The 144,179-nt window shown below is 37.7% G+C and overlaps 12 protein-coding genes across 14 annotated transcripts; 5 read left to right on the forward strand and 7 right to left on the reverse strand.

Moving 5' to 3' along the window:
- The first annotated feature begins 7,442 nt into the window (after window positions 1–7,442).
- Window positions 7,443–12,853, forward strand: LOC103999437 (squalene monooxygenase SE1). The gene is made up of 8 exons (XM_009421195.3): window positions 7,443–7,758; window positions 9,195–9,306; window positions 9,508–9,682; window positions 10,213–10,381; window positions 11,233–11,451; window positions 11,528–11,803; window positions 11,956–12,234; window positions 12,515–12,853. The coding sequence occupies exons 1-8, from the start codon at window positions 7,504–7,506 to the stop codon at window positions 12,617–12,619; spliced, it is 1,590 nt and encodes a 529-aa protein (XP_009419470.2). The 5' UTR covers window positions 7,443–7,503; the 3' UTR covers window positions 12,620–12,853.
- A 610-nt stretch (window positions 12,854–13,463) lies between these two features.
- LOC135599049 (uncharacterized) lies at window positions 13,464–24,175 on the reverse strand. 3 transcript variants are annotated; one of them, XM_065093721.1, is made up of 7 exons: window positions 23,867–24,175; window positions 22,539–22,580; window positions 20,145–20,279; window positions 16,170–16,402; window positions 15,713–15,749; window positions 14,135–14,192; window positions 13,464–14,028 (listed from the first exon to the last, which is right to left on the reverse strand). In XM_065093721.1, the coding sequence occupies exons 1-7, from the start codon at window positions 23,981–23,983 to the stop codon at window positions 13,955–13,957; spliced, it is 696 nt and encodes a 231-aa protein (XP_064949793.1). In that variant the 5' UTR covers window positions 23,984–24,175; the 3' UTR covers window positions 13,464–13,954. The 3 variants fall into 3 exon arrangements, with proteins under 3 accessions (XP_064949793.1, XP_064949794.1, XP_064949795.1); XM_065093722.1 differs by lacking the exon at window positions 22,539–22,580 and having other exon boundaries at window positions 13,838–14,028; window positions 23,867–24,119; XM_065093723.1 differs by lacking the exon at window positions 20,145–20,279 and having other exon boundaries at window positions 13,838–14,028; window positions 23,867–24,119.
- A 907-nt stretch (window positions 24,176–25,082) lies between these two features.
- On the forward strand, window positions 25,083–33,890 carry LOC135599048 (GTP-binding protein At3g49725, chloroplastic-like). Its single transcript, XM_065093720.1, has 14 exons — window positions 25,083–25,603; window positions 27,124–27,188; window positions 28,257–28,319; window positions 28,444–28,533; window positions 28,758–28,870; window positions 29,595–29,663; window positions 29,780–29,924; window positions 30,126–30,181; window positions 30,325–30,375; window positions 30,486–30,540; window positions 30,636–30,692; window positions 32,342–32,461; window positions 32,566–33,108; window positions 33,480–33,890. The coding sequence occupies exons 1-13, from the start codon at window positions 25,156–25,158 to the stop codon at window positions 33,106–33,108; spliced, it is 1,875 nt and encodes a 624-aa protein (XP_064949792.1). The 5' UTR covers window positions 25,083–25,155; the 3' UTR covers window positions 33,480–33,890.
- Window positions 33,891–37,673: 3,783 nt separating this feature from the next.
- Window positions 37,674–38,932, forward strand: LOC135598141 (homeobox-leucine zipper protein HOX19-like). Its single transcript, XM_065091685.1, has 3 exons — window positions 37,674–38,265; window positions 38,366–38,445; window positions 38,546–38,932. The coding sequence occupies exons 1-3, from the start codon at window positions 37,792–37,794 to the stop codon at window positions 38,826–38,828; spliced, it is 837 nt and encodes a 278-aa protein (XP_064947757.1). The 5' UTR covers window positions 37,674–37,791; the 3' UTR covers window positions 38,829–38,932.
- A 1,578-nt stretch (window positions 38,933–40,510) lies between these two features.
- Window positions 40,511–44,209, reverse strand: LOC103999632 (protein LIKE COV 1-like). The gene is made up of 6 exons (XM_009421436.3): window positions 43,947–44,209; window positions 42,607–42,659; window positions 41,621–41,730; window positions 41,256–41,423; window positions 40,961–41,185; window positions 40,511–40,876 (listed from the first exon to the last, which is right to left on the reverse strand). Exons 1-6 carry the CDS (start codon window positions 44,106–44,108, stop codon window positions 40,755–40,757), a joined length of 840 nt encoding a protein of 279 aa, XP_009419711.2. The 5' UTR covers window positions 44,109–44,209; the 3' UTR covers window positions 40,511–40,754.
- A 509-nt stretch (window positions 44,210–44,718) lies between these two features.
- Window positions 44,719–54,182, reverse strand: LOC103999459 (cyclase-associated protein 1). Its single transcript, XM_009421216.3, has 10 exons — window positions 53,860–54,182; window positions 52,919–53,087; window positions 52,761–52,825; window positions 48,068–48,386; window positions 47,827–47,974; window positions 47,572–47,681; window positions 47,408–47,463; window positions 47,249–47,305; window positions 46,517–46,660; window positions 44,719–45,075 (listed from the first exon to the last, which is right to left on the reverse strand). Exons 1-10 carry the CDS (start codon window positions 54,133–54,135, stop codon window positions 44,989–44,991), a joined length of 1,431 nt encoding a protein of 476 aa, XP_009419491.1. The 5' UTR covers window positions 54,136–54,182; the 3' UTR covers window positions 44,719–44,988.
- A 42,968-nt stretch (window positions 54,183–97,150) lies between these two features.
- Window positions 97,151–98,097, forward strand: LOC103999641 (AAA-ATPase At3g28510-like). Its single transcript, XM_009421448.3, has one exon. It carries the CDS (start codon window positions 97,213–97,215, stop codon window positions 98,095–98,097), a length of 885 nt encoding a protein of 294 aa, XP_009419723.2. The 5' UTR covers window positions 97,151–97,212.
- Window positions 98,098–98,186: 89 nt separating this feature from the next.
- LOC135580975 (uncharacterized) lies at window positions 98,187–101,776 on the reverse strand. Its single transcript, XM_009421224.3, has 3 exons — window positions 101,630–101,776; window positions 98,539–98,749; window positions 98,187–98,453 (listed from the first exon to the last, which is right to left on the reverse strand). The coding sequence occupies exons 2-3, from the start codon at window positions 98,716–98,718 to the stop codon at window positions 98,352–98,354; spliced, it is 282 nt and encodes a 93-aa protein (XP_009419499.2). The 5' UTR covers window positions 98,719–98,749; window positions 101,630–101,776; the 3' UTR covers window positions 98,187–98,351.
- A 513-nt stretch (window positions 101,777–102,289) lies between these two features.
- On the forward strand, window positions 102,290–104,905 carry LOC103999471 (uncharacterized). The gene is made up of 5 exons (XM_009421227.3): window positions 102,290–102,418; window positions 102,504–102,624; window positions 102,831–102,934; window positions 104,322–104,453; window positions 104,618–104,905. Exons 1-5 carry the CDS (start codon window positions 102,416–102,418, stop codon window positions 104,642–104,644), a joined length of 387 nt encoding a protein of 128 aa, XP_009419502.1. The 5' UTR covers window positions 102,290–102,415; the 3' UTR covers window positions 104,645–104,905.
- Window positions 104,906–107,026: 2,121 nt separating this feature from the next.
- Window positions 107,027–109,272, reverse strand: LOC135599050 (cytochrome c oxidase subunit 6a, mitochondrial-like). The gene is made up of 4 exons (XM_065093725.1): window positions 109,097–109,272; window positions 108,909–109,015; window positions 108,784–108,826; window positions 107,027–107,254 (listed from the first exon to the last, which is right to left on the reverse strand). The coding sequence occupies exons 1-4, from the start codon at window positions 109,218–109,220 to the stop codon at window positions 107,214–107,216; spliced, it is 315 nt and encodes a 104-aa protein (XP_064949797.1). The 5' UTR covers window positions 109,221–109,272; the 3' UTR covers window positions 107,027–107,213.
- A 458-nt stretch (window positions 109,273–109,730) lies between these two features.
- On the reverse strand, window positions 109,731–111,487 carry LOC135598142 (uncharacterized). The gene is made up of 2 exons (XM_065091686.1): window positions 111,116–111,487; window positions 109,731–110,186 (listed from the first exon to the last, which is right to left on the reverse strand). Exons 1-2 carry the CDS (start codon window positions 111,354–111,356, stop codon window positions 109,894–109,896), a joined length of 534 nt encoding a protein of 177 aa, XP_064947758.1. The 5' UTR covers window positions 111,357–111,487; the 3' UTR covers window positions 109,731–109,893.
- Window positions 111,488–126,196: 14,709 nt separating this feature from the next.
- On the reverse strand, window positions 126,197–129,669 carry LOC135598143 (protein DROOPING LEAF-like). The gene is made up of 7 exons (XM_065091687.1): window positions 129,392–129,669; window positions 128,543–128,674; window positions 128,152–128,251; window positions 128,011–128,059; window positions 126,865–126,940; window positions 126,721–126,781; window positions 126,197–126,639 (listed from the first exon to the last, which is right to left on the reverse strand). The coding sequence occupies exons 1-7, from the start codon at window positions 129,563–129,565 to the stop codon at window positions 126,620–126,622; spliced, it is 612 nt and encodes a 203-aa protein (XP_064947759.1). The 5' UTR covers window positions 129,566–129,669; the 3' UTR covers window positions 126,197–126,619.
- Window positions 129,670–144,179: the final 14,510 nt, after the last annotated feature.

Below are 144,179 nucleotides of genomic sequence, written 5' to 3' on the forward strand. Positions count from 1 at the left end.
TCTAAGATTACTTTAACTTGAGATTAAGCGAGATGACGTTAAAGTAGATCTACGAAGGCAGTTTGCAGTTTATGATGGAAAGCAGAATACAAGCGCAAACTGAAATGCGACGTTCGTACGATAAAAGCTGATTTACGTCTAAACGCAGATTTAGAAAGTTCTGAACTTAGAAACTTATTCGTAAGATCGTAGAAGGCAGTAAATAGTTATGATTGAAATCAAAACGTAAATGTAAACTGAAATATGATGATCGTACGAGAAAAGCCGATTTACGTCTAAACGAAGATTCGGAAAGTTCTGAACTTAGAAACTCGTTCGTAAAATCGCAGAAGGCAGTAAGCTATTGAAAAGTTTGCAGTGAAGGTAAAATGCTCAAAGGAAATGCAAACCGAGATTTAGAGTGGTTCGGTCAATCTTGACCTACTCCACTTTTGGCTTTCTCCACCGACGAGGTCACCGACGTCAACTAGAGGTCTTCCTTCAATAGGCGAAGGCCAACCACCCTTTTACATATTCACTCCTTTTGATGGGCTCAGGAGACAACCCTTACAGAAGTTTTCTCTCCTCTCTTTAAAACTTAAACTTTGAAGAACAGAAGGAGGAGAACTTTTGGTCTTTACAACAGTTTTGAGCTCTAAGAATCACAGAAAGATATCAATATTTCGAGTGTAAGTTCCTACCTTTCAGTGTTGAATGGGTGGGGTATTTATAGGCCCCACCCCAGTTCAAATTTGGAGCTCAAAACTATCAATTCCCGGAATTCCGGGATCAGGCGGTTGCACCTCCTGACTGGGGCGGTTGCACCGCCTAGCAGAGCTCGAAGACTGAGCCTCTGGGCGGTGCCACCTCTGTCAGGGGCGGTTGCACCTCTCTGCCAGAGCTCGAAGACCGAGCTCAGGCGGTTGCACCTCCTGACTAGGGCGGTTGCACCGCCTGGCAGAGCTCGAAACTTGAGCTCAGGCGATGCCACCTCTTGTCAGGAGAGGTTGCACCGCCCAGTCTCGCTCGGAGACTGAGCCCAGGCGGTTGCACCTCCTGGCTGGGGCGGTTGTACCGCCCAGTCTCCCTGGGAGACTTAGCCCAGGCGGTGCTACCTCCTGGCTTGGGCGGTTGCACCTCCCACAGCAACCAGGGTCTGAATGGGTTGATCCATTCGGCCCAATTTGGGTTTTTCAGGGGCCCAATTGCCCCAAGATTAAGCTAATGGGATCACCTCCCATTTTCAACTTAATCATTAGTGCTAACTACGATAAATCCTAAGACAATTTCTGCAGCTTGCTCCGGTGCGTCAATCGCTTCTTCTGGCGAGTTTCCGACGAACTTCCGTCGATCATCCGATGAACCCTCGGTGATACTCCTGCGGACTTCCGGCAAACTCCTAGACTTGCGACGATCCACTTGGCAAGTTCCGACGAGCTTCTTTGGCAAGCTTCTGGACTTCTCGGATTTGTTCCCGCAGAACCTCCGACGACTGTCCGAACTTCCGTCGAGCTCTCGAACTCCCAACGTGATCATTGTCATGACTCCGGCGCAACTCCTGCTGCATGTCTTACTTTCATCGTAGTTAATCCTGCACACTTATCTCAACACATAGATTAGACAACAAATGACAATTGACTTCATCATCAAAATCCGAGATTCAACAAGCATCACTATATCAAGGACGTACACGATTTTCTCCACTGTGAGAACAATTCTCAAGTTACGGAGCCAATCCGTATAATTTGGACCAATAAGGCGGTTGACATCAAGTATGCCACGTAAGGGATTTGAAAGCGACATTTTCTGAAAATAAAGATGCAGTAGAAATGAATAACATACAGATTTTGCAAGAAATAAACTATCAAGATATGGACTTCTATCTTAATATGCTCCCACTATTTTACTAACGAGTAACGCGACACCCTCAGCACGTGAAACGGAAGTCTCCGGCAGACTTCTAGTGGGGATCAAGATTCAATCAGCGTCTTAGTGTAACCTCGAGGGACTCGACCAATCACACTAAGCCTAAAAGGTAGTCAACTCTTGCCGATCACAACTCCTTGTGATTCTCGTCCTGTTCGGCCTCCGAATCACTATGGCCTCGAGGGACTCGACCAACCATGATGCTCGGTTAAGTCAACACCTTCGTTACAAGATGAGTCTGATTTGATGATATACCCTCGAGAGACTCGACCAAGCATACCATGCACTCAGGTCACTGGTGACATCTCTATGTCGTAAGCAAGATAGCGAATCACGATATAGGTGAGTCTCGAGGGACTCGACCAACTCAACCTACACCGGGAATCGGTTCCTACTTATAACGATGGAAGGCCACGTGGGTCAATCTAATTGCCTCACGTTTACCGACTTAATATTATCGAGAGAGATGTTTCTATGATTTGGTCTCCTAATATAACATGTCACACATATATATATTTAATATATATCTAAATCGCATGCAAATATATATACATATCTAGTATGTGTATAAGCAATCACACCAGATGATCATGGACCACAACCTAATATGATTAGGCCCGAGCCAGTAGGCCTAATCACTCACATCAAGATCTATGTGTGCAACGGTGCATCTCTATGCCCTGTGATCGTCCATCTCGTCCTTGTCGGTTCCGTCGACATCTTGATGCATCTTCATGCATCACGATCGTCTGTCTCGTGGGTCCCGCTATCGCATCCACGCTCCTGCTGCGCCTCCTCATGTGATTACAACTTAATCATAGGCACGCAGACCCGACAATAAACGAGAAATATAATGGAGGCTCGTAAACCTCAATAATAATAATCACAAGTACACACATCACACGGTCCATGATCATCCGTCCACACATCATACATCACATGTATAAATAATCATCATCATGTAGGACTACTAGATAATAATAAAAATAATAATCAACTAAACCTTTTAATTAATTAATATTTTCTGAAATCAGGGACATATAAGGAATTTCTCAATTCCTAAGGGTATTTTCGTAATTTGGACAAAAGATAGAAACTGAAATTTCTCAAATTCACAAGGGCAAAACTATCTTTTTGCCAAAAACCCTAATTCCCTCTTACTGCTGCCGCCGTCGCCACCCTACTGGCGGCGGCCTGTGCAGCGGGGCGAGGGTGCTGCCCTCGCTTGCAGGCGGCGCTGCCGCTGCAGGTGGGCGCCTCCGCGGGCGGTTCTGCCGGCGGGGCAACGCCCGCAAGCGGTGCTGTCCCGCCGAGCGGCCGCCCCTGTGGGGGGGGGGGTTTCGCCCACGGGAGCAGCGGCGGCAAGCGCTGCTACCCTGCGGCGCCTCACCCCATGGGAGAAGCGGCCGCAAGCGCCTCTGCCCGCGGGCTGCCAGCCCCGCCGGACCCAAGCCTGCTGCAGATGCAGCCCCTGTGCTGCCCGCCTTCGGCTGCGCTGCACGCACGTAGATCGAGGGCAGTAACTGTTGCTGCCCTTCCTTGTTTTTGCGTCAACGATTTTGACATCAAAATTCTTCCTAAACATAACACACGCAGTTCAAAATCAATCATTCGCACGAACAACCTAACTCTGATACCACTATTAGGAAATCTTGGGGGCGACATCATATGCGCAGCGGAATAACAAGAAAACAAAATCCCCGATTCCCAAAAAGATGTCCGTCGTCGTGCGAAGATTGGTACGCAAAATCCGTGAAACTTAAAACTGCGTATAGAGTAGATCGTGTTACCTAGGGAGATCGTATATCCCTGTTTCCTTGCAGATCCTTAGGATAGGGTGAAGGAGGTCAAGCGTCCTCCTCTCTAGCGATGATCCACACAGCAGGGTTGCGACGACGCTCCTCAAAACTCTAGGCCTGCTCTGAGGTGGAGAGGGAGAGGAGAATAGGAAAGGAGTAAAACTCCAGGCTCTGAATCCCTCCTATTTATAGAGGTCCCCTGTCAAACCCTAATGGGTCCCTCTAAGCCCAATATCGAGCTAGCCATGAGTCATACCTGTCAGAACTCCTTCTAACTCAGTGAATTATTATCTCTGTAATAATTCACTTGACTCATCGACTACGGACGTACTAGACCACTACGCCGTAGTCCCCAAACGATATAGGGGAATCCAATCCATTGGATCTGTTTGTCCTCAGTTATCGTGTACCTATAGTCCTTCATCCCTCTAATATCCCAGAGACCGTATATCGAGCATGGTGCTGTCAGACCCATACGGTTTCTACTCGAGTCTCGCTCTAATCGGATTCTCCCGGAGAACTCTTTCTCTCTCAACCCGAATGACCCTGGCTAGGGATTTGTCTGAGCAAGAACATATGGGATATTCCTCTCATGACACCGAGAGTGGATGATCCTCTATCGACACTCAATAGCCCTCGTAAGGTCGACTACCACTCCCAATGACCAACTGTATTAGATCTGGGACAGCCAAACCTATAAGTCTGGTATCAAAGAGTGGAGCACTTATACAGGACATCCTTGGTGTCTCAAGTCTAAGGACCAAATACACCACTATGACTACGGAATCGTTGTCTGACAATAAGGCATCATTAACCATCCAGCATTCCGTAAGCGGATCAATCAGTGAACTCATTCTCCAATGAACACCTGTACTGTATCCCTAGTGTCCCTACACGAGCAACTATGAGACCAGTTGTATCCATCATATGGACGGGTATACAGCACACCAGTCTGTCCGGTTATCACGATGTCCCTCTCGAGTAACGTATGACCGGGATTATTTAGGATATGTGTTTAAAGGTGAATCGATCTCATTATCGTTATCTATCCAATTCTCATTGCACAAATCAAAAGACATCACAATATATATATGCATTTATGCAATAGTTATAAAGTGATATACGCTAAAATATAATAAGCAAAAAGATTTTATATCAAGTCACACGTGCCATCACTCACGTGATTGGCTTGCTGGACACCTATGACTAGTATATCATGTCACACGAGTCATTACTCATGTGACTGGCTTGCAAGACACCTATGACCAGTATATAAATTAGACCCTTTTTGGCTAGCACCTCGTATTCTCCTCTCCCTCTCTTTTTCTCAGCCAGCAGTACCTGTTTAGGGCATGTGGTAGTAAGAACGACTGGCCCCTTCTTGATTGTATGGTACGCATAGTGAGGAGATTTGAGAAGCATCTTTACATCCCCTATCATGTGGATCACTACTAGAGAGGATGATAGTTGACCTCTTTCATCCTCTCCTACAAATTTGTAGGTTTTCAAGGATATACGATCTCTCTATGTAACACATCTTTCTTATATGCATAGTTTTTTGTTTCATAGGTTTTTACATATCAATTTTCGCACAACAATAAGAGAGTATTTTTTCTGTGAAAATATGAGATTTTTATTTTTGTTCTTTCAAATATCGTCTCAAATTTTTTAATAAAAATAAAGTTAGAGAACGAGGAGGAGGTGAAGGAGGAGGTACGAGAGAATAAGGATAAAGGATGAGGAGAAGGTAGAGTGGGAGGAGAAAAGGGACTAGGAGAAGGCGGAGGGAAAGGATAAAAGGAACATAAATGAAATGAGATAGAGGAAGAGAAAGCGGAGATGAGAGGAAGCGAAGGAGGAGAAGATAATAAAGGTGGAGAAGGCAAAAGGTGAAGGGGAAGGAGGAGGAAGGTGATAAGATGAAGGAGAAGGGGGCAGGTGGTGGTGATTGAGGAAAAATAAGGAGAAAAGCTAGGTTAGAGGTATAGAAATTTGGATTCAAACTGGACTAATCCGATTAAAAAAAGAAAACTGAGTTATTTCTTGATTTTTAATGTCACTTGACATAAACAATAAGGGTATTTCTAGCCAAATAGAGAAAAGAGATGCCCCATGTAAATGAATTAGGGGCATCATCTGATAAAAAATAAAAAATAGGTTTCTTGATAAATTATCCTAGAATATCTAATTACTACTCGTCTTAAATCATTCATTAATGTTGAACTTATTTCAAAACTCTAGCTAGTGTGGTCCAACATATATAAATTTAATATTCTTTATAGTTTAGATTGACACAATTCCACATGAGACACAAAAAATATAATTGTATTCTTACAGGAACTATAGCTTATTTAGGCTATCATTTATACCATCCAGAACTTTCAGTATAGCGGTTTTAATTCTTCAATTTTGAGAACTGGAATTGAAACGGGAACTAATGTTTTCATTTTCTGTTCGAATCACTTTTTATTATTTTTTAATTAAAAATAAGTTATATATATATATATATTGTATTTTTTTAATCGGAACTATTACCGAATCGTCTAGATTTGGTTTCGATTCGGTTTAGAATCGATGAATCGTGAGATTTAAATGGAACCATATTTATCACAAATCATCAATCAATAAAGCATTCGAAAGTGACACAACTGTCTGCTCAAATAACTGCCACCAAACCTGTGACCGAAAAGGACAGCCCACGGAGGGTACATACAGACCCTCGCTACCGTCCATTCTCACGGAGTCGATCAATCCAAAATAGTAAGAAGGCAGCACTAAAAACGATTTCCAGCAGAACATTTCAAACATCTATCTATCTATCTCGGACAACGGGGGTTGTTAACGAGCATAACTTTGTCGATGCCAAGTAACAACCAGTTGGTCCAACACTGATGTGGCATTTCACAGATCTTGATGCGCACGAATCTCGACGCATAAAAGAATTTCTGGGCCATTCCCTCGCGTCGGATGCCACCTTTGGCCAAGCTAAGTATAACACCACCCGCGCCTTTCCTCCCCCAAATCCGCGAGCCGTCGCTGGTTTGGCCACCTGTGCTCCGGCCCACCAACGGATCTCTTCCCCAAATATCAGCGTTAAGATGCCCGCTCTGTCCTGATGGACGGCACCGATCGCCGTGGTTGGTGCGGTGCATCCGCATCCGTCGCTTATAAACTATTCCACGTGAGATGGGTACAGCTAGGATCGCGTGAACTGTACCCGCGGAACAGTTGTAGGGTTAAGTTGTCGCGTCTGGTCTCTGCCTTTGCGGTCACCGCCCTCGTCGTCGACGGTTTGGTTTTCTCGGTGTGGTTTGGATCGGAGTGGGGGAAAAGAAGAAAATAAATCTCGAATTGAACCAAAGATATGCTTCGATGGGTGACTTGTAATTAATGCCTGCCTTTTCGGATTCTTTTTGAGAAAAACAATCTACTAACATTTCTATGTAATTATATTTTCGAGAAATGTGACGATCACAACCTGATTTCTTTTTAGTTGTGATGTAAATCCAAATATTGATTGGAATATATGTATATTTAAGTGGCTGGACTCCATGAATGGCTAGGTGGGACCCAACCAAGGAAAAATGTAAGATTTCAGTCGGTCCGGTTCATTCCGAGATGCGGTCTAATTATGATGCTCCGAAGTTGCTGGTCTAAAAATGAACCGGAGCGGTAGTTGGGAATAAACACCAACGCGAAGGACCGGATCCAGAACGCGCTATATCAACCGCTGCTCGGAACACGCGAGGAGCGTGAGAGAGAGAGGACAGAGAGGAGGCGGAGAGTGAGCGAGGAGGGGATGGCTTCTGTGGCGGCGGAGATGGCGGAGCACTACCTTTTCGCGGCCATTGTCGCTTCGATCTTGGCCTTCCTTCTTCTCGCCGGAATCCGGGGTCGGAAGGCCGCGAGGGGGAGGAAGAGGACCGACGATGGAGCTCCTTTCGCCGCCGGGAAGGAGCAGTGCGATTCGGACGCCGATGGGTGCGGCGTCCCGGACGTGATCGTCGTCGGCTCTGGCGTCGCGGGTTCCGCCCTCGCCTACACGCTCGGAAAGGTGACACCTTTTCTTCCGTTACTTTCCTACTTGGCAAATCTTGGTGGTTGGATGATGTTGATTCGGGATTTAGGATTCCTCTACCGTCATCATTACATTTTTATATGTGTATGCTCCTTTTCTGCGTGTTTTGTGCTCGGCTTTCCCGATGTTGCTTTTATTCAGGGAGTTCCTTCTTGCTCTTCTTATCTTCCACAATTTCCTTTTTTTGAAAGCCCTAATCATGCTTAGGGCTCGAAACAAGATAAAAGAACTCTTTTAGGGGTCTTCAAATTGATTATTGATCATTTAATTTTTTTGCACGAGGAGGTTAGTCGATCTTTAATTGACAGTCTTGCAAACCTCGTATCGGTTCTAGTGCTATGAATTTTAAGGTAAAGACACAGCTGACTGCTTCCTTAGTTTTTTGCTTTGTTTGCGCTAGAATTTGTGATCTGATGTCTTCAAATGCTCATCTTTTTACGGTTGAATCAAGTTTATTTTAATGGATTTGTACATGTTGAGAATATATGGGATTGAAGGTTGTAGAGATGTGAAGTGCATTTTCACGAGAACAACCTAAGGCTGTGTAAATTGACTCTGCAAACTGCATTGGCGGGAGCCCCATAGACCAGTCACCAATTTTCCTTCTTGTGGATTTTTTTTCAGATAGTATATGGATAATTTATGATAATTTTTAGTTACTATACACATAAATTTGTTGTGTCACCATTGGTACCTAAAATAAGCTAAGCCCCTTCTGTCCAGGAGTATGGCTACTTTGTGATGACTGAGTTATCAAGGAACACTACTTTTTGTTGATTGCTAAAGAAACACTTCTTGGTTTGTTATCTTGAATACTTCAGTGAGGGAAGGATGAGAATTAGCTTTCCCATGAATTCTACTAGATGAGTTGAATATTATTCGCAAAGAAGTGTACAAATAAGGTAGTGAACCTATTACAAGTTAATCTAGTTGGTGACATTCAACTCTCTGACAGACTTTTGGTTTATATCATTTACTTCTTTCATGTTTAAAATCTTTGTTAGGATCATGTTGCACATCATTGCTAATAAAATTGTGTCATATTCCACGTGGGCAAGGGCTACAATAGTACATTGCTGAGAAAGATTAAATTGGTATCCATTGTCAACCAGTGAATTCAGATTGGTGGTATTGCACTGTCATTGATCCCAAACTTTTTCATAGGTGTTCAGCAATTTGCAGTATGCAGGATTTTGATGCAATCTTTCCTCTTTTAATGTTGAAGTTTGACCTTAGCTAAGGACTTGGATCATTTCATTCATTTCTGTTTAATGCTTGTTTCTGACAATAGTTCATAAAACCAATTAAGCCCATAAGCATAGGCTTCTTAGCATAGCTTTCTTACGATTAAACATGCACAACCTAAGTTCAAATCATGCTTTTGAGTATATGACTAATTTTATTGGTTGTAGGATGGAAGACGAGTACATGTTATTGAGAGAGATTTAACAGAGCCCGACAGAATTGTTGGTGAACTTTTGCAACCTGGAGGATACTTGAAACTGGTTGAGTTGGGCCTTCAGGGTAAGCAATAAAAAATTTCATTGTTCTGTATTATGTAAAGAGTGCAACACCTTTATGGTCACTATGATAATAGGGGTATCTGTTTTGCTGTTTATGTTGTAATTTTCACACCTATCTTTCTGGTTAACTGCTTCTTAGGATTTGATTACTATTTCTCAATTTTCATCTTCTTTAATGTTCATGTTTTTTTCTGGCCACCAGATTGTGTTGAAGAAATTGATGCTCAGCGGGTCCTTGGCTATGCTCTTTTTAAAGATGGAAGAAATACTAAACTTGCTTACCCTCTGGAAAAATTTCATTCCGATGTTGCTGGGAGGAGCTTTCATCATGGACGGTTCATACAAAGGATGCGACAGAAAGCTGCAACTTTACCCAAGTAATCACTTTTCTACTTCTATTATATAAATTTTTTTCTTCAAAAGAATAAGATTGATCATTCAAGTGGTTTTTTAGTGTTCAAAGCTTCACTCTCTTGCTTCATTACATTTTAACAAATCTCTATTTAGAAATTTAGTAGAGTATTGGTTACAAATTTTCAGTCAGACTTGATAAGATTATGAAATAAAACATTTCAAAATCAATTGAACATGTCTTTCGATATATGAAAAGAGAATGCTTTGAGTTATCTTGTCGAAATCAATATGGACCTTTGAATGGGACAAAAATTGCAGGCATGTGACATCTGTGCTATAAAGTTACTGTGAAAACATGCTTTCTTAAAAGGTAATATGATATACTAGAAGATTGCTAAACACTCGCAACTGATTTATTGAGGTATACACTACCATGTTTCATGCCTATTTGGTTGATCTTTCTTTTAAATGTTAATTCTTTTATTTTGTCTAGTTTTTATGTTGTGTCATTTAGTCAAGAAACTAAAATTTCCTTATATAAACAACTTTTCAGTGTACGGCTGGAGCAGGGAACTGTAACATCATTGCTTGAAGAAAATGGAACAATTAAGGGGGTACTGTATAAGAATAAAGCTGGTGAAGAATTAAAAGCTTTTGCACCTCTTACAATTGTATGTGATGGCTGCTTTTCAAATTTGCGGAAGTCTCTCTGCTCTCCTAAGGTAAAAATAGTATTACGGAAGTTCACTGCTAGCCATATGATTTTAGCTTTTTAAGACTTTAGGCCAACTGTTATGAAGTTCTCTGCATTTTGCACATTGTTAATTACTTAATTGTTCTGTGCTAATAATTACACACTAATATCTCTTAGATCACATAGATGCACAAATCTCCATAGAGACATGCAACAGAAAATGTCAATTGTGTAGCCATGTGTCACTGCTTGGATCAGGGGAGATGCTATGGCCAGCTGAGTGCAGCCATGTCACACTTGACTTTCCTCTTGATAGTAACTTTACCATGACTAAAAGGAGAGGTACTTTAGTTAAGTCTTTTAAGGGACATACCTAGAGGGTGGGCCAATGTTGTCTCCAGTGGGTCCTCATCAATGGCTAACTTTTGGTTAAGGTGGCAGAAGAAGGCTTAGGCTTCAACTAATGATTTTGAGGTCTTAGGATTTGGTACTATGGATGACAAGAGGAGCTCTCCTATTTATATTTGGTTGTGTTGGCAAAGTTCCAACTATTGTTGTTTAAGCAAAGTTGTCTGAGCACCCATGGTTCTGACAGCCCTACTGGTTATAGGAGATCACTGGGGCATGGGTGATGCCTCCCTGAATAGTTGGGACTTGGGAGACTGCTCAGGCCCAAAAGACAATAGCTTTATGTCTCTTCAGTTCTTGGCCTTAAGCAGTCGAGGACTGGGGCTGGTTGACTTATTGTGTACTTGGTTCTTGGGCCAGGTTTTCCTACAAGTACCACTAGGGAGTATGGTTTATACATCTGGCATGTTGAACCACCTCATAACAATGATGGATTTCCACTATGATGGTTTGATGAGTCTTGTTTTGCAGGTGGATATACCGTCTTCTTTTGTTGGTTTGGTTCTTGAGAACTGTGAACTTCCATTCCCAAACCATGGGCATGTTGTCTTGGCGGATCCCTCACCCATTTTATTTTATCCAATAAGTAGCAATGAGGTACGCTGTTTGGTTGATGTGCCTGGACAGAAAGTACCTTCTGTAGCGAATGGTGAAATGGCTAGCTACCTAAAGACAGTGGTGACACCTCAGGTAGTTTCAGTGATCTCACTCGCTAGGTTTTGGTTGAGTCCTGAAACATATGGATGATACATTTTATATTTACCAGATTCCAGCTCAACTGCATGATCCTTTTATATCGGCAATCGACAAGGGAAATATTAGAACAATAGCAAATAGGAGCATGCCAGCTGTTCCTCATCCCACACCTGGAGCCCTGTTAATGGGGGATGCTTTCAATATGCGTCATCCTCTAACCGGTGGGGGAATGACTGTGGCCTTATCTGATATAGTTCTTCTACATAATCTTCTCAAGCCTCTTCGTGATCTTCATGATGCATCCACTCTCTGCAATTACTTGGAGTCTTTTTACACCCTACGGAAGGTAAACAGAGTATTCTTGTCGAGTAGAAGTTGGTTTCTATCCTGCATATCAGATATCTATCGTCTTTTTCAATCTCTCTTAGATTTTCTTTCACAATGTATCTATGGTCTCTTTTTTCTCTTCATTAATGAAATCTCATGACACTTCTGCAGCCAATTGCTTCTACAATAAACACCTTAGCAGGTGCTCTTTACAAGGTCTTTAGTGCATCACCTGATCGAGCTAGGAATGAAATGCGCCAAGCATGTTTCGACTATTTAAGCCTGGGAGGTGTATTCTCAAATGGACCCATTTCTTTACTCTCAGGTCTGAATCCTAGGCCATTGACTTTGGTTGCACACTTCTTTGCTGTCGCTATATATGGTGTTGGCCGCCTATTGCTGCCATTTCCTTCCCCCAAACGAATGTGGATTGGAGCTAGACTTATTTCTGTAAGTATTAAGTATATGTTGTGCAATTCTTTTACATGTTCCACCTTGTTCTTATCAATCTTTTTAGTCAACAAATTTGATCATACCTGGTACTCAATAAATGTGGATTTAATGAATAGATTCAGATATATGACTGTTATATGAGTGAGCCATAATCCATAATTTAGACTTATCATTCGCATGGCTCACTGCCTTTCGTATCAGCATTTCTAAGATAGATTTATATTTTTTCAGTTGAATCACGCCTTCGAAATTTACATGGCTATTGTGCTTTTTTCAGGGTGCCTCAGGTATCATTTTCCCCATCATCAAAGCAGAAGGGGTTCGGCAAATGTTCTTCCCTGCAACTGTTCCTGCATATTATAGGAAACCCCCTGCCAATTGAAACATCAAGATGGGTGGTGAATTCAGCTCAAGCTCAACTGTGTACCATTTTTAGGTTAAATAACTGTTGCAGACGTAACATGTTCTTAGTTTGCAATTCCACGAGGCCGGATCTGGCATTGAATTTGTATTCCCATTATCGTGCATGTGGAGTGGAAACTATAAAGATCACTAACTTGTTAATCACTCAGGTACCGTGAGACTAATTTTTTGACAATAAACAGTGTTTTTGTGATTTCGGTTTCCAGTGATTGTGTAAGTTGAATTGCATGGATATGGTCTGAGATTACAGGAATATGGTTTGAAGGTATTAAAGCTCAAGATTGCTCTCTCGTAGGTATTAAAGCTCATGATAATAAGGTCACGTTCTTTATCAGGAGTTGGTTCATGTTTGAGTTCTGCACAAAAATATGTCCTGATACTGTGGGTGTTTTAAGTTCATCGAATATTGTTTTCTTTGGCCATTGGTGATGATTGATGGATAATCTCCAGACTTTTAATCAGCTCTGGTAGCATCAAATTCCTATAAACTGAGACATGGAATAAACAGCAAATAGCAGTTTTAGGGTTCCAAGTCTGGTTCGTCAACTCATTCAAATGCACAAGAGATGGATAACTAACTATCAGCAGGATTCAGAATAAGAAAGACAAGCTCATGCAATATTCTTTTGATGAAAGAAACAATATTGTATGGAGAACATTGTTTTCCTGTTGTAAACCACATCAGAGATTGTGCCACACTACAGTGAAGCAATCAACTTTATTTGATACGGAGTATGGCTGCAAATTAAAGTTATAAAAATCGGTAGCTATCACGCTAACCATGTAATAAATAATGATGCTACTTCCACAACTTGGACAGTTTCCTGTCATACTCAGATAATTGTACAGCATAGATCAAACAACTTTGTACAGAAAATGATAACCGGCACACTATTACTTTGGAAGTAATGCCAACTCAAATGTGGCATCAATTTAAACATTAACTTATACGGAGTTAGATTCAAGATGTAACATGTTTTCAACTTGCTAGGCACTGCAAGAATCTTCTCGCAATGGACTTTCGAATGGAAGAAAAAAAAATATATGCAGCCCAGAGATTTCAGAGGAAAAAGAAATGCTACTTAGTTGCCAAGCCTGATGTCAAGATCACCGTGGAAGAGCAACTCCATCTAAAATGATAAACCTCTTGGCATGCTCAGAATTCACAACCGCTATCTGATCAGCAACTTTTTTTTATTTTTTATGAATCTTATTATTTTGGCAGGACATGTTCTTCTAAACTATTTATTTCTTGGGACATGCCAATATCTACATTCTACCAGCATGATGAGGATCAACTCTGACTTCTCTCCAATTTAATTGCTTCATAGGACATTATTATTTCTTTAAACTTCGCCTCTGCAGCCTCTGCAGCAAAAGAATGATATTGGTTCCCTCACCAAAGATAAAATTTGACTAAAATGTTTGACTAGTAAACAAAATAGTAAATAAGTTAAACTTCACATGAAATAACCTTTATTATCTGGGTTTTGATCAGGATGGTACTCCATTGCTTTTGCTCGGAAAGCAGTCTGCGACATATAAGAGTGAAAATTAGGTACACAATGTGAAAAAATTATCAAGAGAACTAAATATCTCAACAACTGTAACCTTAGCATCTGAACATTAGAGTACAATAGATACACTCAGCTTGCAATTATTCAGGTGCCATCAGACGACAATTCCAGAGTTCTTTAGGACCCAACCAGCCTCTAGTATCTTACTGAGCCCATAGAGGTTTTATGTGCTAAGAGACTATTTACCAAGTACTCAGCTGATCTTGTTGGGGGAAGTTAAGTTTGTCACAAATTATGAACAAATATAATTGACTGACTGCTTTTAGTTTACTTGTACCCATGGAAAGATGTTAGCAGGAACACACTAAACCATGGTTTCATGAACGAATAGAATGACGTTTACATTATGGTATGACAAAATGATGAAAGTCCTAGAAAATCTACAGAATATTATATACAGCAAATTACAATCCATTGGAAGAGTATTGCCATGCTTTATTTATATAATTTGCACATATAGTGTCATAGATTATTATCATGATGATCCTAAGAAATATGTTTTGCATAACAGAAAATAAGTGCCATAAAGTGAAAAAAAGAAATCATCATGAATAGAAATTTTCCAAGATAAGAAAAAGGTGACACCAAAGATTTAAATACAAGTCCGATACTTGTTTTGACAACTTGTCGCATGACATAGTACTGGTATGCATGGTACTATACTGTCAAGCATCACTGGAAAATAATAAAGAAATGTCATTTGTTGGAAATATAATAAGCATGACATAGGTACCAAGCTATATGACCCAATTATGATCATTTGTTGGACAGGTAAATTTCAGTTAGTACATATCCATCCAACCACTATTTAAAACCATGGGTGGAACTACCATGCTTATACTGTGTGCCCTTCAACTTTTCTTTCCCTTTTTCTTTTCTTGGAAAAAGGAGTTTGTTGGGATTATCATGGTACAGGTATGCTTTGATAATATCGCTGAGAGTTATACATGATCCACAAGCAGGTTTTCATCTTTAAAATACATTCAGGGCCTCTGGCTATGTCAAACCTGATTTTTCCAAGACTTGATGACACTGTCACAAAAACAGGAGACCAAAATTCTAAAGAGAATGCTGCCGTTGCCTCTGATTATTTTTTATGTGCCAAATGATATTATAATCTGTGTCAATAATTGAAATCAGTCCCCAGGGAGTTACTAATTCTTCCAATTGTCTGTTAATCACATGTGATTCACATGAAGGGTGTAAACAGGTGAATAGCCTAGAATAGGTTGTGGCCCGTAAGCTCCTTTGTCAAAGCTAATGTGAAAGAATACCTTGTCGCTCTGAAGCTCATTTTGACTATAGCATCTTTTTGGCTAGCAAGCTTCTCATTCACTTTTCATAAGACCATGGTTATATAATAACTATTTCTACAAGTTCCTTAACTGTAACAAATTGTCTAAACAATTGAAAAAACGTAGAAAAGGCACAAATGGAATTTGAAAAATAAGAAGTCAGTTACTGGAGAGAAGTACCTTAATATCAACATCTGAATATGGTTCTGCTCTAGACCTACAAAAAGAGGCAAATAATGTTCAAATTAGACAACTCATATAAATTGAATTTTTTGAGGGGGACAACTAAGTTTTATGAGTTCCTCAAATGAAAACACGGATTTGTTTGCTTCTGAAAAGTTCCACTCCTTCAGGACATGTTTCACTTAATCAGCTTTAACTAGCAGAAATTATACATTAATAAAATGTACTCTTAACTATAAATGCTACTCAAATATCAAAGTTTCACACTCGTAGATTGGGACAGTATAGTATGTCACATAAAAGGAGCGAGAATATGTTCATCATATACTTTATCCATTACACAAGACAATGACAGTTAAATACTTCATAATCATGAGAATAGTGTCCAGGAGTAAACAAGGAAACCCATGCTTATTTGCTAGGAAGAGAAAAAAAAAAGTATGAGATGTACTACCTATCAAGACCCAACACTGTGTAGTGGTGTGACATTGTACAGTTCACCCTGGATCTAGGGGTGTAATTGTAATTACTTCTTTGTTCCCTGTAAGATGAATCTGTCTCATAATACCAATCATCACGTGGAATATACCGATATGCACCAGGGTCGCTATACTTCCAAGTCTCATAGCTCTTCTTATGCTTATTTCTATCCCTGTTAAATACACTTTGCATTCGCCGTATACGCTCCTACATAAACAAACATGAATGCGGATCATCATTCATTCACAAAATTATCAAAAGCAACACCAATTAGATAAATCATATAATCAGCTTAAAATATGTACAGTTGAAGCTTCTTTTGCCATTGAAAGTAGCTACTGAGACACAAGTGATTATAGAATTTAGTACCATGCACATCAATTCATAGAGATTGAGCAATCACACAGTATTACATATCAAGGAATGTGCATTGTTATGACCAGTTCATAGCAGCCATCATTTACTGGTCTAGGAAGCTGGCTACCCCTTTTAAAGCAGTAGATCCGGTTTATTTTTTTAAATTTAAGCAAACACGTGATGCACAAGAACTGACAGTCAGCCAACCACATGTCGGACCTCCCACTATTTTTCCTCATCTTCCCCACCTCCACCTCTGCCTCCTCTTGTCCTTCTCCCACCCCACCTCCTCCTCGGTACCAGTATATATACTGGCGTACCATGTATCTATGTAAATCCAAGAGGATACGGAGGGGGAGAGAGAGAGAGAGAGAGGAAGGGGAAGTGAATGCAGAGTATAAGGTGGAAGGGCTGACAGAGGAGAGAGAAAAAATGTCACTAGCTTATAACAAAAAAAGGATCTGATACCAATACTAGACATTACATTTACTGTCTAATACAGCTTAGCATCAATCAGCTTATCAGCTGATAAGCCTGGTATTATGAGGATGACTGTACTAAGTTTCATTCTAAACCAGACCATGGCCAAAACTCTAAACCATGCTTTGCATATCATTGTAGAATAGCTGCCTCTACCTAGCCATGTGCCAACACTAAACACCCAACTTTTCCCATTTCTCAAGGAAAGTATTATCACTCTTCATTAAAAGAAATTACCAGACTAAGATGTTGATTGGCATTAAAGTAGAAGCAAACAACTCAAACCAAATTCTAAAATCAAAATGGGCAACAAAATCAAAACCCAAAAGTACTTGACAGTCGACAATATACTAGCATAATTTAGTCAACGTTTGTTCGTAAAGAATAAAAAAAAATAAAGTTCAAGAATTCGAGTTGATATCACAAGTCATCACAATATCAGGTGTGATCTTGATCAAAGTTTCAAGTTTTGGTACCTAGCCAGACCAGTTTGAGCTGCTATATACTAGTGTTCCAATACATGGCATGTTAGCACATCAATCATCCCGAACAATTGAGAAAGAGAGAGAGCAGAGGAGGAATATGGGTCAGAAGCTCTCATTATTTACCATGGGACTAGTAAATACTAAATACTGGTCTGTATCAAGTGGTATGGCCAAAACTTTAAAAGATGACTCACATGTTAGGAAGTAACAAAAAGTGCAGTTGTCACTAATTATTTCACATATGATATCAAGGGCTTAAAAATCAACCCTATAATAATATATTTCATCAAATTTCCATTGTTCCTTTCAGCTCAGCTCCTGAAAAATGAACTTTCTTCCTTCAATCAATTGATGATTCCCAGCAAAAGGAAGTGGTTACAGTTTGTGACTTAAAGCACATCAGAGTTTGTAACACCATAGAGATAATGAAAAGCTCTAGCTTAAAGCCTCATGAAAGCAACAGCAAACTCAGAATTAGGTGAATAGTCTTACAAATGATCAGAACTTGTGCATTGCATCGACGTACTACTACTACCAACAACCACCAACACACAGACATACAGTCTTAGCCATTAAAGGTATCCATGCTAAAATATGTATAGTATTCTAATTTCAGGAACCGAAAGGACTACATATTTGGAGTCAACTTCCCAAAATTATAACAAAACCCACTTGACAAAAAATCAAACCCCTGTTTTTCACAAATTTAAGGAACAATATGATACTGAAAAAATATCTTTAAATTAGCAATAAGTTATTCAATTTATGCAAAATCAGCACTATCTATAGGTGATTTAGATGTATGGACTTGAAAATATTTCAACGTATTGTTAAACTTAAAAAATCAACAATCCATATTGTTGTCCAAAATTGTAATTTGTGTCTTCATATAATATGCATTAAGCTCAAATAATATTCATCTTTCTTTGTTCTTATAGTTGGTAGTCATGATCTGCATTATTTACTATCATAGAATTAGAGTTCAAAGATAAGCAGTGTTGGCAGGGTCACGATGTGCTAATTGAATGTATCATGCAAAACAAGTATCAACACTTTGCATGAATCCATGTCAGTGCAAAATGCAGTGCCCATAGTCATGTACCACTCATCATAAACTGCACCATGCAACATGGCTGCAAATGTCATATCAGCTGCCATACCCCACAGATGTCAGAGTTTCTCACTATCATGATGCCATTGGCAAAGCATACCCTTGAACTACTGCAAGGACTGAAGTATTGGATCATTCGATACATATAAAAAATAACTAAATGTCCACCTATTCACTCTCCATATAATTTTAGGTATAATTTTCTTTTAAGTGGATGATACAAAATAGGAAATAACATAAGATCTTATTAGCATCTAATTCCTTAGCTAAAGCAGATTAGAGAAACAAAAACTAATTCATAATAAAACTGACTTCAATTGAAAAACTTCAAATAGGATAACCTGGATAGATGATCAACATCAATAATTTTTATAACATTGGTCAGCCAATCTATAGGTGTATATTTTTTACTTGGAACAAAAGCTAACTGACTCTTAGAACACTTGAATTTCTGAACAATTAAACATCCTAAAATAAAACAAGATTATATCAAGTAAAAGCAAAATAAACAAACTATAATCTAGAATTTTTCAGAATAGATCAAACCAACTTTACTAGGCATTTCTCACAGTAGATTAATATTGTTGTTCTTAATGTTATTCGAGTTCCTGGTTCCCCAATTGATTGACCTGCAATAATACCTACAGTTTCTCCCAATTCGACAATTTTGAGAGTTATGAAAGGGCATCTAATTTCATTGATAGTTCTAGGATCTTCAACATGACAACTATGGAAAAGAATAGACAACACAGATAAAATGAAAGAAGTCCTGCCCAAAAGGAATAATGAATAATCATTAATTTAGAAAAGGTCTAAAATTTTATGTTTGTTTCTTTAGAAATGTAAGAAAATGGATGATGTATAAAAGAAAAGAGGACAAGCAAATATATATTTTATGGCCAAAAGGGCAAGGATAATGCATGGAGCCATTCTGAGTTGGGTTCAAAGTCCATTGATGTGCATCTATTCAAACTTCAAATTGGACCAATAGAAAACCAACTTGTTTACAGGTTCCGATCAGTGCCAGGCAATGGTCCCAAGTAAGACTGCTACTAGGTATGTCAGCTTGAAACCAATCAGCCTTGGAAAACCTGAGCAAGATTTCTAACAATCACAATGACCTGAATGGCCTAGATTGGGTTAGTTTGGTCAGGTTATGCTTTGTGATTGAATCAGGCCGGAACTAGAACTATATATATCTAGTGTTGGTTTGGAATGAACCCAAAGTTGCAAGCCTATTAACCAAGTGATAAACAACCAAACCAAATTTAAATCCTTAACATCAAAACTTTGGTATCTCCAATAGCAGGCCAGAGTAATAAAAAGTCAGCAAGTTATGGAGAAGTTCCTGAAAGTTTGGTAAAGTGATAAGAATTTAGTAAATAATGTTAGATATGACTATACAATCTAACCAAATGGTGCTATCAAACCATTCACTATCACTTTGAAAAATAATTAGTAAAAAAGAATTAATGGAGATAATAGAAAAATTAAAAAAACCAGGAAAAGAACTGACAACTCTCTCCCTTTCCTCTTCATATTCCTCTTGCATTCTAGTGCGATAATATCTTTTCCAAGCATCTTGACTGGATCCTCCATGATTTGAGCTACTCGTGTTTCTCCAAGATGAACTTGCCCGTAATCTGCTCAGCTGATGAAGAAAAGAAAAGAAAATCTTCGATGAATTACAATTGGTAAGCAGCAATTGAATGCAAATAAACAATATTGCTTCCAACTCTTTCTTCAGGTAATAATAATAATAAGATGAGTAGAATCCAAGTGTCTTTTCTTTTTTCAAATATTAGCATACTGAATGCCAGCGAGGTTTGCTTGATTTTTCCAAGGAGAATTCACTTAGTACATCATCGTAGTCCATATCTTTGTTTTGCATCAAATCATATAATTTATCAGGCTTAAAATTTATTAGTAGTTCGTAGAACAGAATATATCCTAATGCGGGAGACGTCCAGGATGCTGAAAATGATAATCTTGATGTGGAATCATGGAATAATCGTTCTCATGCCGGGGTAAGAAATTAAAATTAACATTACCAATATTGCAAAATGGGGACTGTATGGACTTAGAAACCTCAAATATCCTTCAACGATTGTTAGATTCTCCAAGTATTATCCAAAAAAGATGAAAATCTAGAGGTAGTCCTTTGGCAGGTACTTCTTTCATGGTAAATTACTTTTAACAGTCAACCATGTAAGATTCCGCCATTCCGGTACAATATCTACTCACAGCTAGTGCTAGGACTAACATGAAGAAAAAGATTGTTTTTTCCTCAAAATATGGGAATAGTCAGATCTGAAAACATCCCCAGGATAATGAATTTAGCCATCTCTTTAATCGTGCAATGCCATAGACAATTCACTTTGAAGGGAATCAATCTCTTGTGTTAAGGCATAGATATTGGTATGACGAGCTTTCTATATTCCAATTGCACTCTAACTGATGGACAAATCAAGATGCAGTGAATTAAAAAGCGCTAGGCGCCAAGGTCCCAAAATGCCCAAGACGCTAGGTGCTCGTCCAAGCAAAGCGAGACGCTCTGAAATATAAAAAAAATAAAAATATATAATATAATAAAAATATAATTATTTAAATAAAAATATGATATTAAATTAAAAATCTACTATTAACAGTATATTACTTACTATTAGCCGTAGTTAGAGAGGAGAAAAAATGGCAACAGTAACAGAGGATTAGTTTAATATTGTTACGATCAAGGTTCGCAATTTTATACCGTATTGGAGTTTCGATGTTAGCTCGATACGGTACGATACTGTATATCGAACGGTATACTGCTCGGTACATATATATATATATATATATATATATATGTCGTTCCGTCCAGTAACGGACCGGTACGTACCGTCCGTACCGAGCGATATTATTCGAAATTGTATACCTTGGTTGCGACAACGGAAGCTGCGACCAGCAACAGCAGCGGTGACAACAACGAAAGCTGCGAATAGCAATAGCGGCAATGGCGGAAGCTCCAAAGGGCATCCGTCGGTGACGAAGGAACCTATGGTCCACTCCCTCGACAATTGAAGGAACTTCATATGGAGCGACAGCGAAAGGAAGCTACAGGGGCCATCGGACTCGTCCATCGGCGACAGAGGAAGGCTCAGTACACTGCATTTGCGGCGGAGGCAGTGGTAGAAAGCATCGACAACGGAGGAAGAAGCAGTGCTAGGGTTCCTCGAGGTCGTGCAAGCGTGAAGGGTGGGCTTTGAGGTAAGAAACTACATTATTTAACCAAACCAGACTTAAAAGTCTGGTTCGGTTCGCTTAATTGAACCGGGCACTCGCCCGAAGCGCCCGGCACTTGGTCTGAAGCGAGTGCCCAAGCGGTGCCTTTTTGAAGCACACCATCTAGCCCTTAAACGAGGCGCTCGGGCCTGGCCTCGCCTCACCCGAGCACCTTTTTAAATCACTGTCAAGATGTATGACTGAACTGCACCGCTGACTATTGTCAACTTCACTTGATGTTTACATAAATCACTGAAATTTTTTTGTATCAACAGCAGAAAATTTCAACTCAATAACAAAAGTTTATATGCTCACAGTGACAAGTCCATATGCAGTGGTACCATGTCCATCTATTGGCTGTTCCTTCAAGCTAATTGCTCATGTGCTTGCACATTTAAGGGTTAAAGTGTAGGCAAATATTCAAAGATGTTGAGAAAAGCAAGGTAAGAAACTTGGCAGATGTGATCATTTCATCATCACTCCAAGCAAATACATGAAAATAGAAAAATTTGGTAAAGCAGAGTGGCATTGCTAATGCAAGTAACTTTTCGAGGAAAAGTTGCCTTGAAGAATAAGGAGCATCTTTTACATGGGCACTAAATTGGTGAATGCAATGTTGTAGTCAAAATATTTCAATGACTAACTATACCTGAGTGTATACCCAGTCAGCAGTCCTCCGCAGCTGACCAGTCTGCCAGTTACAACAAAGATAAGAATCTAGCACCATGAACAAGATCAAATAGTGCAACAAACAGGAGCAAAAGGTAACATGGCAAGGATGGGAACTGTATAATCATCAGAGGGTGTGAGACTAAATCCCCTAAAGAATTATAAACAAGGAACTTAAGTGCTGTGAAACAATTAAAGAATTTAGATTAGCACAATCACAGTGTTGAAAGAATAAAAGTTATAGTTGTTTTTATTTAAACAAATAATGAATGGCTCCAATTCATGTCTCCAATGGCCTAAAAAACTCTCCCAAACGTTCAAAGAAAACTTCCAGAACAGTGAATCCAATAAAACAAGAGTAAGCCAATTGTTGTTTCACTGCTCACACTAACATGGAACCAGAAAAATCAGGAGTACCCAATGGCAACTTTATGTTGACAGTATGCACAAAAGTAAGACATACGAACCTGATGCATTGACCATTACTTCCAGTGCATAATAAGAACTTCATCATCCAATTTTACACATCTGATACCAGTAATTCAACAAAAGTTTCATAACAAGAACATGCATCTCTTTTAAGCCTCAACTGAAACTAAAGAAAAAATGCTAAAATTGTGAATCTGGATACTACAACGTGTAGGCATTTTTTTATTCATCCAAAGCAATCCAAAATTTGACAATGTTCATGGAATAGAAACAAATGCATGGGAAAAAAAATCAACAGCAATCTTCTCCTATCTCCATGAAAAGAGTTTTAATACAATGACAACTGCCAAGTAAAAGCATCGTTTATCAAGTTCATGGATTAATCAAAAGAAATTGATGGCAACAACCAAAATCCAAACCAACAATTTTTCTCCATCTTCAATGCAACATATAAGCAACCAAACATATATCTAGAGAAAGGATGTTTAAATTGCAGACGATCTCCATAATATTCAGGCGTACAATAACATAAGAACAACAAGAATCCATCGAGGTAGAGAGAAGAATCCTCCTAACTCTCAATTCAAACTCAATCGAAACAAGAAATTCTGAAATTAAAATCCATCCAATGAAACTAAAGCAGAGGTAACAATCAACGGAAATCTTCAGCAGGTGTCTGTAAAAGAAAATGGGCATATTCAACTCCCAAATAAAAGGCGCATCTTTGATTGAATGATCGACTCGACCAACCCCAACTCCAGCGTAACAGACAATCAAACCGAGCCAGAGAACCAAAAAAACCAAATCGGAAACAAGCACCGGGATCCCTAGAGAGACGAAGGAACCATGAAAACGCAGGGCCAGAGAGAGGGATCATACCACAAAGGTAGTGGCGGTGGCACCGACCAATCCGAAGAGGAGAACACGCCAAGCCCTCGTCGCGCGCTCCTTCTCCTGCCACGAATCGTGGTCGGGCTTCTTATCCCCGGAGCTCATCTCTCTCCTCGAGTCACTCCTTCAAAATCGGGATCCGGATCGAAACTTCCCAGATCAAGCGCATGTTTCGATCGATGGATCGACGGGAGAAACGAACGAAAGGAAATTCCAGGCGATTGTATCTGTGGAGGAAGGAACGTGTGGGGAGTAATTTAGCACCACCACGAGCGGCGACTCGATTGCTCTTTCCCGCTTTTGTCCCCTTCTTCATCGAAAAGGCCTTGTTGGATAATATCGTGGATGCTGAGGAGCCATTGTGTAAATATGACATTGTCCATCCAATTATGGATTTCTATTCTATATAACTAACTTTGTATATAGCCATTGTATCCTTCTATTAATATCCACAAAAGATTTCAAATTAATTAATTATACATTCTTCCTACTCAGTAGTGATGGGAGTCTCCTGCACTACATTTTTCTTTTCTAAACAATTTTTTATATATAATCTTATATTTAATAATAATGAGCTGATTCATTTACACATGTCATAAAATTAAGTCATTTTTTTTGTCATCAATAATGAATTGGGGAAAAAAAACATATACAAAATGACACCCTTAAATTTTTTTATTATTTTTGGAGCTTTTTTATCATTTTTTAAATTGGTATTTTTTTAGATAAGGCAAACTTCTTGTTAGCAATTTTAATTTTTTATTTATATATATATATATATATATATATATATATATATATATATATATAGTTTTAGAGGAGTATATTAGAGTATAACCTTCACTAAGATCACTTGGCTACTAATTAAATTCTCTTATAAATTATATGATCTATTCTTGTAATTTTGCATAAATACCCCCCCAACTTCTTGTTCTTGAAATTAAGTTGGATTTCATGTTTTGCAGAATGGATACAAAATTCGTAATTTTATTCATTAAAATTGATCAATACTAATTAACGCTCTAAACTTTTTAATATAGTAATATAATAAATTATAGGTTGTATAATTTTGCCCTAAATTTTTGCAGATTAATTTCAATTTCACAGTTTTGTAGGATGAATATAAAATTTCGCACTTTGGTAGGGGCTTTAAAGTAATTACGCTGACCCCAATTAGTCCCATTAAATTCGCCGTGGATGCTTCCCGACATCCCCCTCGCCGCCCAACTCCGTTCCGTCCGCCGAGCAGCGAGAGAAGAAGAAGAGCGAACGCTATTATGCTGCATCTGAGAGCCATCACTCGCCTTCGAACCCCTCTACGATCGCTCCCCAGAATCCTCCTCACCCCCTTCTCCTCGCCCCCTCCTCCTTCGCCGCCCCTCCTCCGCCCGCCTCCCCCGATCTCGCCCCCCTCCGCCCCCTTCTCCACCACCTCCTCCTCCCGCAGGCGCCGCGGCGGTGGGGACGCGGAGGCCGATGAAAGCGACGGGGCCGGCGTCTCCCTCTTCGGCCGCGACCCCACGCATCCGCCGAAGCTGTTCGTGGTCCAACCCCGCCTCCGCCCCGACTCCCTCCTCCACTCCAAGCTCTCCGAGGCGCTCAATCTTGCCAACTCCCTCGAGGAGCGGAGGGACGGCGTCTTCGCCGAGGACTACGGCTCGAAGGAGCCGCCGCCACACCTCGTCGTGCAGAACCCCGGTGCCAGATCCCTCAGGGTGCACTCGGGTTAGCTTCTCCCGTCCTTGACATCTTATCCTCCAAATTTGTCATTTTTATATAAAGTCTGCGAGTTGATCGAGAATTTAGTGGAGTTTGAATACTTTCTTGGATGGTTCTCCATGGTTTTTATGTGGGGTGCGTTTGTCGTATAAGGTTTGACTTAGGACTTCTGTTTCGATTCCTTCTTAGTGTCGGTTCAATGGTTGACGGTTTACGTGAAGGACATAATTAAGTGAGTTGAGGACCAATTTCTCTCCAAGCGCAACGGTTGGTGAATTTTCATCCAACAAGAGAGCACATCACCAACCTTCTAATCCTCACTTCGTCGTGAATTAATCTATGGCAAGTATAACGCAAGCTCATTGGTCCAACAATCTTGCCTTTTTTCTAGTATGCTTGAACTTAAACAAAAAAGGAAAAAGAATGCAGGGGAGATGAGCGTAGGTTATTTGAGGGAAGGGAATATATTGTTCCATAGGCATGCATATGTTGCCAAAGAAATTGAAAAAATAGGCTGTTTGACACCATTAATTATTTCCATCTATTCTCATGAATTGATCTGTGGCATGTGTAGTGCAAGCTCATTGGTCCGTTTTTTAGTATGCTTGAACTTAAATAGAAAAGGAAATGAAGAGCAGGGGAGATAGGCTTAGGCTATTTGAAGGAAAACAAAGATATTGTTCCACAGGCAAGCATATGTTGCTCAAAGAAAGAGATAAGATAGGCTATCCTAATCACCATTAATTATTTCCATCTATTCTGTGTCTATTGGGATGAGTGACATACTGCTAGCTGAAATTCTTGCACATGGATGTTATTGTCATTTGTTCTGCAAGTTGAACTCCTTTCATCCCTTAGCAGATTTTGCCCTATTTGTCTTCTCAAATTTACTTTTAATATTTGAACCCGATGTGCTGGTACTTGTCTTTGAGATGCTTGTTCACAATGTTCTACAATTCTGTCCAGTTGTAATAACATTCTTCTTTAAGGTTGACATGGGTTTCTATTTATTTGCAAACGTTCAGGTTCTATGGACTCTTAAAGTAATCCTCTGCTTTTATTCCTAGGAGTTTCTTTCTGAAATTTTATGTTGAGGTTAAATTTATGTTTCTGAGCACAGTCACAGTTTTTAATCATGGAATAACTGTGCTTGAAAAATCTAGAATTTGGATAATTACTTTGAAGTAGTTATTAAGATTGTAATAATTCTGATAATTATTTGTTGGTAAAGAAAGGATGGAAATGTAATATATTTAAATTTTTGTTTTGTACAATTATTTATATAATGCAAAAAGCATGCCAAGGGATAAATGAACAATGTTATGAAATTCACTAACGGGAAAATCATGTAGCATGGAGTGTTGTGGATTCATTGAGGAATACATCGTATGTAAATGAATTGTTCAGTCTTGGAATATTATTTTGCTGTATGTCGTATGGATCTTGTTCAATTTTGAGATTATATTCTTGATACTGTTCCTGTCAACATGGTTAAATTGGTCATACGTGCAATTTTCTTGTGGCAGACACATATTTTGGACGGGGGACTGTTGAAAATGTCAAATGTGAACTAAGGGCCTTGGAGACAGAGGTACATCTTTAAAATTAATCTTTTCTATAAATAAATTCATATTTCTTGTGTTCTATGACATCACTAAAACTTTAGTGGTTTGGAATTTGGATACATTAATCGAGGGGATTTACCCAAAAAGACCCCTTTTTTCTTGGATTTTCCCACTTAAGGCTTCCATTTTGGTTTCTTTTTTTTTCCCCACTTAGGCACCTTTTATGTGCATTATGCAAACACCAGGCAAATGTCACAGGGGGACCTTAGAGTGGGGCATAACCAAAAAAATATTTTAATTGGCAACAAGTGAGAAAAGAGGCCTTTTTTATTAAACACCCTAATTTTTAAAATTTATCTTCATTAAAAAGATTTTGACATATGTATTTTATCTCCTTCCTAATGATTTCAACTTTTAAATGCTTGTAACATTTGTTGTTTGAATTTGCTCGACAATCAAGCAAGATTCTTGCACAAGTCCTCCTGAGAATAATTTATTCAAAAATCAAAATTTCAGAAGTAAATGCAGATTAGGTTATACAGAGTGGCATTTAACAAAAGCTTTGACCTCTACTTTCGATTCCTTGTTAGGGGAGTGCCACATTTCTGATATCCAGAAGATCACAAACACCTTTATCTTCTGCAGAAGTCAGGTCTTGCCCGGACTAATTATGGATTTTATTGGGATAGCTGGATGACAAAAGAAGAACTAATTGTTTTGTCTTTGTCACCCTGTTGAACCAAATAGGAGAAGATGAGCTTCATTATATAAAATTTCTTTATGTAAACTGATTTGCTTTATGAGGGTTAGGCTTGCATATATATGAAGTGCTAGAGATGTGATGAGATGCATATGGAATAAAACTAGTGGAAGAAATCTTTGTGGCTTGCTTATATGATATTTTTTTATGTCTTGTTTGTTGCCTATAAAAGAGTCTGTCACTTGTGTAAAGAAAGATGATCTTTCAAAAACAACATGCATGTTTTCTAATTTTGGTGAATGCATGGAGATGTTTCTGTCCTGTTAATCTGACTGATTTTTATTTGTTTTTGATATTTCCATCTTGTTGCATTCTTCTTCATCTTTTCGAACAGAATGCAATAGATGCAATTTTTGTTAATGCAATTCTTTCTGGGATCCAGCAGCGCAATTTGGAGGTGAGTTTGCATATACACATGTTGTAATGGATTTTCTTTTTGGAAAAGGCTTGAGGTTATCTTTTGTTTTACCATTTCAAAAAATGTTCAAAGCTACTGCTTATACCTTAATTTCAATCGGCAGGTTTCATGGCAGAAACCAGTCTTAGATCGCATTGGTCTTATTATAGAGATATTCAATGCTCATGCTGAAACAAAAGAAGCAAAATTACAGGTATTGTTTTCTGATTGCTCTCCATGATTTCTTTTCAACCTTCAACTGACGATTTGAAACTCTATTTTTCCACTGTATTCCATGGCCTGTATGTGTTTCTCATGGAAGAAAGGTTCTATTCTTTATTGTGGTCATGATTTCTGTCATTACACTTGTCTGTTCTTTGGCTGAATGTTCATGTCACTTAAAGATGACTTACAAATTTGCTATTCTCATGGTCACAGTCAGAGTTAGCAGCTCTTATGTATAAGAGGACAAGGCTTGTACGAGTTCGTGGTCCAGGTGGCCGGATGACTTTTGGAACAAGTGGAGAAGCTGAAGTTGTTAGTGCTCGGGGGTATGAATAATTTGTTCTTTTAGTGGTTAATATGATTGTGCTTTTTACATCATACAGGTGTTGCAAAATTCTGAGCAACAAATCTGAGTGCTTTTTCCAGGGTGCTGCTTGCTGGCATACCAGCAATATAGAGGCACGGGCTACGTGCTATTGGCCAAGCACATGCTTGGCACTGCACCATCCTTGGTGTTGACATTATGCTAGATATAGCAATTAATGCACCTTAATAAGGTGGTCAGACCATATTGGCATGATATTCTCTCAGATCAGTTATTCTATATTTTTATGTAGAGAGGGAGTTGTAAACAACACCGCCAATGCTGGTCCCAATCCCGAATGAAAAAGGTGTAGGGTTGCATTAGGTCATTGACAACCAGTGCAAAACTATGCCAGATCTCATGAAAATGAATCTTAACCGATTTGAATGGCAGCAAAAGATTCGTATAGGCGACCGTAGATAATTGGGATTTACGGCTTTGTTGTTGTTGTTTGTAGAGGGAGTTGTAAACATTTCTAAAGATGGCTATGCATGAAAAAGAGAAACTTTTTCTAATGATCAATGTAATATGGAAGAACTTGTTGGAAATATTATCATGGGTGTTGCATTTAGTATTATACTAGATTTGAGACATCAAGAACTAGTTAACAGGATTTGTTCTATGTTTAATATGCAGTAATGGTTGACAACTATCGTAGATATTCATCATTGACCTTTTTTCTGCAGGAGAGGAAGTGGAGGCCGTGGCTTTATTAGTGGTGCTGGAGAAACTGAACTGCAGCTTCAACGTCGGAGGTTAGTTTCAAATTTTTTGATGGATGAATTTTTTTTGTTTGCTTCACCTCTTTTTGGTACATGCTTAATTTCCAGAAATGATGCTTAGAGATTCTCTTCCATCAAATAACCTGCAGAATTCAAGAGCGACGAATCCATATACTATCCCAGATTGAGGAAGTTCGACGAACACGGTCTCTGCAACGTTATGCACGTAGAAGGCATGGTAGTTCATATGGTCAGGGCCTAGCAACTGTTGCTGTTGTTGGATATACAAATGCTGTATGTAATTGCACTTGTTGCTGAAATTTAGCTTGTCTAAACAAAGCTGCTTTGTCCTAACTACAATATATTTTGCTTTTGACCTGTGGAAAAAGGGATCAGATTACATTCAATTTTCAGTCTTAGAAGTTTCTAGCTACTCTTGCCTTGTTGCTACCAAGTTTGATCTGGGATACTTATATTTAAAATTTGTGTATGCAGGGCAAATCTACCTTAGTCAGTGCTCTTTCTGAAAGTGATTTATATAGTGATGATAGGTATTCCTACATGCTACTAGTAGTTTCTTTGTAGGCATTTATGTCAAACTGTAATTATTTGTTTCTATAAAAATGGTTTAATTGTGTGGTATATTGATGTGATAAGTTGCTGAATTTTAATGGGAAATTTTGCCTTGATGTAGATTATTTGCAACTGTGGATCCTCGAGTAAGAAGTGTTGTCCTTCCGTCAGGGTAATACTATTGTGGTTTTTGTTGCCATGGTTAAGGCCCCTTTAAATAGGAAGTGAAATTTTATTAGCCTGTTTTGATGTAATGAAATCTTTGCTTATGCTGGCACTCAGGAAAAAGGCGCTTCTTAGTGATACTGTTGGATTCATCTCAGATTTGCCTGTACAGGTAATATCAATGTCAGTTATTATTAACTTTTAAATGTCACCTGAACAAGTTTGACCCTTTCCATTTGCTTTTTGACAAAAGTCCATGTATTTCAGCTAGTGGAGGCCTTTCATGCAACCTTGGAAGAAGTGGTTGAAGCAGATTTATTAGTGGTATGCTCTTTTCTAATTATGAATTAGAATACATAACCGAAACCCATCACTTTTCATGTTTGCTTTCTTGAGATGGAAAATGACATAGTAAAAAATGTTTGAGTTAATTGTAAGTTCTGCTAGCACTTGTTACGGCACTTAGGTACATCACTTAGGATAATACACAATGCAAGAAAGATATAGCCACCTCTGAATTATTCTGTATATCAGTAATATATGGCGATTGCATGTGACAGATCATGCAGAACTTGCATTGTAACTTAAATGTCTATACTTCATATCAGTCATAAAGTAATGGAAGCCAAGTTATGTCAGTTTAGTACGGTGGGAAATATCTTGCTTGTTGTCCAAGATACCAGCTCCTCATCCTGCCATAAATTTCCTAGTGTATGACTTTTGAAACAGGGAAGGGGGCTTTGGTTTTGTTTATTTTGCTTCCTTTGTTGCCAACTGTTGCAGGGTTATGGGTTGGGAATGGAATTTTTGGATTCAGTCAAATGCTAAGCAGATATCTAAAACAATTTTGGATTTTTTTTTTTTGTTTCTACAGACAAATGCCGAAAAAAGGGGTGAAATGTCATGGTTTGTCTACTGATAATTTTTGAGTTTCTTCATATATACATTTTCCTTTTCAAATATGTTTATGCTGTCTGGAAATTTGGAAGGCATTTGATGAAATTTATTAATTCCAGAAGGGTGTCTATGATATTCTTGAGGAGCTAAGGGTATTGAGTTGTGAACTTATAGGTGGGCAGAGGATGTGTATGAACCAAATGGAAAAACAAAACAAAGAGAGTTTCCCCAGACCTAGTTGCAGTTGTCAGATGCCACCCTGTTCTAGCAGAGTTATTAAATTTATATTCTGGAAGGCGAACAGACAAAATATCATTTTCTTGAAGTTCTAGCAGATTTTTCTTGTAATCCTCCTTTTTATCATCTTTCTTAACATGCCATTGATATGGACTGTGGAGTTCCTTCAAAGGTGAATCTGTTACTCTCGGTAACAAGTTTTGGATTTCATTGCTCAAAATCAATTTAGGCTTTTGAAGCACAATTTAGTATGTTCGATGAGGATCTATAATAAAAATTTAGCCCATTGAAATTTTCTGGACCTTCTACACTCTGATGATAGTTACCAAATTAAATCTGCTCGGCTTTCTTGTAAGGTGCATATTTTAGATGCCTGAAGGTATATGTATTCTCTATCTCTCTTTATAAAATTAGCTCTCAATCACCTATTTCGGCAATCTTCATCTGCGTCAGTTGAACTTATGTTACAGAATACACAAATGCTCCCCGCTTTCAGATTAAGTCAATGTCCTATGTGTGTGCTTTTTTGCTTATGCAATTTTATCTGACATTCAATAGCAAGATGGTGATCAGCCACAAGCATCATAGATAGCATAAAATCATTGAAATATTTAATATGTTGATATAAAATTAAGTGCTAATGCTGAAGGGTCCACTTTCCTGTTTGAATAGTGGATAACAGCATGTTTCATGAACTAACTAATTAATCAAGAAACTTTGTACATGATCTTGTGTTTTGTGTAGCTGTCACCTCTTTTACTCCTGCCTAGCATAGTAACTTTCAGATATTTTGCAATCATCACTAAACAGCTAATAGCTATTGTTTGTAACCTCTACAGCATGTACTAGACTCTAGTTCACCTGATCTTGATGCGCAACGTGAAGCTGTACTTCAAGTGCTGCAACAGCTTGGTGTGTCAGGGGAAAAGATTAAAAATATGATTGAAGTTTGGAACAAAGTACTACTGTGCTCATGATGGACATTGACATCAAGAACTACTTTTTTCTTATTTACTCAATGAATTGATTAAAGATATGATTCATGACAAATTTTGTGTGTCAGATTGATCTTCTTGAAAGCAACGGTGGAGCTGATGAATGTTTTGGTGAAGAAGAAATAATAGGTGAAGATGAAGAAGAATACCCAGAGGATGATATGACATGTGATCCTTCATCTGGTAAGCTTGTAGATGAGGATGATGATGCCATGGCTTCTGAATTTTCACAAGAAGAAAGTCTGGATAATGCTGACGATGTGGCATCTGAGTTCTCCTGTGGTGAGCATATGGATGATAATGATGATTATGATGATGGCGACATTGCTTCTGATGTTTCAACTGAAGAGGTTATGGAAAATTTTGATAACAAAGATGTTGACTCCTTGGTGGAATGTGATGTGAAGGATTCAGGAGATCATCATGAATCCAAAACCATCAATTGCGTGAAAACTTCAGCGATTACAGGGGTTGGCTTGCAGGAGTTGCTGAATCTTATAGATCAGAAGCTAAATAAGGAGGAATCTGATGAGAAAAGGACTTTTTTTCCTTGTGATAGGAAATGGAGACCCTCCGACACTGCAGACGACGAAAAGGCTGCAGAACAGTAGGTACGTTGCAAACTAAAAATTCATCCTCCATGGGAAACAATTCTTAATCAGTTGAAATACTTAGCCAGATCTTCTGCACAATTCTAATGTGCTACTTATGCTTGCCGTCACTTGGAATTGCACATGTACTTCCACTCTATTTATGCACATTGTTGGCTTATAACGTATAATTATTTGCAGTCAAAACATTTTCCTAGAGCAGTTATAGAGCTGATGAAAGAACCTAACTTTATTGCCAAATCTAAGATCTACTAACCATAAGCTTCCTGGAAATAACATTAAACTAGTTAAACATAATAATTAGGCTGTTTCATTATTTTTGATAAATGTTTCAAGGTTCTCTTATAAGAATTTCACCTTCTGTTCTGCAGATTACTTCTAAAGTTCTAATAGAGATGGGCCTCGACATACTTCTTTATGAAGCTGAACTGATCCAAAATATCATGTGGCAGATTTTTATATCACCATTTTGTGGAGAAGACATACTTTCCTGATGATATCTAACTCAAATGGGAGCATGTAGCGTCATTTTGTAGTTCTTTCCGGAGGAGTCACATTCTTTTAGTAATAAGATGGTAATCTTTGTTTCTAGCTGCCTCTGCATTTTCAGCTTATCAAATGCAGAAAGAGCAACAAAATACAAGGCTTATGAAAATGTACTTAAGAGAGATGATGTGATAATAGTTTTACCTCTTTCCACATGGTTCCTCAGGTGATATGTAGCATCTTGTGACAAACGCATTCTTTACACAATTTGATTTCTTATTAATTACTGTTTCTTTTTTTTGTGTGTATCCTCTTTTGATGCGATTGCTTACATTATCAATGGAGCTTTGGTATGCTACTGCAGATGCAAGGAATTGAGGCAGAAGTGAACTTGATATATGCAGGATGTGTTCCTGTTTGAAGGCAAATTTGTGCCAAGAGATCCATGGAAATTTCCAAAAGATGCGACGAGAGATCCATGAAAAATGAATACTCTAACATGGCAAAAACTATGGGTAATTGGTTCAAGCAGATTGTGATGAGCATTTCATCTCATCTCTAGCCAATAAATTATGCTGTGGGAATAGTGTCTCATCTTTCGATTTCCGAGTTGCACATGATGAGTTACATGTTGAAGAAGATGAGTCAGATTTTCTGATGGTCATGTATGATGATCAACCAAGACTATTAATGATGCATAGGAACAAATAGCAAGAACATCACTGAATTAGGACATGAATCACTCGAAGAAGATGATGATAAATTGCATGGACTTCATGTGAACTACCTTAAACAATAATATCTAGATTTAACACTTTTAAGGTGAAGAATATTTTCCGGAGTCTCTTTGCATTGAGTTGGATGCCCAAGCGATGACCACGAATGATGTCCCCATCCACAAAGAAGAAGAAGATATTTTCTAGGACAAGATCCAAAATGTCAGAAAAAATCATTTATGTATATGGTGAAATCAAAATCAGTCATCTCAATGATTATATCATTTTGTTCATTGGATAGAACCTTTGACATTCAAGTCATGCGTACAAATTTTTCTTCAAGAGCAACTCTACTCTCCACCTAACAGCCTCATCATTGGTAGGCGAACCATGATGTCGACTGTTTAACACAACATGATGTTCCTTTCAAGCTAAACATAGTGCACATCATGCAGATTAAACTACAAAAGTCAGCATAGATCTAATCATAAGGACAGTCGAAATGTATTGGCATTGGGACCATCTCATCATCAGTGCAAAACTGTTGTCATTAACTTCTGATTTGGCCATATCTGATCAATTATCAATCACAAACTACAGTTTTCTTTACTTCACTATTGGTTTCGTCTTATTTTTCCTTTAGAACAATATCATCGATAGCATGTCACCAAAACACGAAGATAACATATTTGATGTTACAACACCGAGGATGATGATAAATTCACAGTACGTAATGACAAATTGCATGTCAGAAAACATTGTCCAGAAGGTGAGGACAAGCCTTCGACTGCTCAAGTGTGGTCCAAAAGTTTGATCATGAAGCTTTGGGTTTAGTGGATAGGAATGCAATGGCTCCTACTACATGTTTTATGATGTGTGAGTTATTACTTGTGCAATCTATTTCAGAAGTAGAACGATGCATACGAATTGAGAGTTTTAATACTGGATCTAAATTTTCCAATCATAATATATTATAAGCAAAAGCTAAATTGGCTATGAACTAAAAGGAGGGTAAAAGTTCATAGGAATATTCACCTTGTATCCAATTTCAAATTTTCAACCCATCGCTTATATAAAAGAAAACAACTTAAGGTTATCCTCCCAATAAGAAATCCTTTTTTTCTTATAGATTTTATCTAATAGGAAACATTTCGACGGATGAGACATTTAAGTCATTATTCGTAGGTTGAGGGTTCGATCTCTCGTAGCTATAGAGGAAAATATAATTAAATTACTATCTCATTTTAATCAAGATAAATCTCAACTCCCTATTCTTCTTAGCATGTCAGAAATCATCATCATCGTTATTATTATTATTATTATTATTATTATTATTATTATTATTATATAAAATAAGACACCATTAGGATATGCGTTTCTTATGAACTGAGGTCACTAAGTGAGAATTGAGAGGGGTAGTTGAGATGCTGGTCACAAAATACAATACATGGGGGTGCACAAAAGGTTCCACCATATATTTGAGGATGTTGATGGTGATGGGAAATGATTTGAATCCCATGTCAAGATAGAATCCACAATTGTCACATTCACACCACCAATTGTGGTCCTCTCTGAGTTTGGCACTAGAAAAAGATGATATCTTGCAAATAAATAGGTGGGGGATCAGACCTAATTTTATGCACAAGAAGGTTTCAATTGAACATTATGCACAAGAAGGTTACCATTCTCGATTTGATTGCTCCATCCATTAGTCCTTTTTGCATTTTTTGACATTGCAAGCTTCTTGCTGGGCCGCAAAGGAAAGGAAAGGAAAGAAATTAAAGAAGAATGGAATTATTATATTCATTCTGATTTGTCAACCTTTATTCGAAAGGACAAATGTTTATATGATATTTTAGCGCTTCGAAAGGTCAACCATCGGATAGAGGGTAAGAAAGTGAAGCATGACACCAACATTACCTTTACCTTTGAAGAAGAATGAGATGTCTTCTCTTTTGTCGACTCCCTTTAAGTGGTCATCACGTATGCGCAATACAAACATTTCTTTTCATCTTGCTGTATGTTATGATAAATAAATTATTCGTCAGCAGATTACGACTCATTTGCATGCGATCAGAATCATGCTTTTATGCTCCTGCTTGGTGAGTTAACTTGCCGGACTTCGACTCTTACCTTCTCCGTTTAGCATCATTTCCAACTACAAAAAGTCTAGTAGAGAGTAGCGAAGAGAGTGTAGAACTGCTTTAGTAGTAGTGCTCTGGTGGATGCAACGAGAGCACTTTCCGACTCTGTCCATCCTTTGCTTCTTCAGCACAGGATCATAATAAGCTCCCGACTTGTCATCTTTTCCTATGTTTGGTTCAGTGTGTGATGATGGCTAATGTTAGAGGGACAAGAAGACAAGCTTTGCATTCATTACGGTTTGCGGACAACATGGTCGGCTGTGGTTGCAGAAAGAGTGGTGGAGAGATGACACGGATCGAGCCCTTATCATCTTCGCATGGAATCGAGTGATTGGCGGTCATGCCTCGGTGCGACACGCATGCCGTCGGCGGCGGTGACTTCCTCCACCGGCAAAACCATTTTCTACGATCCTACGCGACTAGATTTTGTTGGCGAGCAGCTTTCACGTTCCTTGCGGTTGAATAAGTTGGCGTACATTCTCCGATCATGTCCTTGGATGTGGATTTGTCCGGTAGCGTCGGAGTCAATGCATGCCTTTGCATGCTCCCATGACGGTGATCCGAGATGCTCACTGCCATGAATGACCAGAAAGCCCCACGGTCGGCCAGGTAGAGTAAGAATCAACCTCAGAGGTCGATCACTCACTGGCTTGTTGGGTGATCATAGTTCCTCATCCGTAACTATATATTAACTCTATCCGTCCGACATCTACCCATGGTGTGATGTTGCAACCCGTGCAACCACTCTCCATGCAGAGAACCGACAGCTCATGTGTGGCTTTCAAGGGGGTTGGACCCCCTCCGTTGACACATGGGAAAGATCTGCAACATGAACACCAAGCAAAGTTGACATCACATCAAGTACTACTGTTAAATCATCGTCCAAGTGCTGCTCCCACCAGTTGAGATGTGCATCGACAAGTTGTTGAGATCCCATACTTGCTGTGAAAGCAAACTCTGCAATATGGATTACTGTTTGGTGAAGCCATATCAAGAACGCTAAGAAAGAGGAAAATATGGCAAAGAGAAGAGAGAAACAGAGAGAGGTAATATGATGTCATGTATCCTTCTACTCCCGGTCTTGACCCGAGCGGTCATCTCTCACCCCTCGCCTTCCTTAACCTAGGAGTTGGTCATTGGTCGGCCTTTTCCTTTGGTGGCAGGGCGTTGGCTCGTCACATTTGACTACAGTTCCACTGCAGTTAGAAATGCCCCCCATAAAAGGATGTTTTGCTTAATAGTGCCCTCTCGAGCTCCGTTTCCAGTTCATTTCCTCGTTCTTCTCTCTGTCGCAGTACAAAGAAGAGGCAGCTGAAAGGGTAGAGAGCCAAGCTTGGATGGACATGGATCCTCATGATACATTTGATACTGACCTTTCTCTTGGGCTAGGCATCGGTCCTGCGAGCACAGCATCGGCCGATGACTGTCGTCGTCGGCAACGAGGATGTTGCTCGCCTTGCACGAACCTGTTCCCTGACGAGCCGTCCCTCAGCTTGAGCCTCTCCGATGATGCCTCCGGTGGTGGCCGGACCATGCAAAAGGCTGAAGCTGATAGGCCACCGCAGCTATCGTCTTCTCGTAGCGCAGCCTCCTCGTTCTCCTCTGCTGCGTACGTAGCGATCCCGAAGAAGAAGAAGAAGAAGAAGAAGAAGGAGGAGGAGGAGGATGATGTGGGAGCGGAGGTGGAGAGAGTTTCATCTCGTGGTAGCGATGAGGAGGAGAACAGCAGCGGCAGGAAGAAGCTTAGGCTCACGAGAGAGCAGTCCGCTCTGTTGGAGGACAGATTCAAGGAGCATACTACCCTAAATCCGGTGAGTTCCTTCATAAACCCTACATGGAATTCGGACTCTTGTTTCTGTCAGTCTCTTAGGTTCTTCTTTTTCTTCTTCCTCCTCCTCCTTTGGCCATCAGAAACAAAAGCAAGCGTTGGCCAAGGATTTGAATCTGCGGCCCCGGCAAGTGGAAGTGTGGTTCCAGAACAGGAGAGCAAGGTGTGTCACGAGTGCTCCATGCAAATCTATTCTTCACCTTCATCTTACTCTATCCTCGGAAGAACAATCGACTCTCTATTGTTCCTGTTTTCGACTGTAGGACGAAGCTGAAGCAGACCGAGGTCGACTGTGAGTTCCTTAAGAAGTGCTACGAGGCGCTGACCAACGAGAACCAGAGGCTACATAAGGAGCTGCAGGAGCTCAAGGCTCTCAAATTCGCGCAGCCACTGCTCCACATGCAGCTCCCGTCGGCGGCCGCCCCCCTCACGATGTGCCCATCCTGCCAGAGGATCAGCGGAGGCGGCGGCGACGCCAAAGACAGTTCCAAAGCACCAAAACCCGGTCACTGCTTGAATCCTTTTTCTCATTCAGCTGCATGCTGAACCCACAGCCTCTCCATTTTTACAGGGAGCTGGGGAAGCATCTTTCATACGATTTGCTTAAACTATATCTCAAGTCAATCATAAAAGAAGGGAGGATTCCAATAGCTTCTCGAGGTACAAAGATCTACATGCGTTCGGGAATGTTATTGTTGTGATTGAAGTGCTTGATTCATGAGCTGTATCGAAGAAACATATCTGCATCTCTTCTATTCATCTGTTGTTAGATCAAACAATGAGTTGTTTGGGCATGAACTAGTCATGGGAAGAACTTTTAGCTTGCCATGTATGGATAGGACAGAAGAAGCATGATGTATGTATCGGGTTGTGTATGGGCAGTGATGGGGAAAGCTCATGTGATCGTGTCTGTTGATCGGTGCTGAAGAGGAAGGAGTGTGGAAGAAGGAAGGAATGATGGGTGGATCCACATTCTTGGATTGGCCTTCCTTCACCCATGAATGGTGGAATTTGGAGGCCAGTGGTGGGTCACACACACCCATGTGATGACTTCGCTAGACTTGCCCAATGGGTCCCACGACATGAGGTTCACATAGGTTTGGCCAAAGCAAGATTGGTTTGACCCAATTATCTGAAGACTTGTTTTCACATCTATAATTCTTTTCATGCCTTATAATACTCTCTCTCTCTCTCTCTCTCTCTCTCTCTCTCTCTCTCTCTCTCTCTCTCTCTCTCTCTCTCTCTCTCTTCATATATAGCAATCAATTCATCTCAAATGAAAAAAATTCATGAATAATGCTTCTTCTTTTTTTTTTTGGCAATATATCTTGTTTCTACCAAACATGTTAGTAAAAACAATTACTATGATTAATTAATATCATGTTATTAATTAATTTTATGTTATTAGAATAGATTCAGATATATTTCAAAGGCTAGCTAACAATAGAATAATTATCTCACGCTGTAAACAAAATGATGGATTTTAGAATCACAATTGCAGTCATTATGATGATTTTGGAGGGTCCAACCATGTCTTATAATATGCATTTACTGAGCTCTGAATGCTTTATTTTCCATTAATCTTTGACATTATTCATCAGATAATGCTCATGTATATTTGCAACAAAGATTAGGCATGATAACAACAAGAGCCAACTTTCATTATTTTTCATGATAATATCCTGTAATGATATTATCCAATCTTGTCTTCATTACGAGACATGCATGAAGAATTCATGTCGATGATAGATCACGACATTAATATTATTGACCAACTATGCAAAAATATTCTGATGTATGTCCAAAAAAAAATCCGATGGATGTCAAAGATTTGCTTGACCTCCACCTGCATCAGGTCAGCCAAAGTATCTTTTGGTTGACACCAATTAATTTCAATGAAATACAAAAATCTCATAATAATATTTTTACGTTCTGTTCATTATAAAGATAATTCATTGGATGCATGATAATAGGAATAATTGTCCTAAGTGACTTACTCTTTCACAAATCAGATGAATAATTGCCTTGAGATTTGTACAACCAACATATGTTGTTTTAATGATCATAGCGATCAATCATGCGGTTGTTGTTAAGTGGCACTAATCTCATCGGTGCAAAATTTACAGAATCAATGGCTAGGATCATCCGTAAATACTATCACCAAAGATATAGAGAATGAGAGATTTGATTTTGTACCAAAACTTAAAATTAGTGTTATCGAACTCTAGTGACAGTTAATCCATCCAAATCTTCTATTTCTTGGCACAAAAATTCTGTTGCCACCGAATATGATCATCAAAGCTACACAACAATTCATTCAGAAAAAATAATGCTTGCATTGTTGCACAGCATAAGTTCATAACATAGATTGTAATTCCTTACTCCATATGCCTCGAGAACATGCTTTTGGAAACTGTAGTTTCGATTCATTGTGGAATTCACATTGACAACAGCTACTTGCAACAAAAATCTTTAATCCTTCACACTCAGCAATTTTGGGTTTTGCAGAATCCTCACTTCTTCTTCAAGAGTATCCTTCACTTTACGAGTAGATAATACAGGAGGAATCGACATGCCACCTGAAAGAACAATCTCTGCAACACCAAGCATCAAAAGAGATCACAAACTCACTTGATCAAGTCTTAATTTTGATGCATAAATTCTACTTTTGCACTTACCGATCCCTTCGCGTACAGACAAGTTTGGTCTGATCACATCCATTGAGTTGAAGAAAAAGATGTCGCCAAGGTAGAGGTTATTGGTTGGCACATACACACAAGAGAGCTCCTCGTCTCCACTGCTTCCTCGAAGAATCACAGTCGATGTAATGAAGCCAATTGCGTATTCACCGATGCGTGGATGCCTTAGAATGACCACCTCCTTGAAAGCTCGGGAGCTCTGATCTGCAGCATACCATACGCTTAGCTTCACTGCTCTGCTATGGAGCACACAGAAGTAACTCGCATGTGTAACCTGGAGAAATTGCTCCACTTATTTGTTTCGATGCGGAGTAGATGTGGCGCACAAGTGGCATTTTCTTGATGAACCACTCACCAAGGCCAAGTAGAGAAGTTCCCAACCATGACGACATGAACATTCCAACAAGAAAGATGAAGGTGATTGAGGTGATAAATCCTAAACCTACAAATTGATGCGTATCAGATGGTGTTCATGTAATAAACAGGATATTATTTAGATTTTGTTGAAGATAAAAAAAAAGAGAGATTTTGCTACTTAATCTTGCTAATGTGAAAGACTGCTGAAGAGATAAACAGAGACCAGTTTGCGATGAAATAAAGCAGTGCCTCTACCAACTACTTAGTGTAGAAAATGCGTACCGAAAACATTAATTCCAAGATGAGCATATATAGGTGAAAAGAATCCATCCACAAAACTAAAGAACCACCAGGTAGTGTAAAAGGTGATGGCAATTGGAAGGAGAATTACACTGCAAAACAGGTAAATGCATCATGACACTATTATGTTGACTATGTATCTTATGAAAATTCATACTGTGATCTTTGTTCTAACTTAGTAAGTTGGAACACTATGAAGTTTGTCAACCTTTTCTTTCTCACGCATTTGGAATAATGTGAATAAGGCCAAAATTAACTTAAAGCCGGACACAGGAAGGTGGATCAAAGTGTAATAAATTCAGGGTCCGTAAAATTAAAATAGAAATGTGGCCCAAGCTTGAAGTCAATTCAAAATATGTGCCAGGAATCATTATTTGATATTGATCATTAGCAATAATCGCAAGAACATCATCATGTTTGGTTCAAACATAGAAAGGAAAGCTTGATGAACTAGATTTAAAGGCATTAAACAAAAGTGCAACCAATGATAGGTCTGCTGTGACACACTTCAAACAGTAATGCAGAAAACATAAATTGTTAGGTATTTTATGTGACAATTATGCACAAAGGTATAGTTGCTGAAATGGTAACTAAACAGACGAACGAGCAAGCTACTGATATACTGCATATGGCTATCACTAACAGATGAATCATTGGTCTGAGAAGCAAGATTTGCCTATTTTCCATGTAAATGAGATAATATAATTTTCAGCTCCAGAAATTGTATAAAGAATTTAATTAACACAAAATGTATGAAAAACAAGAATTTCACTTGTGGCAAAATACGACTTGACACAACGTAAACAAGAGCTTGTAACTATAACTCCAGAAAAAAAAAAAAAAATGGAATGCATGAGAAGTAAACTAAAGACCAATCGCAAGTATATTAAAATTGCAGGAGACCATTTCATGCTGTTTACAACAGTTTCATCAACCAATTGTTGCAGTGTTGAGCAGTTAGCACTTACCAACCAGTCATGAACGTTTTGGAAGCCCAGCTGCGAATGACTTTAGAAAGTGCCTAGCAAAATTGCAATAAATGGTCAGGAAGCTTCTTAATGTAGAAGAGTATGGTAGCAAGAAAAAAGAAGGCATATTGTGAAACAGGTAGCCTTCTCATGCATTTTGATCTATGTTATTAAGTAGTCCAACAATGTTTACCATGTTTGTAATATTTATTGTAGGTTAATATCAGCAATAATCTGACAGAATAAACCCAAACAATAAACTTAAGGAAAAGATTATGTTTTTTTTAAAACAGAAAATTAACTATTACTCAATAATTTTATTTAGGAAAAGATTATGTTAGGAAGAAAACAGAATGCATATTGCAAATCAGTAAGCAGCCTACTCATGCTTTTTGCTCTCCATCACAAGTATTTGATTTAGAATTTTGCTTCTACGTGGATCATGGCTTAATCCAGGAAATTTAACCATATCTGAAATTGCTTGATGCTGAGACATGCAGTAGTAAAGCAGGAACACAGCCCTAACAAGCAAGTTAGCGTTGATAGATTATGATCCTTAAGTTTTTGTTATGTTCATGATTCAACATATTAGCCAAAAATCCAAAGTTGAGCATCACCAAATTAATCGGATATCTTTAGTTTCTAATAACAAGGCCCACTACACCTAATTGCTTTCTGTTATCTAGTCATCGCTGAGTCTATGATACTAAATCGATATGATTGAGAAACAAAATATGGATCGATCTTTGGGAGAATAATCTTTCTAATCATGGTTAATTCAAGAATCAGAGTCAAATCTTAGGAAGAGGAAGGATAATGGTCCTGTTGTAACTGTAAGGCCACGTATTCTTCAAGACTCTCCATCTATCTGTTCTTCAATTCGTTTATGCTCTGACCTTCATTTTACTCATATTCTAAGAACCATATGTGTAAAATCCTTAAAAAAATGAAAAAAGTATTGAACAAATATTACAAGAAAAAGGGGGGAAAATTTTTCACTGATTACCCATAATAGTTTGACAGTGATCAAACTTTTTTAGGTTTAGATTTGATAAATAATAGTCTCAGTTGGTGCTGAAAAAATAGGGCAATCAAACATAATGATACAAGATTAACAAATTAAGATGCCAGAAGAATAGGTTCCTGAAACATGACCACCTCTCTCTCTCTCTCTCTCTCTCTCTCTCTCTCTCTCTCTTTATAAGCCTAGTAGAACATGATTCATTCATGTTGGAAATTGAAAAGCTCGTTAAATATGAAACAAACTCCAAACACAAAGATTTATACACTAAAAAGGGGACGAGGCCCCACTGCAAGAGGAGGAGATGAAGGACCGAAACCTCGATGCCGGTGGGCGTGTGGTGGGAGGCAGGCGGAGGAGAGGAGATCGCGGCCGGGGGTGCGCCATCCTTGAGGTGGTGGAACTCCAGGGCCGTCTCGCCGACGGGGATGAGGAGCTCCCTGTCGCCGTCCCTCTCGCGGGCGACGACGGCGGCGGCCATGGATTTCGCTTCGCGGCGTGCTGTCTCTGCGTCGCGCTTCCGACTTCCCGCGTCTGGATAACCGCCTTAACGACTCCTTGCCTCTCGTTGGCCGTGTTCTTCTGGCACAGTTAAACGTGGACCAGCCACGGCAATGTCGGATCTGGGTTGAGTGAGACGGTAGATCTCCTCCGGACATGGTCAATTCCTCCATTTCAATTGCAATTAATGACGTAGGCTCAGATGAAATATTTGGGCTGGTAATAAATAGAATTTTTTTGTCTTTCGTTTACGTTCCTCCGGACTATTTAATCCGCTTAAATTGAATTCAGATATTTCTTACTCGATTTTAGAAGATATTTTTTCTTGAATTTGAATTTTGAATTAAATTTAAATTTAATCTTGTTCATCCTCAGACATATTGGAATCGATTATTTTCCAAGACGGATTTGGTACCAAATTATTAAATACCCATTGGATATTAGACATTACATGTTATCATTTCCATGCAAACAAGCAGAGCTTGGCGTTTAACTGGACAGATATATACTTCATTGCGAGGAAACCCTTCAAAACTAATGTTATTTGTAATAAATTGAATCTCACTGCACAGATCGAAGTAGCAAACACAAGCAACAAAGGAGGATACTAAGCCTTTGGTAAACATAGTTGGTACAAAAAGGGCCATGTAAAATTAATTTTACGACACAAAACAAAGAAATAATAAAAGAAACCGTTACAAGAATAATACATTTTAACAGAATCCAAATTTACGAGTTCACATGTAGCAATCAACACACAAAAGAACATTCGAGTGGCTCTCCGCTTCATCGTTCCTTCCAATCCAATACTATGGCTATATGTATTTATCATGGGGGAATATGGTGATTAAACATGGCTACTAACCACCAGAGTGTGAAACCGCTGATGTCGTGAACTGGCTGTTCTTGAAAGTGTGGACGAACTGCTGGGGCAATGCATGTTCCACCTACAAATATTGATAGATTTAGTTAGAATAATCCATATTATAAGTTTGTATTTATTCCTTGGTTCCCAGCGAATTTTTTGAACTGCAGAACCTAAATATTTAAGCAATCAGTCATGTCTCTTGACAGGAATACTTGATGCATGCAAATCAGGAGTACTTGATGATAAGAGGGGTTTGGTAAAGTTTAAATTGTTTGTCTTACCACATATTGATGCAAATCAGGATTGAGTCTCAAAAGAAAAGCAAGCATGCATCATAAGATATCCTACAACTCAAAATGCCCATCATCCGTGGCATTGATAGTTTGAACATTTACCATGGTTAACAAATGCTGTGTGAAAACTTCAGGACACTACACAGTTTCCAGAGTGGTCACTTTGGGATGATTTACGATGATAAGTTAAAGACTAGTCCTGTGAAGTGCACCAATGACAATTAATAATAGCAAGATGGCACAGAGAATTTCCAACCAAAAAGATTATTTTGTGGGCCTCTCGGTCTTCCATTTGAGGCTTCCTTATCCCATCAACCTCATGTGCAGGAAGTTGTTAACGAACCAAAGAAAGCTTAGCAAAACTTTGATCATGATGGGAGGGAACTAAATTTTAACAGGAAGTTTCAACTAAGAATCATAAGACTAAAACTCAGTTGTTGCTGTGTTTGGGAAGAAAGCCCCCTAAGGCTGCCGGTCAAGTACTGAAGCGAGGAATGATTTGATTGTTCCTGATGCAAATGCACAGCTTCAGGCAACCCTAGATCTTCAATTTTTTAGCAAGAAGTTTTAGGCTGTGACATGCCACTAAAGCCTTATATTGCCTTCGCCAAATTAATGGTTCTTGAAATCTTATGAGTGTTTTTGCATAAAGGATTCACCTGAAGTTCAAGACTACAATCAAGTTATGACATAAGCTAAAAGAAGACTAAATTGCTTAACCCACAATGTATAACTTCGTGAACAAAAATTATTGGTCAGGCAATCACCTTGTTTTCCATCATCCAGTGTCCATCCAGTTAAGCTTGATCAGACTAATTAGTAAATGCCATGATCAGAATAATTAGAAATCACCTTGAACATATAATTTATTTCATTTTGTTAAAATTTAAACTATAAATCATAGCAAATGCGATGATTAATCGGTGAAGAAAAGGTAAGACTATCACCTATTACAAAACAGCATATTACCAGAAGTTTTCAAACATCTTGATTCTAATCGAAGGCTAATCAATTATTACAAAAGACTAAAAGCAGATATCTGTTGGATATGCGTAAACACTAATATCAGATAACTGCAATATTAATTCCCAAAGTCAAAAAATAACAATAGCTGAAGCCTGAAGATGTAATCAAGTATGTTTGAGGTTGATTGATAAGACCCAAAACAACATGTCTTATCACCAAAATATGGAAGAAAAGAATAATGCATTAGAATAAAAGTCTTACCCAGTCACTCTCAGGGCCAGCCCCAGGAACCATTACATTGATTTCACTTGATTTAGCTGTGGTTATTGAAGCCCCCAATGAATCTTTGCTAAGGTACAATTGGCAGCCAGATGTATTGTCAACTGATATTGTCGGTGCTGAACCCTGCACATAAATGGGAATAATTGAAGTAATAACCATTATAGCAACACACTTTACAAGAATAAGGACCTTCTTCAAGACCATTATAGCAACACACTTTACAAGAATAAGGACCTTCTTCAAGACCATTATAGCAACAAACAACAGTGCTGCAGATATATAGAAAGTTTAAACAAGAATGTCAAGTTGCATATCTCCAGTAAGAAGGTAATAACCAATAGTATTTGGTGGCTTGAATGACATAAAAGAAGTACTGAGTTACATTTTCTTTTTTGTCTCCAGGAGAAACAAAGAAGGAATTTTCTGCAAGATTCAGTCATAAAAAATCTTTTGTAAGCGAGAAAGTGATTGGAAATAACAGAGATTTTCCTTGTCTCAAACTATGGACATGCTTTACAGAAAACAAGGATAAAAACACGTCCTAGATTCAGTTTTAAGATGCCGATGTAAGTGAAATAGAACTAAGAAAACTAACTGAACACCTCAGCTGATCAATTAGAAAGCTTTCTGATAAGAAGTTATCTGTCCTTAGTGGCTCTTGCAAAAAATGAAATAATATTTTTCTGAAATTTATGAGATATGGACCGATACCTGACATTGCACTTCAACACCATTGCAATTCACAATTTCACAGGCTGCTACAACATCCTAAACGCAAAAATGAAGAGGAATTGTTATTTTACAAATGATTATGCAAGACAAAACCTTCCTTCTTTTGTTAGCCAAGAATACACATATTTTGATACTAACCATAAAGACGATACCCATCTTGGTGCATTTATCAACAGTTATGTTGTTTACTTTTCCTGCATAACATGCACATAAAAGAGAATTGATATTCTTGAGAAGGGTTCATACTAAATGGTAAAAGATTCCATTTTATCAATAGAACCCAAATTCTTGATCAGAAATACCTTTGACTTGTAAAACAGAGTCTTTGCACCCATATGCATATACAGTCTGCTTAGAATCACAGTCATCAATAACCAGGTTCTTCTTGCCAATCTGATTTTCAACAGCCCATCTAAAAGCAAATAAAATTATAGATTAATTGAGGAAGAATATATTGAAGAAATACAAGACCTAATCTAGTAAGCAAAGTAAAAGGAAGCTCTAGAAGCACAATAGTAACATATTCCTCATGGAAGAAAAATTAAAAATGTCCTCACTTGCGACCCATTTGAAGCTCCAACTTGGGGGGGCCTTCTTTACGGAAGGAAAATGAATTGGCACGAGAACCTTTCTCTGTGACAGCAACAACACTACTTCTATCAGCTCGGTTCTTGGTCTTCATATCATCAGTGACTTTCCTTAAACCTTTCATACAGAAAATTGTTGTCAAACTTTGAAAAGGAAAAAGGAAAAATTATAGGTTCAGTCATTTCTTTTCTATAAATATGCGTTATGTGCCTGCAGTTACAGATTTGCTGGAGCCGATCTCTTGAAAAACAGCAGAGATTCCTTCCTTGGGTCGTGATGATGCAGCTTCAGAGGTAAAAAGTGATGCTGAGGGAGGAGGCGGAGGAACAGGAGCCTGTGGTGGGGGATCTTTTGCCACAGAAGGAGCAGATGCTGATGAACAAACAACTGCACTACCAGCAGAGCCCCAAGTGAGACCTAGTGGATAAAAGCTTTTGACGTAGTCCCACAAGCTAGGCAGGTACAACTCCTTCAAAGCTTTAGCCCACTCTACATGGTTCGCATCTTTATTTCTGTACTCCACAAGAATCTGGATTTGGAATGCTGGAAGTTACCTTTTCTTTACAATGTAGGGCAAATTAAACACAAATGTTGGAGGTAAACCCCCCAAAAAATATATATTACTTGGTAATCATATGGAATACCACCATATTGGAGAAGAGATTGCAAAACAATTATAAACATCCATGTAGAAGTTTGCAGTAATTGACAATTATTCTTCCTGTTTTTGTTAACCTTCTGGTGCACCCAGTCAAAGATAGGATTGTCAACAGGGCAGAGCGGCAGGGAGTGCTTCCCCCATCCCCATCCTAGTCTCTGTCTCATCCCCCATCCTCATCCCATTCCCCAAGATGGGGTGGGGACTGGGACGAGGAACCTGTGGGTGATATTGTTTCTACGTATTTATTATTAATGCTAGAATGTTGGAGTTATAGGTATTGAGTTCAATTCTCAAAAAAAAAAAAAAAAAAAAAAATGTATATATATATATATATATATATATATATATATATATATATATATATATATATAGCATAATAATATACATAGGTGAGGACGGGTACGAGGATGGATGGGGAGTACTCTACCTATCCCTGCCCCATAACCATGTGGGTAATAAAAAAACACCCCTCAATACTCCATTAGAGGCAGGTCCTCGTGGGTACCAACATCCACAGCATAATTGACACCTCTAGTTAACGAATAAGAGAAAATTAAAAGAACTACAAGAATGGAGATAAGGATGAGCCAAGACATGATGTGCTGCATTCAGTTATAAAAAGTCTATACAAGTAAAATAGATGATTTGTTAACTATAGGATGTCAATGCAAGCTTCATATTCCTAATTGTCTGAGGTCAACTTGTATGAATACTTTGCCCACCAGCAAAATCCACCATTAACTTATAATTCATTATGCTTATAAGAATTTTTCTTGATCTTCTGTTATGCTTAGTCTAAGTTGGACAGGCCAATCAAATTTGATGATTTTCCTGTCTTGTTCGCAATTGGCACAGCCCATAACTTGCCAAAATGCAACCAAAAAAACACTATTGATTGTCCTATCACATTCCTAATCCACCTGACATTCTGAATAAAGAGAGAACCTTCTGCACAATAATTGTCCTATAAAAAAATTTATATTTAGTAGATAATAAGCACTCACACAACACCATTTGAATGTGTTTACATCATGTAGTGCCTGCATAAATTGGTTCATGTGCTCACTATAAATGGACTCCACATCCTGTCATGACATATTGACACACAGTTGACCAACATATATAGCTACCAATTATTTGAACATGAAAAAAATCGTAAATCCCCAACACCAACCTTTCCCCAAAAATATATAATACAAAGGGAGCACACATCTTGAAACACAAAAAGGACCAATTGAAGGGGTTGAACAAAAAGAAATGTAAAAAACAGAAAAGAAAGAAAGAAGTCATGATAGATCAAGAGTTCATTAGACAAGGATATAAATGTAATTTGAAAGGAGTAGTTTCATGGATGATCAACTATAGAAAAAAACTTACCTATTAAGAAAATTAATGAAAAATGCAGAAGAAAAAAGTTCTTATTGACTTGGAACTTGGCATTCCTATAGATGGAATCTATAGATTAACTGAAAGAAATTACTTCTTTGTGGTTCCATCCAAGGTTTTAAATTTTGAATTGTACCGCCCGCTACCGGGCGGTATCAACTGGCGGACAGAATGAGGAGCACGACGGCGAGGGCTACGACGCTCATTGGATGGAGAAGGCAAGATGAAGAAGAGGGTTGGACGTGGAGGGACATGAAGCACTCCGTCGGGCGAAACGCGGTAGGGGGTGGGTCCTCGCTTCGTCGAGCGGAACACTGTAGGGGGCGGGTCCTCGCTCTGTCGAGTGAAACACAATAGGGGGCGGAGGGATCGTGGCCGCTGTGGTTGGGGAGGTCGCGATCGATGACGAAGGAAGGGATCCTGGCCCAGGTAGGACTGTTGCTTCCTCTTCTCGCTCTCGTCATCATCTTGGTCTCTTTCCTCACAGTCGCTGAGGGCGACAGCGACGGGGGAGCGGGAGATGAGCTTGCCCTGCGCTAGATTCCCGCCAGATCTAGCTACCATGGGAGCATTGCGGAGTGCCTCTTAAGGGATGAGTTCGAGCCAGGGATGGAGGTGATGTGTCGCATCCTCGCTTGCTTCGCCATCACCCCCTTTCCGTCTCTCGAGATGGAAAGGAGATTTTTTATAAACAATTTTTATAGTAATTATTACTCATAAACATATGCATATAAAAATACATATGTTTATGAGTAAATATACATATATAAACATATTTTTATATACAAATGTATATAAACATATGTATATAAAAATACATATACCGAGCGGTATGCCCTAGCGTACCGCTGGTATGTCATACCATACCGAGCAAAGCTCGGTACACTGGTACAATATAAAATTAAAAACCTTGATTCCATCCATGTGATCAACGACAAGTATGACAGTCACAAACAGGGCGTACCGCTCGGTATGTCATACCATACCGAGCAAAGCTCGGTACACTGGTACAATGCGAAATTAAAAACCTTGATTCCATCCATGTGATCAACGACAAGTATGACAGTCACAGCACTAGGAAAAGAGGAAAATTACAAAAACAATCAAACATGCATAAGATGTACTATTTTCATAGATGATAAATTGAAAAAAAAAGTACTACTAATATGATAATGTTTTAATTAAGTATTAACACCAAAACATAACAATTCTATAAGTAATTGTTGAAAGATGCAGCTTACATTCAAATGAAAACCTTGAGGCCAAAAGAAACAAATTGAAGGGAACTTCTCGTCCAAGCAATACACTAACATTCGAATCAACCTAGATCAGTCATATTATCCTGGAACAACAAGCCAATCCAAGTCATATCACCCCAGATTGCACAATTGATGAATCAATGGATCCAAGCGAAGTTCATCCTTCTTAGACAATCCACACCCAGTAAAATGCTCCTTGCTAGTTGATTGTGAGATTGAACAGTCAAGCAAATGCCAAGTGATCTGTAGACTAGGATAAGCAATCTACACCTTATGGAATTTGACTATTGACTTATAATGATTATACTCTATTGGTTGAAAACACGATGATACAAGATGTTAATCCTGTTTAGAGAAATTTTTTCTAAAATGTTTCTCACAACGAACAAAGTGTCACTCAACAGGTACATATTAGCTGATATGTATCAGTACGAGCATGAACAGGGATGCGAACCACCAGTCCAGTTTATTTACTTGGTTTCTTAATGGTTCAGGTACACCATCTCATACCAACATACTATATCAGTTCACTGGCCAACAAATACTTGGTATAGTGTGGTACTAAAATCCTTGCTCCAACATATTAGAAGCATTAGACTCAGATCAGGATCACGATGTCATTTATGGTGTTGTTAATTCCAATACAAACAAAAATCAGATGATTTTCTAACCTATTCATCAATAAGAAAGGTGAATACATGAATTCCAACTTTTGAACCACAAACTTTTATAAGCAAGCAATGTTGGCTAAGCTTCAACAAAGGTACAATAATGGTTGTTGATAGCAACTATCGATCCCTAAGACCTTGACAAATGCTGAAATATGATACCTTGAAATTGAGGAAACTCACTATTGTTTATCTTGGTTCATCCCTAAATCAAGATGAACCAAGATAAAAGTGGATCATCACTATATGATTATTATGTTAATTGTTAAAGGCGGAAAGGCAGATACACCATGCATCAATATGGTTGACATGTACATAACAAACAAGAGTGTCTGACAAAGCAATTCTTAGCTTCAAGTTTGGAGCAGGATAGATTATACAATCTGTCACACAATTAACGAACACACATCTAAACCAAATTATATTTTGTAGGCTAAAAAGTTATGGTCAATAACTCCAGTAGGCAATGTCTAATTTGACAAAAGGCAGCATTTGATCCACTACAAAAACAATCCATGAGCATGAATACTTAGGTAGTAGTCCTATATTCAAACAATGAGTTTGATTGCAGACTATTTATCACCTATACGGAAGAATAAAACACAATGAATATTGGTAAGCTAAAGAAGAAAGTGGGTCATACTATACTGCAAGCATATATGATATATCAGGGGTGAAAAGTAGAATAAGATGCATGAAAAACAATAGCACAATGGAGCCTGCAAACAACAGCAAAGGCAAAGCAGGTTCTAATACAACAGTAGAATGCAAAAAATTGTCCAATAAAGTTGTTGAACCCACAACGATAATTCTTCAAATAAATAAATACATATTCAAGCAGCAAAAAATGTAAAGAAAAAAAATATCACATGCAGACTCATTCGATGTACTTCTCCTATAGTTGCAGAGCTTTGCTACACTTGGCATACCTTGTTGTTATAGAACTCAGCCATCTGCCAAGATTCTTCCACATGTGAAGTTGGCATATTCATGCCTGGAAAGATGCAAGATATAAAGGTAAGAATTTCTCGACAATGCAACCAGAGGGAAACAAGAAAATAACTATAAAAGTTGGTAGAATACTGACCACAATCTTTTCCTGAGTAAGCTACCCACGCCAAAGCCGTAAGACTATCAGCAACCGTCTTCAAATGGTTGAAAAATTCAGAACGCCTTCCTTCTGTCAAGGCACTTGCTTTAAGGATCACTTCGTTCAGTGGTTTTAGGAACTCTTGTAAACCAGCAAGGTCAGGTTTCTGCCAATGGAAAAAAGTGCTGATCACACTATGCCCTCCAGGCAACCAGATAGCTATACCAGTCTCCATATTTGGGAACCAGAGCTATTTTACCAAAATAAACAATAAAGAAAGAAGAAGATCATGTAAACTAAAAGTTAAAAAAATCCAAATATGAAAGCTCACCAACAGAACTGAGCAGAGATCAGAATTTCCCAAAGAATCTAAAATTAAGTTTTCATTATTTTTATTGCATGCACATGTATCATCACAAATAATCTTGTTCTAAGCTAGAAGATGTGGACGAGCACAATGTTTTCTCAAGACAGAATCATTTTGGCTGGAATTCATAATTTTCCACAGCCAATGCCAAATGATGCAGGTATATCAATCTCATTAATTGCAAGTCAACCATTTCTTAAGACATTATATCATACTCAACGAGGTTTGCATTTTCAATAAGTGACTCAATTTAGAAAAATAACACGTTAAGATTATGTTGGATCAACTTGATGATTCAGAGTGACAAAATACATAGGACAAATGTATACTTCAGGTTATAAATCTGACTGCTCTCCGATTATAAAAAGTAAGAAAAAGAGCTTCGAAAGTGCTAGGATTCCTTGATAATGCCTCCTGATGACAATCAGATCTAGAGGAACATCCTTCCTGGTCACAAGAAAGCTAACCAAACAAAGAAATTAATAAGAGAATCACCCAGCCCACCAGCGAAGGTTCAACATTCCTGTAACCAAAAGAAGGAAGCGAGGAGATCCGATCAGATGCGACGAACCTGGCACTGTTTGGCCTTGACGAGGAGCTCCTTGAGCACCGCGAAGGCCTCCGCCAGGATCTTGGTGGCCTCCTGGACCTTTCCCCCGATTTTGTCGGCCGCGGCGGAGAGACGGCCGAGGGACCTCTCCACCAGCTCATCGAAGGCGACGACGGCGGGGTCCACGGCGAGGGCAGCGTCGGGGACGCCGGCCGGAGCCGCAAGCGATCCGGCGGCCGCGAGAGCCTCCAGCCGCGCCACCGCCGCTTCCAACCTAGCCACGATCTCCTTCTCCATGCCGCCTTCGACTAGGGTTGGACCGACCACGAAACGAAAGCAGCGGTGGCGGGCTGTTGCGGTTATATACACTCTACATTGAAACTGCTTTTTCCCACTGTGGCTGTGCTGTCATTGTCTTCTCGCCGAAAGGATTAAAGAAGGATTTTTCTTAATACTATTATTTTAATTTAAACTAATCATCTCTTCCGTGATGGAAGACACGTTCGCTGCAATTTTTTTTATATTTAAAATAATTTTCTCGTGCATTCCTCTAAATTAGTAAAATCTAAATCTAATAGTAACAGTAGTTGAAGCTAATTATAAATTATATATGTAATTAGTTATTTTTAGTATTCTAGCCCTAATATTTTTAAAAATTATATTTTGATTTATGTATTTACGAAAATAAAACATTTAATTTTTTTTTCTCTCTTAGTAATTATTAATATAAATATATAATATTTCTGAAAACATATGAAGTTCATTTCTTTCCCTAACTATAGCATCCTAATCGATCATTATCTAAAAAAATAAATTTTGTAAGCCAATAATGCAGTAAATTTAGCTGGCGAAAGGTGGGTATAAAGGCTGTGATATCACTAATTCGCCATTCTTTGGTGTGTTGTAAAGCTGTTGACTCTTTAGATAGATAATCGTCTTTCCGGGAAATAAAAGAAAAGGCCCCATATCAATATTTTAAATAATTATTATAAATAATCTATTAAAACATTCATTAATGTTCATATGGTTTGACTGTAAATAATTATTAACATTAAACTATAAGTTCCAACTCCAAGCATAAAATTTCTTATAAATCCTCTAACATAACCTCTAAATAATTTTTTTTTTTGTTGTCTTTTCACTCTGCATTTTCAAAACATTCATTTTCTTATCAAAACCTACATAGAGTGTTTAAAGAATAATAAAATTTTATTTTTTTTAATCTTTCCCTCGCGAAAAAAAAAGCCTTACTTGGATTTTTATTATACAAAGATATTAGATTAAGAAATAAAAAAAATACTTACCATCCCAGTGAGCATTACTACTAATAAATAATCCTTCCAATCTAGTATTAGTCATTACTTGTCAACAATTCTTGTTTATTAAGGGAGGCAGCATGACATTTGTGGAGAGGACATTGTTGCTGTGCTAAATCAAGTTGGACCGGGGGGGTTCTTCCAAATTTAAGAATAGATTCTTTTTTATCTTATGCTGGAAATATTTTTGAAAAGAAATTACTTAAATTAATATAAAAAATATGTTTTTAAATAATTGGACACTATGATTTTAGGTAAGTGATTCTGTGATTTGAATTTACGAAATTAATAAATCAATTATCTTATCACACTTGATCATCATACTTAATATCAACGTCGATCTAGTGTTAACATATAGTTAAAGATTCGATTAGAAAAAAATTATCTATGAACGAGATTAGAGAATACATTATCACTAAACTATGCCTCACGTATATGTGACATTATAATTTGATCTAAATTATGTAAGAGGACGATAGCTTGACTTATAAGGGTGATAGATGTATTAATGTTGACTTAAGCTTAAACAATTTAAGATAATAGCTTAGGCTCAATAAAAGTAACTGACTGGTTATCCCAATAGATATGATCATTAGACTTGGGTTTAAAGTGGAGTGATGCATTAGACTAAAATGAACTTGTGTTGGAAATTATTTTTGAAGGCTGTGACAGCGTTCCCATATTATGGTTTTATTCATGTGATTGGGAATGGCAATCACATGAATAAAATGAACCGTTACTTCCGAGCATTGGAATATTTCTAATCTAATAACTCAAACTTATTAGATTCAATAATTGCAGTGCTTCACTCATTTTGTTATGTTAATTTGTTTAATCGGTTTTTAAGGCCCACTATTCCTTTCACTTACTACCACATGCTTTAATTTTATATTTACACATTTATGTCAAGCTTGCATGCTTCTATTTATTATTATTATTATTATTATTATTATTATTATTATATATATATATATATATATATATATATATAACTAAAGGAAGTTAGATAATATAAGCTATTTAATTGAATAATAAAAAGACAAGATGAACATTTGTAAAATAACATGAAGTATATATATAATATTAGAACCAATATATAAAAATAGCACATTAATTAATACTAAAAGCATATATAGCATATTATAATATGTAATAAAATAAGGTAAAAAATATACATCGCATAGATAAGTAAAAGCATTTCAAATAAGTAAATTATTTAATTATTGTAGTAAGCTACGTTCTTTGACATTTGACCTTATGGAATTTGTAAAAGGATCTAATAAACAAATTAATTTTGGGACCAATAGAGGGACTAAGACATGAGGTGAATTAGGAGAGATACAATCCGTAAGTAATTAAGAGAGATACACAAAAACCACTATAGTATTTCAATCTACCATCGTCACCCACTTCAAATAATGAGGCATCCGTTCCATTCTTATATGAGAAGAAATGACTTACATAATTTTATTTATAGTGAATATAAATTTGTATACATAAAAAGATATAATCATATAATTTTTTAATTAATAATAAATATAAAATATTTGCTAAATCATTTTATGATTTAGAAGATCATGATCTTTATTTATAGAATCATGATAATATATTATCATAAATTTTATGATTTAGAATCATGATAATACAATATTAAAATATTAAGATGATTATAATAATTTTATCATGATTTAATTTTCTCAATAATATATTTTCTAATATGCCCCGCAAGATGGTGCTTCCATCAGAGACACTGATCTTTGATCGAAGTAGAAAAAATTGCTGGCAAGATCAAGGCTTGGTAAGAGCATCTACAAGTTGATCAGAAGATAAGACATAAGAGACATGTAGCTCACTATTTTAAACATATCATGAATAAAGTGAAAGTTGATAGCTATGTGTTTCATTCGAGAGTGAAATACAGGATTCACACATAGATATGTTGCTCTCATATTATCACAATATATAGATAGAGGATCACAGATTATGATAAATAGTTAATGTAGCAATAATTGAATCCAACAAAGTTCAGTGGTCGTAGAAGCAATTGTCTAATATTCATCATCCGTACAAGATCTTACAACATAGTATTTTTTCTTGGAACTCTAATATATTGAATTGTGATCAAGAAATATGATATAAGTACTAGTAGATGTCTTGTCATCCTTATTACCTGCCTAATCGATATCCGAAAATGTATGAAGTAATAGAGGAGAGTCCTTTCGAAAAAATAAGTTATGATCAATAGTGACCTTTAAGTACCAAAGAAGTAGGCTTATGCATAAATTAAGATAATTTATTCAATACATATATAATATCCGGATGAGTAAATGCCAAATACTATAAACTACCAATAACTCGGCGATACTCAACGACGTCGCTGAGATTAGCATTATCAAATAAGGTAAGAGGAACACTTATAGAGATTGGCATTGTAACAGTATTGACTTCAATTATTTTGATGCGATAAAAAAGGTTATGAATATACTTTTGTTGAGAAAGAAACAGACCATTTGCTATGTAAATAAATTATTTGAACACCAAGAAAATAACTAAAGGACACAAGATCTTTGATAGAAAATTTATTTCCAAGCTAATAAATAAACTGATTAATTATTATTGGTTTATTACTAGTAATAATTAAGTCATCCATATAAGCTAGTAAAAATATGATTATGCCTTCATGAGAATAAAATGAATAATAAGTTATCATATTAAGAATTATGAAATCCAACTGAGACTAAATATGTTCCAAGTTCATGATACCAAACATGAGGGGCATTGAAATACGAGGGCCTACTTGAGACAATAAAGAGCCTTGCGTAACTTATAGATATATTGAGAGAGACTTTGATCATTAAAGCCGGGAGGTTTCTTTATAAATACATCCTTTGAAATATGGCTATGAAGAAATGCATTACTCATGTCTAACTATTGAAGTCCCCAATTATTAGATAAAGTAATACATAAAATAATATGAATTATCATTGGCTTCACAATCGGGCTAAATGTGTCATGGTACTCAATGCTTAGACGTTAATGAAATCCCTTTGTAACAAGTCTTGCTTTATACTTATTAATGGATCTATTAGGATTTCGTTTGATTAAAAAAACTCATTTGCACCCTATAAGGTTTTCACCTGGATGGGATGTGATTAAGTCCCATATATCATTTTATAATAAAACATTATATTCTTAAAATATTATTGTTTGTCATTCAAGAATTTTTAAAACTTGGTTAATAGTGGAAGGCCCAGAAATAAATTTTTAGGATTATTTTATGGAAACAAAGAAAAATATATTTGGTTTAAAGACTTGAGTGGATCCGAGTGGATAACTTATTATTGGTGAATTGGTGTAGGGTCAATGACTATTGGATGAATTGGTGTAGGGTCAATGACTTCTCTAGGATGTATTGAATAGAAGAATTTAAAAAGTGGGCATTGAAACCAAACCTTAGTATGAATTCTCTTGTTGTGTGATACTCTCATGAGGTAGATGATGGATAAGATAACTTGTTGTTCAGTATATACCATGAAGGAAGGACCTGGTGAGATTCGAGTAGATAAAGTGTTTAGATTAGTGGGTGAGATTGATGTTTCAACCTGGACGGGAATGATAATATGAGGTAGCTTATGAAGTTAAGAAACCTAATCAATAAAATTATTGGAAGTTAGTCTAGGTAAAAGGGAGTTAGTGATTTATAAGGAAAAATAGATTCAACAAAATTAACATGGTGAGAAATGAAAATTCTTTTGGTTGATGGATCAAAACATTTAAAGACATTTTAATTAGTGGATATCCAAGAAAGACACATGGTTTTGATCGAGAATTTAGTTTGTTATCGGTGTAAAATTTTAACCATGGATAACATAGACATCCAAAAATATGTAATTTACTATAGTTAGAAGTGAATCCAAATAGTTTTGCAAATGGTGAAACTATGTTTAAAACTAGAGTAGGCATGTGATTGATAAGATAAGTTGATATGATAAATGCATGAGATCAAAATTAAAGAGGTAGGAAAACTTGAGTAAGGAGTGTGAGACCAGTTTGGATGATGTGTTGATGACAATGTTCTATGGTCTCATTATATTTAGGAGTACGTGGAGGGGTAAGAAAATGACAGATTCTATTGGTTTCAAAAAAGTTATGAAGTTTTTAAAATTTACCACCATTATCAGAGTAAAAAGAAATGATGGATCATTGAAAAAACTTATCCATTGAAAAAACATTTCAACAATAAGTTTGAACTTTGAAAAAATGATAAATACTTCATATTTTTGCTTTATGAGAAATAATAATATGTACATTATGAAATAGTCAATAAAAATAAAACAATAGTTAAATCTATTATAAGATTATATTGGTGAAGGATCCCAAATATCAGAATATATAAGTTTAAGAAGCAAATTACTTATGAGAAAGAATGTAGAAAATAGAAACTTGTGCATTTTATTGTATTTGCATGAGTTACATAAAAAAGGATAACAAGATGATGATGATAAAGATAAATTATAAGAATAAATAATATGATTTAGAACCTTAAAAGAATGATGCCCTATGTGATTGTGCCATTCTTGAAATGAAGCCTTGATGTTGGCTAAAGCAAAGATGGATTTGGATGGTATAATAGTTGGCACTCATAAACTCTATCTCCATTCAACCTTTCTATGAGATGTGCTCTCATATTGAGATCCTTTACAATAAATGTGTTGGGAAATCTTGGGGGCGACATCATATGCGCAGCGAAAGAACAAGAAAACAAAATCCCCGATTCCCAAAGAGATGTTTGTCGTCGTGCGAAGATTGGTGCGCAAAATCCGCGAAACTTAAAACTGCGTATAGAGTAGATTGTGTTACCTAGGGAGATCGTATATCCCTATTTCCTTGCAGATTCTTAGGAGAGGGTGAAGGAGGTCAAGCGTCCTCCTCTCTAGCGGTGATCCACACAGCAGGGTTGCGACGACGCTCCTCAAAACTCTAGGCCTGCTCTGAGGTGGAGAGGGAGAGGAGAATAGGAAAGGCAAGCAAAGGCTCTAGCCTATGAGGCTCTGAATCCCTCCTATTTATAGAGGTCCCGTGTCAAACCCTAATGAGTCCTCCCCTAGTGGGTATTGAATCTGCATCCAATAAGACAAGGGCTCCGTCGGATATCTCATATCCGAACCTCTACTCATCGCAATGCCTACCATATGTGTGTGATCCTCTAGGCCCAATATCGAGCTGGTCGTGAGTCATACCTATTAGAACTCCTTCTAACTCAATGAATTATTATCTCTGTAATAATTCACTCGACTCATCGACTACGAACGTACTAGGACACTACGCCATAGTCCCCAGTGTTGGGAAATCATTGGGGGCGACATCATATGCGCAGCGGAAGAACAAGAAAACAAAAATCCCCGATTCCCAAAAAGATGTTCGTCGTCGTGCGAAGATTGGTGCGCAAAAATCCGCAAAACACAAAACTGCGTATAGAGATTGTGTTACCTAGGGAGATCGTATATCCCTGTTTCCTTGCAGATCCTTAGGAGAGGGTGAAGGAGGTCAAGCGTCCTCCTCTCTAGCGGTGATCCACACAGTAGGGTTGCGACGACGCTCCTCAAAACTCCAGGCCTGCTCTGAGGTGGAGAAGGAGAGGAGAATAGGAAAGGCAAGCAAAGACTCTAGCCTATGAGGCTGTGAATCCCTCCTATTTATAGAGATCCCATGTCAAAACCCTAATGGGTCCTTCCCTAGTGGGTATTGGATCTGCATCCAATAAGACAAGGGCTCCGTCGGATATCTCATATTCGAACCTCTACTCATCGCAATGCCTACCATATGTGTGTGACCCTCTAGGCCCAATATCGAGCTGGCCGTGAGTCATACCTGTCAGAACTCCTTCTAACTCAGTGAATTATTATCTCTGTAATAATTCACTTGACTCATCGACTACGGAAGTACTAGGCCACTACGCCGTAGTCCCCAGACGATACAGGGGAATCCAATCCATTGGACCTGTCTGTCCTCAGTTACCATGTACCTATAGTCCCTCATCCATCTAATATCCCAGAGACCGTATATCGAGCATGGTGCTGTCAGACCCATACGGTTTCTACTCGAGTCTCGCTCTAATCGGATTCTCCCGGAGAACTCTTTCTCTCTCAACCCGAATGACCCTAGCCAGGGATTTGTCTGAGCAAGAACACATAGGATATTCCTCTCAAGACGCCGAGAGTGGATGATCCTCTATCGACACTCAATAGCCCTCGTAAGGTCGACTACCACTCCCAATGACCAGCTGTACTAGATCTGGGGACAGCCAAACCTATAAGTCTGGTATCAAAGAGTGGAGCACTCATACAGGACATCCTTGGTGTCTCAAGTCTAAGGACCAAATACACCACTAGGACTACGGAATCGCTGTCTGACAATAAGGCATCATCAACCATCCAGCATTCCGTAAGCGAATCAATCAGTGAACTCATTCTCCAATGAGCACTTGTACTGTATCCCTAGTGTCCCTACACGAGCAGCTATGAGACCAGCTGCATCCATCATATGGACGGGTATACAGCACACCAGTCTATCCGGTTATCACGATGTCCCTCTCGAGTAACCTATGACCGAGATTATTTAGGATATGTGTTTAAAGGTGAATCGATCTCATTATAGTGATCTCATAACGATCCAATTCCCATTGCACAAATCCAAGGACATCACAATATATATATGCACATATGCAATAGTTATAAAGTGATATACGCCAAAATATAATAAGCAAAAAGATTCTATATCAAGTCATACGTGCCATCACTCACGTGATTGGCTTGCTGGGCACCTATGACTAGCAATCTCCCACTTGACCTAAAGTCAATCACCTATGTGTCTGATCCCCATCAGACCCTTGTGACGCTCAAAGACAAAATGAGACAACGGCTTTGTCAGTGGATCTGCAATGTTATCTTCGGATGGAACTCTTTCCACTGCTACATATCCTCGGGTTACGATCTCTCTTATAAGCTGGAACCTCCTCAGAACACTTCTGATGAGACCCGGGTTCCCTTATTTGAGTAATCACCCCATAGTTGTCGCAATATAAGGAAGTCGACTTGTCGCTATCTGTATCGACTCCCAAATCTGTGATGAACTTCTTCACCTAGACTCCCTCCTTTGCTGCATCTGATGCAGCAATGTACTCCGCCTCTGTGGTCGAGTCAGCAGTGGTATCTTGCTTGGAACTCTTCCAGCACACTGCTCCTCCATTCAAGGTGTACACATACCCTGAATTCGACTTGCTATCATCGACATCAGACTGAAAACTTAAGTCAGTGAAGCCTTCAACCTTAAGGCTATTACCTCCATATACTAGTAAAAGATCCTTAGTCCTTCTCAAGTACTTAAGGATACGCTTTACTGCTTTCCAGTGCTCCAAGCCTGGATCCGCCTGATACCTACTCGTGACACTCAGAGCATGCGCTATATCAGGCCTAGTACATAGCATGGCATACATGATAGACCCTATTGCTGAGGCATAAGGTATCATATTCATGTTTGCCCTTTTAAATTTTCCATGCCAAACCTTTTGACAATAGTTTCTATGTACCTAGACTGGGACAAGCCAAGCATCCTCTTGGATCTATCTTTATAGATTCTAATCCCCAAGATATAGGATGCTTCCCCTAAGTCCTTTATGGAGAAGTGTCTAGATAACCAAGTCTTTACTGTGGATAGCATTCCTACGTCATTCCCAATGATGAGGATGTCATCCACATATAACACCAAAAAGGTGATAGCGCTCCCACTTACCTTCCTGTACACACAAGGCTCATCTTCGTTCTTAACGAAGTCATAAGATCTGATTGACTCATCAAATCTTATGTTCCAACTTCGAGAAGCTTGCTTTAGTCCATAAATGGATTTAAGCAACCTACACACTTTATCTGGGCAGTTCTTGGACACGAATCCCTCAGGTTGCATCATATACACCTCCTCCTCGAGGTTCCCGTTGAGGAATGCGGTTTTCACATCCATCTGTCAGATCTCATAATCATAGTGTGCTGCAATAGCCAATAGAATTCTGATGGATTTTAGCATTGCTATGGGTGAGAAAGTTTCGTCGTAGTCAACACCTTGCCTTTGACGATACCCCTTAGCCACTAGCCTTGCTTTATAGGTCTCTACCTTTCCATCTACTCCGATCTTTTTCTTAAAGATCCACTTGCAACCGATGGGTACAATACCTTCGGGCGCATCAACTAGGTTCCAAACCATATTGGAGTACATAGAATTCATCTCAGAATTCATGGCTTCTTGCCACTTCCCGGAGTCTATACTCATAATAGCATTCTCATAGGTCTGAGGATCAATATCCTCTACATCCTCTCCTCTAATATGTCCCACATATCTCTCAGGAGGATGAGATACTCTATCAGACCTACGTAAAGTTGAAACTTGTGTATTAAGTACCTGAACAGACTCGAGCTGTAGAGTGGTGCTTGAGCTTGGTTCTCTAACTTCGCTCAACTCTATCATTCTCCCACTGTCTCCGCCAAGAATGTGTTCCTTCTCAAGGAACACTGCTCTCTTAGCTACAAAGACCTTTTGGTCATCGAGATGATAGAAGTAATATCCACAAGTTTCCTTGGGGTATCCCACAAATATGCATCGCTCTGTCCTTGATTCTAACTTATCGGGATTGTGTCTTTTAACGTGGGCTGGGCAGCCCCAAATCTTAACAACCTTAAGATCAGGCTTCTTCCCTTTCCATATCTCATATGGTGTAGAAACTACCGACTTAGTTGGAACTCTATTTAGAAGGTAAGCTGCGGTTTCTAGGGCATATCCCCAGAATGAGATGGGTAGGTCAGCGAAACTCATCATGGACCGTACCATATCTAATAAAGTACGATTTCTCATTTCAGAGACACCATTGAGCTGAGGTGTGTAAGGAGGTGTCCATTGGGATAATATCCCATGGTCCTTGAGGAACTGAGTAAACTCTGTACTTAAGTACTCACCTCCTCGATCTGATTGAAGAGTTTTGATACTCTTTCCAGTCTGGTTCTCCACCTCATTCTTATACTCGCTGAATTTCTCAAAAGCCTTGGACTTGTACTTCATTAAGTACACATATCCATACCTTGAGAAATCATCAGTAAATGTAATGAAGTAGGAGTAACCTCCAATGGCATGAATTGACATGGGTCCACATACATCACTATGTATGAGTTCCAACAACTCAGTGGCTCTCTCTCCAGTTCCACTAAATGGAGAGTTGGTCAATTTTCCACGAATGCAAGGCTCACAAGTTGCATAAGACACATAGTCGAATGGATCTAGATATCCATCATTTAGTAACTTTTGAATCCTTCTTTCATGGATGTGACCTAGCCTACAATGCCACAGGTATGCACTGTTCACTTCATCTCGTTTCCTCTTAGACACATTTACATTCATGATATGTGGAGTAGTGTCTAACATAAATAAACCATTATGCAATGTTCCTTTCGTGATGATCTTATCATCTAATAATATCGAACAACCATTGTTCTCAAAAACAAATTTATATCCACTAACTGTTAAACATGAAATGGAGATAATGTTTTTGATAATAGAAGGAACAAAATAACATGCATCTAATGTAATAAAAGCTCCACTAGGCAGATGTAGGGCGACCTCGCCAACAGCTAATACAGCAACTTTTGCTCCATTACCCATCTTGAGGTCCATCTCGCCTCTCTCTAGTCTCCTAGGCTTTGCCAGAACCTACAACGAATTGCATATATGATAAGCACTACCGGTATCCAATACCCATGTGTTATCATAAGAGTCTGACAAATGGAGACTGATCATGAATGTACCTGAAGCTTCATCAAGCTTTTGTTTCGCCCTTTCTGCAAGGTACTCTTTGCAGTTTCTCTTCCAGTGCCCATCTTTACCACAGTGGAAGCACTGGCCTTTGTCCTTTGTTGGGTCTTTCTTAGCAACCTTTGCTTTACCTTGTTTGCCCTTGCCCTTTCCCTTCTTAAGGGACCTTTCTGCTTTCCTTTTCTTTCTAGTCTCACCAGTGTAGAGAACTGGCTTCTCTTTCTTAATAGTACTCTCTGCCTCCCTCAACATATTGAGGAGCTTTGGGAGAGTCACCTCAAGCTTGTTCATATTAAAATTCATTATGAACTGTGAAAAGGAATCTGATAGGGACTGAAGCACAATGTCCACACACAAGTTATCCTCTAGGACCATTCCTAGACCTGTGAGTTTCTCTATCCACTCAATCATCTTTAGGACATGGTTCTGAACCGGTGTCCCCTCAGTCATCCTAGCGCGGAAAAGGCTCTTGGATATCTCATATCGTTGAGTCATTCCCTGTTCCTCAAACAATTTACGGACATATAGGAGAATGGATCTAGCATCCATCTTTTCATGTTGTCTCTGTAACTCTGGAGTCATAGAGCCCAACATATAGCACTAAGCAAGAGTGGAGTCATCAATGTACTTCACGTAGCGAGCGATCTCATCCTCGCTTGCCCCTTCTTCGGGCGTAGGCATCACTGTATCAAGGACGTACACGATTTTCTCCGATGTGAGAATAATTCTCAAGTTACGGAGCCAATCCGTATAATTTGGACCAGTGAGGCGGTTGACATCAAGTATGCCACGTAAGGGATTTGAAAGCGACATTTTTCTGAAAATAAAGATGTAGCAGAAATGAATAACATGCAGATTTTGCAAGAAATAAACTATCAAGATATAGACTTCTATCTTAATATGCTCCCACTATTTTACTATCGAGTCACGCGACACCCTCAACACGTAAAACGGGAGTCTCCGGCAGACTTCTAGTGGGGATCAGGATCCAATCAGCGTCTTAGTGTAACCTCGAGGGACTCGACCAATCACACTAAGCCTAAAAGGTAGGCAACTCTTGCCGATCACAACTCCTTGTGATTCCCGTCCTGTTCGGCCTCCGAATCACCATGGCCTCGAGGGACTCGACCAACCATGATGCTCGGTTAAGTCAACACCTTCGTTACAAGATGAGTCTGATTTGATGATATACCCTCGAGGGACTCGACCAAGCATACCATGTCCTCAGGTCACCGGTGACATCTCTATGTCGTAAGCAAGATAGCGAATCGCGATATAGGTGAGTCTCGAGGGACTCGACCAACTCAACTTACATCGGGAATCGGTTCCTACTCATAACGATGGAAGGCCACGTGGGTCAATCTAATTGTCTCACGTTTACCGACTTAATATTATCGAGAGATGTTTCTATAATTTGGTCTCCTAATATGACATGTCACACATATACATATTTAATATATATCTACATCGCATGCAAATATATATACATATCTAGTATGTGTATAAGATATATACACATATACATATTTAATAAGCAATCACACCAAATGATCATGGACCACAACCTAATATGATTAGGCCCGAGCCAGTAGGCCTAATCACTCACATCAAGATCAATGTGTGCAACGGTGCATCTCCATGCCCCGTGATCGTCCATCTCGTCCTCGTCGATTTCGTCGACATCTTGATGCATCTCCATGCATCACGATCGTTCGTCTCGTGGGTCCTGCTATCGCATCCATGCTCCCGCTGCCCCTCCTCATATGATTACAACTTAATCATAGGCACGCAGGCCCGACAATAAACGAGAAATATAATGGAGGTTCGCAGACCTCAATAATAATTATCACAAGTACACACATCACACGGTCCATGATCATCCGTCCACACATCATACATCACATGTATAAATAATCATCATCATGTAGGAGTACTAGATAATAATAAAAATAATAATCAACTAAACCTTTTAATTAATTAATATTTTTCTGAAATCAGGGACATGTAGGGAATTTCTCAATTCCTAAGGGTATTTTCGTAATTTGGACAAAAGACAGAAACTGGAATTTCTCAAATTCAGAGGGGCAAAACTGTCTTTTTCCCAAAAACCCTAATGCCCTCTTACTGCTGCCGCTGCCGCCGCCGCCACCCTGCTGGCGGCGGCCTGTGCGGCGGGGCGAGGGCGCTGCCCTCTTCTGCAGGCGGCACGCCCGCTGGCGGCGCTGCCGCTGCAGGTGGGCTCCCCTTTCGGGCGCCGCTGCCTCCGCAGGCGGTGCTGTCCCGCCGGGCGGCCGCCCCTGTGGGGGGGGTTTCGCCCGCGGGAGCAGCGGAGGCAGGCGCCGCTGCCCTGCGGCGCCTCTGCCCGTGGGCTGCCAGCCCCGCCAGCAGCAAGCCTGCTGCAAGCAGACCGCCGGCCGGCTGCTGCAGGCACAGCGCTTGCGCATGCGCCGGAGCTGTGCTGCCTGGCTGCGGCTGCGGCTGCCGCTGCAATTGGCTGCAGGCATGCAGATCGAGGGCAGCAACTGTTGCTGCCCTTCCTCGCTTTTGCGTCAACGATTTTGACGTCGATATTCTTCCTAAACACAACACACGCAGTTCAAAACCAATCATTTGCACGAACAACCTGGCTCTGATACCACTGTTAGGAAATCATTGGGGGGCGACATCATATGCGCAGCAGAAGAACAAGAAAACAAAAATCTCCGATTCCCAAAAATATGTTCGTCGTCGTGCGAAGATTGGTGCGCAAAAATCCGCAAAACACAAAACTGCGTATAGAGATTGTGTTACCTAGGGAGATCGTATATCCCTGTTTCCTTGCAGATCCTTAGGAGAGGGTGAAGGAGGTTAAGCGTCCTCCTCTCTAGCGGTGATCCACACAGTAGGGTTGCGACGACGCTCCTCAAAACTCCAGGCCATGAGGTGGAGAAGGAGAAGAGAATAGGAAAGGCAAGCAAAGACTCTAGCCTATGAGGCTGTGAATCCCTCCTATTTATAGAGATCCCGTGTCAAAACCCTAATGGGTCCTTCCCTAGTGGGTATTGGATCTGCATCCAATAAGACAAGGGCTCCGTCGGATATCTCATATCCAAACCTCTACTCATCGCAATGCCTACCATATGTGTGTGACCCTCTAGGCCCAATATCGAGCTGGTCGTGAGTCATACCTGTCAGAACTCCTTCTAACTCAGTGAATTATTATCTCTGTAATAATTCACTTGACTCATCGACTATGGAAGTACTAGGCCACTACGCCGTAGTCCCCAGACGATACAGGGGAATCCAATCCATTGGACCTGTTTGTCCTCAGTTACCATGTACCTATAGTCCCTCATCCATCTAATATCCCAAAGACCGTATATCGAGCATGGTGCTGTCAGACCCATACGGTTTCTACTCGAGTCTCGCTCTAATCGGAGTCTCCCGGAGAACTCTTTCTCTCTCAACCCGAATGACCCTAGCCAGGGATTTGTCTAAGCAAGAACACATAGGATATTTCTCTCAAGACGCCGAGAGTGGATGATCCTCTATCGACACTCAATAGCCCTCGTAAGGTCGACTACCACTCCCAATGACCAGCTGTACTAGATCTGGGGACAGCCAAACCTATAAGTCTGGTATCAAAGAGTGGAGCACTCATACAGGACATCCTTGGTGTCTCAAGTCTAAGGACCAAATACACCACTAGGACTACGGAATCGCTGTCTGACAATAAGGCATCATCAACCATCCAACATTCCGTAAGCGGATCAATCAGTGAACTCATTCTCCAATGAGCACCTGTACTGTATCCCTAGTGTCCCTACACGAGCAGCTATGAGACCAGCTGCATCCATCATATGGACGGGTATACAGCACACCAGTCTATCTGGTTATCACGATGTCCCTCTCGAGTAACCTATGACCGAGATTATTTAGGATATGTGTTTAAAGGTGAATCGATCTCATTATAGTGATCTCATCACGATCCGATTCCCATTGCACAAATCCAAGGACATCACAATATATATATGCACATATGCAATAGTTATAAAGTGATATACGCCAAAATATAATAAGCAAAAAGATTCTATATCAAGTCATACGTGCCATCACTCACGTGATTGGCTTGCTGGGCACCTATGACTAGCAATCTCCCACTTGACCTAAAGCCAATCACCTATGTGTCTGATCCCCATCAGACCCCTGTGACGCTCGAGATGATAGAAATAATACCCACAAGTTTCCTTGGGGTATCCCACAAATTTGCATCGCTCTGTCCTTGATTCTAACTTATCGGGATTGTGTCTTTTAACGTGGGCAGGGCAGCCCCAAATCTTAACAACCTTAAGATCAGGCTTCTTCCCTTTCCATATCTCATATGGTGTAGACACTACCGACTTAGTTGGAACTCTGTTTAGAAGATAAGCTGCAGTTTCTAAGGCATATCCCCAGAATGAGATGGGTAGGTCAGCGAAACTCATCATGGACCGTACCATGTCTAATAACGTACGATTTCTCCTTTCAGAGACACCATTGAGCTGAGGTGTATAAGGAGGTGTCCATTGGGATAATATCCCATGGTCCTTGAGGAACTGAGTAAACTCTATACTTAAGTACTCACCTCCTCGATCTGATCGAAGAGTTTTGATACTATTTCCAATCGGGTTCTTCACCTCATTCTTATACTCTCTGAATTTCTCAAAGGCCTCGAACTTGTACTTCATTAAGTACACATATCCATACCTTGAGAAATCATCAGTAAATGTAATGAAGTAGGAGTAACCTCCAATGGCATGAGTTGACATGGGTCCACATACATCACTATGTATGAGTTCCAACAACTCAGTGGCTTTCTCTCCAGTTCCACTAAATGGAGAGTTGGTCAGTTTTCCACGAATGCAAGGCTCACAAGTTGCATATGACACATAGTCGAATGGATCTAGATATCCATCATTTAGTAACTTTTGAATCCTTCTTTCATGGATGTGACCTAACCTACAATGCCACAGGTATGCACTGTTCAACTCATCTCGTTTCCTTTTGGACACTTACATTCATGATATGTGGAGTAGTGTCTTGCATAAACAAACCTTTATGCAATATTCCTCTCATCAATCTCCCCTCAGCTTTGCTAGAATTTACAATAAATTGTAGGTGTAATAAGCAATACTGGTATCCAATACCAATGCACTATCACAAAAATCTGACAATTGGAGATTGATCATGAATGTTCCTGAAGCTTCTCCAAGCTTCTATTTCGCCCTTTCTGCAATGTACTCTTTGCAGTTCCTCTTCCAGTGCCCATCTTTACCATAGTGGAAGCACTGGCCTTTGTCCTTTGCTGGGTCTTTCTTAGCAACCTTTGCTTTACCTGGTTTGCCCTTGCCCTTTCCCTTCTTAAGGGACTTTTCTGCTTTCCTTTTCTTTTTGGTCTCACTAGTGTAGAGAACTGGCTTCTCTTTCTTAATAGTACTCTCTGCTTCCCTCAACATATTGAGGAGCTCTGGGAGAGTCACCTCAAGCTTGTTCATATTAAAATTCATTATGAACTGTGAAAAGGAATCTGGTAGGGACTGAAGCACAATGTCCACACACAAGTTATCCTCTAGGACCATTCCTAGACCTGTGAGTTTCTCTATCCACTCAATCATCTTTAGGACATGGTTCTGAACCGGTGTCCCCTCAGTCATCCTAGCGCGGAAGAGGCTCTTGGATATCTCATATCACTGAGTCCTTCCCTGTTCCTCAAACAATTTGCAGACATGTAGGAGAATGGATCTGGCATCCATCTTTTCATGTTGTCTCTGTAACTCAGGAGTCATAGAGCCCAACATATAGCACTGAGCAAGAGTGAAGTCATCAATATACTTCACGTAGCGAGCGATCTCATCCTCGTTTGCCCCTTCTTCGGGCGTAGGCATCACTGTATCAAGGACGTACACGATTTTCTCCGCTGTGAGAACAATTCTCAAGTTACGGAGCCAATCCGTATAATTTGGACCAGTGAGGCGGTTGACATCAAATATGCCACGTAAGGGTTTCGAAAGCGACATTTTCTAAAAATAAAGATGCAGCAGAAATGAATAACATGCAGATTTTGTAACAAATAAACTATCAAGATATGAACTTCTATCTTAATATGCTCCCACTATTTTACTAACGAGTCACGCGACACCCTCAACACGTGAAACGGAAGTGTCCGACAGACTTCTAGTGGGGATTAGGATCCAATAAGCGTCTTAGTGTAACCTCGAGGGACTCGACCAATCACACTAAGCCTAAAAGGTAGGCAACTCTTGCCGATCACAACTCCTTGTGATTCCCATCCTGTTCGGCCTCCGAATCACCATGGCCTCGAGGGACTCGACCAACCATGATGCTCAGTTAAGTCAACACCTTCGTTACAAGATGAGTCTGATTTGATGATATACCCTCGAGGGACTCGACCAAGCATACCATGCCCTCAGGTCACCGGTGACATCTCTATGTCGTAAGTAAGATAGCGAATCGCGATATAGGTGAGTCTCGAGGGACTCGACGAACTCAACCTACACCGGGAATCGGTTCCTACTTATAACGATGGAAGGCCATGTGGGTCAATCTAATTGACTCACGTTTACTGACTTAATATTATCGAGAGATGTTTCTATGATTTGGTCTCCTAATATGACATGTCACACATATACATATTTAATATATATCTACATCGCATGCAAATATATATACATATCTAGTATGTGTATAAGCAATCACACCAGATGATCATGGACCACAACCTAATATGATTAGGCCTGAGCCAGTAGGCCTAATCACTCACATCAAGATCTATGTGTGCAACGGTGCATCTCCATGCCCTGTGATCGTCCATCTCGTTCTCGTCGGTTCCGTCGACATCTTGATGCATCTTCATGCATCACGATCGTCCGTCTCGTGGGTCCCGCTATCGCATCCACGCTCCCGCTGTGCCTCCTCATGTGATTACAACTTAATCATAGGCACGCAGGCCCGACAATAAACGAGAAATATAATGGAGGCACGCAGACCTCAATAATAATAATCACAAGTACACACATCACACGGTCCATGATCATCCGTCCACACATCATACATCACATGTATAAATAATCATCATCATGTAGGACTACTATATAATAATAAAAATAATAATCAACTAAACATTTTAATTAATTAATATTTTCTGAAATCAGGGACATGTAGGGAATTTCTCAATTCCTAAGGGTATTTTTATAATTTGGACAAAAGACAGAAACTGGAATTTCTCAAATTCACAGGGGTAAAACTATCTTTTTGCCCAAAACCCTAATTCCCTCTTACTGCGGCCGCCGCCACCACTCTGCTGGCAGCGGCCTGTGCAGCGGGGCGAGGGCACTGCCCTCGCCTACAGGTGGCACGCCCGCTGGCGGTGCTGCCGCTGCAGGTGGGCACCCCCGCGGGCGGTTCTGCCGATGGGGCAACGCCCGCAGGCGGTGTTTTCCCGTCGTGTCACGGACAAACTTCTCAACAAGATGTTGGATGTAATGCTTATGTGTGTCCGTGTCTTTTGGCATGTTCATGCCCTGTACAGAATGTAAAGGGGCGGCCGAAGGCTTAATAGTCCCATTTTAGTTGGGTGGTGGCCTCTTTAGGCTTGTAAATAAAGGTTGTGTCATGTGGACACGTGCGAGAGCTTTTCGGTCTGTAATGGACCATTTTACCCTTTGTTGTGCCACTGTTCAGAGCTTGTAAAGTCTGTTTGTAATTTGCATTGTCTATGAAGTGTTTTTCGGAGATGTTTGCTTGTGGATCCCAATTGAGGCTTCTCTCTTGCCTGTTCTCTCTTTTGTTGGTCCTAAGGGACAATGGGAGTCTTCGGGGAGGCTGACCTTTGCGGACGGACACGCAAGGGTGCCGCACGACTTAGGCAAAACCAGCTAAGTCCGTGTCATATGGTATCAGAGCGGGACAAGCACTCATAGAAACACTTAGCATGCAAACTTGGGGGACCTAGCGGGGCTGCGTCGAGGGCAGTCTGCACACGCGCGACCGTTTGGGGGAAAAACGGACATGGAGATGTAGGGAAAGGAGTCGCTCAGAGGAGCGGGCATCTGACATTGGCATTCAGAGGAATGGCCAACCCTTCGTGCAAGAGGCACCACGAGAACAGACAAGCTTGGAAGAATGTGGAGCGCACAAAGGTTGGGATGGCTGAGTTTGAGCTACGGCTCAACATTGACAACTATACTTGATGGTGCTCTAGGCAAGCGAGGCGCTTGGCAAGAATGAGACCATGCAAGGTGGAATTAGTTGTTCAGCGATCAAAAGAGTTATGCAAAGCTCACAGAGGTGAGGGGAATTGCTAACTCGAAGAATTTGGTACTCATGCATGGGCTTGTATGCGGACGATGGAATGTTCGTGGCCATCCCAAGGCGGTCGAGACTCGGCGCCATGGAGCATTGAAACTTTCTCTTCGGCATGCGAAGGATACGTCCGGAGGAGGCTGAAGTGTGCAACGAGTTCAGCATGTTGCTAGGCCTTGAGGGGTGCAGCGGTGGTTGTATTGACATGGAGGTGCAATCTAGCAAGTGCGTTTGCAAGAGGCAGAACAATGCACAGTTTGTTCAGCAGATCGGAGTAGTCCAAGGGGATGGTGGTCTCCGAAACGAAGAGAGATGTTGCTCCAACGGGATAGTTATCCAGGAGGGATAAGTCTCGGCACTCCAGAGGGAGAATCATGTGAGACGGACTTCACATGTTGAGGAGGAGTACCTCACAAACAACAACTCCACGAAGCTCAATGGACCGAGCAAGCAGCGAGGAGTTGCCGCATGATCTCGCTCGAGAGAATGCATTGGTGGATGCATTGCGAGATCAAGTGGGGGAGCGACCTAAAGCAACTTAAATGAAGGCACACTTGGAGTCGATGTGGAGATCGGACTCAAGGGAGGGCTGACCCGTGGAATGGTGGGCGCGAGGGCCACCATCGACTCAATGCAGAAACGAGGAGCGGAGCAACTTGGGTGTAACTTGGTGAAGTACCCAAGCCGCATGAAGGAAGCCAGCATAGAAGTTGGAACATGGAGCAGAGGCACAGTGCTTTCCTTAGACAGAGGTCAAGGACATGAACTCTTGCAGAGGCAAGAGTGGGATCATGTTGTTCCATGGGTCTTTCATTCTGACGGAGCGGACTCATCTTGCATGGTGCCAAAGACGAAGGGAGCTTCGGGGCACATGCACCTTATCTCGGAGGAGCATTTGATGAACGAACTAAGGCGACTCAATTTGCGGAGGCGAAGTTGAGTTCAGAAGGCCTTAGCACGGGGCAAGAGGACGCAGAGGCGGGTACTCTTGAAGAATATGCCACAGTGTTGCCATTCGAGTTGCTAGGAAGGAAGCGGTGCGCAGCAGAGATTGTGCTGGTAGGGGCAGAGGCCCAGGATCCAGGCAATGGTGCACAAATTACAGCGAAGTCGGCGGACTTCGGGAGCTACTAGGCGACGGACTGTCCTAGAGCGGTGCTTCATCTAGGGGTGACCCAAGAGTGGGTGGATGAAGATCGATTGCCAAAGGAGCGAACAAAATCGAAGGTGGAAGAGACCCTGCGATGTATTGGCAGAGGCCACACATGGAGGGTTCACAATTCGAGTTTATTCCCCAAGGATCAGAATGCAATGGAGATGTCACCAGGAGGCGACATGGTGCAGCGGATCGTGGTGGAATAGTTCGTGGCAATGCGATACACACCAGTGGGTCCCGTGAGGAATGAGATCATATGGAGGTATGATCGGGAGCTACTGGGAGCTCCGCTTTGGTGAACAACACGACGGCAAGAAGGGCCATGGATTCAAGGAGTGAAGGCCATGGTACCGCAGAGGCGGGTCTTCCGGGCGTGCACCGAATTTTGCATCGGATGAAAACCTTGGTCATCAGCATATGGGGGCTGGGTTCCACCAAGGGAAAAGTTCGTATGCAAGTACCAGGGAGTCCCATGGGAGGGACTTGATCATGCAGAGGTATGATCGAAGTAGCTGGAGAGTTGGACTGCTCCAGAGCTCATATTCGCTTAAGGGAGCCCGACAAGTCAGAGGACAAGGTCGAGTAAGCGAACGTTGCTACCAAGGAAGCTAAGGAGAACAGAATTGGTGCAAACCCTACAACGCGATGGCAGAGGCCATGCATGGGAGTTGCAGTCTGTCTTTCCATCGACCAAACAGACTGCTTGGAGAACACAGAGGTGTTGAAGCAGGGGGTCGAAAGGGACGAGGAAGCGACGATGAGTCCAGAGGGACTTAGCTACCCAAAGTCAAGCAATCAGTTAGAATGGAGGTGGACTCAGAGGAGTGCCACGGAGACATCTCTACTGATCGTGAAGAAAAGGGATTCAGATGTGAGGCGACGGATAGTAGGGCCATGGGCATGGCAGCGCCATGGTACCGCAGAGGCGGGACTTCCGTCAAAGTCATTGATCCCTTGCTCTCACGGAGGGAGAGCGCTTGGTCGTGAAAGGGGCCGAGGAGGTGGAGCATGCAGAGGCAATCTCCAAGTACCGAGACAAGGCTGAAGGGCAGAGGCCAAGAAACTTCGTAAGACCGGTGTCTACAAGTTTCTCATCAAGATAGCCGTAAGTGAAGGACTTCGGGTCATGCAAGAGTGCACGACCAAGGAACGAAGCAGGCAGTACGCGGTGCTGTACCTTTGCTACTCAGTGGAGTAGGCGGCAGGGTTGATGGAGAAGACGGTACAATCCCAGAGGCGACCTCATCTATCAGAGAATTACTCCAAGTTGGGGTGGAAAATTCCTGCATTCCAGAAGTTCAATGGCTTTGAGAAGGTGAATCACAGTAACTAACTCAATGCAAGGAGTGCAAACACTTCAAGTGCTTCAGAAGTGTGAGCAAAGAGCAGGCGAAGACTAGTAACCAGCTCGATGCGTGAAGTACAACCTCGAGGAGGCGGGCGAAGTCAAGTAACCTTTGCCTTCTCAACTCTTAAGAGGATGGGCGAAACCGAGTACCCCAATTCTCTTATCTATCCAGCAGAGGAGCTCTGCACAAGTTCAAAGACCCTTCGAAGATAATGGAAGACAATAGTTGTCAAATCCTCACCAACGGTGATCAGTGCTACTGAGAGTAGATTGTCCGCCTCATTTCCCAACGAAATGCCAATCGAAAGCAGAAGTGATGCGAACCTACTTGGATGTGACAACTAATTGAAAGAAGAGTCAATGAGCAGATTTTGTGAAGGAAGGACCCAAAACTTCAGAAGTTTGCGAGGCGATGCTCGTTAAAGATCCAACAAGCATCCACCCAGTTTAGGCAGCATGTGGAAATTTTGAGACACTGGCGCAGTAAGGATGGTCTTTTCCTTCATTTGGTGGATCCGCAGGAATCAACGAGGATCAACACAACTCAGCCAACCCCACACCAGAGTCAGAGTCATTGGCGAGTTGAAGCAGCATGGCGGATCAAAGGTTCGACTACTCAGAAACAGCAGCGGAGAGCAGCTGGGAGCCAGGAGGCGCATTGTAGCTGGAGCGGAAGATTGAAGACTCAGCAAAGGCGAAGAGTTGCAGTGTTCACAAAGGCTTCGACAAGGACGTCGAAGGGATAAGTGGGGGAGAATGTCACGGACAAACTTCTCAACAAGATGTTGGATGTAATGCTTATGTGTGTCCGTGTCTTTTGGCATGTTCATGCCCTGTACAGAATGTAAAGGGGCGGCCAAAGGCTTAATAGTCCCATTTTAGTTGGGTGGTGGCCTCTTTAGGCTTGTAAATAAAGGTTGTGTCATGTGGACACGTGCGAGAGCTTTTCGGTCTGTAATGGACCATTTTACCCTTTGTTGTGCCACTATTCAGAGCTTGTAAAGTCTGTTTGTAATTTGCATTGTCTATGAAGTGTTTTTCGGAGATGTTTGCTTGTGGATCCCGATTGAGGCGTTCTCTCTTGCCTGTTCTCTCTTTTGTTGGTCCTAAGGGACAATGGGAGTCTTCGGGGAGGCTGACCTTTGCGGACGGACACGCAAGGGTGTCGCACGACTTAGGCAAAACCAGCTAAGTCCGTGTCAGTCGGGCGGCCGCCCCTGTGGGGGGGGTTTTCGCCCGCGGGAGCAGCGGTGGCAAGCGCCGCTGCCCTACGGTGCCTCACCCCGCAGGAGAAGCGGCCGCAGGTGCCTCTGCCTGCGGGCTGCCAGCCCCGCCGGACGCAAGCCTGCTGCAAGCAGGCCGCCGACCGGCTGCTGTAGTCACAGCCCTTGTGCTGCCCGCCTTCGGCTGCGCTACACGTACGCAGATCGAGGGCAGCAACTGTTGCTGCCCTTCCTTGTTTTTGCGTCAACGATTTTGACGTCAAAATTCTTCCTAAACACAACACACGCAGTTCAAAACCAATCATTCGCACGAACAACCTGGCTCTGATACCACTATTGGGAAATCTTAGGGGCGACATCATATGCGCAGCGGAAGAACAAGAAAACAAAATCCCCGATTCCCAAAGAGATGTTCGTCGTCGTGCGAAGATTGGTACGCAAAATCCACGAAACTTAAAACTGCGTATAGAGTAGATTGTGTTACCTAGGGAGATCGTATATCCCTGTTTCCTTGCAGATCCTTAGTTGATGGTGAAGTAGGTCAAGCGTCCTCCTCTCTAGCGGTGATTCACACAGCAGGGTTGCGACGACGCTCCTCAAAACTCCAGGCCTGCTCTGAGGTGGAGAGGGAGAGGAGAATAGGAAAGGCAAGCAAAGGCTCTAGCCTATAAGGCTCTGAATCCCTCCTATTTATAGAGGTCCCGTGTCAAACCCTAATGGGTCCTCCCCTAGTGGGTATTGGATCTGCATCCAATAAGACAAAGGCTCCGTCGGATATCTCATATCCAAACCTCTACTCATCGCAATGCCTACCATATGTGTGTGACCCTCTAGGCCCAATATCGAGCTGGTCGTGAGTCATACCTGTCAGAACTCCTTCTAACTTAGTGAATTATTATCTCTGTAATAATTCACTCGACTCATCGACTACGGACATACTAGGCCACTACGCCATAGTCCCCAGACGATACAGGGGAATCCAATCCATTGGACCTGTCTGTCCTCAGTTACCGTGTACCTATAGTCTCTCATCCATCTAATATCCCAGAGACCGTATATCGAGCATGGTGTTGTCAGACCCATACGGTTTCTACTCGAGTCTCGCTCTAATTGGATTCTCCCGGAGAACTCTTTCTCTCTCAACCCGAATGACCCTGGCTAGGGATTTGTCTGAGCGAGAACACATGGGATATTCCTCTCATGACGCCGAGAGTGGATGATTCTCTATCGACACTCAATAGCCCTCGTAAGGTCGACTACCACTCCCAATGACCAGCTGTACTAGATCTGGGACAGCCAAACCTATAAGTCTGGTATCAAAGAGTAGAGCACTCATACAGGACATCCTTAGTGTCTCAAGTCTAAGGACCAGATACACCACTAGGACTACGGAATCGCTGTCTGACAATAAGGCATCATCAACCATCCAAGATTCCGTAAGCGGATCAATAACTCATTCTCCAATGAGCACCTGTACTGTATCCCTAGTGTCCTTACACGAGCAGCTATGAGACCAGCTGCATCCATCATATGGACGGGTATACAGCACACTAGTCTGTCCGGTTATCACGATGTCCCTCTCGAGTAACCTATGACCGGGATTATTTAGGATATGTGTTTAAAGGTGAATCGATCTCATTATCGTGATCTCATCACGATCCGATTTCCATTGCACAAATCCAAGGACATCACAATATATATATGCACATATGCAATAGTTATAAAGTGATATACGCCAAAATATAATAAGCAAAAAGATTCTATATTAAGTCATACGTGCCATCACTCACGTGATTAGCTTGCTGGGCACCTATGACTAGCAAAATGAAGAGGGTAAGAATTCAATAGAAACATTATTAGAAGGCATTATTTAGAGATAGATATTATGTTCTTCTTTATATCAGGAACACAAAGAACATTAGAAAGTAAAAAGGATTTTGAGGAAGAGGGAAGATTTGTAGAACCAGTATGAGTTATTTTGAGACTTTTGCCATCACCTATCATAATATCATCTGAACCATCATAATTTGAATGAAGAGATAGATTATTCAAGTCAAATATGACATAATGAGAAGCTCTAGAATTAACAAGCCAGTTTGATGAAGGTTGAAAAGACTAAGCAGCAAAGTGAGCACGTGGTGATGGTATAGAAAACCGAGTAAGTGGTGTAATAGGACATGTAGAAGAAGATAGGTATGAAGGATGAAACATCTATAGAATAACAGCTTGCAAGCGATGATATTTGTTAGCAACATGGCATTGCAAGTTATATATTTGATATATGACTTTGTTATTGAATTGTTGACCAAATTTGTTGACACTTTTATCGTGACATTGTTGCATATTGCCTCTAGAATAATTATTTGGATGGTTGTCTTGCTAGTTGTGGATTTTACCTTTATCGCTATAACTAGCTTTATTAGCAAATTTGGTGGTAATAGAAGCAACATCAAAAGGTGGTGACCCTCGCTTAAGATATGCTTCATAGTCAGAAAGCTTATCATGAAGTTCTTCAAAAGATATAGGACTATTGCGAGCATGAATCATAGCGAAGATCTCCTTATAATCTAAACTAATACCATTTAATATATAAAAAATAATATCTTCATCATCAAGAGGTGGATCAACCATAGCAAGTGCATCGATTTGAGTTTTGATAGCCTACATGTACTCAAATATAGATTTTACACCCTTAGAAAGTTTGAAGAGAACTTCTCAAAGTTGCATAAGGTGACCACGAGATTTGTTGGCATACATTGGTGCAAGTTTAGACCATACTTTATAAGAGGATTTTGTGGAGGCTACAAAGGAAATGATTTGACGAGAGAGAGACAATGGTAGCACTTCTAAGAAGATAATCTTGACGAGTCTAAAAAATATATTTAGGATTAATAATTTTAAGATTATTCTCTCTAATCATTATGGAGGGAAAGTGATGGTGTCATCTACACAGTTCATAAGATCATAGCCTATTAAAAGAGAATAAAATTAAGTATACCAAGAGATATAATTTGTGGATGTGAGTTTGAGAGGAGATTAGACTACAACGTTAATGGAGACAAGAATATTTTCAAAATTAAAGGGGCCGGGGGTGTTATGAGATAAATGGTTAGTTAAAGAGGCATTATCTGTTGGAAAATCTTAGGGGCGACATCACATGCGTAGCGGAAAAATAGAAAAATAAAATCTTTAATTTCCTAAAAAGATGTTCGTCATCATGCGAAGATTGGTGCGTAAAAATCCACGAAACTTAAAACTGCGTATAAGATAAATTGTGCTACATAGGGAGATTGTATATCCCTGAATCCCTATAGATCTCTAGGAGAGGGTGAAGGAGGTCAAGCGCCCTCCTCTCTAGTGGTGGTCCACATAGCAGGGCTGCGACGATACTCCTCAAAACTCCAGGCCTACTTTGAGGTAGAGAGGGGGAGGAGAATAGGAAAGGCAAGCAAAAGCTCTAGCATATGAACCACTGAATCCCTCATATTTATAGAGGTCCCCTATTAACTTAACCCTATTGGATCCTTCCCTATTGGGTATTGGATCTTCATCCAACTATCCAAGCCTCTTAGATTAGTAGATCTCTATCCAATAATCTCTCATAAGCTCTTATTGGATCTCGTCCATGAGATCCAATAATTCAAGGGCTTATTGAATATTCAATAAGATAGGGGCTCCGACGGAGATCTCATATCCGAATCTCTACTCATCGCAATACCTACCATATGTGTGTGACCCTTTAGGCCCAATATTGAGCTGACTGTGAGTCATATATGTTAGAACTCCTTCTGGCTCAGTGAATTATTATCTCCATAATAATTCACTCAACTCATCGACTATGGACGTACTAGGCCACTACGCCACAATCCTCAAACGATACAAGGGAATTCAATCCATTTGATATGTTTGTCCTCAGGTACTGTGTATCTATAGTCTCTCATCCATCTAATATCTTAAAGACTGTATATTGGGCATGGTGCTGTCAAACTCATACGGTTTCTACTCGAGTCTCACTCTAATCAGATTCTCCCAAAGAACTCTTTCTCTCTCAATCCGAATGACCCTACCTAGAGATTTGTCTAAGCAAGAATATATGGGACATTCTTCTCATAACACCGAGAGCGGATAATCATCTATCGACACTCAATAGCCCTCGTAAGATTGACTACCACTTCCGAAGATCGACTGTACTAGATTTGGGATATCCAAACCTATAAGTCCAGTATCAAAGAGTGGAGCACTCATACAGGACATCACTGGTATCTCAAGTCTAAGGACCAAATACACCATTGGGACCATGGAATCGTTGTCTGACAATAAGACATCATCAACCATCCAGCATTTCGTAAGCGGATTAATTATTGAACTCATCCTCCAATGAGCACCTGTACTGTATCCTTAATGTCCCCATACGAGCAGCTATGAGACCAACTGCATCCATCATATGGATGGGTATACAGCATACTAGTCTATCTGATTATCTTGATGTCCCTCTCGAGTAACTTATGACCGGGATTATTTATGATCTATATTTAAAAGTGAATCGGTCTCATTATTGTGATCTCATCACGATCCGATTCTCATTGCACAGATCTTAGGACATCACAATATATATATGCATATATACAATAAGCAATATAAAGTGATAAAATATCAAAATATAATAAGCAAAAAGACTGCTGTTAAGTTATACGTGTTATCACTCACGTGATTAGCTTACAAAGCACATATGACTAATATTATCAATCATGTCGAAAAGTAAAGAAAAAAAAAGACTCGAAATCATTTATGAGAAAAAGAGGCTTGCTAAAGCGTAAAACTCAATTGTAATGTTACCTTCAACCATGATAAAGGAGGAGGTAAAACTAAATAAAAATTATAATGCTACCTTCAAACACGTTGAAGAAGGAGGTACAAAGCAATAGTAGTAAAGAGTTGCAATGCTACCTTCATCTTCAACTACGATGAAGGAGGAGATATAAAGCAATAATAGCAATGAAAGGATCAAAGGAAAAAAATAAAACTACTTGGAGCAACAATGGCTTACCATAAGAAGAAATGACTTACATAATTTTATTGATACTGAATGTGAATTTATATACATAAAGAGAGATTATAAAATATAGTAATTATATGATTTTCTCAATCAATAATAAATATAAAATATTTGTTAAATCATTTTAAGATCATGATTTTTATTGATAGAATCATGATAATATATTATCATAAATTCTATGATTTAGAATCATGACAATATAATATTAAAATATTAAGATGATCATAATAATTTTATCATAATTTATTTTACTTAATAATATTAGTTTCTCTATTTAAATATTTTTTTCTTCTTATTGTTGGGTATCTCATTCAGAAATAACTTATCTTCTTTTTTTTCTCGAGCCTCTAATGAATTACAAACATAGTTAAAAAAGATTAAATCTTTGATAATTCCATCACAAGTTAAAAAAACTTTTGAATTTGAATAGGCATCCTACATTTGAATTAATTTTTTTTAGGTTAAAAAATCTTTGCTTTAGACACATCCAAATTAAAAAACCTCATCAACCGATCAACTTCACGTAAAGACTAATAATTTAAAGAAATTAGTCTTTCTAATTCATTAGTTGAGTTATTCATCAAAGAATCTATTTAATTTTCAGTGATAACAATCGATTGATATAAAATTTTTAAATTCTCTTTCCCTATCTATAAACCACAATATTATACATGATTTTTTTAATTAAAAATTATATGGTATATTAGATTATGTGTTCTATATAATTATGTATGATATACTATAGATATGGTTACATTTTGATTATGATCATTAGTCAGAAAAAACGACACTTGATACGCGCAGAAATAGAATGGGTTCTTGCTTATAAGGAGTAGTGCACACATCTTCTATAATATAATGGATTAAGGAACCTGAACACAAAGCATTAATTTGCAAGACTATCTATCTCAAGACTATCTGCTAGTGGCTATCATTTCAAAGAAGAAAGCTAGCTCAATAAAGACACACGAACACGATGTCCTAACTTAGAGTATCTGAAACCAAACATCTATTGCTTGCTAGTGCCATTGCTTCTGATCTAGAAACTATGGATTCTCGAACTATTGATTTTGTTTAAATTATGAAAATAGAAAGGAGATCCAATTATAATAGGATTCCTAAAGAGATGATCTTAATGGGAGGGACGCTCTTAATTACTTATCTTAGTTCCTTTGTTCTCATCTTTAAATAGATAAGATCTTATAGAGACTCAATATATATATACATGATATTATTGAGAGATTATAGATCTTCTCTCATCTCTCCTTTATCACTAATCCATCGCTTATAGCAATCTTATGAATGATAGAAAAAGAGGAGAAGGCAAGTTCAAATTTTCTTACAAATCAATATCGTTGTAGCCTTCGGCTCTACCAATGATGAACTTATACATTAAATAAAGGCTTTTTTAGTATCATCGAAAGGTATACATCATAAATTTAATTTATTATTATTTAATTTTAATTTTTAGTATTAAAGTTTTTTGCATAACAATAGCATAAGCACGGTCTTTATACTTAAAATTAGTATCAGAGATATATTTTGAAATCAAATATTTTATATCGTAAAAGTATTTTAGAGTTATTTTATATTTAGATTTGTTTATTAATATCCTTTATTTATGAAAATATATTATCTAATTTTGATTATCGATTTGCTTTTCTATACAGTCAATCTCATCACCTACTTATGAGCGATATGAGGTTCTTTAGTCCATCTTATCACCTACTTACAAGTGATGGGGATATAAACAGGAATAACCTTTGTATAAGAACAAATACTAGAAGACCAAAATACGCAGCGGAATAAAATGGAAACACAATCAAACAGAACACCAAGATATACGTGGAAAACCCCTTCAATGTGAAGGGTAAAAACCACGGGGCAAACTAGAGATAATCCACTATGAGAATAATGAATGTACAAATCTCAATCTCTTGCCCAAAACCCTAGCAACAACCACAAGAGAATAACTGGGATACAAGGATCACGTCACTGCCCACAATATCTAAAACCTCCCAAGTAATCATAGCAAGAGCCTACTGTAGATTTGATCTAACCTGAGATGAGAACATTGCTAGATGATTGAGAACAGTCTCTCTGTGTTGTCCTTCTCTTCTTCCCTTTCTTTCTCTTCCTTTTCTGCCTTGTTCTCCTTCTTCTCTTTGGAATCTCGTGGCTTCAAAAATCTGCCTCGTTGCTGCCTTTTTATAGCCTTAATCTGCCTCTAAAACGCAGCCACCACACCCCCCTAATCTTAATTAGGATTAGGTTAAGAGGGGGTGTGGGCTGTGGGCTGATAAAGCCCACATGGGCTGAATATGGGCCATCAGCCCAACAACCTCCCCCTTTAGCCCATAAGGGAGGTTGTCCCATGACTTCTCAATGTAAAGTCATGCCGACCAACTGTCAGCATATCTCCTGTCTTTCTTTTGGTAAGGTCTTCGTCAACATGTCTGCTCCGTTGTCATCTGTATGAATTTTCTAAAGCTGCAACTGCTTCTCTTCAAATACATTTCGAATCCAGTGGTATCTGACATCTATATGCTTTGACTTGGAATGAAATATTGGGTTCTTACACAAATGGATGGCACTTTGGCTGTCACAATGCACCACATAATTTTCCTGTTTCAGCCCCAATTCTTGTAAGAATTCTTTCATCCATAACATTTCTTTGCATACCTCTGTAGCAGCAATATATTCTGCTTCTGTGGTAGAGAGAGCAATACACCTTTGCAACCTGGATTGCCATGACACAGCTCCCCCTGCAAAAGTAAGTACATAACCTGAAGTAGACTTCCTCGTATCTATATCTCTTGCCATATCTACATCTGTGTAACCTGTTAACACAGGTGGTCCACCTCTAAAGCTTAAACAAACCTTAGAGCTCCCTCTGAGATATCTAAAAATCCACTTCACTGCTGCCCAGTGCTCTTTGCCTGGATTTGCAAGAAATCTGCTAGTAACACCCACTGCATATGCGATGTCTGGCCTCGTACATACCATTGCATACATTAAACTTCCAACTGCTGAAGCATAAGGAACCTTTTGCATTTTCTCCTTCTCCTCATCACTTGACGGACTCTGTTCTGAGCACAACTTGAAGTGACCTGCAAGAGGAGAACCAACTGGCTTAGCATTGCTCATACTAAATCTTTCCAATACCTTCTCGATGTATTTCTCCTGTGACAACCAAATCTTCTTGTTTTTCCTGTCACGGGAAATCTGCATGCCTAGTATTTGCTTTGCTGGCCCCATGTCCTTCATTGCAAAAGACTCACTCAGTTCCTTCTTCAACCTGTCAATTTTAGATATATCTTTCCCAAGAATAAGCATGTCATCAACATAAAGTAAGAGAATAATAAAATCCTCACCAAACCATTTGATGTACACACAATGATCTGAAGCCGTTCTTTTGTATCCATTTTCTGTCATAAATGAATCAAACTTTTTGTACCACTGTCTTGGAGCTTGCTTTAGCCCATACAAGCTCTTCTTCAACTTGCAGACAAAATTATCTTTATCTTTGACTTTGAAGCCTTCTGGTTGCTCCATATAAATTTCCTCCTCCAAATCACCATAAAGGAAAGCTGTCTTCACATCTAACTGCTCAACCTCTAAGTCCTGGCTAGCAGCAATACCAAGAGCAACACGAATAGAAGACATTTTAACAACAGGAGAAAATATCTCTTCAAAGTCAATACCTTTCTTTTGACCAAAGCCTTTCACAACCAATCTAGCTTTGTACTTTGGTTGAGAACAATATTCTTGAGTCTTCAACCTAAAAACCCACTTGTTCTTCAAGGCCTTCATTCCATTTGGTAGCAGCATCAAATCATAAGTGTGGTTCTTCTGAAGAGCATCCATCTCTTCCTGCATAGCAACTAACCACTTCTCTTTCTGCTCACTCTCAATTGCTTCCTGGTAACTCTCTGGTTCACCTGCATCAGTAAGCATCACATACTCATCTGTAGAGTATCTTCTGGAAGGTTGATGTTGTCTAGAAGATCTTCTCAACTGAGGTTCTGCGGGAACTTGCTCTCCTACTTCTTCTTGCTCAACATGTCCTGCAGGTAAATCAACATCAGGCTCTACACTATTTTCCTGCACATCTCCCCATCACCCTGATATATTGGAGGAATAACTGGGTCACAATCTGCTAATCCTTCTGCAGAAGTCTTGGCTGGTGCCTTCTTCTTCAAATCTTCAAAGGTTTGATCCTCAAAGAAGACCACATCTCTACTCCTGAACACCTTCTGCTTTTCTGGATCCCAAAGCCTGTAACCAAACTGATCATGTGAGTAACCAAGAAAAATACATTCTTTAGACTTACCATCCAGCTTGGACCTCTTATTGTCTGGAATATGTGCAAATGCGTGACAACCAAACACTCTCAAATGCCTGTAGGAAACATCTTTCCCTGACCACACATGCTCTGCAACATCACCATCTAGGGCTGTACATGGTGATAAGTTGATCACATCAACTGCAGTCCTCAAAGCCTCATCCCAAAACCTTTTGGGTAGCTTGGCCTGTGAAAGCATACATCTGATCTTTTCCATGATGGTGCGGTTCATCCTCTCTGCAATTGCATTATGCTGAGGTGTACCAGGAACTGTCATCTCATGTTGGATCCCATGTGACCTGCAATAGTCATTAAACAATCCCGTATACTCACCACCATTATCTGATCTTATACATTTCAATTTTCTTTCTGTCTTCCTTTCAACCCTGGCAAACTCTTTGAAGACATTAATAACCTGATCTTTGGTCTTCAAAGCATAAGCCCAAACTTTCCTGGAAAAATCATCTATAAAAGTGACAAAATAAAGTGCACCACTTATACCAAGAACATCAACAGATCCACCAGGAGTTTTTGTCCTCAAAGGACCACATACATCTGTATAAACACGGTCTAAGGTATGCATTTTTCTAGACAAAGCAGCACTAGCAAATGAAACTCTATGTTGTTTACCAGCCAAACAATCAATACAAGGGTTCAGATGTATACCTCTGAGATATGGTAATACCTCTCTCTTGGAAAGAGCTTGCAGCCCCTTCTCGCTCATGTGTCCCAATCGCCTATGCCACAACTCTATACTGAAGTCTTTCTCTGTAGCATTTAACTGCTCACCATAAGCTTTAGCCTGCAACCTGTACAAAGTATGACATTTCTTTCCACTAGCTATAACAAGAGAACCCTTACTGAGCTTCCATTGCCCTTTGTGAAATCTGCTTTCATACTCTTCATCATCTAGTCTTCCAACTGAAATTAAATTCAGCCTCAAGTCAACCACATGCCTCACATCCTTAAGTACCAACTTGCAGCCAAGGTTGGTCTTTAAATGGATATCACCCATGCCAATGATGTCTGCTGTGCCATAGTTGCCCATCTTGACAACACAAAAGTTTCCAGACCTGTATGTAGCAAAAAACTCTCTCCGAGGTGTAGCATGATAAGAAGCACCTGTGTCAATCACCCACTCAAGATCCTGACACACACAAGAAAAAATATCATCAGAAGGAGACAAAATCAAATAATCACCACCCTGCACTGTAGCTGTAGTATTATCCTTTGACTCTGTAGACTCCACTTCTTTTCCCTTTTTCTTGTTCTTCTTAGGTTGCTTACATTGGTTCTTGTAATGTCCTTTCTCACCACAGTTATAGCAAACAATATCTTTTCTTGATCTTGACTTGCTCCTACCCATACGTGAACTGCTTCTAGACTTTGACCTTCCTCTATTCTCTGAGATAAGTGCCTGTGAATCATTCTGAGATGTTGCTGAACTCTTTCTTCTCAACTCTTCATTCAACAAACTACTTGTTACTTGACTCATAGTGACAATACCATCTGGTGCAGAATTACTGAGGGAAACCACCAGTGTCTCCCAACTTTCTGGTAATGAACTGAGAAGTAACAATGCCTGCAACTCGTCATCAAGAGACATTTTCATAGAGGATAACTGGTTAGTAATACTCTGCATTTCATTCAAATGCTCAGCAATAGAAGCACCCTCTCTATATTTTAGGTTCACAAGTTTTCTGATTAAAAAAGCTTTGTTGCCAGCTGTTTTTCTTTCATAGAGACTTTCCAATTTTTTCCAAAGAGAATATGCAGAAATTTCAGTAGAAACATGGTGAAAGACACTATCATCAAGCCATTGTCTAATAAACCCAATTGTTTTTCAATCTAACCTCTTCCACTCATCATTTGTCATAGTTGTAGGTTTTGCACTATCCCCCTGCAAAGGTCCATACAAATCTTTGCAATACAAGATATCTTCCATTCTTGGTTTTCATATCATCCAATTATTTCCATTCAAACTAATCATGCGAGAAATATTACTGGTCTCCATGTTCAAATACAAAAATTAAATCACCAAAACCCCGCTCTGATACCAGTTGATGGGGATATAAACAAGAATAACCTTTGTATAGGAACAAATACTAGAAGACCAAAATACGTAGCGGAATAAAATGGAAACACAATCAAACAGAACACCAAGATATACGTGGAAAACCCCTTCAATGTGAAGGGTAAAAACCACTGGGCAAACTAGAGATAATCCACTATGAAAATAATGAATGTACAAATCTCAATCTCTTGCCCAAAACCCTAGCAACAACCACAAGAGAATAACTGGGATACAAGGATCACGTCACTGCCCACAATATCTAAAACCTCCCAAGTAATCACAGCAAGAGCCTACTATAGATTTGATCTAACCTGAGATGAGAACACTGCTAGATGATTGAGAACAGTCTCTCTGCGTTGTCCTTGTCTTCTTCCCTTTCTTTCTCTTCCTTTTCTGCCTTGTTCTCCTTCTTCTCTTTGGAATCTCGTGGCTTCAAAAATCTGCCTCGTTGCTGCCTTTTTATAGCCTTAATCTGCCTCTAAAACGCAGCCACCACACCCCCCTAATCTTAATTAGGGTTAGGTTAAGAGGGGGTGTGGGCTGATAAAGCCCACATGGGCTGAATATGGGCCATCAACCCAACAACAAGCGATATGAGGTTTCTTACATTTGATAGATGGATAACTGTTGACAACTTTTTGTTCATGATAGTATTATTCAGGGTGACGACTATCAATGGTTGCCAGCCCTATCACGGGCAACGACTACATACATAGTGAAAGCATCGTAGATTATGACTGTTGCTGACTACAACGTCGCTGCCTTTGACAGTTGCAACGACATCTGCTAGTCATGGCTAGCATCACTAGATGTTGAAGGACAATAGTTGCATAGCGAAACCATGTGCACAACCACATAACCGTGACTATGGGGGTCGTCGAGCGGCATGTGTGCATAGTCGCCCCACGGTGATAGTAGGGGTCATTGAGTAGCGCGTGCATATAGCTATACATGGGCACGATGTTATAACATCACATGACCATCGAAGAGATCACCGGTTAACATATAGGTACTAGTGCCACTAAAGGTGGTCGTACGCCTTACGCAAGTAGTGGTCGCAGAAAGGAATTAGAATTAGGATTTTTTTAGATGACATTGTTAATCCTTAGAAATCTAAAAAAAATTATTATAAAATTTACCTTCTATTTATGCCCTTCAAAAATTAAATATTTTTATTATATATCATACAAAAAATTATAGTTTTGCCCTTCAAAATTTTAAATTTGTTGACTTATATCCTTAATTATAAAATTAACTAATATAATTTATTTTAATCAAATATTTTGATCAAACATAATCATGATTGTATTTTGACTACTTGATTGGATTTATATTTGATTAATCAAGTTTTGATCAAGGAAAGTCAAATCTTGATCAATTTTTTATTTTGATCAATTTAATTTTTGAGTAACTTAATTGAACTAATCTTTAGCCCAATTCTGGGCTTACCTAATTAAATAGAATTGATTAGTATAAGTATGTAAAATTTAAAAAAAACCCTATAAATTATATTTTTTATAGTTTTCTTATATGACATAGTAATAAAATTTTATATATGATAATAAAAATTTAATTATTATTCTTGAAATTTATTTGATTATTCACACGTATATATTTGAAATTATAAAATAATATTTATTTTTCATATAAAAGATATGATCTATGATTTATCATAATTATAATTACCAAATTAGTTTTTCGTTATGCTGATTAATGTTCAATTATTATAGTTATTATTTTATTATTATTATTGAATTATTTTGATATAAATTAGATTGAAAAAATTTGTGAATATTTTTTATAACTTATATCCCTAAGTTTTATATGATTGATAATTACCAAAGTGGCTTGGGATGGTAAGATTATGAGATTAAATTATAATCAAGATTTTATTATTTATAAGATATTTTAAATTATTATATTAGTCTTGTAGTCATCAAAATGGCATAAACTAATAACTTACAAAATTATATTAAGAAATTAGTTTCAAATAATATTAAGGTAAATAATATTCACAATGACACACATAATTAGAATATTCAAATGATCTCAAGGAGAATCCACTTTGAATTATTATATGATAGGATAGAATGATATTGTTTTGAATATTCTTGTAGGATTATATACCCAAATATAGTAATATTATTCCATAATAATAATATCAATCATTGTAGTATGTTAATATTTCACCCAAAGATGAAATAGGGACGATATCAATAGTTCAATATTTATTAAAAAACTTAAATAATTAATATTATTTTATTTTATTATAGTGATACTTCCTTCATTATATTTGATAAATATCCCTATCTTTTCTAGATTAAATTATTATACGTGGCTTGAACATATGTAATTTATACTAAGTGTGCTAAATCTTAATTAGACTAGTTGAAAGGACCACAAACATAACTACCGAAATTTCTATAGAATAAATAATTAAGAAAGATTTAAAAGACTTAGTTTTATGATAATTACTAATAATATTTAGACTTTATTACAGTCCATAACCAACATATTAGAATATTTAAAGATCAATTTAAATTTGTTGACATCTTAATTAAAGAATTGATTAAAATTTAGTATGGTAGTATTTAAAAAATTTAAGATTATATCTTTAATATGGTTAACAAAGTTGTAAAGCCAAAAATATTATGCATAAATATAGTTGAGTTTTTTTCTCATATAATTAATTCTTTATTATATTTCCTTTTGGTTTAGTTCATTTAAAATTTACTATAAGAAAGTTAAGGATAAATAAAATTTAAATGAATTGACTAGTATATATGTTTAAAAAGAATTAAGATGTAAAAAAGACTCATAATGTTTTGGATAGAATAGATAATAATAAAATAAAGTTGAAGCATAAATCATTTGAATTTTTAAAGAAGGATTATAAGATTTTGATTCAAAAGGGATAAGTTAAGTCTAATCTATGTTTCGTATCAAACATTATAGAAGATATTTTCTAATATTTGGTGGATTAATTCTTATACTTCTAACTTACATTACTAATAATACATATTAATCTTAATATGAGAACTAGAAAAATATGATATATTCATCATTATAGGGAATAATTTTAAAGTGAAAATGATGGTAGTTAATATTTATCTCCTACATCTAGGGACGATTCCTTTGATAGATCTTGAGAGGATACATATTATGTTCTTTTAATTCTAGAAATTTAAATTTTTAATCTAAAATTATCATGATATGAATTTTCTTTTGGTAGAAGTAAACTCATTATGATTTAATAAAAGTTAACTTTTAAATTTTGTATGAATTAATATAATCTTAAGTTTATAATAAATTTATAATCAAATATTGATATGAAATATAGTTTCATAAACTCTTTGAGATTATATATGCTAACATGTACGGGTCATTCAATGTTTCCTATATAATCACCAATAATTTTTTACCTTAATAAAAATTAATTACTATAAATAATACATTATTTTATTTAAATTATTACTTCCTTATTTATGTAGTATGATTAAGGAAATAATTAAAATTAATTTTTTAATCATGTTATTAAGTTATAATTTAATCAATTAATTAAATTATTAATTGATTCATTTTCTAATAAGTGATGTGATTTTTAGAAAGTAAATATTTCATATTTTATTTTTGTATATAAACCATAAGAATTATAAATATTATATTTATATCTTTATGTGTAAAAATAAAATAAAAATAAATTAAAATAAAATTTATATTAGTACTTATCTTTTGGGGAGAGCTCATTTTCTATATTAAAAAGGCTCCAAAAATAATTAATTTATGATATAAAGTATTTGATGGTCAGAAAAAGAGCTTAAAAATAATTATTATTAATTAAAATTTTGATCCATTTACTTAGGACTTATAATCTAAAATACTTGAAAGAATATATTCTTATAATTAATAATATGATGATATATATTTGAGTAGACATTATAATTGATATTATTATTAAAGTTATTTATTTTTATTGTCCACATTTACATATGTAAATATTATAGTTGAATGTGAATAATATGATTGTTTTAACAAATAAATTACAGAAGTCATTTTGGATTATAATATGAGGGTTTATTAGTATTGTGGTATATAGAAGGAAGTATAACATTCATGACATATATAACCGTTATGATTCATATTGATAGTCAGAGTTAATATAGTATTATATTTATTAAATTTATCGGCTTATTTTATAAAATTTATCCGTATGTAGAAAATATTTTTTAAAATTTTTAGAATCTAGTTAGATAAAATTATTTTTAAATAAATTTTTATTTTATTTATTTTAATTTTAACTTTTTTATATTTTACTAAATAATGAGCTAAGTAGAAGAATGTTTAGATTATATTATTATCTAATTAAGTAAGATATATTATCGACATGATTGAATTCTGATTATGATTATCGATCAATAGAAAGGAAGTCTATGATAGGATTCCTTAAAAGATAACCTTGATGATAGAGACTCTCTTATTTACTTATTACAATTTTTGAATTTGACAATAATGCATTTGTAAATTAGAAAAAAACTTTTAGGGTAGCATCAAAGATATGCAATGTATTCTTCTCATCTCATCGATTGAGTTATTGGAGTCAACTATCTTCACCTTCTATTTTCTTGATGATCACAATCGATTGATGAAGGAATTTTAGAAAACACTTATAATTTATATGATATAATATTATAAATATTTTTTAGAAGATTGAAAAATGCATGGTAGTGTCATTCATTTCATTGAAATACATTTCAAATATAAAGATGTAATTTTGAGGTCAGAGTATCAATTTTTGAAACGAATAATTCACTTTGACATCATGAGTATTTTATCATATTGAATAAGGCACACAACTTGATGCCATAAGTATATAGTACCGAATGAAACATTATATCTTAGAATAAAATCTTGATAACATCAAGTCATAACTTCTCCCTCTTTACTATCAAACATAATAAATTAAATACATGTATGAAAGTTAACTTGATATGATGATATTGTAAGAAATTATTATGACTTTTTAAACTTGGTATCATGACATTAACTCATAATTTTTCCTTATTATAGTTGAACCTTATTATTATTATTATTATTATTATTATTATTATTATTATTATTATTATTATTATTATTATTTCTATGCAATGAGAGATTAAACCAAAAGTATGCATTATTTTCTTGCTATAATAATAAGATTGAATTTGTTTCTAATATCAATGAATTTTTCTTTATTATTGCAATAAAAAATGACATATCCCTAGTGAATTTAAAAAATATATAAAATTTTTTATCATCTATCTTGAGCACCAGGTTCCTAGCTTTTATTTAAAGGCATACCTACAAGGAAGAAAATCTAGTTTTTTTGGTACCTATTAATTTTGAATCCTTTAAGATTAGAATTTTATTTCTTCCCCCTTAAGCTAGTAAGCTTTTAAATGACATATGGTCTCTTTTAGAACCCAAACTAATATTTTATGTGAAGATAGAACTTTTTTTTTCCCCTTGAATTGTAAGAGTGAACATAGTTCCCATTTTGACCACAAAAAATTACACATGTTTGAAGATATATTTGCATGTAGAGTTGATCCTTTAGTCCCATAGTAAAAGTTATTTGATGTAAAACCACTTTCTTTTTTTTTTATAAATAAATGTCATATTTCTGATTTCAAGATTTTCCAAGGTTTATAACGAGAGTTCATTTTGCTTCTGAAGTGAGCTTATATTTCCTATTTCAAGCTTTCCCAAGGTTTATAACAAGAGGTCATTTTGCTATTTTCTAGGGTATGTTATTACAATGGCTTTTGATGTAGTTCTTTTATGTTCAAGATAAGATGGTCTTAATTCTTCATAATCATTGAACAAGCAATGACTTAAATCATCACCATCTACACTTATCACAATCTACTCTTAAGATACCTAAATTCTTTTATTAAAAAATAATATGATTTTACTGAACTATATTTTTTTTATCAATTTTTTTATTTCATCATATAATTTTTTAAAATTTTCAAGTAACTTAACATAGTCTCAAAAGTGTTAATTATGTCACCATCCAAAATGATAAGGGCATGATTGACAACGAATTGTTCTTCTAATTCTAAGTCACTTATTTTGTCCGAGGTGAGCAACTTCTTTTATTAGGTGGATTTTGTTGGCTTTCTTATGTATCTTTATATGTCATCTCATAGGTTAATAAATATGAATTCTTCCTATGGAAGATTATGGTTTGTTAAATTATTATTACCTCCATAATTGATATTATCAAATCAAAATTAGAGACAAATTTAATCCACTAATAATATTTGTAAACTAAGTGTACTTATCGTCAGTGGATCCAGTTGACTTCATTTTTAAATGTTCTCAAACTCCTCTAGTCTATTATTGTTCTAATGTATAACTTTGAATGTATGTCACATGAGTCGTGAAAAAGGAGCTATTTTACTAAGTTTGGTGATTTTTTTTTTTAATGAACCAAACAAAAGCATTCAATGAGAACATTTATTTTTCAAGATCGTACGATTCATGCATGAGGTTAATTAATTTTAACATCCAAGCTCAATAATATTTCACAAATGACAAAAAACATATGAAACAACATAAAATTTTATTTTAGTTTTGTGATAAATGCCAATTCATCCTATTGAATATAGAAAGATGTATAATAGAGTTTGCTTAAAAAATCATTATTTTTCCTTTTATATTAACCTAATTAAGAGAAGCTTTTCTTGATGATAGCACCGACAAGGGGAATAAATAAAATATAAATTTAAAAAATTTTGTAAATTAATTCAAAACAAAAACACATAAGCCATAAAGAGAGAGACACAAAACCTTTCTATAATTGTTTGGTATTTCATCTACCTACCTTCACTCTTAAGTCCTTCTCTAGCAAGTATATGAAACATAGCATAACGAACTCAAATAATTCATTTATCATCGCGAGGGTCACATCATTTTTTTATTCTCTTTTATACGTTAGTGATCTCATTGGCCACACACTCCTTATCGATCCCATCTTACAATTTATCTATAAAACATCTTATTATTTCTTTGGAGTTGAAAAGATTTTTATCACACAAGGTGATTCTCACTCAAACACTAATACAAATACGTAAAAGATTTGTTAAATTAGACAAACTCATATCCACTTTAATATCACTATGAGGGATCGGTCTTTTGTTAGTATATGCATTACACAATCTATTCATTACATGACAAAATATTTCATATTCTATTAATAAATTTGTTCGATTTATATATAATCCTATAGAGGTAGGATGAGTTATATTACAAACGACTACTATGATATTACATTATGAAGTATATATTTGTGATATATCCATCATGGCTAACCTTTTAATTTTTACATTCCTTCCAAATTAAAATGATTTTAATCTAACCATATCATATATTATGTATGTATCTATGTATCTATGTACATATGTATCTAATCCTATTTTTCTATACTCTAAAAATAAAAAAAACTAAAGCACAATATATTTCGATAATATATTGGTACTGCGTGTGGAACATATAGCTATTGCCTATCATTTTTGTTTAGAACAAAGGTATCAAGTGGGGGCCCACTTAAGTAGGCACCTCATATTTTGTAATTAATTGGTCGATATATTTATAAAGTCTCTATAATGGTGTCTCCAATCATAGTATGATTTTATAAGAATATATTATTTCAAATCAAATCTTACCATGAGAAATCATATAAAGAATTAATACCACAAATATTACTTTCTTATTATTACAAAGGATTATTTACATATATATATATATATATATATTTTTTAATTCGGTAAAATATTTATTTAGTCGATCCTAAATAGCTGGAAACAAAAATATATAAGTGAACAATCTCACCGAGCCTTTTTATTTCTTCTAAACCTCGTAGCTCTATGGCTTCGAATAGCAGCAGTGTCTCCTCCTCTTCACGTTTGCCTTAGGCCGGCCATCGTTCTTTTAGCTCTAACCAGACGACCAGCGTACAGAGCTCCGCCGGCAGCATGAGCGGTGCGACCATGTCGACGCTATACGCCATGATCATGTTTAACGTGATCGGCACGGTGAACCAGCTGCCGGCCATGTTCTACAATTTGTACCGACTCTTCATGCTGTGGTGGTTCAACGAGGTGCATATCATCATCCCCAGGGAAGGCCGGGAGACATTCACCACCAACGGCTTCTACTTCAGCGTGGAGACCTATCTCAACACCATGTCCTCCGATACCGCTCTCCGGTTGAAGTCCGCCACCGACCCCACCGGCCGCCGTCTCATGTTCACCATGGACACTGATGAGACGATAACCGATGCGTTCGTGCCGGATGAGGGTAACAAGGGAAAAGGTAAGGCGATCAAGGTCAAGTGGAGTTACCATCGCCAGCAAATCAGGAGAGGAGATGCAGGGACCACGCAGAAGAAGTTGTATAAGCTCACGCTCGGTGCCCGACAATGGCGACAGGTGGGGAAGCAATACCTTTCTCATGTCATGAGGACGAGCCACGAGGCGGTGGCAAAGAACCGAGAACGGATGATCTTCACCAACTCCGCGCGCAGAGATGAGCTGTGGGAACAGGTGCACGTACTAATCCATCTCCGGTAATATAAATCATGTCAAGAATTATGTAGATCACCAAGTAGCATCGACGCAGGCGATGTTGGAGCACCCGGCGAGTTTTGCAATGCTGGCTATGGAGCCTAAGAAGAAGCAAGAGATCATCGACGACCTGGAGACCTTCAGCAAGAGCCAAGACTACTATGCCAAGATCGGCAAGGCATGGAAGCGCGGCTACCTTCTCTATGGTCCACCGGGCACCGGCAAGTCCACCATGATCGGATGCATGGCCAACTTCCTCAACTACGATGTCTACGACATCGACCTCACCGCCGTCAAGGACAACACTGAGCTCCGCCACCTCATCGTGAACACTGGCAGCAAGTCCATCATCGTGATCGAGGACATCGACTGTTCCCTCCATCTCTCTGGCTCCCGAGAAGCAAAAAAGAGCAACCAGGGAAACAAAGAGAGCGTCGACGAGGAGAAGGGTGATGAGGGGAAGAGCAAAGCGACGTTGTCGGGGCCGTTGAATTTTATCGACGGTCAAAAGAAGGTTGAGGGGACGAGCAAAGTGACGCTCTCGGGGCTGTTGAATTCCATCGACGGTCTGTGGTCTGCATGCGGAGGCGAGCGTCTTATCGTGTTCACGACGAACCACGTGGAGGAACTCGACCCAGCTTTGATAAGAAGGGGGAGGATGGACGTACACATCGAACTTGGCTACTGCGGTTTCGAGGCGTTCAAGGTTCTTGCTAAGAATTACTTGGAAGTGGAGGAGCACCCGTTGTTCGAGAAGGTGAAGGACCTGCTGGAGAAGGTGAACATCTCACCGGCGGAGGTTGCGGAGTCGCTGATGCCCAAGAATCTACGCGACGAGGACAAGGCAAGCCAGTGTCTGAGGGATTTGGTTCGAACACTGGACCAAAAAATACAGGAAGAGGACGGAGGAAAGGGGAAGAAGGAGACGCAAGTGAAGCAGTAGGATCCAACGAGGAAAAGAATAACATTTTGTTGAGATGACTAAACCGACCCACATGGGCAAAGGACCAATAGCAACAACGACAGCAGAAATGCCGAAAACATGAAGATTACGTATATCACCTAAACATGTTTGAGAGTGCAATCAGGTACTATAAGCAACATATGCAAAGCAAAAAAAAATGTCAACTGCTTATTCATACCCAGCAGTATATGACTAGCTTATAAATTGTGCAGGCAACAAGCAGAAACATGGTCTCACATACCCTCCTGGGCCACAGTTGTCTGAAGTGGCAAAGAACTTTCGACTTCTTTAGTTTCCGAAGCCCTCTGCGCAACCACCTTAGACATTCCAAACATCTGAAGATGCAAGTAAAGAGGTTATGGACAAATTCATATTCCAATAGGTGGACGTGAAGCATGTGTGCGTGGTCTTTCTGCTGACCTTTTGAATAGTCTTCTTGAAGCAACTCTTATGCTCATCCATCGAAGCATGAATGAATTCATCAATGTGGTCTCTCAGATCCTCCATGAAACTGGCATCATCTGATTTCTTCTTTCGACATGAGGCCATGGCTGGATCAACTGATGGTGACTCTTTGGATTTAGTTTTTTGTGCTTCCATCTTGAGATTAAGGATCTAGTGAAAAATTCCTCTGCACAGTAGATGGGTTACTATAATATACATATTATACAAGATAAAGCAGAAAATACAAAATGTAATATCTCTTAATATTCATGCAGAATTATCATTCGTCATTTCTAATGTAGAACGTATCATAAGGCTAAACAACAAAATATGCAAGAGTTACAACAAGACTTGGATAACATGCTCAGACTTCTTCGAGTTATGATATTCTCTTTGGTCAGTTCCGCAGTGGGTTTACAGGAAATACATAAGAAGTGAAGCTAGTCTATCTCTTGCTCCATCGAGAAAAAGAGAACACGTTACCACAACCATTAATGAAGAGACATCGTAGATGAACAAGGCATTGAAGACCCACAGTTTAACAGCCAATTTAAGAATTTTGACATGGCTTAGAGACATACATTTCTATTAGAATTTCGGAATACATAAACTTAAACCATAAATACATATGCAGCCTGGCTTACTCTGCAAAGTTGTTCAACAAAAGCTGCAAATATAGTAGTTTTGGTTTATACAAGTTCCATAGAACAAAGCATGGGCTGCCTGAAATTCCCATAATATTGATCATGTTTCTTCATCCCTTTCATCATCTGTTGTGAGTGAAATAAGGTACATCACACAAATAAATACAAAACTAGTTCACGTTTGCAATATTTTTGGTTTAGAGTACAGTTGGGTTTCTCCAAGTTTGCATAGTCTCATTTAATCTTAGTTTAGTTTGTATTTTTTAAACCTAGGCAGCTAACCTGTTTTCGTTTTTCTTTTTTTTGAAAGGAAAAGGAAACTACATTAACTTACTGAGCAAATACAAAACTATGAACTTGCAGATCCTCTGCAGCATACAAAAAGTGAGAACTGTGTTTTCTGCCAAAAAGTGAGAACCTGTTGTCATTTGAAGAGACAATAGGTACAAAGCTAAGTTTCTCGGACTAACCAACAACATGAATAACAAGTAACCATTGATCGATTATTACATTTATTTGTGATATTAAAGTCTAAACTACCCTCAATTAAGATGTTCAAGAAGAGTTCAGAATGGCATAAATATTCTGAATAATACACTATAGGTGATTCCTCAAGCTCTCTAATTGGAACAAGTTAGATCGAGCATTTACTTGCAAATAATTACCATCACCTTCGCTGAAATGTCTATCCTTTTTTTTCTCAATCCAGTATTTTGCATCATGTCACTTTTACCAATATCTTTCTTGTTTTTTTAATAAATTTTCACTTGGCTATTCGATCTCTATTTCATGTGTCTTCTACATTCTGATACCAACTATTGAATGATTGATTACAGCTCGTCACAAATCTGAAGTTCATTGTGTCATGTTCACAAGCCACAAGTGCAACCTCACACATGATAAGTTGAATAGATGATTCTAAGAATCATAAGATGATTCACTGCATCACACATGATAAATTGTCTAAGCAATTTTTGTCCCTCTAGTTTGGATTTAGCCTTAGTGTCCAAGTCAAAAGGCTCTATGATTAATTTTAATGTCTTATTACCTTGACATATGCAATCTAAACATGATGCCATCATAAGAAGAGTAAGATAAAAACTTAACCTAAAATATAAGCAAGCAGACATCTAAATCATAAGGTAACTTTAGTGAGAATGTGTGAGTTAAATGGTCAAAATAAAATGCTCTCTTTGGTGAATCATTGAATCCTGATATTTTAGAATTTTGGTTTCATTAAAGCTTAAAAATGCTTTTTCTCTTTACCCTGAACCTAGTATTTTAGAAATAAATTCAGCAACCGGCTAAAATGATCCATCATTTCTCCATTGTTATGAATGCTGTCCTATGATAACTACAAATGATTCAACCAAAGTTTGCTCCATGAGTTCTCTTTAAGTTTGCTATCCTTTATCTATTGATGACCAGATATCCAAGTCTGGATCATAACAAATGGATAGGCCTCAAACAAGGATAATGTACTTTCATAATGAACATATGTCAAGCTTGAGAATTTGCAATTGACATCAAAGGAATTAGAAAAACAACATCATCCAAGAAAAGAAATAGAAAGAAAAGGCAAAGTGAGTTTACCACCATTATTTTTCATGTAGAATCAAAGGGATTATATGAAAATCACAACACATAAAACCTTCTTGGAACGAAATAACCCGCACCAGACAATTACGCACACATCCTAGCTCATGCAAATGAACAGAAATACTCCACTGCTAAGAGAAAATAAGCGGTGGAGCATGTATAACCACAACAGCTTTAAGATCAAGGCAAAGGATGCTATAGATTTTAGCTCTTCTGACAGTCGGATGCACTAAATTCCATCAGAAAACGAGCAAAGAACACTAATACCAGTCTCTTACTCCAATAGTATCACTTCTTGCGAAATGATAACCTTCTAAAAAAATTATTTGTTCCCGTAACATTCTCAATAACTAAAACAAGTTCCAAGTTGATCGAAGGATGATCAGCTAATCCAACATCTTGCAAGTCCAAGGAACACCCCAAAATCTTGTAGCAGTTTTGCCATTGCTGTATCTAACATCAAAGAACCCAACTCCAGAGCCCCTCCACTATCACTAGTCTCGAGGAAGTACGAACGCAAGGTATGCACATAAATGAATCGTAAATAAACTTCGTATCGTTTAGCTCTCAGGTAAGGCTAAAATTAGGGCATTTTCCTTTACACAACTAAAGCTCAACTTTCTGCAGGCATTAACAGTCGAAATCATAAATCTGAAGAAACCAATCAATGAAACAAGGGTAAGACCGTCCTAATCGTTCTTTCTTCCCCATAAACACGCATTTTCTGCAGGCATTCTCAAACAGATAACACCAATGACGGATCAAGAAACATGTTATATGCGCAAGAAAAACCGAAAAAGTAGAGATCAGATGCCCGCATACACCTGTGGAGAGCGAGCAGGTGATGAGGAGGCGACGAAGATGAGATCGCTGTAACGTGATTTGATTCTTATTGAAGAAAGCTCGGCTTGTTTGTGGTCTTGAGGAACAAGGCACAGCGAGAGGAGGGTTCTGGATTGAGAAAGACACTTCCACTCTTAACTGTTACCCAATTTAAGACCTTCACTGTTATTATACTTGTGTAAGGATTTCGCGTGGGACCTACGTATAGCAGTTGAGACGGGTGTGATCCGATGCAGACGTTCGTTTCAGATTTATTTTATTTATTTATTTATTTGATTCAGGGAAGAGGATATAAACACGGGTCGGATTTATGATGACCCGTTAAAATCTGGATCCGGGTCCAGTTTTGAGAAGGGGATATGAGAATATGAACAAAGACCCGACTTCATTCTTTGCCGGGTTACGAGAAGGGGATGTGAACGCGGTTCTGCGATCCGTTAAAGATCCGACTTGAACTAGTGATCCTCTAATGGGCTCTGCACCATTTTTTTTTGAATTCAAACTTGTACCCGAATCCAATTGAGGTAAAATAATAATAATAATAATAATAACCCGATTTAACTATTTGTGTTATCATAACTATATAGTTTTTTAGTTATTGGGCCCTTAACGAGTTATTCCCAAATTAAGCCCAATAGACGTCCCTTTTAAGTTCCTCGCTGCAGGAGCCATTAGGGCAAACAATAAAGCAAAGCGGTTTGACGGGACAGCGCTGCCACTCGCTTTTGTCCTCCTGTTCGATCGATCGACCGGCGGAGGAAGCAGCCATGGTAGGCGGAACTCCTTCTCCAATCTTTTGTGTTGTTGCATCTCTGTTTGTTTCGTGGCTGAATCGCTTCTGTCTGCTTGAGTCAGAGCACGGAGGCGGTGAACCCTAAGGCGTATCCCCTGGCTGACGCCCAGTTGACCATCACCATCCTCGACCTCATCCAGCAGGCCGCCAACTACAAGCAGCTCAAGAAAGGCGCGAATGAAGGTTTCCTCTTTCGTCATTATCATCTTCTTCTTTTCTCTCCCTCTTTTGTGCTAGTAGTAGTCGTTGCTTTTCGCCTTCAAAATCGGACGTTTTCCGATTTCTCCTTTGTCTTTTGTTGGGATGTTGATCCATGTGATTGCATCTGCTTCGTGGTGCCTTGGATGACTGACAGCGGTTACTTTTTCTTGAAAAACATCTTGTTTTAGCTACCAAGACTCTGAACCGAGGAATATCGGAGTTCGTGGTGATGGCGGCAGACACGGAGCCGCTCGAGATCCTCCTTCATCTCCCATTGCTTGCTGAGGACAAGGTATGGTTTCTCTTCAGAGCTTGGTGGTAACTAGAAACTAAATTGAGTTGATGAGCAGGTGTTAGGTGTTCAGTGTAGCAGAATAGAGTTTGTTGAATTAATATGATGCATTAGCATGTGTATTAATCCTAACGTCGGTTCCAGATGTATGTTTGGAACCTTTTTGATTGTTTTAATGTGGAATTTATTCAAAAGTTAGATGCCTGAACAACTTTTGAAGCGCATGATTAAGAATCTGGGTTCAAGAAAGTCTCGCGCAATGCTTTGGTTAGAACTAATGAGCTCATATGGGATGATGGAACATTTAAAAATTAATGTTATGATACCAACATTAGGGTTTTAAAAACCATGTTGAGATTTTTTTTTTTTCTCATCAGATGTTGCTACAGCCAGTACTCTTTATATTAATCATGTGGTAGGTAGACAATAAAACAACTGGACAATTCACTATATATAGGTTGAATACCTTTATTGAAGTCTCAGGATTTTGAGGGTAAATGAACTTTGATAATGTATTTGGATTAAATCTTTTTCATTCCTGGACAGATGAATTGGGGAAATGTTTATTTGCACGAGTTCATGACGTTCATTTTTTCAAAAATTATCTAGGTAGTGGAATATAATGACATCATATTTCAACCCCAAGGGTTCCAGTTGCAGCACTTGTTGCTTCCATCATCATCATCACCAACTCAGGAAGGGTGCTATGTTTACTCATTCTATTTAAGTTTAAAAAGTTTTCAAAATCCAAGCTTTTGTCTCAAATCCAAATTTCCTTTACTTATAGCATTTCGGCTTGTAAATGTGGAAGAACAGTCGTACACTGCTTTGTGAATGGTCTACCTTGTTAATGTATTTGTCCAACTGCACTCTTATCCTTTGGCACAAAAATATTCCTGGGTAAGAATTCTAGGTTCGATATCATCTCATAAATGCATGAAAAATTATATTAACTGTTTGACATGGATTAAATTCTCTTTGTCCTCAAGGCACTGCATTTAGAAGATACTCACCTTTGTGGCACTTGTTGCCGGTTCTAAGTGCATATTAGGATCATATAGTGGAACTACTGTTTCCTAATCATTGCTTCTAACCGCTTAGCAAGTCATGGTGGAACAGGTTTTCTCTGGGTTAATAGCAGTAATATCCTACAAAATTCTATGTTGTAAATATTATTTTTTATTAAAATTTTGTGGTGGTTGTCTTTCTTTAGTATCAACATAGAACACATAAGATTTTGCAATTTCAATGTGTCGATTACATGTTGAATGAAAATTTTCATTAGGCCAAGGCCCTCAGTAAATTATTCTGCTATATCTAAATTTTGAAGTGTCACCTGCAAATACTGCTATCCATAAATTTAATTTTCACTTTTCCCTGATGCCAGAATGTGCCATACGTCTTTGTTCCTTCCAAACAAGCACTTGGTCGGGCTTGTGGAGTTACAAGGCCTGTGATTGCTTGTTCTGTGACTAGCAACGAAGGTAGCCAGTTGAAATCCCAAATACAGCAACTCAAGGTGAACTTTCTCACCAACTTTTTAGCCTGTTTTCAGTGACCCCCCTTATTTCTTGTTTTCCCCTTAGCTTGTGCATGAATCTTACCTTTTCCTTGTACCATCGTGCATTCCCTTTTAGCTTTATTTTGGCACCTCAGCACTAAGTTGCTCTCATCGGACTGCAGGATGCTATTGAGAAGCTGCTCATATAGACGATCAATTTTCAGCATGATAGGCTTCCTATGAGAGTTTCAAGGAGGCTTGGACTGATGTAGGCCTCATTTTATTAGAGCGCGGAGTACGATGTGATTTAATAGTGCTAAGGTTATGAAAACTACCTTTCCCATTACCATCCGGTCACTTGTTTTAGTCTTGGAAATGCTAGTAACTAAAACAAGGCAGAAAATTACATGACTACTGTTGGTTTCTTAATAATCTTCTAGTGCTGCTAAATGCTATTCACTTTATGGATATTCCTTTTCGAGGTTATGTTATTTGGTGCTTCCCTTGCTATACCTCATTCATTGGTCCTCTGTGACCCCAGGTGATCAAGGTCCAATGCATTGGTCGGTAATCAAAGATATATAAGCAATCTCTTGCCAATAGCCTCGTGCAGGATTATTTATGTGTTGGGCTATGCTGCTTTGTGATAGCTTTCATTACTAGGGTACATCCTCATCTTTATTCCTCTTTTTAAGTCAAGGATTAAGGAAAGTCCAGTATGAATCGAGATAACTGCAGAATAAAACAAGGTGATCATCCGGTAAGCACAAATCCTCCTCCCTAACAAGTAAGAATGATTAAGCTCAGGGGTGTTTCTAACCAACCCCATGGGTTACGTTTCACTCTTCCGGTGCAAATGGGTAAAATATGTCAATTCAAGAGCTTGCACTTGTCTCGAAGCACGTGGGAGTGGAATCATAACACACAACAGAAGTTGAATAAACGTTACGATAACACGTTGACGGGTTCAAAAGATGACGGCCACAATCTTTTTATTACATCAGTCATGCTAACCTGCATGGTTTGACCCTTTTTTTTTTTTTTCTTTTCTTTTCTTTTCTTTTTGCCTAATCCTCCCATGTCGAATGGATTATGGACGAGTTAGAATATTAACTCGATAATATCAATTTTTTGCCCCAATTGGTGAGTGCTTCAGATCAGGTTCAGGACAATAGATGTTCTTGGCAACCGTTAATTATTTAATAAACAAGCCAAAAAAAATCTTTAATACCTAAACATTCATAAGCTCGCTTCCCAAAAAAAAATCTCTCCATTCATGACAATCTTTCTCTCGGCTAGCAATGTGCTAAAAGTAAAAAAAAAAATAGCAAAATTAACTTGCCAACGTGAAATATGAGGAGAGTCAGCGTAGATAGTGTTAATCATTATCAATAAAGAGATTTAAATTCTAATTACATAGACAGACATTGTTTCTGTAGTTCCAAGCCTAATTATACCAAGATTAAAGGGAACAAGGTTACTTTTGTACCAATGTTGAAAGTTTTGCGGACATATTATGATGAATCTTCTTCTTTAACTATAGCTAGATATGGGCATTTTATTCTTGCAATCCAGTAATTCAATAAGATCCAACTTGAATCAATTAATAAAAGCATCATTTGGCTTTCCTTTTGGCATCAATTAATATCATTTTTCTTTTACTCGTATATGATTTTGTGGACAAAGAGGAATCAATATTATTGCAAAATATTTCAACCAATCCAAGGTTTTGTATTGATTACAGAAGGCCATCAGGAGTTATCAATGAATCTATTTCAGGTGGATTAGTAGTAAAACATAAGCGACAAAATATTAGCCAAATCATTTCCACAACAATTATATGTCCACATTTAAATCAAGTTGCATATCACTTGCCATTTAATTACCCTAAGGAAATATGCAAATATATATACGAGTGAATTCTTGATGCTTCTAATGGTAATGTTAACAGTTGTTATTATTACAACAGATGCATGCATGCTAATTATTGGGGTTAATTCCTTTGACGGAAACACACTTACAGTTGATCCTCAGCTGTATTCAAGTTGGCATCTCCTCCAAGACCGTCGCCAAAATGTGTCTGCTGCAGGTGAGGGATGAAGTCCACATTTAGTGGACAAATATCTGCAATAAAAGGTAACACGTAAGGAAGTTGGAGGAACGTTTAACAGTGCCATTGCTGGTGCCCAGTGACAGTCATGTTATCTCTGGATTTGCTTCCTGAAGCCATTAGGGCAAATCCAAGACAGTGGCTTAATGTTGTATCTCTGGATTTGCTTCCTGATACAAAAATTATGAAATGATGTTCATCTATGCACAGTGGCCCAACACAACATTCCAAATAATTTCAACTAGATGTCTTACCAACATCGACAATATTTGGATACTAAACGTTGCGATCATATTTATATAGAAAAATGAACCTTTGCCATTTCAGGTCTGTGAGAAGCAGTATCACCTCTTGAGGCCTTCACTTCCTTTGCTTGAATCATGTCCACTCTGATTGATCTAGTATTTCTTTGGATCATGAAACATGCTCTATGCCAGACGCAACATGTGCCATCACCCACCACCAAATGAACTCATGAAAATTGAGGGGAAATACTATCATTCTCTTGAAAACTTAAAAAGTATGACAATTAAAATCTCACAAATTCATGAGGTTTAGACATTATTGGAAGATAACATAAAAACAGAAGAAGTTTCCAAAGTGAATCTGAGTCTTGACATTCTCCACAATGGAACACTAGACAAGAAGATTGACATTTAAGTGGTTGTCTAGTGATCAGCATGCTTCTTCTCAAAGAGACTATCAGGACCTGGAAAATATAACGGACGTCAATAAGAATGAAAAGAAACCAAAGAGGAACGTTTATAAGAACAAAATTGCAAAGTACAGAGTAGATGTACTGTGTACATTTGTAGTTCTTGTAACATGTATACAAAACATACAAGAAACAAATGCACCACTTGTAAATAAAAATTAGAGGAACAGATAAACACAGAAAAACATTAGAATGGTTTAAAGAGCTGGGTCCTAACTTCTAACCAATATGCTTAGCATGCAGCATAGCATAGTGCTGATATGTGAAAAATTACATAATAATATCAAATCTATGAGAAATGAGACTGGTACCTGATGTACATCATATACAACTAGATAGATTAGGGAATAAGCAAAAGGATGCCTGCCTATCGAGTCTGGACCTGCTATTGCAAAAAAATTCTAAGTTGCTACCAAGTCCAAATTGCATACCCGACATTATCTCAAGTTGCTACAAATTAAAAAGGAGTATCAGATCTCCCATCAGCGGGGCCGGTGGATGCGTAAATTTAGTTGTCTCAGGGACAAGTGTTATTTGTTTCAAATAAAATTTCAGTCGACCACAAAAAGCCTACTAAAACATACACAAAATTGAGAGAAAGTGTTAGGAATCAAGTATGTGTTCAAGAAAAGAAGGTAGAAAGGATTCTATAAGACAGGCATCAGAAGATTATCTTAGTTACCGGGCCTTTTTCTCAGAATTAACACTGCTCAATGACTAGATGCTATAAAGCAAGCATAATTAAGAAGTGACAGAAAAATATCGTAGGGCAAAAGATCCATATAGTTGACTCAATTAGTTGGGATTTTATGGCATTCTTGTTGTACAGAAAAATATCATAGCTTGTCTCTTAAACGACATGGCAATTTAAACACAAGCACTACCTGATAAACATGTGCTAATTTACAAGAGGAAATTTATAGCCTTGAACAATTACAACCACCGATATTCTTAATAATCAATCTATATCTTAGGCTCATGTAACAAACGCATGATCTCTCCCACTTGTTATACAACCAATGCAGTGGCACACACAAAAAAGAATCTTGATTTCTCATAGTTCTTCATCCCCAAGAAATGTCTAAGAAGAACTTAATTCTTTTTTTTCCAAACAAATTACAAAAGCACCCAGCTTGAAGGACACCATAATTCACCTAAAGTAACTAAGTCTTTAGCTGTCAGATGGTAAGGTAGATGATTTTATCATTTTAACTAACAGATGATGCCAATGCATTTCTAACTCCGAAGGAGTATTTGATTACCGATACTCAACAGCTGGTCAACATATAAAATTAAGAATCAACAGATCTCTTTGATACACAAATTAGGGCTTTAACAACAACCGTTACACAGATTATGTTGTCACAATCTCATCATCGGCAATATAATTCCATCGAATAAATAAATTAAAACACAACCTTACGACACGAGAAGAATTCAACTACTGCATAATTCAACAAAATCAATCCAATTCATTCACATCGACAAAAAACACAAAAAAATTCAGGTTATGGAAAACAAACCCCAGGGGAATTCCTTGTTGCGAATGTGCAAGTAAGGATAAGCCTGCAAGGAATACAAGATTAAACATGAAAATCAATTCCGACTTCGTCGTCATGATCGTTACCAGAGAATCAGTAAAGTATACCGGGGGTTCTTCGTGGTGGGGATGGCCCTTGGAGAGGTTATAGATGGCGAGGGTCGTGCAGGTCACGATCCCGGCATACGTTATCTTCTCCCATTTCGCGGTCTCATCTGCAACGATCGCAACAAGTAAACATCGATTCCAAGGACGAATCGGAATGAGAAGGAACAACGAACGAAGGAAAGCTTTACGGGCGTCATCGTGGGCGGAGGCGGAGAAGCTCCTCTTGGCTGGGGCGACGGCGTTTCTCTTCGCTCCCCGGCGGAGGAGAAACGACGCCGATCGAAGGCCGGATCTCGCCATTGACGCCGCCATGTCGCTCCGTCTCCCTCTCTCCGTCTCTCTTGCTAGATTGAACGGATTTGCTTCTCCAATCGTACCTGGTTTAGGTTTTAACCAATGGGATCGATCTAAACCCGAATCCGCCACATGGCCTACTAGATCCGGACCCGCTACTGAACTTCTAGATCCGAACCCCGACACCGGTGCTACCAAACCCGAACCCGTCATCTAGACCCGAGTTTGCTCACCAACAATACGACCAATTTTATCACCGATTTTGTTTTTAATTGGGTATCCTAAATCTAAGAGTAATAATTTAATTAAGATTCATATGTTTTTATTATATAGAAAACGAGAAATTTCATTAAGCTGCTATCTTATTAATTTCTTGAAGAATTCCGCTTCAATTTCTTTTCTTCGCTAATTAAAATCCTAAAATTGGTTTTTTTTTCTTTTTACTTATTTATCTCCGATTTTTATTCTTGCCGTGAAATTAACCAACATGGGTACAGTAATTAAGCACGAATATCTCAGCATATGATATCTTCCATTTCATGATTACATTTGGGAAACACATGTAAACATGTGAACTGCACAAGGATTGGCGATTCCATCAACTACTCAATGGAAATTATTTTGGTCAATCTGCATCTCCGAATGTGATGATGATTTCCTGCAACAGTACGTACATGCATGGTGAAATCGATTAAGATCTGGTCCTGTGACTCAAGATTAGGGTTCCTGCTGTATACACACGGATGCTTTCTCCAACCGAGGACAACGTTATATGTTTGGAGCGTACACCTGAGACAAGATCACAGAAGGAACCCTTCGTCGGCACGCGAAGAACCCTAACAATGCAATCTTCTTCCAGCTTTGGGTTTGCGTGCAGATGGGAAGGGAGGTCTACAATGAACTCTCCGGAGTCATCGGTTAATCCATAGGCCCAGCTAAGCTCCCTTCTCCCTTCGGTTTTGCATGCAACTGCAACCTTGGCACCTTCAGAACACAGCCAAGTTGATGTCAGTGAATCTGTCATTTGAACGAACACGAAAGTTACAGATGTTATGTTTGTGTTGTCTAGTCATCGTCATCCACTATGCTATGCTGCTTTTGTTTCCTCCCTGTGAAAGCTTGCTATGATATAGCTCTCAGATGACACAACATTTGATCTACCTGTGCAAGCATGAAGTTTGGTATAGGGGATGTGAACAATATGGACTGTTACCTAAAACTTCACTGTTTCTATAGAAGAGATTGATCAAACTTTATGCTTGTGTCACATAAACTGTAAGTAATTGAAGATGTTATGCCTTGGGAGTGTTGGGACAATCTTGTCAAAGACCTGAAATATTTTAGTGATAGATGTGATGGTAGTAAAGAAACGCAACAAGCACATGAGCTAGCGAGAGAGAGAGAGAGAGAGCTATTAGTTGCATCTTCCTCACCTAAGTTTCAGTGTTCAAGTTTCATCAGCAACCTCGCATCTGTACTCATGCAAAGAACACTTAGGTTACGTGAGCTTGTGGGAGGAAGCAACCTTGTGCATCGTCTTTACATTGATACACAAAGTACTAATTAGCCAGATTTACCGAACAAGATTATAGGATGGCTTGTCACAGCTTCTTCCTGAACTGATAGAAACCTTTGCTTCAGATCTACTCACCAAACATTTGATACTGACCATTCTACCTATTTGTGATTGCTGACAATTTCATTAATGATTGAGATAAAACCTCATGAGAGCAAAAAGATCATCCTCCGAAACTACACGAGAAGAGTTGAGGAGAAGAAATAGATTGGAAAGATGACAGAAAGATTTGAAGGAGTCGCATTAGAACAAACACATGATGATCATGTATTGATCGATATATATAGATGGAATCTAATGGCGGTGTCAGAATGCATGGGAATCAAGTAAGGCTAACCTGGGACGTTGGATGTGAAGAGGCCGGGACTTCGGTGCATGCGTGCACTGCAGAGAAGGGTTCCGGTGACGAGCACGGTGGACAGCCTCTCGTCTCCATATCCTGCAACCCGGACGAGCTCGGCGTGCGCGAGCTGCATGGCCGTGCCCTCGCTCATCACCGCGGCGCATGGGGTGGGGAAGACGAAGAGAAGAACAGCCATCAACACGGAGACGCTTTGGAATTCGTGCTTCCACACCATCCTTGTGCTCTCCCCTCGTAGTTTCTTCCTCTACTCCTTCCAAAAAGAAAGAAGGGATCACTACTACTAGTTGGCAATGCTTTCTCCCTTGCTTTGGATTTTGAGGAGGAGATCAGTCCCCACGCTGAAGGGTTGATCTTAGATGGCTGTCGACTACAGAAATGGCTTTCCTTTGATTGTAATTTACGAGAATGGCAACGGTTTGCTGGCGATGGTGATGGATGTTCTATAGCCGTACGTATGTGTAAAGACTTGAACATATGCTTCTCTTTGAATGTCTCATGTTGTATTCCTCTGGTGGTAATATCCATATTAAAGGAACAGTCACTTGACTTCCATCACCTTGATTTACTTAAAGGTTTTTGCAATAAGATATTTCTTCTTAGTACCTAGTATCTAGAAGATTTTATATTATATTATATATATATATGATTAATTTTAAAAAAAAACTAATATATTTGATAAATTTATATAGAGCGTCCAACTTTTAAAAATTCTTGCAAAATACCATTTGTTCTCTAAACCGGTAGTTTTAGCCCCAACCCCCATCAAACTTGTCTTCATCATTATTTTCCCTTTCCTTTGCCCTACCAAACATATCGCAAATCTTACCAACTCTTATCGAACCCATCCTTATTCATCTCAACCTCATGATAGGAAGGAATTGGTACAGAGATGACAACAGCCCTCGTGTGAGGAAAGAGGGGGCGTGAGGGCTGTTGCCACCTTCGTTAACTCCACTAGCCCCCCTTCCTCATGTGAGGGCTACGGACAATGATGCTGATCGCCTATACAATGGGTGAAGATGATGAGAGCAAGATAGTTGGTCCAATAAAGGCCAAGGGCAAAGACGACAATAGGTCATAGAGGGCAAAGGAGTCGGGAGGTGATGATAGTGGCGGAGGTAGTGTAGGGGCACTGCAAAGCAAAGGCAGGTTTAACGAGGGCCAAGAGTAAAATTATCATTTATGAAAAAAATTAATGCTTTGTAAAAATTTGTCAGAGATAAGAGTTTTTTTTTTTAATTTACATGCATATATATATATATATATATATATATATATATATATATATATATATATATATATATATATATATATTCCAGAATCAGCTTCAATTTTTTTCCTATATTATTCAGGATATTGTATTCTATTCATAATTTATTTCACACCATTAACTTAATTTTAAAAAAATAATCACAAAAGGATGAATTACTATGCAAATTGGTATGCCAACAATTCAAAGATCCCGTGGGAACATGTAAGAGTCTTAATATATAGTGGTCACCTTCATAACCTTCTCCTACACTTGGCTCGATATGGCCACCTTGATGACTTTGAATGGAGTTGTAATATGCACATAGCTGTAATTGGAATCCCATCTCCATATGAGTATCCTCTCAATGCAGAGCTGAGCTTTCCTTAAGCACAACCACCAAGGATTCAATTTCCTCCAACATAACTCCTTCTTCTTCTTCTTCTACGTATTTTGTGATATCTTAAAAAGGAGTTGTGCCCCCCAACAAATCTTCTAATCTTTTGTTGGAATTTAATTATGTCAAATGATTTCTTTCAATTATATCACTCTCTTCTTGCAAATTCAAACGTAGGCAAAAACTAAAACGTTACATGCATACCTTCGAAGGAAAGTGATCCTTTGCCGATTACATTTGTTGCTTAGAAGTGAAAGAAAAATTAAGATCGAAGACAAGGGTAGTCAAGTAATTGCATGGGAAAGTTCTACAGCAAGTCAAACGAATCAAGAACAAGGCATAAGAGCTCAATGGTGCTTTACGTTAAGGTAGTCCAACCTCCCAAGGAAGGAAGGAAGGATATGGGAGGCATAAAGATGGTAGCAAATAGCAAATGGTTGGTTGCCAAACTCCCCCAAAAACAACAAGTAGTTTATCCATGTCCCCTAGTTTTCTAGTCTACTCTCAACCATCTATCTCACAATGGTGGGTTGTCAATTCCTGCAAGTTTCCATGTTCCATCCTCTTAGAGTCTTTGTTAGCACGACGACCCACTTAAGATACAAAAAACTAGCTTAAAACTCATGTCGTATGCTGGCAACACATCCTAAGAAGTACTTGCAGAACGACATCTTCGAAGAAAAAATTTACCTACCATGCAAGAGGAAGAACTAAGTGTCTTGTTTATTAGTAGATTTGGTTGACCTGATGGTCAACGGCATGATGTACATGACTGACCTTTGAAGGGAAACACACAGGCTGATGACCATATGAAAGCACCATACAGTAATGATCGTCAATGCATGATGATGAAACATGTACATTAGAGATATATGTGTTATAAAGTTTATTTGGTGAATTTTCAAAAAAAAAAAGTGCCCATTTTTCATAGGAGTCTACCTGTGGGTAATCCTATGGACCAGTGTATAGATGAATCATTTCAATTCTTTAGTTATAATATTTTGATAGAGGTATCAAAAACATATCCTAACTAAATAGAAAAGTCTCACAGCTTAGTTGTTCCTATTCCTAAACTAATAAAGATATATGTTTCACACCATATATTTCTGCAAGAGTTTGTTTTAAGTTGATTGTCTTACTTATAATATTTTTGAATAGATTTATTTAAAAATATATGTAGAACACTATAAACTTATTTAAAAATATTCTAATTAATATATGTGTTTCTATATTTGACTTAGTTATATTATTTAAAAATAGATTTATGATGCTTTATTGGAGGTACCAAAAATACTGTAAAGTTACTCAAAATTACTATATCTGATAATAAATTTTATACATTACTTGTCTTAGGGTATTTCAAGGCTTATGACAAATAGGTGGCATCTTTTGAAAAATACGAAAAGGGATAGTACCGCAAAAAGAAGAAAAAAAAAACTTTTCTCTCATGACTTTTCCCGAGTTTAAATTATTGATTTGATATTGCCATCGAAGTATAATATTAGTCATATATTGTTGATATTATAGGACCAAAAATACAAAAGTTAAAAGCCTATTGTTGATAGTACTTTAAGATTTCTTTTTTTCAAAGGTAATGAATGGCGGGCAAATAAATATAAAATTAGTCATATGTTGTTATTATAGATCAGAAAAAGTTAAAAGTATTAGTCTTCGTACTATTTTATTTTATTTTTTTAAAGATAAATGATGAAAAAAAGATAATCTATCAAAATCTTTATCGATTAAACTAGTCAATATCTTTAAAATACATTAGATAAGATTTCGAGATCTTAACATTTGATAAGTAAATCTTATTAGTATATTGATATTGTGGGTCTGGAAGATACTAAGACATATTCTCAATTGCTAATCCACAACCCTTACAAATGTGGTGTTGAAGTATTTCTAATGATGGTGGACATTATTTATCCTAGGTATTAACAATGGGTAAGAAAATTAAAAATCTAAAGTAACTTATCATGACTTCAATCTTATTGTTTTACCTTCTAATTAAATGGGATATATAGGATATATATTTTCTTTATACAATATAGATATATGAACCATAAATCTATTTTTAAATATAAATAAAGTTTTTTCCATAAAGAATAAATAATAAAGATGATATTCAAGTTATCAAAGTTTTTATCAGTTAAACTAAACTAATCTAATATGTGGTTAAATATAAATAAAATTATTATTATGTTTGTCGCATGTGTGACATTATTTTGTTAATTTAATTTAAATAAATATATATATTTTAGATTAGCAATTGTCTTTCATTAGCATTTCAAAAGGTATTAGCGAATGCAATATTCAAAGTAGATTTATAGGATAAATGTATGTAGTCTTATTTTTTATATTTAAGAAAATTATAAAGATAAAATTATAACAAAATATCGAATTATGCCAACTATAACTGAAAACATTTAACATTATTATCGGCCAAAAGAAATTAACAAATCAATAGATGTTGTCAATCCATATTGTTGCCGCATGTCATCATCATTGCATAATTATCCTTATAATTTACCAATGTCTTAGGTCTTATTCATCATAAACATAAGCTTTTCCAATATGAGTTTGAGTCAAGAAAGCGAGTCAATATATCACTCTATGGTTCAAGAGACATTTAACCTATCGAGTCATAAATTTCTGTTAGTGATCTAAATTTTTTGAAGGGTTTTATATAAAGAATCAGAATTTGAATTACTACTCGGTGAGGTTGATAATGAACTTGTTGGAGTAAGATCTGTGGAGTGTCTAGTTCCGTTGGAATCTATATTTGTGTTCCACTTTTATTGGTCTCCCAATTCCTTCCAACTTATCCTTTCATCAAACATAATATTTCTGTTAATAATAACTTTGCCACTAATATGGTTATATAATCTTTGCCACTAATAGGGTTATATAATTGATATGCTTTCATACCATACCAAGCCTCAAAAAGAGTTTGATTCGTAACAACCTTTGTTGATGAAATATTCAACAAATAAACTACTATTCCAACTACTTCTGTGCAAAACTGATTTGGAAAATATTTTCCTTTAAGCAAACTTCTTGTCATTTCAACGAAAATTTGATTCTTATGTTCAGCTACACCATTTTGCTCCGGTGTATATGGTGTTGTCAATTCTCTGCGAATACCATTTTCTTCATAAAAGGAATTAAACTCATTAGATAAAAATTCACTACCTTTATCTGTCTACCCAACTCATGCGGCTATAATCATTAGTAAACAATAAAAAATATTGACTTCCATCAAATAATTTTGTATTCATAGGTCCACATAAGTCAGCATGAATTAATTCAAGATAATTAGATACTCTCCATACTTTTCTAATAGGAAATAATTTTTCACTTTGTTTGTCATAAATGCATCATTCATATACATCAAGTGTATTAATCTTGGGCAATCCGAAAAACATTCCTTTTTGACTTAACAACCTTAAACCCTTAATGTTAAGATGTCCATATCTTAAATGTTATAAAATAAACTTATTCTTTTGAGTTGCGACAAGAGCATACTTTTCAATATTTGCTTGTTATCTCTAAGTCTAACTTTCAACTTGAGGTTGTCGTTGCTGTAATTCTCGAGAAGATTGTCTCATGTACAGCTTGTTGAATGAAGAACAATGCCTTTGATTTTGAATCTCGTATTTTGATGATGAAACTACTTGATATATGTTTATGATTTAATTTACGTTTTGAGTGACGCAGGATGCCTCGATCAGGATGAGACAATTAAAGTAGGAAAATCATGTTGTGCCGGAGGAACATGTCAAAAGATTGAACGTCGGGCCGGTGGATCGGTCGACGTATCGACAGAAGGCTTCGGGCCGTGGACTCGGGCATCAGGCCAAGAAGAGCGGGTATTGCGCCAAGGATATCGGAGTTGCGGAGCCAACTGGCCGATTGGGCAATAGGCCGCAGGAAAGGACGATGCGCCGAAGAATCGGACGAAGCGTCGAGGGACCAATGACATGCCGGACAACTTGGTTAATTGCTTAGGATTAATTGTCTCGATTGAAGTTTTGTTTTAAGTGTGCAGGATTAACTACGATGGAAGTAAGACATGCAGTAGGAGTTGCGCCGGAGTCAAGACAATGATCACGTTGGGAGTTCGAGAGTTCGATGGAAGTTCAGACAGTCGTCGGAGGTTCTGCGAAAACAAATCCGAGAAGTCCATAAGCTTGCCAAAGAAGCTTGTCGGAACTCGCCAAGTGGATCATCGCAAGTCCAGGAGTTTGCCGGAAGTCCGCAGAAGCATCACCGAGGGTTCATCGGATGATCGACGAAAGTTCGTCAGAAACTCGCCGGAAGAAGCGATTGACGCGCCGGAGCAAGCTGCAGAAATTGTCTTAGGATTTATCATAGTTAGCACAATGATTAAGTTGGAAATGGGAGGTGATCACATTAGCTTAATCTTGGGGCAATTGGGCCCCTAAAAAACCCAAATTGGGCCGAATGAATCTACCCATTCGGACCCTGATTGCTATGGGAGGTGCAACCGCCTAAGCCAGGAGGTAGAACCGCCTGGGCTAAGTCTCCCAGGGAGACTGGGCGGTGCAACCGCCCCAGCCAGGAGGTAGCACCGCTTGGGCTCAGTCTCCGAGCGAGACTGGGCGGTGCAACCTCTCCTGACAGGAGGTAGCACCGCCTGAGCTCAGTCTTCGAGTTCTGGCAGGCGGTGCAACCGCACTAGTCAGGAGGTGCAACCGCTTGAGCTCGGTCTTCAAGCTCTGGCAGAGAGGAGCAACCGCCCCTGACAGAGGTGGCACCGCCCAGAGGCTCAGTCTTCGAGCTCTGCCAAGCGGTGCAACCGCCCCAGTCAGGAGGTGCAACCGACTGATCCCGGAATTCCGGGAATTGACAGTTTTGAGCTCCAAATTTGAACTGGATTGGGGCCTATAAATACCCACCCATTTAGCAATGAAAGGGCATGAACTTACACCGAAATCTTGATCCTTTCTGTGATTCTTAGAGCTCAAAATTGTTGTAAAGGCCAAAAGTTCTTCTCCAACTGTTCTTCAAAGTTTTGAGTTGTAAAGAGAGGAGAGAAAATTTCTGTAAGGGTTGTCTCCTAAGCCCATCAAAAAGAGTGAAACTGTAAAAGGGTGGTTGGCCTTCGCCTATTGAAGGAAGGCCTCTAGTTGACGTCGGTGACCTCGTCGGTGGAGGAAGCCAATAGTAGAGTAGGTCAAGATTGACCGAACCACTCTAAATCTCGGTTTGCATTTACTTTGAGCATTTTATCTTTACTGCAAACCTCCTAAATAGCTACTGCCTTCTGCGCTTTTACGAACGAGTTTCTAAGTTCAGAGCTTTCCGAATCTGCGTTTAGACGTAAATCGGCTTTTTTGTACGATCATTACATTTCAGTTTACGTTTATATTTTGATTTCAATCATAACTGCAAACTGCCTTCTGCGCATTTATAAAACGTATCTCAAAGTTCAGTATCTTCAAAATTGGCATTTAGACGTAAACCAGTTTTATCGTACGAATGTCGCATTTCAGTTTGCGCTTGCATTCTGATTTTCATCATAAACTGCAAACTACCTTCGTAGATTTACTTTAACGTCATCTCGCTTATTCTTAAGTTAAAGTAATATTAGAATCGGCTTTTACATCGAAATCGTTTTTATCAAACGAACGCAGCTTTCGATTTTAATAGTGAAAGATTTCCGCTGCACTAATTCACCCCCCCCCCCCTCTTAGTGCTCTTGATCCTAACAATTGGTATCAGAGCCCGGTATTTCTCATTTCGGATTTACACCCGAGAGAAATGGCTCTTCAAGAGGCCTTATCGGTTGTTCGTCCATCATTGTTTAACGGATTGGACTACACTTATTGGAAAACTCGAATGAGAGTTTTCTTGATTTCTATGAATTTGGATTTATGGAATATCATTGAAAACGGTTTTCAACTTCCCTCCAAACCGATGAACAAATGGTCGGATTTGGAGAAGAAGTATTTTTCTTTAAACGCAAAGGCTATGAATGCCTTATTTTGCGCTTTGGACAAAAATGAGTTCAATCGGATTTCTACGTGCGTAACGGCTTTTGACATTTGGCGAACACTTAAAATCACGCACGAGGGAACTAGTAGAGTCAAAGACTCGAAAGTTAACATTTTATTGCATGATTTTGAGCTTTTTCGAATGCAACCAAGCGAGACTATAGGCGACATGTACACCCGTTTCACGGATGTCGTCAATAGTTTAAGAGCTCTTGGAAAATGTTTTTCGGATTTTGAACTCGTAAACAAGATTTTGTGTTCTCTTTCTAAGAAGTGGGATTCAAAAGTAACTGCAATACAAGAAGCTAAAAACCTAAACAACTTACCACTTGAAGAACTAATTGGTTCGTTGCTGACATATGAAATGGTGCACAATGCACATGATAAACATATTGAACACAATCACCTTCCAAAGAACAGGAAGGATTTGGAACTCCGGACAAATGAATGCCACTTGAGCGATGACTCAAGTGATGAGGACAATGATGAACTTGAACTTCGAACACTAAATCTTAATAAGTTTATTAAACAAAAATCTAAAATAGACAATGAACTTGAACGAAGGAAGAGGCCAAAGAAGAGGAAGGCAACCAAGGATGAATCAAGAACTTCCAAAGGTGAAACGACGAATTGGGCTTTGACGGGCTTCGACTACAAGGTAAGTAACTTAACTCTCTTGAATTATTTCGAAATTACATAATGCTCTTCATAATACATTTTCTTTTTAATATAGAATTAATTTTCTTGAAAAATTACATGTTAAAAAAAAAATATGATGAAAATGTAAAATTTATGATCATGCTAGTAGTTTTGAAAATAATCATGAAAAATATATATTTTATGATAAACAAACAAAATGATTTTGATTGAAAATATGAAATCATGCTTGATGATATAATGATGTTTTGATACCATGATTTTATTCTATGCATGAGATTTTAAAAATCGTGTTTATTGGTTTTATAATTATGGATGATGAATCTTGCGATCTTCGATTTTCACGGTAATGAAAGTGCCTTATTAATCTTTGTCATAATAAAACTTGCACTTTCGATTTTAAAACATGCTACATGTTTGGCATAGATGAAATAAAATCATATGAACTAAAACAACTAAAAAGAGAAAATTATTTTTCTTGAAAATTTATTTTTCTCTACCGTATTGACTTTTTCACCAAGAGATCAATAAAATTATCTATGCCATTTTGAATCTCTTAAAAGTAATGTTGAGATTTTGATGATGTGTTCTTATTGAAATTTATTGAAATTTATTGAAATGAATCGTGATTTCTTGGAATTATAACTTGAGAATTCTTTTTAAAAATCAAAATAACTTACTGTGATTCTTTCTTTTTGCTATTTGAGTTATCTAAAAAGAATCATAATATGTCTCTTAATATTCATAATTTGTCTACATGATTCGTAAATCTCATTACCAACTCTTCTTCATATTCCTTATGTGATGATATGAATACATGAAATATTCATTAATTTATTTTGATGTATACAAATGAAAGGTTATGATCATGCATGGTAGGATATAATTTAACAAAATTGATACCATCATGATATGAAATATTTATGATTTGCAATGATGCACGCAATACTTGAGCTTTTTAATTATGATGTAATGTATTGCATATGATGTGAATCATGATTTAAAATTCTATGAGTTGTTGCTAAAATGAAGTATTATAAATGATGATTTAATGTCATGAATGCTCTAAATGATGAATGTTTGGTATCATGATCAAAATGAAGTGATAAATATTTTGAAAATAAATGTTTGTATCATGTTAGATGGTTTGACATATTATGCATGATAAGCTATAAAGATGATTGAAACAATGATTGAAATAATAGGAATGATGATTTGGAATCATATAATAATGAGTTTGCATGTTCGAATTTGAAAATATAATTATGCACAAATAAGATTGAAACCTTCCCTTGTCATGATTTAGAAATTAATGTAAAGGGTCTTCCCTTCTCTTTCCCAATGACATAGGGGGAGAAAGAGTTGCTAATGTGCATATCTCAAAGAGAAAATTGCTAGCTTTCGTGTCTTAAAATGTTGAAATTTTTTTTGCTAGCTTGTATATTGTAAACTTGCTATCGTACTATCATGATGATGAGCATGTCTTATCTTGTAAAACTATGGCAAAAATATGTCCGAATGATTGAACTTATTAAAATTAATTTTTGAACTTTCTTGATTGAATGATCAAATCACTCGACTGCCATGATTATTTTACACAATTACATGCCCTAATAACAGGTTGAAAATTATGTGCTTTGGATACAAAAATTTCCATGATAATAAGCATGTTTTGTCCTCATGATTGTATTTGAAAATCAATAGCACAGCCTTGTCCGAATGCATGAAAGTGTTAATTTCATTTTCGGATTCTCTTAACTATTGGCATCCTAACAATTGGATTTTCGAATTATCCTTTTCCAGACTTAATAAGCATATGTCATATCAAGTTTAATTCATATCATTAATTTTTTACATATGGAATCAATCAGCAAATACATCTCTTATACACTTATCATGTGAACAATATTTTGTTTTGAGAAATGGATTTGATGAAATGATTCCTGCTTATAAATTCCTTCTTGAAAAAGGAAGTCATTTTTACGTACAAGGATTTGATACATATCTTGATACTTGTAAAAATGAAGCGTGCTTTAATATCTTATCGATTTTAACTTCATTCGAGTAAGCTTAGAAATAGCTTTCCTCCATGCAAAAAGAAAATAACAAATAAAATGGAAGAAGTTTTCAAAGCTATCTCCATATATGTTTTCCTTGAAATGTTTGAATATTTGGTATCTTATTACTTTTTGTTGAAAAATGACATGAACGCATCGCACTTATATTTAAAATTTGCTTATATCGTTCTCCTTTTTGTTGACGACAAAGGGGGAGAAATATATGAATTGATGCTATGGACACTGATGCTATGATTGCCAAATTTGCATTATGCCATGTCTGCATCATGTGTTAAGATGTCAAGAACTTGTATCGTAATTTTACGCGTTGATATCTTACCATGTGATGAAATGCTACAATTGATAAACACTTGAAATGTTTGCGTTATGATATCAAAAGCTTACATCGCAATTTTACATGTTGATATTTGATAATAGCAAACTTGCATGATGATAAAACTTGATATTATGTTTTTCATGCAATGAGTTGAACCAATATCACAAACGCTTAATTGTGGAACTTCTCTTTTTTGTTGATGACAAAGGGGGAGAAGTATGATGTTATGCATAAGTTCATGATGACGTGTTGCAAGTATTCATGATGAATATTGCAATGACTTGAATTCAGTTTGAATTCAAGGTTTTATCAATATGGCATATTGATAGGGGGAGTTTGTTTAAACTCCGAGAGTTAAGTTTAACTCAGTCATCAAGTGGTTGTCATCATCAAAAAGGGGGAGATTGTTGAATCTCGTATTTTGATGATGAAACTACTTGATATATGTTTATGATTTAATCTGCGTTTTGAGTGACGCAGGATGCCTCGATCAGGATGAGACAATTAAAGCAGGAAAATCATGTTGTGCCGGAGGAACATGTCAGAAGATTGGACGTCGGGCCGGTGGATCGGTCGACGTATCGACAGAAGGCTTCGGGCCGTGGACTCGGGCATCAGGCCAAGAAGAGCGGGTATTGCGCCAAGGATATCGGAGTTGCGGAGCCAACTGGCCGATTGGGCAATAGGCCGCAGGAAAGGACGATGCGCCGAAGAATCGGACGAAGCGTCGAGGGACCAATGACATGTCGGACAACTTGGTTAATTGCTTAGGATTAATTTACTCGATCGAAGTTTTGTTTTAAGTGTGCTGGATTAACTAAGATGGAAGTAAGACATGCAGTAGGAGTCGCGCCGGAGTCAAGACAATGATCACGTTGGGAGTTCGAGAGTTCGACGGAAGTTCAGATAGTCGTCAGAGGTTCTACGGAAACAAATCCGAGAAGTCCATAAGCTTGCCAAAGAAGCTCGTCGGAACTCGCCAAGTGGATCGTCGCAAGTCCAGGAGTTTGCCGGAAGTCCGTAGAAGCATCACCGAGGGTTCATCGGATGATCGACGGAAGTTCGCCGGAAGAAGCGATTGACGCACCGGAGCAAGCTGCAGAAATTGTCTTAGGATTTATCGTAGTTAGCACAATGATTAAGTTGGAAATGTGAGGTGATCCCATTAGCTTAATCTTGGGGCAATTGGGCCCCTGAAAAACCCAAATTGGGCCGAATGGATCTACCCATTCGGACCCTGATTGCTGTGGGAGGTGCAACCGCCCAAGCCAGGAGGTAGCACCGCCTGGGCTAAGTCTCCCAGGGAGACTGGGCGGTGCAACCGCCCCAGCCAGGAGGTAGCACCGCCTGGGCTCAGTCTCCGAGCGAGACTGGGCAGTGCAACCTCTCCTGACAGGAGGTAGCACCGCCTGAGCTCAGTCTTCGAGCTCTGGCAAGCGGTGCAACCGCCCTAGTCAGGAGGTGCAACCGCCTGAGCTCGATCTTCGAGCTCTGGCAGAGAGGTGCAACCGCCCCTGACAGAGGTGGCACCGCCTAGAGGCTCAGTCTTCGAGCTCTGCCAGGCGGTGCAACTGCCCCAGTCAGGAGGTGCGCCCCAGTCAGGAGGTGCAACCGCCTGATCCCGGAATTCCGGGAATTGACAGTTTTGAGCTCCAAATTTGAACTGGGTTGGGGCCTATAAATACCCCACCCATTCAGCACTGAAAGGGCATGAACTTACACCGAAATCTTGATCCTTTCTGTGATTCTTAGAGCTCAAAATTATTGTAAAGGCCAAAAGTTCTTCTCCCTCTGTTCTTCAAAGTTTTGAGTTGTAAAGAGAGGAGAGAAAATTTATGTAAGGGTTGTCTCCTAAGCCCATCAAAAGGAGTGAAACTGTAAAAGGGTGGTTGGCCTTCGCCTATTGAAGGAAGGCCTCTAGTTGACGTCAGTGACCTCGTCGGTGGAGGAAGCCAAAAGTAGAGTAGGTCAAGATTGACCGAACCACTCTAAATCTCGGTTTGCATTTACTTTGAGCATTTTATCTTTACTGCAAATCTCCTAAATAGCTACTGCCTTCTGTGCTTTTACGAACGAGTTTCTAAGTTCAGAGCTTTCCGAATCTGCGTTTAGACGTAAATCGGCTTTTTTGTACGATCATTACATTTCAGTTTACGTTTACATTTTGATTTCAATCATAACTGCAAACTGCCTTCTGCGCATTTATAAAACGTATCTCAAAGTTCAGTATCTTCAAAATTGGCATTTAGACGTAAACCGGTTTTATCGTACGAACGTCGCATTTCAGTTTGCGCTTGCATTCTGATTTTCATCATAAACTGCAAACTGCCTTCGTAGATTTACTTTAATGTCATCTCGCTTAATCTTAAGTTAAAGTAATATTAGAATCGGGCTTTTACATCGAAATCGTTTTTATCAAACGAACGCAGCTTTCGATTTTAATAGTGAAAGATTTCCGCTGCACTAATTCACCCCCCCCCTCTTAGTGCTCTTGATCCTAACATTTGAGTCCTTTTTATTCATAGCATTTGCCCGAGAAGATGAGAATAAGGGGTTGCGACATGGAATTACCATTGAAAATCATAATGCCCAGTTTAGATTATAATTAGGCTCTGATACCACAAATGAAGGAGCAAGGAAATGATAAAACAGAATACTATAATGCAATTAAAAGGAATCCTTTCGATATTTAAAACAAGAGGATTGACAAGAACACTTACAAGATATTCTTAAGTGCATAGACTCTCTATATATCTTGCTTTAGGAACTATGGTCATATTTATAGGACCTAATGGTAATTATGTCACTCCCCTATCACCAATGATTGAGATAATTATTGAAACTACCCTATAACTATCTGATTGTGGTAGTTATTGAAATCATCATATAACTACTAGATCATGATTGAGTTAATTATTGAAATTATAATATAACTACTAGATTATGATAACTACCTAGATAACTATGAATTAAAACAGGAATGGGAAAAAGAACAGCCGCTTAGTGCTTTGATCCCGTTCTTCGTTCCTAAGTGTCTTCGCTACTCCAATCCGGGGTATCCATCGAGACACATTCGTGTCTTAGATTGCTGTTCTCATCGAGCTGTAAGGCTGCGCATGGGAAGAAGAACCGCCAGAATGAATGTGCCTCTGATTCCATGAATTCCTTCCAATACCCATAGTTATGCATAGCCGAGTAAAAGACAGCAAGAAAAGAACCACGAGAGCCCCCCGGCCGAAAGGGAGAATACATTCTCGGGGATGTCTTCGAGAGCCATCCAAAAGCTTACTTTCCTAGTCTCCGTAAGGGTGATTACTAGAGAATGCGTTCACTTGTGTTCATCCGCTCCATTTCAGTGGTTGTAATGGAAATATATGCACCGACGGAATGCACATTATATCTTACACTCGGAGTTGTAATGGAAATATATGCACTGGTGGAATGAACGATTACCTTACACTTGGATACCCAATTGCTTGCGCTTTTGCCACGATCAGATCAATCATGTGTAAACAATAGCACGTAATCTTCTGATCGGTTGGTTGGTACTCAAATTCCATACACAATATGAGTATGCTCTCATCACAAAAGATCATTAGAAGACGTTTAGTTGGAGGTTTCTGAACCAAGTGGTTTTATATTTCTGAAAGAGCAGTAGTACTCACATCCTTAATCTTGTACTTCAGATTGGTGGCTAAAGCAAATCATACGCAACACATTTCTTTTATTAATGTTCTTGAGAAAGTCATTTTTCATTCCATCCAGATTGATGACTGGTGCACCTGGCTGTAGATCAAGAATCTTCTTTTATGTAGCTACCATAAATAGGAATGAATTTGCGCACTACCTTCCCAACTTGGAATGGTATCTTATCTGCTAACGAAGGATCTATCATAGATGCTAAGGGTATTTTGGACTTCAAAATGGTCGGACAGGATATACGTAAATTCTTTTTGATAAAATAACAACTTCCACTTATATATATATATATATCATATGTTGAGATGGCTATCCAAATAGAAACTCGGAAGCTGCACCCAATCAAACATGAGAGATGTGGACTATCTGCAGATATATTGCTTGCATTAAGAATCTAGTATGACATGATAAACCTTTAAAATGCTTTTCCCAATGGCATGACTGAAACAATAAACTTGATATGAAATGCCACCATCTCAACAAAATCTGATACTCAAACTATTTTTACGAGTTCATTTTGATATGCTTGAAATAAAAAGTTCTGTTCAAAAGGCATAAAAGACATGCGCACATACCTGCTGACAAACCTTGGAGGAGTTTCATCAGTCGTCTTTCCAAGCATTGTCAAATCCTGGTGATGAAGAGCAAGTACTTTTGAATTCATGTAAACCATACAGTTGCATCAATATATTTGACATGGATTCTAGTCCTCCTTCAGTCAAAAGCTTATCTACATCAATTGATCTGTCGCGAATCTTATTAACTTCAGAAGTACGAGGGCAGTCCTCTTACTTGAGATCTCTCTCACTGTGCCCTCACTAATTAGTTCTAGATCTTGACAGCTCATATATGAGCCACATTTATGACTCCCTCTTCGCCTGCAATGCATGGATCTTAACCAGGACAACCGCAGCATTAGAGATGTCATTGTAGAGAGAGGACAAGATCTAACACAAGTTAACACCACAAGCGCATCACTAGGAAATAGTAGGAGCTCCGAGTCACAGTTGGAAACCTAATTCTTCTGCTCCATTTGCTTGCAGAATTTGGAGTTCTCCGTTCTAGGGCAATTGACTCTTTCCTGGAAAGAAGATGACACAGAATTAATCAAGCAACAAACCACTTTCGACTGGTAAATGATCACAGGAGTGATAGGATTTACCACTACTGTTATCGGAGGAGGTCGAAATAGTAGTTGAGCAACGAGGATCACACTTGGCCCACTTCGATTCATGTTACAAGAAGCACATAAAGACATTGCCATTATTAATCTCTTCAGAAGGAGGTTGTTGGTGATATCACTTACGTTCTTCGAAGCCATGCTAAAAGCTTCTCGGTGCGGGATATCAGGTTTAGCTGCCTTGATTCGTTGTATTTCCTCCCTGCCATGGTTTGGTTTCTGAGTAATGTATTTTCTGGATTTAAACTGAAGCAACAATATATTCAAGTTCTTGGCTAGTTTTTGACTGCAGTTCCAATCATAGAGTCAGGAAATTGCCCATTGCCTTGTGTCGAGTAACTTTTTAAGATCAGTTTAATCTATCAGATTTATATCATGTCTAGATATGAATCTTATGCTTTTAGGAAGCTTATGTCAAACCTACATAGAATCTGAATATGAACCAAGGAAGGCAGTATTAGATTTTCTTTCTATTGTTTGGGTCTCCTAATAGTTTTTAGTTGCTGTGTCTGTAACTCATCGACGTATTTGATTTACTAACAGCCAATGTTTTTTTGTCTCCGGTTGTAGGGTGAGATTGCATGCATATCCTTTCCCAAATGATTAATGTCTTCTCCCAATTGTCTTTATGACTGTGGTTTCATTCCTTCAACGTTTGACTTGTAAGGAGAGCAACACCAACTCCTGAGGTCAGCTACTATGATGCAACATTTCGCATGGCTCAGACTAAGAGAATCCACAGTAAGATTTAAGATTCTTGAAAGAAATGATTAGCATGGCAATAATGGTTGAAATCATGCTTTGGCAGCAGAAGAAGATCTTCCAAATTGGCAGTACACATTTTCTGTTTCAGATTTACTCCGGCTTAGGAGTTTGTGTGCATCAAAGTAGGTTGCATCGATAAAGGATGGATCTGCTACATGGCTCAGATGTGCATCAAACAGGACAGAAAGGCTATGATGTATGCGTGCATGAACTTCTTTTATACCTTTTTGTAAGTGTCGTGCTGTATTGTTTCCGAAAGAAAAGGTGTTCTGCTATTTTATTTCATGCTTTACGGACATCATATATTTTGATGAAGGATTCGATGATGTTAATTGACGATATCACAGCAGTCTACGGTTTCATTCACATCTCATCTACTAGAACGTATGAGGATTTTGCTGGTGATGGTGATGTCTACGGTCAGATCAAATCAGATGATATGCTGCTCATTCATGATATGCAACAAAGAAACCAAATCAGAAGATATCATGTTCAGTTAGTTCTTACTTCATGAATCGATTGTAAGCCGAAGGCATCCTGTGTTTCTTCTCCGGAGCTGTCATCAAGAATTCAACCAAGATTTCTTAAATGGAGAACTCCCAATAGCAGAAAAAGAAACACGAAAATGCGGAGGTCAAAAAGACTTACGTTTCATGACAAATCGCGGTTTCTGGATCATTTGTTCACTTGAATTCGATGACGATGATGGAGGTGAAGGTTGGCCTCTCAAGCAATCACTGCAAGGACCCTAATTCAAAACAAAGATCAGTTTCATGTATGCAATGTACTCTCCCACTCTTCTCTTCTTTCAAGATCTACTTGTGAGCCTAAAAGCTAGCACCGAACGTGTAGCCTTGAAAGAGAGAAACGAGAGAAAAAGGAAAAGATGATCCAGGTTGTCTTTTTCTGCCAACAACAAATCGAAGAAATCCATAGGAACAAGAGTCTGATTGAGTATTAGAATTATCCTAGTCTATGTACGAATCTTGTGATATAAGTGCTAGACATCTGATGGATTCAGTAGACAAGAAATTGAAACCTGAAGGCCCATCCGGTGATCGGTGGGAGTAAGGGACTGCACCGTGGCTCTGGGGCTCAGAAAGGAGAGATGGCTGCAGTGACCACATTTCACGGTTACCGTGTCCATCACCCGCTTGCAAGGGACGCCAACCTGCAGCCAAGGGAGAGGTCTGTTACCATTCAAGATCGGCGTGTGATCCAACATTCTTTTCACAGATCTGTCTATGGGAAGAACTCTTCTATAGGTTTCCTTTTCCGAGAGACCGTAAATAGAAATAGGAGCACTCTTTGGCCAAAGAAGATCTCTTAGTTTTGGTAAAGGGAAAGGTGATGGACCGATGGAGTAGACATCAAAGGCAGCCCTCACAAGGAAAAGAAGAATGCTCAAACTCAGGAGGGGGCTTCCTATTATCTGCCTGAAATATATGCTGTCAGGGATTCATGCAACCCCTGACCTCCAATTTTGGAGGAAGCTATCGTTTCTAGCTTCCTCATGAATGTAAACAACTGGATCTCCCCTGAACAGAGAGGCTATAGAAGAAAACCCTAGAAGACATCAGGAACTTTCTCTGGTAACATCATCATGAACATTATAACAGCGGAAGAAGTGCAAAGCAAAATAGCACTTTCGATTGGATCTTCTCGAACATCATCTATGGTTAAGGGATCAAAAGTGAACAGAAAGGTAAGGCAAAATAAGCTGAAGAAGAGAACATGATCTGGAGCAGCCTCCACCGAGAACCTTGCTCAGAGAGCAAGATCATATTGGCTGAGGAGGATGTTCCTTCTCATGGGTGCATCTTTCCTGTGACTCTAAAGCACCACGGTTGGCCACACACTCTTTAATCTTAGACTCTTAAGGAATTACCGCAAGAACAGTGTTGCAGTAGGTGCAGCGCACGTAGCACAGGCGATCGGTGGGAGGTACCAGATCCATGAGCAAGAAGAAGAGACAAGCTAAGATGGAGGAGGCGGGGAGGAGATCGGCCTCCTCCTCTCCCGTGCCCAAGAGCTGCTCACAGGAGTAGTGGGCATGCGCCATGTCTTAGGGTTCCTATTCTCTCAATAATGCCCGGGGGAACCCCACCCATGGGACGTACGGCCCCGCCACCCCAACTTGGGAACAACAAGCTATTTGTCATCCTATTATGTTTTACTCGTGTTATCTTGGGATGGTGTTTAGCGTGCCTTTAGCTCCAGATCTCTATAACAGAGCTTAGACTTTGACCTCGCCTTCCTTGTGCTTTTTATCTCCCTCTACATCTACATGATTACATAGGCGGAGGTGGATCAACAGAACAAGGTTCGATTAAGGGATATGATGGCCCTCCAAGATTCGCCCGTATCCAGAAAAGATACATCCAACGAGGAAGAGTACGATCTAGTTTCAGAAGCTGCGTCGTCTTGCATCAAGCAACGCAAATGTATCGAGGAGACTTGCGGAAATGATCGGATGCCTATACCAGCCTGCATCAGTCCCGGTTGCAGAGCAAAGCTTCAAGGACTTCCAAACCCCCCCGACTTTGTTTGGCTCGTGGACATGCCACGAGGCATGCAGAAGCGCAACATATCGCGAGAAGATGAGCAGAAATGTGGAGGGGATCAGTTGTCATTGTCTTTGAGGGGCCACCGAGTGCGGGAAGTGATGTGACGGTTCCTCGGTTTCCCATAGGGGTAAAAGAAAGGACAAACCCCCTCACCCTCTCCCTCTTCGTGTAATCACGCCTTTTGTCTCCATCATAGCCTTCTGATCTCTCAAACCCCACCCCGTAGGCTCTGCGGAAGGGGCGGTGGTGTGCTTGGTCAAGCAGCTTTAATGGATATGGATCCAGGCTTCACTTTCTCCCATCTTGGGAAAGGGTGAGTTGATGAGACAGCCAAGAACAGATGCCTGCAGCACACTTGCTCACCCCCAATGGAGGGAGTGTATGTTCATGGTGCATCTGTTCTCCACTTTTCTTTACCCTGGGAAGTTCTTCTCTTCTGCTTGGTTTTGGGTGTCGGTCCACACTCTCATGAGCAGAATCAAGGCTCTTTACCATGCTGAGTACAGAAAACCGTGCATAGATCTGAGCTGAAACTTTCTTTTCTTTTCTTTTCTTTGATGCTGTGATTATCTCGTGAGGTGGATGATGATGGGTGTTGCACATGTGCTCGTGCAGAGCGATGCTGGAATGCTTCTGCGCCCCGCGCTGGTGCGGAGTAATTGCGAAGCAGGCCGACGGTGCTCGCTTTCTGCGCTCCGTGCGTACTCTGCATGAACGATGCCACCTGCGTCTTCATTAGCAGTAGGGTTAGGAGGAGGCTTTTTAGCCTATCACTGCATCAAGTGATCGCTCTCTCTCTCTCTCTCTCTCAGTGAGTGGACACTGAGCAATGCATTTGATGACGCTCATTAGATCCCAGTCGATAGAAATATGCTATCGGCACAGCTACGTATGTATGCATTGGAAAATGTTGTGCGAAAAAAGATGGCCGAACACTATCATCTAAATGATAAGAAATTGAAGTGTTAGCTCACAACACAAACCGAAGATTAAAAGCCTTCAAATCGTGATGATGTCCAAACCATATGGCTTTGTTCCTTCAATAATTAATTAAATTGAAATTAATGGTTGGCTCGCTTTCAATAATCAATTAAAAATCCAAAACTGTATGTCTTTGTTCCTTCATTTATCCACTTAAAATCTACATCAATCTCAATCATGCACTATCACTAGAGAACTTTCATGCTCGAAGGGATATCTGTCAGCGATCAGAATGAGAATCTTTGTCTTCACCATCGGATGTTATTTCAGGGAATTCTGAAGAAAGTGACCCTTTGAAGCTATTGAGGACTTTTGTCACACGAAAGACCAATAATTTCTTGGCTCTATTTGATTGAATAGTGGGATCATTATTTCACCATGCAAATCATAGTAGCTGATCTCTTTCTTGATGCAAGGCATACGCACTCAATATGGTAACACTATCTCCACTACAATTCATGTTCTAGCATCAATGCATAAACATTGATGCTACAATCTCACTAGTCAAATTGATAAATCATGAAAGTTAAGTTAAGAAATTGCTAGTGAAGATATGACTATATTCCCTCAAAAAGAGGGAAGAGTTGCTCTCTCTCTCTCTCTCTCTCTCTCTCTCTCTCTACGATATTGTGGTCATTTACATTTATATATTTGCTCCCATTTGACTTACAAAAAGGAATGTGTCACTCAAACAAATATGTGTGTGTTAACTTGTCAAGATCCCCGTAGCATTCATACACTTATCTGTTAATTCGATTCTTTCTTCCTCTCTTATTATCTTAATTATTAAAAGAATCAAAAGAAATATAATGGAAAACGTGAAAGAATAAATTGTGTACTATGCCAAACAAGACATGACAAAGGAGTAGAGGTGGCCAGATTTTGTTCTCTGAGCTCAAAGATGGTGGTAGTAGTTGGATGATAATGCCATCAGCTTAAACATGAGAAAACAACAATTACCATGGCTTACTAAATTTACCTTTCTTCAAGTAATGGTTTCATAAAATTTTGAGCCAAATCGATTGAAACGTGAACAAAAAATGATTGACTCCGACATCCAACAAGTAGGTGTGAGCGTAAGTGATGGCCACAAACAAAGCGTTCATCTTGTCACCATCTAAAGTGGCCTCAAATGTGACGAAGTTATAGCCAAGATCATGTATTTGCTAATTCCTCTCTTTGGTTTTAGAAAATGTTAGCAATCCAGCTTCACCAACACAAGTTTATTAAGAACACTAATAAATGTAAAGATCTTATCCAAGGATAGATCTCAAAATTTGGTGTGGTGAGGAGGAGTTCACCACCAAAGACAGCTACAAGTCGTATTGTTGGCATGGGATGTGTGTTGTGCCATTCCTCTCTCTCCCCGACATCAATTGCAATTTGTCTTCTTTCCGAGATGATAAGTGCTGGGATCCACATATATGTTCTGGAGTCAACAAGGACTTGGAGGAATCAAATGTGAACGCCAGATCCATTTCCAAGCTCCATATGAACACTATCAAGCACTAGATTCTAATCATGTACTCCAATTCTTGTATGACAAAAAATAGATTAAAAGATAATTCATAGATATACCTCAGAATTTTACAACCTTGTTCATGAAAAACAACAATAACTAGGGCAAAGCACAACTATATATACATATATATGTAATCAAATACAAGTGTATGTAGGATATCAATGCATACTCCTACATGCATTGGACAAAATAAAATAAATAATTGTGTGTGTGTGTGTTATTTTTCGCTTTGGAAAAAAAAAAATCATTGGAGTATTTTCCAATGAGTTTATGGGTTGAGAAATGAATTTCAAAATATTATGACAACTTAGAAATGCAAGGCCTCTTGCTAAAACCTAGACAGTATCTCCATAGAATATTCATTATATTCCAACTCCTAAACAATTCTATTCTAATCTAATCATTCAGAACATGTTCAATTATGTTTCAACAGCTCATGGAATCCAACAAAATATCATGATCAAAATCTGAAGAGGCAACATATTCCTTGTACAATCCAGAGAGTTCTTTACTATCATATAACCACCAAAAACTATGTATTATATCACAGTCAACACCAATATATTTACATAATTACAAGATCACTATAGTAGATCCATAATAATATTTTATATTAGTATTATACAAGTCCAGGTTTCTAAATAATAACATTCCCCTCAAGTATGTCTCTACTCCTCAAGATCTAGAAAATTTTAAAAATAGACATATGAGCAAGTAATAGTCCAATAAACGTCATAACTTGTATGCTAGTCAAAACTTATTACGATGCATATGAATAAGTATAAGTATTTTTGTAATCATTTTTATCTTGAGAATCAAACATAGAAATCATCAAATCATTATTTAGTTAATAATTTAAATACCATACATAGGCCATAATTATGTACAAATGACGATGATCTATTCTTTTTTTTTTTTTTTCTTTTTTGTTTCCCCCTTTTTTTTTTCAAAGAGATGAGGAGAAAATGATAAAAGAAATTGTTCTTTTGCAATTTAGTCCTTCTCAAAACTTTTGTTTTCAACTAGGTCCTTAAAGAAAATATAATTATTACATCGTCATTATGAATATTTGTTTTAAATCTTCAAAAAATTGCCCAAACATAAGATCAACATGATGCACTTTGTGTGTGTAATCTACATATTGAACATATCGAAAATCAAATTCTTATTAGGCTTCAGTGTGAAAATAATTCAAAATTGAATTTAACAATCATCTAAGCAACAATTAGGGATCCGTATTTGATCCAATACTACTACCGTCATAAAGATCCATTCTTGAAAAATCATATTAAGTAAGCGGGTTATCGAGGTCCTACACAATTTAGTTTTATAAGACTGGTATATGTGTGTGTGTAACAAAGAAGAAGATTTTGCTGAAGAAGAGGAGAAACGCCGAGTAGGCGAAGTTCCACTATTTGGTGTAGAAAGTAGTTCATCAAGTAGGAAAATGGAGAGCCTCCAATCTCACCATTTCATTTTCTTGTTCAACTTGGGACAATATTGGAAGGGCCCCAATGTCGATAGTTCTCACAGCATGATGTCTCACGTAGAGACATTGAATCCACTGTCTTGACATGACTTCCCAAATGATAAGGTGCCAGAACATGACTATTACCCTTTTTCATGCTCACAACCCTATTTTGCTACTTACAAGTTGTGCAGAGTATAAATCAGTCATACTTTTTGGTCCTTTTCACCAGCATAATCCATAGGTAGAAGTGGTCTTCCAACTCACAATTTTATCGATATTATGTTTATAACCATATTTTACTACTTGGATCAACAAATGCCACTTATAAATGTAAATACTAATTTGGTCTACACTAACATGCATGTTTATGATGAGCTTAACTAGTTTGATCACCTATTACTCCACAATTCTGATTGTCTTTCGCCAATAAATCATCCGTTGCTCATAGCCACATGAACAAGTCATTGGACAGATTGGAACCTGGTTAATAAGATTTAACACTCACGTTTAATGGTAATAACATCTCGGATAACGCGTAATGCATCACTCTTTTACCAATGGACTAAATGAAAAGATTCAGAAAATGGTTTTATCAGTCAGAGTCCATTGGATTTAGTTAAAATAGTTAAATCATGGGAGAACACTACCATTTGATGTTATTACACGTTCAATAGCCAGCTTACTCTGATCTGAAATAAAAAGTTTTCTCAGGATCTGAGCATATATACATCTCTTTCACCTGCCACATTTGCAGGTAATTAGAAGCATTGTAATGGGTGCTATTATATATTCAATCATGGAACCTGTGATGCTGTCGTCTGCGCATAGATAGAATTGGTGGTTACCTACCTCGAGGATCAATGCGTTACAGTGGAGATAGATAGATCGGTAGAAGAAGATGTGAATAGGAAGTAGAGTTCAGAAGCTATACAGCCAGATGTAGTTGATAAGAACAAGTCTGCGTCTTCATGCATGCAGCAGCAGCCCTACTACCTGTCCATAGGATGGTCCCTGTAATCATCCACGGATGAGCATCGGATGATAAGCATCGTCCATAGGACGGTCCCCTATGACCACCCACGGATGAGCATCACATGATAAGCATCCTCCAGAGGACGGTCCCTATAACCATCCACAGATACCAATTTCTCTGGTAGGAGAAACATATCACCTGTGCATGGATTCTGATGTACTCTTACTCTTCAAATAGCAGCATCTGGAAGCACATGGCCGGAGGTTCGTGAAGGCCAGTTGAAACTTGAGAGGTGAAGGGACATGACCGATGTAAAAGTCATCTTCCCTCTTTCTGGGTATCAATCAGTCCAGGGGCCAGTTTGTCATTACCTGGCAAACCCTAGCCCAGCTTCATCACCCAAACTCAACCTACTGCAGTGGATCCAGTACTGTTAAACTCATCAGTGCCCAATCATATGGACTGTGTCTTTCTCTCTCTCTCTCTCTCTCTCTCTCTCTCTCTCTCTCATGCACTGCAGGTGGATTTGACCTCCTCCTCATGCATACGAAGAACCAGACTCATGCACTTGAAGTGGTGCACATGGACAATGGGGGTCCAGGTTAAACAGGACCACTGAGAGAGTCATGTATGCAAGGGCTTGGTTCACCATCATAGTTGTAGAACGAATCATTGATGAATCCTCGAACAATATACAAAGATTCAGTATGATTATTGTCTCATTTTTGTGCAAGCATTCTCTTCTCTTCTTTGCAAATCATTTCCTCTTCAGCTGTCCTCACTCTTGCCGTGACCAACAACACTACTGTCTCCTAATCCTTCTCTATTATCAGACATCAACCAAACAAATCTTCTGCCTATGGCTGCCGATACAAGACCTGTATCTACCAGTCAGCATACATATAACATTCCCAACCCAACGACACTACTGTCTCCTAATCCTTCTCTGTTATCAGACAGACATCAACCATACAAATCTTCTGCCTGTGGCTGCCGATACAAGATTTTATCTACCAGTCAGTATACACGCAACGTTCTCAATCCAGCAGAAAGTGGGAGGTACAATGTGACAATCCTATTAAGTTTCCTTACGACAATGGAAGGCCACAATCAGAACACATAAATTCAGTTTGTAATTAATCAACACATATGATATTAATAATACAACTCATTTCATAATCAATTCATGCATAAGATATTCATAACCATTCAATCGATTAATTACATAATTCAATATAGAGCTAATCCATTTTATTTATAACTATTCAATCGATTCAATCTATAGCTAATCCATCATGTTTCTGCTACACAACTCTAAAAAATTTAGAGATAATTGTAAACACTGTGATTCATATGCTAGTTAAAATTTATCATAAATAAACATTTTTTAAAAACATATGAATTCTTTACACATTTGATACCTTCTTTCGAAATATGCATAAATATCAAATACTTTTTTTATGCCCATACAATTTATGAAAATTTAAATCTTACATGCATTTTAAAATTATGACTTGCTAATAATATTTTTCAAAATAAGATATATTTCAATATATTTTCAAAATAAAAGCATAAATATTGCTAATGTCACATATCAAAGCATAAATATTATAGTGCAAAGACTACCATTCATATAAATATAGCTAATTCGTATGTTAGTACAAAAATCGTAGCAATATCAATGACTATGATCATGTTATATCCCATGACAAGATCTAGAATCATCTTTAACCCCATCGTTTAGCTAACACATATATCTGAAGCGAAGAATAAATTAGTTTTTGAATAAATATCAATGTCCAACCCACCCTCCCCCCATTGATAAGGTCCAAATCATAATCATACTTACTAGAAAATTGTCATGTCATTAAAAATAACATGCCATTTACTATTTACTGAACTAAGAGTTTAGACAAATCTTTTTGCATCGCTTCAAAGTCACATATTTTTTAATCCATTTCAAATATGATGCTGAATGGACATTTTTATATAAATTAAGTAACATAAATCAATATACTACTTATACATAATAAATAGCTATTCAAATCATATACTTTTTCAAATCATCAATATATAAATTATTTTATAATATTTTTAGATAATAAAATGACTCGCAATTGACGTAAATCATATATATTTATCAAATCTGAACACATAAAGTAATACTTTTAAAGATAGACTGAAAAGAATCATCGAATACTTATTTTGATCATATATCCTAGATATAACATATTTTCATCTTTCCTTTCCTAATTTTTCCCGATATTTTTTTTATTTCTTTCATAATATAAATATCCAATTAATTAACAACATCAAGATTCATCAATCTATAATTCAAAACTTAAATCTAATTAATAAAAATAGAAGAGAATTCAAATCCATGCCTCATAAATTTTTTTTTACTTGATCTAAATCCTCTATAATTTTCTCTTAATTTTTCTTCCTTTTTTTTTTTCCTTTACGGAGAGAATTAGAGGACTAGAATTGGACTTACTCCACAGCTCTCCGGCATCTACCATTAAATGTTGAAGGAAAATTAGTATATATGTAACTTCTTGAGTTTGGTAAAAGCAACTTCGAGACTAGCTAAGAGAACTGTGAGTCCCACATCTACTTCATCACTGCATGGTGTGCTTGAGAGCGTATCCAATTCTTTGCAATTAGGCTTTATAACTCACTCACAGCTTTATACATCCTTCTACATCAAGTAAAAGAAAATAATGTGACTTATGTTAGGGAATAAGATTCTAATCACCCATTCAGATTATTTCTCCAAGATTTCCATGACCGCTTGTTCTATATGCAATTTGTGAGGAGAACACAACCACTTGATTTGTTGCTGTTTTTATATTTTTATTTGCAATAGTTATGCTGACATATACAAGTTTTGGTAGTATAATTCTTGCACAATGTACACTATTTTATGTACTTAATAGAATCATATATGTTAATACATTATGCATGTAGATCATTTGCAACTATTATATGTAAGTATAATATTGAAAAATTTTAGTTTTGAAATCTAAAATCAAATATTAATATATTAAATTTTCAATACGTATCTTTCGATATTATTCAGAAGACTTTTATCTGATTGCAAGTGTATAATCATCGGATCCGAAAGCTACAACAATGCTAATATGCAAGAAGAACTAGACTTGTCTTATTCTTTATTCCTATCTTTCACGGGACTGCTATGAGTGATGAATTAGAGACAAAAAGAAAATAAGAGAAAATCTATGATCTCTCAATAACTGGTTCACTTGACTAAGGAGAGATGAGTGAATATCTGTAATATCTCAATAACATCATGTATCAACATATTTGTATTGTATATTGAGTCCTTATAAGCTCTTGTCTATTTATAGACGAGAGCAAAGGGTTCAAGATAAGTAATTAAATATTCTCTCTCATCAATGTTATCTCTTAAGAAATCTTACTGTAATTAGATTTCCTTTTTATTGGTTGATAATTATGATCAGAATATAATCATATTTATAATATATCTTATATAATTAGATAGAGTTATATAACTAAACATTCTTCAACTTGGTTCATTAATTGATCATATATAAAAAAATTAAAAATAAATAAATAAAATAAAATTTTATTAAAAAATAATTTTATTTAATTAGATTCTAAAACTTTGTAAAAATATTTTACACATGCACATAAATTTTATAAAATAAGCTAATAAATCTAATAAACATAATATCATATTAAATATATTAATGTGAGTCATAGCAACTATATGTCATCAATTTAATCTAAAATAACCCCTATAACTTATCTTATCAAGACAATTCTATTAGCATTTTCAAACATAATATGTATATGCATAAATGTGAATGAGATAGTAGAAACAAATAATTTTAATTACATAAGTAGGAATATCAATTATAATATCAATTCAAATATGTATTACTATATTTTTTTATGGGTTGCTCATAAACTTAATCATAAAAATATGTTCTTTCAAACACTTTGTAAGTTCTAAATGAATGGATCAACAATCAATATAATAGAACCTAAGTTCTTAATTGATATTAATTATTTCTAGAGTTTTTTTCTCTATCTATCAAGTACTTTATACCATAATGCATAGAGCTACATACAATAGTATATCTCATTTTTAGATAAGAAAACTATTGTGAAATATCACAAAGTATCTTTAGCGACTTAATAATTAAGTCTGACCATACTAAGTCCTGAGATAAAATTTCATAACCATAAAACTTGATTAGTGGCTTCAAAGTATGTCATAAAATCAGCTTTTATTATTACTAATGTAATAATATATTGCTTTATATTTTTATATAAATTGCCCCTCTAATTGATATAGATATAAATTATAAAGTGAACTTCATCGAGATAATTTATAAAATCAGACATAAAAAATAACATCATTTTAGGTTGGCCAAATTTTATATATGTGAGTATATAATCGTTTATCCCTTCTAAATATCATATTACTTTTTGTATAGTCTTTTAAAATTTTTATTCTTGGGTAATTATAATATCTATATAGTATTTTAACTATAAAATTGATATTTGATCTGACATAGGCTTGAATATATAGTAAACTTTCAACTACGCATACAAAAAGATATTTTTTGTTTATTTAATTTTTTAAGTTATTTTAATAATACTTGTTTTGATTAAATTTTTTATTTTTATCATTACTGAATAAAGTTGTATACTAAATCTCTCCAAGATTTGATCAATATATCTTTTTTGATACAGTCCTAACAATTCTTGATATCTATATCTAATTATTCCAATACTAATAATATAATATGCCTTATTCATATCAGCCATCTTAAATTCTTGGTGAGAAATTTCTTTATTCAGTACAATAAACCAAGATCACTATTTACAAATAAAATATTATATATATATATAAGACCAATATAATAAACTTACTCTAACTAATCTTCAGATATAAATACTAATTAATAATATTTTTCTTAAATATGAAAGAAGTAATAATATAAAAAACTTTATATACCATTGTCTAAAGGCTTATTTAAGGTCATACATAGATTTCCTAAATTTATATACCAAATTTTATATATTTTTATTTTCTTTATGAATCATTTAGATTAACCCATATAAATATATATTCCTATTCTAAAAACTTATTTTTCACATCCATATGTGCTACTAAGGGTATGATGATTCTTAATGAGTTTATTTAAAAAGTTATAAAAAAAATCTCATTATGATCGATATATTCTTTATAAGTAAAATATTTGACCATAAGTCTAGATATTATATCATTTGATATTATCTTTTGAGTTATATTTATGTAATAGACACTTTTATAATTATTAGATAATTTGATGAGTTATCAGACACCATTATAGCTAATTGATTTTAACTCTTATTTTATTACATCGTACTACTTTTGATAATCATTATTTTTTATAACTTGTAAAAATAATAAGCGATCCTTTTGATTCCTATATTATAATCTAATTCTCATAGATATACTATATAATAATCAGAAATAGCAGGTCTCCTTTCCTTTTCAATTATTATCAAAATTATTAATTGTGAATATTCTACAAGTTCATGATACTATATCAATATTATAATTGATTCCTATACTATAATCTAATTCTCATAGATATACTATATAAATATTATGTGGGAGTTTACTAATATTATTTTGTTGTTCATCTTTATTTTAATCGTTTAGTGATTTGAGAACAATAATCTCTCGAATATAAAATGATAAAGGAGCATAAACTTATATTTCCTCAATATCAAAATTAAATTTTAAGATTTTTTATTCCCACTGATTTGTTATTTTAAAAGAATCATGTGTTACCTGATTTAACTATTCCTAGATAACTAATAAAATATCTAGAAATAATCATTGAATCCAATTTTTTTCATATGAATTAAATATCACTATCTCTGCTGAACAATATTAAATATGTAAATATCTTAAGTTGGATTTCTTATCAATTTATAACTCAAAAAAATTGAAGTAACTGACTTACTAGGAATACTATTTAAGATATATATAATGAATCTTAGAGCTTCTCCTCACATTAATTTAGGTATAGAAGAATAACTTATCAAGCTCCCATAATAGTATAATTTTGTCTTTCAGCAATATTATTATATTATGACACATTAGGTAAAATATACTAAGTACAAATACTTTGCTTTTCTAGGAATATAACAAAAGAACCAAAATTATAATTAGGTTCATCATAACTATCATAAAATTTATCACTCTTATGATCTAATAATTTTTAACTTTTCTATCTAATTATGTTTAGATTTCATTTTTGTACACCTAAAGGTGTTAATATCTCAACGGGTAATCTATAAAGATGATAAAACATATCTCTCGACTAAAACGCGGAATATGAATGACCCTCAGATGTAAATAAATATAATTTTAAGGAGATCATCAAACTATATTTTATTCTAATATTTGATTATAAGATCATTGCAAACTCAAATTCATATTAATTCTGTAAATACCATTATATAGAGTTCAAAAGTAAACTTTTATTGAATTATAAATATACTAAGTTTATAATCATCAAAAGGGAAACAATATATTGATATTTTCATACAATGAACCTAAATTTCTAAAATTGTAGGAACATGACATGTATCTTCAATATCCATCAAATAAATCATCTCTAAGTGTAGGTAATAAGTACCAACTACTATCAATTTTGTTTTAAGACAATTCTTTATAACGATGAATATTTATTCTTTAATTTTTGTGATAAATTGAATCCCTATTATTAGTAACATATGTTGAAAAATCAAAATCAATCTATCAAATATTAGAAAAGGATTTATGTAATGTTTAATTTGAAACATATAAAGGTCAAATTTATATCTTTCCTTTTCAAATCAAATATTATAATTCTTCTTTACATGATCTTTTTTGCCATAGAAGTAGTACTATACTGTGAAGAATTTTTTTATAAATTTATATAGTATTTATAAACTTAGATAATTTATGCTTCAACTTTCTTTTATTGTTAGCTCCTTGAGTAGTACTCAAGATATTATGAGTTTTTCTTGCTTTAATCTTAATTATTTTTAAATATATATATTAGTCGGCTCATTTAAGTTTTACTTATTTTTATTTTTTATAATAAATTTTAAATGAACCAAACTAAAGAAACAAAACTAAGAATAAATTATATAAGAAAAAACTCAACTATATTCATGCTTTATGTTCTTTTAAATTACAGTTTTATCAATTATATTGAGGATATAATTTTGAATTCCTAAAAGACCATCATACTAAATTTCAGTCAGTTCTTTTATTAATATGTCAACCAATGACTTATAAACAAATTAAAATTAATATTTAAATATTCTAATGGATTAATTATATACTATAGTGAAGTCAAAATATAATTAATAATTATCATAAAACTAAGTCTCTTAAATATTTTTTGATCATTTATCTTAATTTTTATCCTATAGAATTTTTTATAGTTAAGTTTGTGATCCTTTCAACTAGTTTGATTAACATCTCACATCTAATATAAAATTACATATGCTCAATCTATTTATAATAATTTAATCCAAAAATAAAGATATTTATCAAAATATAATGAAGAAAGTATCATTGTAATAAAATAATATAATATTAATATTTTAAGTTTTTCAATAAATTTTAAACTATTGATATAATCTCTATTTCACTTTTAGATAAAATATTGACATATCTAGTATTCACATAAAATTATTTATGTAGGACCGATAGTGGAATAGTATTGCTATCTTAGGATATACAACCATAAATTATAAGAACATCCAAAACAATATCATCCTACCCCATCACATAATTATTCAAAGTATATTCTCCTTTAAAATTATTTAAATCTCCTAATTATGTGTGTCATTATGAATATTTTTTTTAATTATTTAATATAATTTTATAAATTATTCGTTTAGACCATTTTAGCTCAACCAATATAATAATATAAAATATAATTTAAGATCTTTTATAAATAATAAAATTTTTATTGTAATTCACATCTCATAAACTTATTATCTTAAGTGCAACTACTAGTCTGATAAACTTAAGAATATAAGTTATAAATAATATTCATCAAAAAATTTTAATCTAATTTATGTCAAAATAGTTTAATAATAATGATAATCGTAATAATTATTGAACATTACTAAGAAAAACTCATATGATAAATTTAATCATAAATATGCCTTTATATAAAAAAATAAATACTATTTTATAAATTCAAACATATGAATATGAATAACCAAACAAATATTCAAGAATAATAATTAGATTTTTATTTATCACATGAAAAATTTTATCAATATATCATATGAAAAAACTATCAACAACAATTATTATTATTATTATTAGTATTATATATATATATATATATATATATATATATATATATATATATATATATATATATATATATATATATCACATGAAACTCTTATATTAGTTAACCCTATTTAATTAGGCAAACCTAGAATTAGGCTACCCTAACTAGGCTCATAGGTTTGGGCCAATCATTTGCCCAATTAAACTTATCAAAATTAAAATTGATCAAAATAAAAAAAATCAAAATTTAAAATTCAATCAAAACTTGACTGATCAAATCTAAATCCAATCAAGCAATTAAAATATAGTCTTAATAAAAAAATGATTAAAATAAACTAAATTAATTAATTTTATAATTAAGAATAAAATTTAAAATTTTAATTTTGGGAAGGGTAAGACTATAATTTTTACATAGGATATATGAAAGGGATTTTTGATTGTTGAAGGGCATAAAAGAAAAAATAACTTTTGGGGGTACAGATTGGAATTTTTTTCATTTTGAGGGGTAAAAATGTTTTTTTTCCAAAAGGAAACTTATTTCTCATTTCTAATGAGAAGTAAGATCTTTAATAGGATCATAAGAAGGATTTTTGAAAGTGAATGAGTTTCAGAGTATATTAAAAGCGGAGGCTAAAATAGAATATGGATCATTGGCGGGATTAGGATCAGGATGAGAGGTAGTTCGACTTTCATCCATGTTTGTTGATATAAGTTCAAGTCATATTTTCCTTTGTGTAAGACTTAGTGCCTTCGGAGAGTTGGTGTTGGTTCCAAGTTAAGGTGTAGTTGCAAATATTGATTATATAGAATCT

This window comes from Musa acuminata, chromosome BXJ2-1, assembly GCF_036884655.1.
Source record: "Musa acuminata AAA Group cultivar baxijiao chromosome BXJ2-1, Cavendish_Baxijiao_AAA, whole genome shotgun sequence".
Lineage (NCBI taxonomy): Eukaryota > Viridiplantae > Streptophyta > Magnoliopsida > Zingiberales > Musaceae > Musa > Musa acuminata.

Bases quoted from the DNA above. Each gene is read 5' to 3' on its own strand.
- LOC103999471 (XM_009421227.3), top strand. The intron at 102,625-102,830 runs GTTTCCTCTTTC...ATCTTGTTTTAG, and splicing joins CAAGAAAGGCGCGAATGAAG to CTACCAAGACTCTGAACCGA. The intron at 104,454-104,617 runs GTGAACTTTCTC...ATCGGACTGCAG, and splicing joins CCCAAATACAGCAACTCAAG to GATGCTATTGAGAAGCTGCT.
- LOC103999459 (XM_009421216.3), bottom strand. From the start codon at position 54,135: ATGGAGAAGGAGATCGTGGCTAGGTTGGAAGCGGCGGTGGCGCGGCTG. The intron at 47,306-47,407 runs GTTAGTATCAAA...TTTTGCGTTTAG, and splicing joins AGATGGGTATCGTCTTTATG to GATGTTGTAGCAGCCTGTGA. The intron at 46,661-47,248 runs GTATCGGTCCAT...ATTTATGTGCAG, and splicing joins GTGTTGAAGTGCAATGTCAG to GGTTCAGCACCGACAATATC.
- LOC135599048 (XM_065093720.1), top strand. From the start codon at position 25,156: ATGCTGCATCTGAGAGCCATCACTCGCCTTCGAACCCCTCTACGATCG. The intron at 29,664-29,779 runs GTTAGTTTCAAA...AATAACCTGCAG, and splicing joins CTGCAGCTTCAACGTCGGAG to AATTCAAGAGCGACGAATCC. The intron at 30,541-30,635 runs GTAATATCAATG...CATGTATTTCAG, and splicing joins TCTCAGATTTGCCTGTACAG to CTAGTGGAGGCCTTTCATGC.
- LOC135580975 (XM_009421224.3), bottom strand. From the start codon at position 98,718: ATGGAAGCACAAAAAACTAAATCCAAAGAGTCACCATCAGTTGATCCA. The intron at 98,454-98,538 runs GTCAGCAGAAAG...TTGCATCTTCAG, and splicing joins TCAAGAAGACTATTCAAAAG to ATGTTTGGAATGTCTAAGGT.
- LOC135599049 (XM_065093721.1), bottom strand. From the start codon at position 23,983: ATGAGCTCCGGGGATAAGAAGCCCGACCACGATTCGTGGCAGGAGAAG. The intron at 22,581-23,866 runs GTATGATCCCTC...TGTAACTGGCAG, and splicing joins CCACCGCCACTACCTTTGTG to ACTGGTCAGCTGCGGAGGAC. The intron at 15,750-16,169 runs GTAGTACATCTC...CTCTTTTTGTAG, and splicing joins ACAGTGTTGGGTCTTGATAG to GTCTAGAGCAGAACCATATT.
- LOC135598143 (XM_065091687.1), bottom strand. From the start codon at position 129,565: ATGGCGCATGCCCACTACTCCTGTGAGCAGCTCTTGGGCACGGGAGAG. The intron at 128,675-129,391 runs GTAATTCCTTAA...CCTTGGCTGCAG, and splicing joins ACTGCAACACTGTTCTTGCG to GTTGGCGTCCCTTGCAAGCG. The intron at 126,941-128,010 runs GTAAGAACTAAC...AAACCATGGCAG, and splicing joins GCTTACAATCGATTCATGAA to GGAGGAAATACAACGAATCA.
- LOC103999437 (XM_009421195.3), top strand. From the start codon at position 7,504: ATGGCTTCTGTGGCGGCGGAGATGGCGGAGCACTACCTTTTCGCGGCC. The intron at 9,307-9,507 runs GTAAGCAATAAA...TCTGGCCACCAG, and splicing joins GGTTGAGTTGGGCCTTCAGG to ATTGTGTTGAAGAAATTGAT. The intron at 11,804-11,955 runs GTAAACAGAGTA...ACACTTCTGCAG, and splicing joins CTTTTTACACCCTACGGAAG to CCAATTGCTTCTACAATAAA.
- LOC135598142 (XM_065091686.1), bottom strand. From the start codon at position 111,356: ATGGTGTGGAAGCACGAATTCCAAAGCGTCTCCGTGTTGATGGCTGTT. The intron at 110,187-111,115 runs GTTAGCCTTACT...TGTGTTCTGAAG, and splicing joins CTTCACATCCAACGTCCCAG to GTGCCAAGGTTGCAGTTGCA.
- LOC103999641 (XM_009421448.3), top strand. From the start codon at position 97,213: ATGTTGGAGCACCCGGCGAGTTTTGCAATGCTGGCTATGGAGCCTAAG.
- LOC135598141 (XM_065091685.1), top strand. From the start codon at position 37,792: ATGGACATGGATCCTCATGATACATTTGATACTGACCTTTCTCTTGGG. The intron at 38,266-38,365 runs GTGAGTTCCTTC...TTTGGCCATCAG, and splicing joins AGCATACTACCCTAAATCCG to AAACAAAAGCAAGCGTTGGC. The intron at 38,446-38,545 runs GTGTGTCACGAG...TTTCGACTGTAG, and splicing joins TTCCAGAACAGGAGAGCAAG to GACGAAGCTGAAGCAGACCG.
- LOC135599050 (XM_065093725.1), bottom strand. From the start codon at position 109,220: ATGGCGGCGTCAATGGCGAGATCCGGCCTTCGATCGGCGTCGTTTCTC. The intron at 108,827-108,908 runs GTATACTTTACT...TATTCCTTGCAG, and splicing joins CCCACCACGAAGAACCCCCG to GCTTATCCTTACTTGCACAT. The intron at 107,255-108,783 runs GTTTGTTTTCCA...TATATTTTCCAG, and splicing joins CAACAAGGAATTCCCCTGGG to GTCCTGATAGTCTCTTTGAG.
- LOC103999632 (XM_009421436.3), bottom strand. From the start codon at position 44,108: ATGGCCGCCGCCGTCGTCGCCCGCGAGAGGGACGGCGACAGGGAGCTC. The intron at 42,660-43,946 runs GTTTCGGTCCTT...CAATTTTGCTAG, and splicing joins ACACGCCCACCGGCATCGAG to GCACTTTCTAAAGTCATTCG. The intron at 40,877-40,960 runs GTAAGTGCAAAA...TTGGTGTTGCAG, and splicing joins GTCTGTACGCGAAGGGATCG to AGATTGTTCTTTCAGGTGGC.